General features: G+C 39.0%; 6 protein-coding genes and 1 pseudogene across 10 annotated transcripts in view; 5 read left to right on the top strand and 2 right to left on the bottom strand.

Moving 5' to 3' along the window:
* Nucleotides 1-2,286, top strand: part of LOC145117239 (peroxisome biogenesis protein 22-like) — a 2,426-nt gene extending 140 nt beyond the window's left edge. Inside the window, exons 1-7 of one of the 4 annotated variants that reach the window (XM_079053549.1) lie at nt 1-453; nt 551-648; nt 730-991; nt 1,086-1,375; nt 1,536-1,637; nt 1,767-1,812; nt 2,003-2,286. The exon at nt 1-453 is cut by the window's left edge and continues 140 nt beyond it. In XM_079053549.1, coding sequence (XP_078909675.1) covers nt 1,322-1,375; nt 1,536-1,637; nt 1,767-1,812; nt 2,003-2,031 — 231 coding nt within the window. In that variant the 5' untranslated portion in view covers nt 1-453; nt 551-648; nt 730-991; nt 1,086-1,321 and the 3' untranslated portion in view covers nt 2,032-2,286. Of the gene's footprint in view, nt 649-729; nt 992-1,085; nt 1,638-1,766; nt 1,923-2,002 lie in introns of all 4 variants that reach the window. The other 3 variants (XR_013712570.1, XR_013712568.1, XR_013712569.1) reach the window with 3 other exon arrangements.
* Nucleotides 2,287-34,824: 32,538 nt separating this feature from the next.
* LOC145117264 (nicotianamine synthase-like) lies at nt 34,825-36,120 on the top strand. The gene has a single exon (XM_079053572.1). It carries the CDS (start codon nt 34,948-34,950, stop codon nt 35,926-35,928), a length of 981 nt encoding a protein of 326 aa, XP_078909698.1. The 5' UTR covers nt 34,825-34,947; the 3' UTR covers nt 35,929-36,120.
* Nucleotides 36,121-70,000: 33,880 nt separating this feature from the next.
* Nucleotides 70,001-70,619, top strand: LOC145113048 (uncharacterized). Its single transcript, XM_079049155.1, has 2 exons — nt 70,001-70,455; nt 70,562-70,619. Exons 1-2 carry the CDS (start codon nt 70,001-70,003, stop codon nt 70,617-70,619), a joined length of 513 nt encoding a protein of 170 aa, XP_078905281.1.
* A 240-nt stretch (nt 70,620-70,859) lies between these two features.
* LOC145113047 (uncharacterized) lies at nt 70,860-93,413 on the bottom strand (annotated as a pseudogene).
* Nucleotides 93,414-109,749: 16,336 nt separating this feature from the next.
* MAD1 (mitotic checkpoint family protein) lies at nt 109,750-114,902 on the top strand. Its single transcript, XM_079052658.1, has 15 exons — nt 109,750-110,063; nt 110,517-110,616; nt 110,830-110,990; nt 111,527-111,724; nt 111,812-111,904; nt 112,017-112,133; nt 112,278-112,525; nt 112,613-112,784; nt 112,941-113,258; nt 113,326-113,488; nt 113,579-113,669; nt 113,966-114,035; nt 114,131-114,259; nt 114,370-114,408; nt 114,558-114,902. The coding sequence occupies exons 1-15, from the start codon at nt 109,896-109,898 to the stop codon at nt 114,645-114,647; spliced, it is 2,157 nt and encodes a 718-aa protein (XP_078908784.1). The 5' UTR covers nt 109,750-109,895; the 3' UTR covers nt 114,648-114,902.
* Nucleotides 114,903-116,799: 1,897 nt separating this feature from the next.
* MTR4 (RNA helicase, ATP-dependent, SK12/DOB1 protein) lies at nt 116,800-121,413 on the bottom strand. The gene is made up of 12 exons (XM_079051201.1): nt 120,941-121,413; nt 120,066-120,824; nt 119,881-119,985; nt 119,638-119,748; nt 119,116-119,366; nt 118,908-119,031; nt 118,549-118,831; nt 118,307-118,461; nt 117,989-118,138; nt 117,672-117,904; nt 117,334-117,598; nt 116,800-117,257 (listed from the first exon to the last, which is right to left on the bottom strand). The coding sequence occupies exons 1-12, from the start codon at nt 121,232-121,234 to the stop codon at nt 116,979-116,981; spliced, it is 3,009 nt and encodes a 1,002-aa protein (XP_078907327.1). The 5' UTR covers nt 121,235-121,413; the 3' UTR covers nt 116,800-116,978.
* Nucleotides 121,414-129,346: 7,933 nt separating this feature from the next.
* LOC145115970 (dyggve-melchior-clausen syndrome protein) lies at nt 129,347-134,467 on the top strand. Of its 2 annotated transcripts, none has more exons than XM_079052329.1 (18): nt 129,347-129,745; nt 130,436-130,675; nt 130,762-130,825; nt 130,912-131,041; nt 131,245-131,386; nt 131,488-131,730; nt 131,809-131,893; nt 131,975-132,077; nt 132,169-132,294; nt 132,413-132,526; nt 132,739-132,857; nt 132,948-133,035; nt 133,338-133,430; nt 133,510-133,599; nt 133,728-133,847; nt 133,922-134,013; nt 134,122-134,179; nt 134,249-134,347. In XM_079052329.1, exons 1-18 carry the CDS (start codon nt 129,556-129,558, stop codon nt 134,252-134,254), a joined length of 2,103 nt encoding a protein of 700 aa, XP_078908455.1. In that variant the 5' UTR covers nt 129,347-129,555; the 3' UTR covers nt 134,255-134,347. The 2 variants fall into 2 exon arrangements, with proteins under 2 accessions (XP_078908455.1, XP_078908454.1); XM_079052328.1 differs by having other exon boundaries at nt 129,348-129,745; nt 134,262-134,467.
* Nucleotides 134,468-144,179: the final 9,712 nt, after the last annotated feature.

Raw genomic sequence — 144,179 nt, 5'->3', positions numbered from 1 at the left:
CGTCTCCATCTCTCGTTCACTTCCATCTCCACTTTCTCTTCCATCTACAATCTCTCTTCCATCACCCACGTCGCCGGCGATGAAGGTTTCTCGTTATTATGCCCCAATTGTTAATCCATCCAAGTGAGTCCGACTTAGGGCAGGATGCGTCAATCCATCCCTTACCAGTGTCTTCACGTGTATATAGGCCCATCACTCGCGTACAATTATAAAGATATGCGAACGGCAGAGAGAGAGTGGACGGAGGTGGTGGTGTGGTTCACAAAGGTCTCCGGGCGGAGGAGGTGAGCCGTGACCGGTCCGGCGAAGAGAAGAGAAGATAGGCCGAGCGTACGCAGGTGAGCAGCAAGGGGGAGATGAGAGAGAGCAGGGAAGTTGTCGGTGGTTCGGCGGATCATGAGGTGAAAGAAAGCCCTAAATCATGGACGCAAGACGGAATGTCACCAAACGAGGGTTTATTAGTTATCAACTTAGCTTTATTTATATGGAATCAAGCTCTGTTTCAGCGATCATAAGTCATAACATGTTTTGTTACGATTATCGATTCCAGGAAAAAGCTATAGATCTTTGGCAATCAAGAAGACGGAGTGTTTCAGGCGATATTCGATTCACACTGCTTGATCATCGTATTTCTGTTCCCAATACAATGTATGTGATATCATTGACCCTGATTCATACCTTTAGATTTTAAATCCCTGTTTTTCTTGAAAATTATTGTTTCTTTTGTAGGATCTGCTTCGAGTTTAGCTTGAATGCTTGATATGCTAACCCGATGAAATGAATATGAGAAATTTATGCTAATGTCTTGTTATTTAAGAAGCGTTTCTTTCTAATAAAGTGGGGTAAACAAATGAACTGCCTCCTGCAAACTGAAGATCCATGAATAAGTACAGGAATACAGTATCAATCGAGTGAAAGCTTCATGGATTTTCTCGAAGGATTTACCTATGAGCATGTCAATTTCATATTTTCTGGTACTACATATCTTCAGGTAAATCATAAAGTCTTTATCAGTGATTAGTTCAGTATGATTTAGAAACTTTAAGGAACATAGATCTTACACCTTTATTTACTTGTTCATGTAGGAGATCACAAACTCTACAATCAACACATATGCGCATAAAGTTAGATAATCAAAAACCATATCAACAGATGGGAAAGTTTTTGAGAGTTGTGAAACATCACTGAAAATAAAAAGATTATCATTTTCATATTATTATTATTATTATTATTATTATTATTATTATTATTGCAAGACAGTATGTACACCTTAAACATATGATACATACATCATATCAATCAATCAAAGTTTATTACTTATATGATTGAAGGGGTATTTTGGTCTTTTTGGTATTTACTGATAAAGGAGGTTCAGGTATTGGTTAAAATATTCACCCCATTTTATCAATTTAGCCACTGAAATATATATATATATATATATATATATATATATATATATATATATATATATATATATATTATAAGTTATAACAATACTTTAATCATTTAATTGTTCACTAATTTTTTTTAAACAGAATCAAACAACTGTGAGATCATCTGTTTTGGATGTTCTTTTGGAGATAACAAAATTAGGTGACCTTTATCTCATGGAAACAGTCTTAGATGATGAAAGTGAGGTATTATAATTTATATCTTTATTTATATTGTGGGTCTCATTTAAATACCAGTCAAGAATAATCATAAATTTGGTAATTATTAATTTTTTGGTTATCTTGTTGGCTAATTGATACTATTATTTATTGCAGAAAAAGGTTATTATTGCATTAAAAAATGTTGGGATTTTTACATCGGGTGATTTTTACATCCTTGTTTGATATGTATATGTGCTTGTATGTAGGCTAGTGTCAAAAAGCTTGCAGATGTTCACTTTTCCATCATTTGACCACTCACATTTGGCACAAGTATTTGCAACTAATATTCCTTGATTGATTCTTCTATTAATTATATTAGCATATTAATTTTTTGACTTTTATTTGATCAGGTCACAAGATCGGAGCAGGGATTCATTAGTCTTAAAGAATTATGAAAGGCAAGATGCAACTCTACTTAGTTGGAATTTGATGTTTATCATCTTTGTGTATATCTTTTTAGTTTGTATAGCATTACTTTGCAGAAGGTGTCCCTTGATACGCAATGTAGTATTAGGTTATATAATATAGTTAGGGAAAACCTCTTAATAACAATGTAGAATTAGATCCCTTTAATATCAATGTATTACAATTTTTTGACATGATGTTATTGGATGAAATTGATTGTTTAGATATATATTTGTTTACATATTTTTGTATTATGCGTAAATGAATATCGTAAAGACGCGTCGTAAATGCATATCGTAAATGGTTACTGAAGTTTATGACACGCAAATGCGTGTCATCTTCATTTATGATAAGGGCTTCCTTGATATGCATTGCGTGTCATAAACACGCGCGTCGTAAGGTTACGACACGCAAGTGCGTGTCGTCTTCCTTTATGACAGGGCCTTCCTTGATACGCATTGCGTGTCATAACTGCGCGTCGTAAATGCGCATCGTAAATGCGCGTCGTAAATAGACGACACGCAAAATCGTGTCGTCTCTCGTTATGACAAAGCCTTCCTTGACACGCATTTGCGCGTCGTCTGAGCCTTTTACAACACGCATTACGCGTCGTAAAATGCTGTTTTTCTAGTAGTGACAAGGTTTGCATTCAAACCTAGTTAGTATACGTGATCAACTTAAAGTGAATGAAGTCACAATGACTTGCTCCGAAGGAGAGTTTGAGAGTTCGATCTGTATATATGAGTGTAAGTTCATAAAGATCTTTGAAGGTAAGAGAGAATATAGAGAGTAATTCAGATAGAGAGAATAGAGATGTAATCGAGAGGTGTTTTCATTCAGAAGAAGAGAGCTCTATTTATAGAGTCTCGAGAAGTTACATGGAAAATAAACAAAGACTAAAATTTCTGATTAAGTGTCTATGCAAGCTACACTGTGTCACACCCCCGAACCGAAGAAAACGGCGAAAACGTCTGGGGGTTAGGGTGACTTCATGTTGTAATATCATCACAGTGAATATAATTGAAACAATGCAAGCATCATCATCACGCGTACAACAGTACAACAATATTGGGTTTACATCATTGTAATTGTTTACAAAAGTTACATCCCAAAAATATAAGGTTTATGATAATAACAAAATACATCAAAATCCATGAGTTCTTGAAGGCCAACCTGCTTAACGATTTCCTGAGAATACAAGTTATTTTGAAAATGGTCAACATATATAATGTTGGTGAGTTCATAAGCATATTTGTATGAAAAGTTTGTATCATGTTGTAAACACCAGAAAATCCGATATTTTCTGTAAAAAGAAATAAATGGTTTGAACGCTTTGTATCAAATCTGGTATTAAAGCATGTGTGTTTCCGTTTTGAAAATGTATTAAGAGTGCATTCCAGAATTCTCATGTTTTCTGTTGTAAGTAGAAGGTAATGTGTAATTGTAAGTTTTCCCAGAAAATCCGATATTTTCTGTCTGTAAAAGTATTGTGGTCTTAAAACCCAAACACCGTAGAATGGTGTTTGTATAGTATCGCAACTGTATAATTGTTTATGTATTTCGTAAATTTTACAGTGAAGTTAATTTCTATGTGAGTCGTTATAACCATGCTTGATATGACGGAATTGCCTATCATGACGTTTTTCAAGCGTCGACTTGTTTAAGGTAAGACATTTGTCACCCTAGACTGACCTAGTCTAGCTGTAACGAACAGCTTAGGTGCGGGGCTGTCAACCCCGTATAGATCTATACACAAACTCTCGCTCTCCCTCCAGGAGACTCTGGTTATAACTACATGACTAAAGGTTGTACACTTGATAGGTACGAATGAAAGAACGTGTCTCACAAGAACCTTAACTATGTTTACGCGAATATTGTATCACACTGTTTAATGTAGTAAATAATGTTTTTGAGTATGTTTTAAGGTTACAAGGCCCAACGAGTATGTAAATGGACCACAAATGCCCAAATAAACATGTAGTGTATATTTCAGGCCCAATAAGCATGTAAATGGACTACAAATGCCCAATAAACATGTAATGTATATTCCAGGCCCAACAAGCATGTAAATGAACTACAAGGGCCCAATAAACATGTAATGTATATTTCAGGCCCATTAAGCATGTAAATAGACCACAAAGGCCCAATAAACATGTAAAGTATATTCCAGGCCAAATAAGCATGTAAATGGACCACTAAGGCCCAATAAACATGTGAATGACGTATTTAGTCCGTTTGTTATTATGTTGTTTGTTTTAGCTCAATTGTTTACCAAAATGACATAAAAGGCCCACTTTTTGTAAAGATGACATTTTTGGCCCATTAAGCCGAAAATTTACAATTTAGGCACATTTTTGGTAAAAATGACACTTTAGGTCCCTTAAGACCAAAAGTTCACATTTAAGGGCTTATTTTAAACACAATAACATTTTTAGCCCACTTTCGTTAAAATTTACATTTTGGCCCAATTTTTGATGAAAATTGATATTTGCGGCCCAAATGTATAGAAATTTACCTTTTCGGCCCAAGTTTAAAAATTTTGACATTTTCAGCTCTTTTTATCCGAAATTCACATTATTGGCTCAAATTTGTTTAAAATGAAAATTTAACCCACAAAAGTCAAAAATTTACAAATTTAGCCCATGAAACCGTGAAGACCCATCTTTAGGCGCATTTTGTGAAAATTAACACTTTTGGCCCTTTTTAAAACCATGAATATCTTTAAGACCCATTTTATATAAAAATGACTCTTTTAATCCTTGACAAACCGTGAATTCCCTAAAGGCTTCACCTTTTTGTTTATTTGTCAAAAATGGCCCCTTAAACGGTTTTGTTTAGTTTTCTAGTGTTCCACAACATGTTTACTCCTTTCACTTCATAATAAGTTGTATAATGTGTGTTAGTATACAAACATCACCAAGTTTTGGTAGAGTTTTCGAGATTTATGAAGTTTTAGCACATATTCACAACATATAACATGGAAAACACACATAACCATGCATAAACACATAGATCTAACACAAAGCAACTTGTATCCTCACCCAAAACATAGTAAAAATCGAAAATAGGGGGTATGAACTCACTTTGGGATGATGGATCGGTTTTAGTGAGAAGATTGAAGGAGATTTCGGCCCTAGCAAGCTCCTTTGAGTAGATTTCGAACTTATGGGGTTCTAAGAAGCATGGATCATGAAATAGAGTGTTTATGAGTGAAAGACTTAACATAAAATGAAGTTGAGCACCTTGATTAGAAAGTAGCTTACCAAGAATGATGATCTTTAAGGAAGAGTTCTTGATCTCACACAAGCTCACACGAATTTTAGAAGGAGAATGGTAGAATTACTTGAGAGCTTAGAGAGAATTTTTGTGTGTGTGAAGTTTGGAATGGAGAGTTGGGGATGGAGAGGGAGCCGAGAATAAGGAGAGGAGGGAGGGGGTGAGAAGACATTGCATAGAAGTATGATATTTCTTTGTTATATGTTGTGTATTGCATGGATATTCACCATGTAAACATGAGGTTTCTGCATGACATTATCCCATCTTTTTTTTGTATAGGGTCGAGAATGAGAGGGAAAGAAAGAGAGAGTGTTTTGGGCTTGTTCTTGCTTTGGCCCATTAGGGAGTTTTGATCCATGTGGGCTCACATAGGTGTTTACGTCCCAACATGACAAAAACAATGGGTTTTCGGCCCATTGAGGTTCAAGGAAATTGTTCACGACCCAATAAGTCCCATGAAAGCAAGGTGAGACATTTTAGGTCCAATAAGGCCCATAAAAAGTCTTATAGCCCAAAATGTTATGGTTTAATGAATGCGGGTCCATTTAGGCCCCATATGAGGATTCTTAGCCCAAAATAATTCAATTGAGAGTTTATTGGCCCATTAGGCCCAATAAATGATTCGTGGCCCAATAATTGTTTGAACCGGGAAATTAGGTTTTGGGCTTCACGGGTGAGTTTTGATTTGAATAGTTGTTTTTGAAATGAATAACATGTATATCTTTAAACTTGAAGTTACAAGATACATCAAGAATTGATTACATATAGACAGAATTTCCTAGCCAAACTATTAGTTGTGACATCATCCCCCCGTTAGAGGGAATTTCGTCCCGAAATTCTTTTGAAAGTTATTCTTGGGAATTAGAGAAAATGTGAGGGTACTTTTGTTTGGTCTTCGCGCTCCCATGTAAATTCTGGTCCGCGCTTAGCGTTCCATCGAACCTTCACAATCGGAATGCGGCTTTGTTTCGTACGCTTCACCTCCCTGTCCATTATTTCAACTGCCTCTTCAACGAACAGGAGATTCTCGTTTACTTAGATCTCATCCAGAGGAAAGACGAGGGTTTCATCTGATAAGCACTTTTTCATATTCGACACGTGGAACACGGGGTGTACGTTGCTGAGCTCCGCAAGTAGCTGCAACTTATAAGCCACCGGACCAATCCGGGCAAGAATCTCGAATGGCCCGATGTATCGCGAGTTTAGTTTTCCTCGCTTCCCAAAATGGTTCATCCCTTTCCATGGGGAGACCTTTAAGAGCACCCGATCTCGGACTTGAAATTCCAGAGGCTTTCGCCGTTTATCTGCATAGCTTTTTTGCCGGTCTCGCGATGCTTGGAGTCGTGCCTTGATTTGAACTATTTTCTCCATAGTTTCCCGAATGATATCGGGTCCTGTAAGACTGTTGTTTGGTGCTTGCCTTCTTGCCAGCTGAGTGTCTCCTACCTCAGCCCAGCAGAGAGGCGATCTGCATTTGCGGCCATACAAAGCCTCAAAAGGAGCAACCTTGATGCTCGTGTGATAGTTGTTATTGTACGAGAACTCAATTTAAGGGAAAGTGGGTATCCCATGATTTGCCAAAATTGATCACACAGGCTCGTAGCATATCCTCAAGCGTTTGAATGGTTCGCTCGCTTTGGCCGTCGGTTTGAGGGTGATAGGCAGTGCTCATATCCAATTGTGTTCCCATAGCTTTCTGGAGCGACTGCCAAAATCGTGAAGTAAATCTACTGTCTCGATCTAAGATAATAGATATCGGCACCCCATGGAGTCTCACAGCTTCTTTTATATATATTCGTGTTAATCTCTCCATTTTCTACGTCTCCTTTATTGGTAGAAAATGGGCGGATTTGGTTAGTCTATCGCCAATCACCCAGATAGCATCCAATCTGTCTGATGTCTTAGGTAATTTGGTTATGAAATCCATGGTAATCCTTTCCCATTTCCACTCGGGTATTACTGGCTGTTGTAACAATCCCGAGGGCTTCTGATATTCCATTTTAACCTTGGCACAAGTGAGACACTTGCCCACGTAAGTGGCAATTTCTGATTTCATGTTCGGCCACCAATAATGTTGTTTGCTGTCCTGGTACATCTTATCGGAACCTGGATGGATGAAGTATCGCGTTTTGTGCGCTTCGTTCATGACTACATCCCTGAATCCTCCAAATTTTGGGATCCAGACACGTTCCATGAAGTAGTAAGTTCCGTCTCCTTTGGCTTCCAGATTATTATCCATTCCACGCAGTGCTTCATTTGCGGCATTTTCCGGCTTCAATGCCTCTAATTGAGCGTCCTTGATTTGCGAAGTTAGGGGAGAGTGGATGGTTATCGCTAAGGTTTTCACCCGGCGACCCGAGTATTCTTTCCTGCTCAGGGCATCGGCTACCACGTTAGCCTTGACTGGGTGGTACCTGATCTCGCATTCATAACTATTTAGCAGCTCAACCCACCTTCATTGCCTCATGTTCAGCTCCTTTTGATTTAGAATGTGTTGGAGGTTTTTGTGGTCCGTGAAGATGGTGCACTTTGTACCATAGAGGTAGTGCCTATAAATCTTTAGAGCGAAGACCACGGCTCCCAGCTCGAGATCATGGGTGATGTAATTTACTTCATGTGTCTTTAATTACCTGGACGCGTAAGCTATCACTTTTCCACGCTGCAAAAGAACACAGCCTAACCCTTGATTTGAAGTGTCGCAATATACTACGAAGTCTTCGGTTCCCTCTGGTAAGGACTGCACTGGAGCACTACATAGGGCTCGCTTCAAGGGTACACCTTTTGTGTTAAGGTGGTGAGGGGCTTGACTATCTTGGAGAAGTTCTGGATAAACCTTCGCTAGTAGCCTGCGAGACCCAAGAATTGTCGGATTTATGTTGGTATTTTCATAATCGACCAACCTTTAATAGCCTTGATCTTGGAAGGATCCACATGAATTCTTTCCTCACTGACTACCTGGCCCAAGAATTTTACACTGCGAATCCAGAACTCGCATTTGGAGAGTTTTGCATAAAGCTTTTCAGCTCTTAGAGTTTCCAAGATCTTACGGAGGTGCTGACCGTGCTCCTCCTTACTTCGGGAGTATATGAGTATATCATCGATGAAGAAGATTACAAAATTATCAAGGAATGGGCGGCAGAATCAATTCATGAGGTCCATAAATGTTGCGGGGGAATTTGTCAGACCGAAGGGCATAATGACGAATTCGTAATGGTCGTATCGAGTTCAGAAAGCAGTTTTTGGAATATCCTCTTCCCAGACTCGGAGCTGATGATAACCGGATCTTAGATCTATTTTAGAGAAATAATTGGGTCCTTGAAGTTGGTCAAATAGATCATCAATCCGAGGGAGTGGGTATCGATTTTTGATAGTGAGTTTGTTCAACTCTCGATAGTCGATGCACATTCTGAAGGATCCGTGCTTCTTCTTGACAAACAAGACCGAAGCTTCCCAGGGTGAGAAGCTTGGTCTGATGAATCCCTTGCTCATAAGTTCGCTTAATTGACTGGATAGCTTCTGCATCTCGGCGGGAGCTAACCTATAGGGTGATTTGGCAATTGATGTGGCTCCCGGTATTAGGTCGATTCGAAATTCAACCTGTCTTTTTGGGGGTATTCCCGGAAGGTCATCAGGAAACACATTCGGAAAGTCACATGCCACTGGAATATCTTTGATGTTTATTTCCTCATTTTCCTTATCTACAACGTGAGCAAGGAAGGCATAATTTTTCTTGTGCAGGCATTTTTGTGCCTTAATACACTAGATAAAACGAAGATTGGCGCCAGGTTTATCACCGTAGATTATTAGGGTTTCATGGTTTGGGAGGTGAAGGCGAATGGCCTTCTCATGGCACATAATTTCGGCATGGTGGGGGCTTAACCAGTCCATGCCTATAATCACATCAAAGCTCCTAATATCTACTGGCATCAAGTTGATTGGGAAAGAGTGATTATCTAATGTGAGAGTGCACCCTGTGTATATATCTTTTGTTGTTTCGGTTTTCCCATTAGCCATTTCCACCGTGAAGGCTTCGCTTATCTTCTGGGGTCGTTGGCTTAGTAAGTGTTTGAATTTATTACTCACGAAACTCCGCTCAGCCCCACTATCAAATAGAATGCATGCATAAGTGTGGTTGAGGGGAAACGTACCACTAACAACCGTCGGGTCTTGAACTGCCTCTCCTTGACCCAAAATCAGGACCCTGCCTGATCCTCCTGCTCCTTAGTTGTTGGCTTTGGGGCAATTGCGCCTAAAATGGCCAGTTCCTCCACACCCATAACAAGTATGACTGGCCCGGACATAATTGTTGTTGTTGTTGTTGTTTGGCTGCTGATTCTGTTGGGGTTGAGATCTGTAGTACCGGGCGGTGTGCCCCTTGCGGTTGCAATTGGTACACTGCAGGTCTCTGCACTCGCCATTGTGGTAGTAGTTACATTTGTTACACATTGGTAGGGTTCCTGAGTATGGCTTGGTAGTTGTTTGCACAGTTGAGGTTGAAGCAGCCGGTGCTGATGCAACTTAAGCGGTAGCAGCGTGGACTGCTACGGTTTATTGCTTTTTGGATGATCCCTGGTTCTGTCACCCCTTTCGTTTGTTGTCCTTATTTTTCTTGTTGTCCCCTTCCTTCTTGGTCTCAGTCTCAACAATTTTGACTCTTTTCTTGTTGCCATGGTCGTAAAGCTTCTTAGCTAGCCTTTTCGCACTGTCAAAGGTCTCAGGGTTTGCTGCTATTACATTTCCTTGGATTGGAGAAGTTAGTCCCCAAATGAACCGCTCAATCTTATTTCCTTCTGAGGTGATCATACCCGGGCATAGAAGTGCCAACTCACTGAATCTCGAGATGTACGCATCGATGTCTGAGTTTTGTACTGTAAGGTTCCATAGATCCTGCTCCAGTTTTTGTACTTCCCCACGGAGACAGTACTCTGCCATCAACATTTCCTTTAGCTCCCCCTATGGCATAGCATTTGCCACTGGGAGTGTCATAGCCTCCACATGACCATTCCACCACGAGAGTGCTTAGTCGACAAACGTCCAAGCTGCAAATTTCACCTTGCATTCTTCAAGACATCCGCAGATCTCAAAAACTGACTCGATCTTTTCCATCCATCGCTTTAAAGTTATTACACCTCCAGTCCCATTGAACGTTCGAGGTTTGGCGCTTGAGAAGTCGTTGTAGGTACAGACCTTGGTAGGACCTTGGTTCATCCCTTGATTCGAGCTTCCAGTTCCGTGACCGTTACCACCACCATTGTTCCCAGCTAGAATGTGTGCCAGGGCTGTCGTGACCTCAGCCGAGACTGCTGCTTGGAGGCCAGCAGAGTTCATCTCTGGCGGAGGAGGTAGTGGTGGTGGTGCCATGTTGTTGTTCCTACGAATGTATCTTCGAGGCATCTTCTTTCATGGAACAGAAAGATGGTGAGTACATAGTGGTCTGTGGTTTCGTGTTCCTTTGGTATCTAATGTTTTCAATGGTTCGGTTGTGCATATAAGTGAATTCATGCAATATCATGAAATAAAAAAAATAGAACACATAGCAGATTACAACATCACAAATAAAACATAACTGCTTCATTAATGATATAATATTCGTAGTACAGAGCATGAAAATTTGCCTTTTGAAAAGGCATACAGTACATAGAGAAAATATAATCCGACAGCATAACGGCTTTATGAGTAGTGTAATCACTTAAACATAAAGTCGGTCCTACATTCAATAGTTCATAACAATAGTGATGAGGGGTGGAGTTGATCCTAGTCGCGACGGAAAGCGTCTGGTGGTGGTGTTCAGATGCCGAAATAACATACCAAACCGTTAGCCAATTCACTCATCTCCCGAGTGATTTCGTCTCTCTCTTGCTCCGCTCGAACAACCCTGGCCTCTGCTGTAAAAAGTTGATGCCTGAGAATGGCAACTTCCTCCTCCAAGGAGCGCGTCCGATCTGTGGGGTCCTCCGGTGCTATGTGCGAATCTGGTATCATCCCTAAAGGGTGGGATTCACTAGGGGCTTCCCCAACGCCCGTTATCTCTTCAGTCTCCTCATCGGATCCCTCGTCCTCATAGTCTGTCTCTAGATACTCCTTAGGTTCTATCCTTGAGCCTGCCTCCTGAACCATTTCAGGTTCCTCCTCGATCCAACCATGGGCCACCAGGGCCTGATAGTAAAAGTTACCTTGCTGGAATTCAGCCATGATGTCTGCGCGAGAAATGGAGGTGTGAGAAGCGTGTAAGGGGAGTGTGTGTAGATAGCATTCCAAAATACTCCTATAGTATTTTAATTTTTTATGTTTGAGTTCCTTAAAACTTTTTGGATACGAGGTTGGTAAGTTTCTAGATTCATTGCCCATCATGATCACTTCCAAACACATGTTGGTCGTATTTTGAATAAATATAGTTCATCAGGCTATACATATCCCCAATACGACTACATAACTGCCCAGGTTTAACCACGATGTTCAATTCCTCTATAAACTTTTATCGTTATTGTAATAATGCACATATAAGTATGTACTTTATTTTTTTTTGTTCAGAATATTTTAGTCCCAATGTATTTATAGTTCCATATCTTGTATGATTAGATATGCCAATTCACTATAAACATTGCTCTGATACCAATCTGTCACACCCTCGAACCGAATAAAACGGCAGAAACGTCTGGGGATTAGGGTAACTTCATCTTGTAATATCATCACAGTGAATATAATTGAAACAAGGCAAGCATCATCATCACACGTACAATAATACAACAATACTGGGTTTATATCATTTTATTGTTTACAAAAGTTACATCCCAAAAATAAAAGGTTTATGATAACAACAAAATACATCAAAATCCATGACTTCTTGAAGGCCAACCTGCTTAACGATTTCCTGATAATACAAGTTATTTTGAAAATGGTCAACATATATAATGTTGGTGAGTTCATAAGCATATTTGTATGAAAAGTTTGTATCATGTTGTAAACACCAGAAAATCCGATATTTTCTGTAAAAAGAAATAAATGGTATGAACGCTTTGTATCAAATCTTGTATTAAAGCATGTGTGTTTCCGTTTTGAAAATGTATTAAGAGTGCATTCCAGAATTCTCATGTTTTCTGTTGTAAGTAGAAGGTAATGTGTAATTGTAAGTTTTCCCAGAAAATCCGATATTTTCTGTCTGTAAAAGTATTGTGGTCTTAAAACCCAAAGACCGTAGAATGGTGTTTGTATAGTATCGTAACTGTATAATTGTTTATGTATTCCGTAAATTTTACAGTGGAGTTAATTTCTATGTGAGTCGTTATAACCATGCTTGATATGACGGAATTTCCTGTCATGACGTTTTTCAGTCGTCGACTTGTTTAAGGTAAGACATTTGTCACCCTAGACTAGCCTAGTCTAGCTGTAACGAACAGCTCAGGTGCGGGGCTGTCAACCCCGTATATATCTATACACAAACTCTCGCTCTCCCTCCAGGAGACTCTGGTTATAACTACAAAACTAAAGGTTGTACACTTGATAGGTACGAATGAAATAACGTGTCTCACAAGAACCTTAACTATGTTTACGCGAATATTATATCACACTGTTTAATGTAGTAAATAATGTTTTTGAGTATGTTTTAAGGTTACAAGGCCCAACGAGTATGTAAATGGACCACAAAGGCCCAAATAAACATGTAATGTATATTTATGGCCCAATAAGCATGTAAATGGACTACAAATGCCCAATAAACATGTAATGTATATTTCAGGCCCAACAAGCATGTAAATGGACTACAGGGGCCCAATAAACATGTAATGTATATTTCAGGCCCATTAAGCATGTAAATGGACCACAAAGGCCCAATAAACATGTAAAGTATATTCCAGACCCAATAAGCATGTAAATGGACCACTAAGGCCCAATAAACATGTGAATGACGTATTTAGTCCGTTTGTTATTATGTTGTTTGTTTTACCTCAATTGTTTACCAAACTGACATAAAAGGCCCACTTTTTGTAATGATGACATTTTTGGCCCATTAAGTCGAAAATTTACAATTTAGGCACATTTTTGGTAACAATGACACTTTAGGTCCCGTAAGACCAAAAGTTCACATTTAAGGGCTTATTTTAAACACAATAACATTTTTATCCCACTTTCGTTAAAATTTACATTTTTTGCCCAATTTTTGATGAAAATTGATATTTGCGGCCCAAATGTATACAAATTTACCTTTTCGGCCCAAGTTTAAAAAGATTGACATTTTCAGCCATTTTTATCCGAAATTTACATTTTTGGCTCAAATTTGTTTAAAATGAAATTTTAACCCACAAAAGTCAAAAATTTACAAATTTAGCCCATGAAACCGTGAAGACCCATCTTTAGGCCCATTTTGTGAAAATTAACACTTTTGGCCCTTTTTAAAACCATGAATATCTTTACGACCCATTTTATATAAAAATGACTCTTTTAGTCCTTGACAAACCTTGAATGTCCTAAAGGCTTCACCTTTTTGTTTATTTGTCAAAAATGACCCCTTAAACGATTTTGTTTAGTTTTCTAGTGTTCTACAACATCTTTACTCCTTTCACTTCATAATAAGTTGTATAATGTGTGTTTGTATACAAAGATTACCAAGTTTTGGTAGAGTTTTCGAGATTTATGAAGCTTAAGCACATATTCACAACATATAACATGGAAAACACACATAACCATGCATAAACACATAGATCTAACACAAAGCAACTTGTATCCTCCCCCAAAACATAGTAAAAACCGAAAATAGGGGGTATGAACTCACTTTGGGATGATGGATCGGTTTTGGTGAGAAGATTGAAGGAGATTTCGGCCCTAGCAAGCTCCTTTGAGTACATCTCGAACTTATGGGGTTCTAAGAAGCATGGATCATGAAATGGAGTGTTTATGAGTGAAAGACTTAACATAAAATGAAGTTGAACACCTTGATTAGAAAGTAGCTTACCAAGAATGATGATCTTTGAGGAAGAGTTCTTGATCTCACACAAGCTTACATGAATTTTAGAAGGAGAATGGTAGAATTACTTAAGAGCTTAGAGAGAATTTTTGTGTGTTTGAAGTTTGGAATGGAGAGTGGGGGATGGAGAAGGGGCCGAGAATAAGGAGAGGAGGGAGGCAGTGAGAATACATTGCATAGAAGTATGAGATTTCTTTGTATTATGTTGTGTATTGCATGGATATTCACCATGTAAACATGAGGTGTCTCCATGACATTATTCCATCTTTTTTTTTGTATAGGGCCGAGAATGAGAGGGAAAGAAAGAGTGAGTGTTGTGGGCTTGTTCTTGCTTTGGCCCATTAGGGAGTTTTGATCCATGTGGGCCCACATAGGTGTTTACGGCCCAACATGACAAAAAGAATGGGTTTTCGGCCCATTGAGGTTCAAGGAAATTGTTTACGGCCCAATAAGGCCCATGAAAGCAAGGTGAGACATTTTAGGTCCAATAAGGCCCATAAAAAGTATTATAGCCCAAAATGTTATGGTTTAATGAATGCGGGTCCATTTAGGCCCCAAATGAGGATTCTTAGCTCCAAATAATTCAATTGGGAGTTTATTGGCCCATTAGGCTCAATAAATGATTCCTGGCCTAATAATTGTTTGAACCGGGAAATTAGGGTTACAATACCAAGTAGAGTGTACGAATGTATAGGATTAGGTTTTGGGCTTCACGAGTGAGTTTTGATTTGAATAGTTGTTTTTGAAATGAATAACATGTATATCTTTAAACTTGAAGTTACAAGATACATCAAGAATTGATTACATATAGACAGAATTTCCTAGCCAAACTACTAGTTATGACACACTGGGTAATACAATGTAAACAGAAAAGTTAAGAAACACATAAACTAAGTCTTTGTTGCAGATGATGACATTGCGGATTACTTCTTCACAAGTGGTTGTGGTAGCAAAAGATGACTTCGGATGACAAGTTTAAGAGGGTCACTTTCTTGATTCAACAATCTCCCCCTAAGTGACCTCTTTAACTTCACTAATTGTTAAGCTTCAGAAACTTGATCAGCAGCCACCAGAACTTTCTTACTTCACCTAACCAGGTGATTCTCCTTGTGATCTCGAACTTCACTTCATCCATTATATGCTTGGTTCTCTGTACCGAAGTCAAGGTGACTTCAAGTTGCCTGCGGGTTAGATGGTGCATAACAGTGATGGGGATGAAGTATTTAACATCGCTGTTGACTCTCTTGAACACAACTCCCAGTTCCGGGAAGTCGGTTGCTCCTAGGGATCGATCTTGATATCCTTCAGTGAAGAAAGGTCCTGGATCAAGTTTTGGAAGATTGAATTTTTTAGCAAGGGCCGGATGAATATCTGCATCAATCTTTGCGAAGTCACACACTGCGGACTGAAGATACACACAAGCCTTTTCATATGCAATTTTCATTTTGGGATGTTTCTCTGACTTGATCTGAAACACCGTGGCGATCAAAAATACTTCCTCCGGATTCATACAGGGAAAGTCTGTCTGAGTTCTGATATAATCGTCGCCTCTTCTTGTCAGTGTGTACTCGATGAAATCTGTCTTCATGAATTTCCTAATCTTGTAACTCTTGACTGCGGAGGGTCTATCGTTAGACCAAATGCTTTCAAAGGCAGATCCATTCTTGGAGTGGAATTTGTTTAATCACTCAAATTCAAGAGGCAACCTCTGGTCATCAGGTAGACTGCGGTCGAAGGGTTCAAAGACAGTGAAGAATTTGGCATTGGGAGAGATTGGGATATCCCAGTATCCATCCGAAGGTAGTTTTGCGTAGGTCAGAACTGGCCTATAGTCTTCATCGAGCAATCTTCTTGTAGGATTAACCCAGGAGTTAATCAGGGATTCATCCATAGTCGTATCAAATCCATGATCTCTCCAGTTTTGTTCAACATATTTTGCAGCTCTCTAGTCTTGTTTCCTTTGAAGAGTTGCAGGAGAGTCATTGGAGTGTTCGGAAGACATAGTTGGCTCCAAATTTTTGAATTGAGGTGGAGTTTCTTGATGAGGTGGGGATTGATGGATTTCTTGACCAAGGGAATTTTGTTCCGGAGGGGGAGAATGATGAGATTGCACTGGAGATGTTGGTTTTAGGGATGATTGTGGTGTTGGTTGTGGTGGAGGTTGCTGAGCTTCGACTCTTTGATGAGTTGGACCAAATGATGGGATTGGAATTGGAATTGCTGCGGTAGATTGATGGTGTTGAGGATTAGAGTGTTCACTTCCCCCTTTTGAGGAAGAAACCATTTTTTTCTCCTCAAACCACTGTCTGAGGCCATCAATATTTGAGAATGCAGTGGTAAACTGAGACTTGATCAGATCCGAGAATTGAGTGTTGGAAGGAACTTCGGTATTGAACAGCAGATTGTATATTTCTTTGGTTAACCTCAGGATTTCGTCAACACTGGAGTTAGCCGTGAGAGAACGTATCAGGCCATTGATTGTTGTTTGGAGCACAGAGAGAGCTGATTTGTATGCGTTGTGCGTTTCTTGGATAAGGTTCTTTGAGGAGATGGCTTGATTATCCAAGGTAGATTTGATTTCTTCCTTGAGATCAGTGACTTCCTTGATGAGATGTTCTGCGGTAGAGAGGAATTGTTTATGATCAGCAATTATGTTGTTGTCAAGGGCTCGGATACCCATTTCCACCTTTAGAGAAAGTCTTTCAGCAGCCATTCTTTCTCTGGTCTCTACTCTCTCAATTTTTTCTGCTAGTGACTGTGCACAACCAATATCCGAGTCTTGCGGTTGGGAACTGGTGACTGCAGCCAAAATCTGGTCAACCTTTGACTGGAGGGAGAGAAATTTCTTTCGAGATACAGCAAGCTTCTTTTTCTTCTTTTTCTCCTTTGGCTTCGATGTAGAGTGTTGAGAGCCACTCGACTCTTCTTCTTCATCAAAGATCATTACAAAGTCGTCTGAGTGAACAGGCTGATCAATTTCGTCAACATCGAGATCATCCAAACCAAACATCGGTCCGGAACTGATCTCAATTGTGGTGTCTTCTTCATTTGAACTGTAACAACGTAACTTTTTAAACAATTTTTCATTTTTCAAACACAATAAAACTCATATAATATTCTCAAAATCTCATGTGTATCAAATATCATCACAATAAACATATCCCAGAATCTCAAAAACATAGTCCTCTGCCAGTGTGTACAAATCATGTCGGCGCCTTCCTGCGATCCTCGCTAGTACCTGAAACACATATCACATAACACGGTAAGCATAAATGCTTAGGGAGTTCCTCAAAATACCACATACAACACATATTAGCCACTCGGGGCTATAACTCGGTAAGACCCTCTGGTGGATGTGTCTCGGCGGGACCCTCCAGTCCCGTAGCTCGTTGGACCCTCCGGTCCGGTCTAGCTCGTTGGACCCTCTGGTCCGGTCTAAATCGTTGGACCCTCCGGTCCGGTCTAAATATCACATGGCATACATAAATCACAATACACATAATCTTAAGTAAACACATAACACATAAGACCCATCCGGTCTGCACATGGATACCACTCTAGGTAATGTATAGTGAGAAGACTCACCTCGTATGATGTCTAGTAAACTCTCGTGCTCGATATCCTCGACCTAGACTCTGCCTATCAAAATGATAATATCTCTAATCAATACTCTCCTCATGCTCTCATCTCTAAAGAATGGGTAGAAGACCATTCTACCCCTCCATGGCCTCTCTTGAATCAGTGTGACCAAGCCCCCAAGGTCAACTGAAGTCAACCCAGTCAATGGTCCAACTTTGACCAGACTCGTCGAGTGCACTCGGGTGACTCGGCGAGTCCATGTGTGTCCTCCGATTCCTCCTAAGGCCTCACTCGACTCGTGGAGTTAACCTTTCACTCGACGGGTTACCAGTGATCACGAATCGCGGGGCAACCCGATCCGACTCGTCGAGTTCTCTCATGGACTCGGCGAGTTTCCTCCATGGAAATACTCATTTGGCCTTCTGAGGTCAGATCTGTTTCTCTAACTTATAGATCTGACCTTCTAACACCCAAAAATCATGTAAAGGTCTGAACTTGAGGCTCATGCATGGTGTATTTTGCTCTATACACCATTATGACTCCATTGAAGCTTCATAGCTTCAAGGTTCCAAAGTTACTCACTCAAAGCTACCTACTTTCTGGTTCTCTGGACCTCACAAGGTCCAGATCTACAAAATAACCCGAAAAGGGGTTTGGATGCACCCAAAACCTCATCCAAAAGGTGATACAAGCCCTAACTCAACAACCAAAGGAAATCTATTCAAACACCAGGGAGACAAGAGCTTGTACCAGATATGAAGCTTGAATGAAGATGAAGCTGATCCACCAACTCTCCTCTGAGATCCTTGCAACACTCTTGACCTTCTTCTTCAAGGAAATGACCTCTAATTAGCCTCTTTCCTCTCTAGCTCGCAAAAACTCTAGGGTTTCTCTCAAGGGACGAAGACACAGGTGGGAAGGGCCAAGGAGGCTATAAGTGCCTTTAATAGGCCCAAGCCCGAAAGAATTAGGGTTTCTGCCAACAGCGCTGACTCGGCGAGTCAGCTTGTCGACACGTCGAGTCCATTCATTTTCTACGTCACCAAGTCGCGATCCTACTCGACGAGTTAAGGCGCCAACTCGTCGAGTCACTCCTCATAACTTAGAAAATAATATTCATTTTATCATACCTGGAAATCCGGATGTTACATGAACCTTGTGCGACTGCAGCGGGGGGAGGTTTAGATGAACCAACATCATGGAGATTATGAGCCTTTTGCACCGTAGCTTCCATGCTGGACATCCATTCTTGAATCTTCAGAATATCATGGACAGTTTTAGCATTGCTGATAGCTTCTGCCCAGTATTTGGCCATGGTCTGAATCTCTTGCTCCTTTTGTTGTTGTTGCTTTGTTTGTTGAGCTTTACGTGCCTGGAATGCTTTTTTGAAAGCTTCATACTTCTTGACTTCGGACTCTGTGCTTGGTTGAAATCGAGTCCAGGAGTCATCTGAAAAATAACCGTCAAAACCATGAGTTGGCACCGGGGTGTTCCCCGGGTTCGTGGATCCTTGCACATTTATGCTCACCACGCCTAAACCACTTGAGTGTAATGGTGGCGGAGTAGAATTTCCCGAACTTCCTCGGTCTCCTTGACCCGTAGTCAAGTGTGGCCTCGGTTCGGTTCTGGCATGGGCAGAAGAATTACCATGCAATTGGTTATCTGTTTGAAGTGTTTGGGTGACGGAAAGAAGGATGGATCGCAACTCCCCTAGATTAAAGATATGAAGGTGAGATAGCCTGGAGACCTTAGGGTGTGCCGTACCACTGAGATCCTCTTGGAATCCCGATGGGGTTGTGTCTCCATGGTCAAGTGAAACAGATGCACTTGCTGCATCTGAGTAGCTAGAGAGAGTTGAAGCAAATAAGCTTGCGGAGGCTCCAAGGACTACCAGAGTCTTTTGAGAGACTGCGGTATTTGTCGGGCCACGCATTTGGCTTTGGTTAGGGATGGTCCTCTGCCTTTTGTTTCTGAGAATTGGACCGGAGTCATCGTCAGATTCTTCGTCAACATTAACAGCAACTTCTTCTTGTGAGTTGGAAGGGGAGGCAGGAGCGTCATCCGAAGATTCAATGGCTCTGTTCTTGCATTTCTTTGAAGGATTTTCACCCTTTCGGACTTTGTGGCGGGGAGCTTTCTTGCAGCGAACAATCTTCCTACGACGTGTAGTTGTGGGAGGGTTAGATTGTTCCGTGGTAGGAGGGAATGAAGTTGTGAAAGCAGGTGCGGATCTTGAAGGACCTTGGGTTGCGGTAGTGGCTATTATAGGCTGACTGGGATGAGGCGGGGAAGAATGGTATGGGTCAATACCATCCGTAGCCTCGAGGTGATCAGTTACCTCTTGGGTTTCAAGTCCAATAGACTTCAGAATATGTTCAGGCAGTCTTCTAAGAGGTCCAAAAATTGATTGATCTTTGGAGAGAGTGTACCTTTTCAAGTCTCGGGTGACAAAGAAGTTGATGTCATCACCCACGCTGAGTTTAGCATCCTTATGGAGGTCCGAGATGCAGAGACACCAAAAGCGTGCAAAGGTGAGTTCAGTTGGGTCTTCTCTCGGATTCTCCTTGGGAACATATGGAAGGAAATCATCCCAGAGAATTTGATCGTAGTTCACTGCGTTTCCTGTGAAGATGCTCCACACAAGTTCTAACAGTTTGAGTCCCATGTTGTCTGTGCCTCCGGTTCTTCCAGAGAGACTTCGGATGATGAAATGACAGACAAATTGCCATACCGCAGGCAGTTGGTTCTTCCTGAATTCCCCAATTCCTTTCAATTTCTTCTGATACCCCATCTGGTATAGGGTTGAGGTGATGTCATTAGTGGTGGGAGAGTAGATTCTGGTTGAAGGAAGAACTTGAAGATTGATTGCATTCAGAAACTTTTCTTTAGTCAGGATGACTAAAGAATCATCGAGTTCAAGTGGACTTCTTGAGGGTTTGAATTTGGGCGAAAAGCTGAGAAGGCACATTTGAAAAGTGTGGAAAGAGGAACCACGTCTGTGAAGGTATTGAAAGCTCCAAACAACGGATGAGATGACAAAAACTTGATCATCAGTCGAATCGATTCATTATAAGAAGGATGATCATCAAACACTTAAAATTGCTAGAGGCTATCGTCGGAGAGTGATTCTTTGTTATTGAGTCGGAACCAGTTGGTTGAACGGACGCAGATGCTTTTGATTGCTTTTTCGAGCTACCGGATTTTACCATTTTGAAAAGGTTTAGGAACTTGCAGAAAACAGAGAGCAAGAAGGTGAAGAAGAGAAAGATCGTCTTAGAGTTCGGAAAGCGTAAAGCTTTCTTGGGAGGGAAAAAGGGTTTTTATAGCACCGGATTTCAAAAGTTATGTGAATTAATTTATTAACAGTTGTTAATGGTAAAAACCATTGGGTTTAATCCATTATCAGCCATTCATAAAATTAAACAAGAATTTTTTATTTTTTTTTTAAAGAAAATTAGGGCATTTAATGAATGTCAGATCATTATCACACGTTTGAAGATCGTGTGGAAGGTGGGGGTTAAAAGTTTGTTGGGTAATGGGGAAGTGGAAACGGATTAGACATCTTGGGGCTAGGAGATGTGACAAAAAAAGGTAAAAGTTTTTTTTAAATATTTCTTTTATGGGAAAAACAATTTATTTGTCATTTTTCTTAAAATAGGTCTGACATGACAAATATGATTTTGAAAGAAACTGAAACGTTGTATGCTACAAAACGAATGTTTATTTTTGAGAATGTTTTTCTTTATTTAATGAAGATCATTAAATAGCACACAATATTATCAGTGAATTTATGAAGTGGTTGAGGATTCATTCAAAGTGACTGCGGATGGTTTAATGACTGTGGTGGAAGATAGTGTTACTGCGGTAGCAAGATCTAAATGGAACACTTGATAAAAGATCAGAAACAACAAACAACAAAGACCCAATGAATATAAGTATGATATATGGTTGCGGTATACGGAGTATACTGAAACCATGTATGATAGATATATTACTCTAGGACCGCAACGGAGACCAGAGGTGGTCTACGGTACCTATCAATTCAAGAAAAATTGTGGGTCCGGGTTCATCATCCCAAACATTTTTATAAAACTGTTGAGTTTTGTTGCATCAAGTGCCTTTGTAAACACATCAGCAATCTCTTCGTGAGTATTGACAAAAATTAGTTCGATGTTACCATTGAGAATATGGTCTTTGATGAAGTGATACCGAAGTTCAATGTGTTTCGTCTTTGAGTGATGAATGGGATTGTGAGAAATCGCTATGGCACTCTCTGAATCACAATAAATCGGTATCCGCAGCATTCTGTATCTGTAGTCCGTCAGTTGGGTTTTCATCCATAAGACTTGAGAACAGCAGCTAGCTGCGGCCACATACTCAGCTTATGCGGTAGACAAAGAAACACAATTTTATTTTCTTGAGGACCAGCTAACCAATCTTCCTCCAAGAAATTGACAACCACCGGAAGTACTCTTTTTATCCAATTGGCATCCGGCATGATCTGCATCTGTGAAGGCTTGAAGGCTGAAATCATTTCCTGCGGGGTACCAGAGGCCTAGGGCTTTGCTTCCTTAAGGTATCTGAAGATTTGCTTGACTGCGGTCAAGTGCGATACTTTGGGATCGGCTTGGTACCTGGCACATAAGCCTGTTGCGAAGACAATATATGGTCTGCTTGCGGTGAGGTACATCAAATAACCAATCATTCCTCTATAAGTTTTGTGGTCCACTGATTCTCCGGAAGGATCAGCAGAAATCTTTTATCTGAAGGCCATAGGATCCTTGGCTGAGGAACAGTTGTCCATTGCGTATTTCTTCAGCAGTTCAGAGGTATACTTTTTCTGATGAATCAATATCCCTTGAGAAACTTGTTTCACTTGGAGTCCTAGAAAGAAATTGATCTCTCTATTCATGCTCATTTGGAACTTGTTAGTCATGAGCTTTGCAAATTCATCCACCATACCCTGATCTGTTGACCTAAATATGATATCATCCACATATATTTGGAAAAGCATAAGGTGATTACCATTTTTCTTTCTAAATAATGTGGGGTCAATCACACCTCTTTTATATCCATACGTGACAAGAAACTCAGAGAGAGTCTCGTACCATGCCCTTGGTGCTTGCTTAAGACCATAGAAAGCTTTCTCAAGCTTGAAACAATAATCTGGGAAATCTAGACTTTCGAAGCCTGGAGATTGTTGTAAGTAAACCTCTTCTTTCAGTTCACCATTCAGGAAGGCACTTTTTACATCCATCTGATGTACTTTGATATTTTTGTGTGTCGCATACGCTAAGAAGATGCGTATTGCTTCCATCCTGGCTACGGGGGCATAAGTTTCATCATATTCAACACTTTCTAGTTGACTATACCCCTTAGCAACTAATCTTGCTTTGTTTCGCACGACCACACCAGATTCATCAAGTTTGTTTTTGTACACCCATCTTGTTCCAACAACAGTGTGACCTTTTGGTTTTGGAACCAGCTTCCACACCTTGTTTCTTTCAAACTCGGCTAGTTCGTCTTGCATGGCGGTGATCCAGTCGGGATCTAGGAGAGCTTCCTTGATGGATCGAGGCTCTACTGCAGACATGAAGGTTGCGTAGTGGCAGTGGTCCGTTAGGTCATTAGAAGATCAAGTTTGTACGCCTGCAGATGGGTTACAAATGATTTGACCCGGTGGGTGGTCCTTCGTCCAGACGTGCAGACGAGGTTGTAGGTGATCAGCGGCTGCGGTGGAGGGAATGTCTTCGATATCAGGAGACTCTGCAGTTGGGGAAGGCAGTTCCCCCTCGACTTGTGAACAGCCCGCAGAAGTGTCTTGGACTGAAGTTATTTGATCAGCATTTGAGTGAGGTTCCCCCTGGATTGCGGACGGGAGTTCCCCCAGAACCTGAGATGGTTCCCCCTGGATTGGTAAGTGAGTGATAATCCTTGAGTCAGTTCTTGTGTTAATGTTCTCAATTTCTTCATCGTCAAAGTCTGAGGAGACATTTGATGAGATTGTGACTCTGCGGGTAGATATCGGAGCTGCTTCTTCAAGCATTGGAACCTCAATGGTTGTTACTTGAACCGGAGTTGAGCTTTCCCCCTCAACCGGCAAGGTGGAAGTGTTGAGTGACAAATCTTCGGATAAAGTTGGGCCAGAGACTTCGGCATGTTGTTGTTGAGCAACCGGAGACACAAGAATTTCAGAGAGATGAGCAGTCTCTACTGGGTCGAAAAGGTCATCATAGTTAACCTCAACTATGTTAAGAGGACCCGAAGAGACTGGGATATCACTTTCCATGATGAACTTTGTTTCAGATGAGGGAGCAGTGTTGCGGATGAAAAAGTCATCGAATTTAACATCGAAGCTTTCGATGATCATCCTTGTGCGTCTGATGAGGACCTTGTAGGCCACCTTGTTTGTTGAGTAGCCAAGAAAAATTCCTTCATCTGACTTTGGTGCAAATTTATTAAGATGATCCTTGTTGTTGATTACAAAACATCTACACCCAAATATGTGAAAAAATCTGACATTTGGTTTGCGGTTGTTCAGGCCCTCATAAGGAGTTTTGTTGAGACACTTGCACACAACGCTTCTGTTCTGAACAAAGCATGCAGTTGACACAGCTTCAGCCCAGAAGTATAGAGGAAGGTTTGCAAAATTTAGCATAGATCTGGATGCTTCAACCAGAGTGCGTTTTCTTTGCTCTACAACTCCATTTTGTTGCGGTGTGTAGGGAGCTGAGAAGTTGTGACTGATGCCTTTGGAAACCAAGAAACTATTCAAGAGATGATTCGTAAACTCGGTTCCATTGTCACTTCGGATTCTTCGTACCGGTAACTTGATTTGGAGTTCAATATATTTGATGAAGTTGATCAGAACCCGCGGTGTTTCAGATTTGAGCCTCAGGAAGAAGACCCAAGTGAAGCGAGTGAAGTCATCAACTATAACCAATATATACTTCTTGTGATGGAGACTGCCTATGGTAGATGGACCGTAGAGATCAATGTGTAAGAGCTCTAAGGGTTCAGAAATTGATGAATCAATCACCAGTGGATGGCTTCCCTTTGATTGTTTGCCACACTCACAAGCTGGGCAGAGTGTATCATTGTTGTACTTTAGAATGGGGAGACCTCGGACGAGTTCTCCGGTGACAAGGTTATTGATATACCGAAAGTTCAGATGAGCTAGCTTGCGGTGCCACAACCAACTGACTTTGGATACTGCTTTGGACAGGAAACACAACTGCGGTTTACCGATGATCAACGAGACATCCAAAGGATACATTGTCCCTTCAGACGTAGATTTGATCAAACAGGTGCTTCTATCACTTGTCATGATGTAGCAGTATTCATTATCAAACTCAACCCGATGGCCTGCTTTGCATAGTTGGCCTACACTGATGAGATTATGCTTGAGGCCTTCTACGTAAGCAACCTTTTGTATTGAGAAGTTCCTTGTTGTTAACACACTATAACCTCTAATGATTCCATTTGCATTGTTTCCGAATGTGACATTTCCACCGTTACATATAGGCCTGAAATCTCGAAGGTATTCTAACCTTCCGGTCATTTGCAATGAGCAGACATTATCGATTAACCACTCCTCTTCTTGTTCCTCCTTGCACGTTGCCTGAAAAATTACACGGTTAGTTTGGGCACCCAAACAAGTTTGGAGCCCGGGGTTACAAATGAATTCTTTTTCTTAGATGCATGAACATGGATTGTAGGAATAGGTTTCGTGTCAATCTTGAGACCTAGACCTGGGTGTTTGTGAACTTTTGGAGTGTTACGAGGTTTTGGAGGATTACGAGGTTTCGGAAAGTTACGAGATTAGACTTGAAAAGATTTTTTTTGATGATAAAATCCAAAGGAAAGATTTTTCTCATTCATCCAGACATTGTACTTGGTCAGCGGTCCGGATGGTGTAGTGTGAGTCTTATGACCAGTCCAAGAGTGTGTTCTGAAAGTTCTGACTGCGGTGCCCTTGGAATTTGAAAAAGTGTGAGCACGTGAAGTCCTCCTAGGTTGTGTTCTTTTGAAAACTTGATGTGACTTAAAAGGTGTAGGAGTTGGTAAAATTCCTTTCCACTTTGGGTCATCCAAGGAATAGATTTGAAAACGATACCTTTGAAAGGACTTGACTCTCTTTTGAGATTTGTCAGAAGAGTTAGAAAATGTTTTTGGTACTGTACATTCCTCTTTGACTAATTCCTTGACTGCAGTGTTTTTTAAAAACTGATTCGAGACAACAAGATTTTTAGGACTCTTTTGGTTTGAAACTTTGGCTTGTTTTTTGTTTTTGAAAAAGATTTCCCGCTTTTTACCATGAGATCTAAGTTCCTCTTTGAAAGCCAGTTTTGCTTGGGTTCTTGGGGAACCGCAGTCAGTGACATTCAACTACGGTTTCTTTGAAACGTTTGATTGTTTTTGAAAACGATAGCTTGAGTCATCTGAACTAGAAGACTCAGGACTCAGAGAACATTGACCGTATTCAAAATTTTCTATGGGCAACTCATGAAGAATTGGATGAATAGTTACTGTGCTCTTGACTGTGGTCTGCGGTAAGGAAGACTGGACTACCGCAGAGTAAGTCAAAGATGGTTCCTCGGTTGGACAATTTATGGAAGGCAGTTTGGACTGTGGTCCAGGACTGCAGAGAACGGGACTGCGGTTTGAAGATAACGGTGTAAAGTTTACAGCTTCATCCGGTCCTTCCACGAGAATTTCTTCATCAACAACTGAAGAAGTCTGAGAGTTGGGATAAATTGTGCCAATGATGGGTATTTGATCACATGAATGATCCGAGGTTTCAGGAAGAATTTCCTCGATGACACAATTATTGCTCAGATTATGAAGTCTACCGAAGTGGGTTCTAATGTCTTCGGGGAATATTTTGTCATTGACTGGGAAATAAAACTCTCGATCCGGAGGGACATAAGTACGATCTTTGTTAAATCGGGGTGATTAATCCTTTGCGGTGGAATACCCACTGGACCAACCCCAATTGTATGTATTATCTACGGTCCCATTATTTACAAGATTTTCAATAGCTTCACTTTCATTAAACAACTTTTCAATTAAAAGATTTAAGCGTACATTTTATTTTTGGGCTAGATCCCTTTGATTCAAAGCTATTCCTAACTGAGTTTCACACAACATTCTGGCATCCTTCTCTAACACTAAGTCTTTTTCTAACATGGCAAATTTGAGTCTCTTATCTTCTAGTCGTCCTCTTACATGAAACATTTCCTGGGACTCTATGTTCTTCTCATCTAAGGCTTTGTTATAGTCTGAAAGGACGGCAGCACAAGTGTCATTAAGGTTGTCTAAAAATGGTTGCAATCATGCATGCTATAATTATTAGATTGGATCATGAGTTTTACCTGTTCAAAGATGCTAAGAGTTCCATCTTTTGCCATGTAGCAGTAGTTTTTCTCCAGCATTGTTGATCCATCCTCATCAGCAGTTGCCATCATGCAAATTTTTCCCTTGCCCTTGATGTTGTTGAAATCTTCATCTTCATCTCCTAAAGACCAAACTTGATGATCCCTCTTAACTTGGGCCACATATGCCCTTGCCTTTTCCTTTTCTTCCATCTCTTGAGCCATTCTAAGATAGAATGCTCTGTCCTTCACCACATTGGCTTTACAGTCTTTAGCAAAGTGGTTTTCTTTGTTGCATTTGTGACAAATTATAACATCATTTTTGTATTTGGTTGAGATACAGGAGCCAGTTGGCTTGATAGACTGCGGTGCCTCCTTGGACTGATGAGTGTTCTGAGGTTGCGGAGATTGGTGAGGATTTTTGGGATATCGAGAATAGTTGTTTTGTGGATTAAAGTTACGGTTGAAGGGAGGTTTAGTAAAATGCTGATTTTTGTGAAATGATGAGGGTGGTAGCCTGTTGAACTGTTAGCTAACTAGATCAATATCATTTTGAAATTCTTCTTCATCGTCATATTCTGAATCAGCTTCGTATGACTACGGTGGATTGTCATAGGAGGGAGAGTAATATTGGATGTTTTTGTTTTGAGGGGCTTGAGCTATGAGAGTGAGTGGTCCTCCGAAGTCTGCACAATCTTTTAGCACAGTTGATTCTTGTGCCTGAAGTTCGCCATATAGCTTGAAAAGAGAGAGTGTGTGAATCTTCCTATCTCCTTGGACTATCATTTTCGCCGTAGTCCAGTGTTTACCCAAACCATTAAGAAACTGAAGATTTGTTTCATGATTACTTCGGACGGTGCCAACATTTGATAACTTTGTGACAATAAAGTTAAATCTTTTGAAGGAATCTTCAAGACTTTCACCAGCATGAGCTTTGAAGTTGTTGAACTCGTTGAGTGCGGTGGTGAGCCTCTTATCTTGAGCTTGCTCAGAACCTTCATACAAGTTCTGAAGAACATCCCAGATTTCTTTGGCTGATTTGCAATTGATGATAATGTCGAAGTTGTCAGGAGCAACTCCGCAGGATATTTCATAAAAATCAACAGCATCACTTTCCATCTTATCAAGATCATCTTTCGTGGGACGATTCATTGCAGCTTGAGCTCCTCCTAGTCTGGCTTGAGCACCATTGGCTTGAACAGGTGTGAGAACCGGAACATGAGGTCCTTCTTCCACGGATCTCTACACATCTATGCCGAGTCTTTTTAGATACCTCTCCATCCTTTGAGATTAGTGATTATATTCACTTGCAACAAGTATTGGGGCTCGATTAGAACCACCAACATTATAGGAAACGTTTAGTGATAATGCTTGTGCCATATTTCCTTTGTTTTTTGTTTTTGAATTTTTTGAGAAAATGAGCTTTAGTGGTATAGAAGGCTCTTTAAAATCAGAGTTTTGTTTAAAAAGCAACCATTTTGGCTCTGATACCAATTGTTGAGAGAAAAACTTTTGAGAAACACTTGAACAAATGTTAGTACAAGTTATATATTGCGGAATTAAGTTAATCTCAAAGGATCATAAAGCTCAACAATAATAAGAAGTTAGGATTGTTAGAGATGTTAGTTGCGGAGATGTAAGTGCGAAAAGTAAAGGAAATGTAAATGACAACAAGTTATATATCAAGTAAACACTAAGCTGATTCTTAACAAGGTTTGCATTCAAACCTAGTTAGTATACGAGATCAGCTTAAAGTGAATGAAGTCACAAGGACTTGCTCCGAAGGAGAGTTTGAGAGTTCGGTCTTAATATATGAGTGTAAGTTCAGAAAGATCTTTGAAGGTAAGAGAGAATATAGAGAGTAATTCAGATAGAGAGAATAGATATGTAATCGAGAGGTGTTTTCATTCAGAAGAAGAGAACTCTATTTATAGAGTCTCGAGAAGTTACATGGAAAATAAACAAAGACTAAAATTTCTGATTAAATGTCCATGCAAGGTACACTGGGTAATACAATGTAAACAGAAAAGTTAAGAAACACATAAACTAAGTCTTTGTTGCAGATGATGACATTGTGGATTACTTCTTCACATGTGGTTGCAGTAGCAAAAGATGACTTCGGATGACAAGTTTAAGAGGGTCACTTTCTTGATTCAACAATCGTCACAAGCACCGCAACCAACACAAGTCCTTATTAAACTATTAATGAATTTGGTAGCTGTGTACTTTGTTATATTGTTAAGGACTTGATGTATGTTATAGTAAATTTTGGTAGTTTTGGTAGTTTCCTTATTTGTTAAGTGCTTAATTCATTTGTTATGAATTTGGTAATTTGGTAGTTTGTTAAATTGTTAAGGACTTAATTGATTTGGCAGTTTGATACTTTGTTAAATTTTTAATGACTTAATGTGTTTGTGAGTTAATTGTTAAGTAGTAATTTGTCTTTTTTGAGTTTAACATTTTAACTTATATACTTACTTTATAGGATGTGGATGTTAATGCTTTTCTATAAAAACCCGCGTTGTTGACGACATTTGGAGATATTATCCGTTCGTTTAATAACCATGTCAACAATGCGAGCAACGACAATGCGTAAAACAATGATGGGGGTGACGACTAGTATTTCTTGTTTTATGTTATGGATGATGTTATTATGGATTTATTAAATCATTTATGGGTTGTATCAATTAGCATTTCTTGTTTATTAGATCAGTTATAGATTGGATTAGATCTTTTTTTTAATTGGAAGATAGATTTCATTCCAAGGATAAAGCTAGCAAAAAGCTAGGATTACAAGACATTAAGACATTCAACCTTCGGATCTAAATACCAGTTATCCTAATTTAACATAAAGCCTCTCCTAGCTCTAATTTTAAGCCACTGGAAGGCAAGAGCCTTAACCTTGCTAACAAGAACAGTGATGTTCTTTGTTTTGCTGCGAAATACAATCCCATTCCTAAAGGTCCATATCACCCATGCAAATGCCAATAAAAGAACAGAAATGTCAGTGTGTTCCTTTTTTAAGCTATTAAGGACACAGTCGGGAGCGAAAGCATGTTGAATCAAGTTCGCAAAAATAGGAAAATCGACCCACCAGTTATGAGGGGCAGACCGTACCTCCAAAGCAGTGGAGCAATCCATGAAAATATGACATTCTGTTTCATGTTTAGCATTGCACAAGGGACATAGAAGAGAACCATCATTAACTCCAATGCGCTCAAGATTGGTACGAGTTGGTAATCTACCCAACCGTGCCCTCCAAACTAGTAAATTAGCTTTGCGTGGTGCAATTTTATTTCAAGCAATCTTGAGCGGACAGTTGGTCAAAATTTTAGCATCGATAATCCTCCTAAGGGAGGAAACAGTGAATTTACCATCAAGTTCCTCACTCCAGCTCCACTTTTGATTCTGCCATAGAAACATGTTTACAAGGTGGATGTTTTTATGATCAAGCACAAGGTGCAAGTGGCTAATGTTTCTCCATATACCACGTTTATCGGTAGTAGATCTAACACGACCAATACCACCATCACAACCATGAATTCCTTGGCTAACTCCTTTACAAAGAGCATTGTCTTCATTTTTGAAGCGCCACCATCACTTGCCAATTAAAGCGAGATTAAAGGCATGAAGGCTTCTAATGTCAAGGCCACCATTTTGCTTGCAATTCATAACTTTTTTCCAAGCAATCCAGGTTGTTTTGTGGTCATCCAAACTTCCACCCCAAAAAAATTAATACAGATACTTTCAAGGCGTTTAGTCACTCCCATAGGTGCCTTGAAGAGCGAAAAAAAAAAAGTAAGTAGCAAGGCTGTCAAGCACATTCTTACAAAGGATTAATCTACCGTCGAAGGATAAGTTACATGCCTTCCATAGTGAGAGCTTCTTTTGGAATTTTTCAATCACGGGTAGCCCACTCGAGTTTCTAGACATTTTAGCCCCAACCAGCACACCAAGATAAGAGAAAGGTAGGGACCCAATCCCACAACTCAGCCGACAAGCCATAGAGGATATATCTAAGTTGCTAAACCAGATACCCATCACCTTGCTTTTAGAAAGATTGGCTTTGAGATTGGAGGTGATATGGAAACATCTAAGGATGCGAAGAAGATTAAGAACATTCTCATTAGACCATTCCTTAAGAAAGATTGCATCATCTGCATATTCAAAGATTGAGAGATTCAGGCCATTGTTGGTGAGATTAACACCTTTGTATAATCCTTTTTCAACCGCTTCGAAGACCGCCAACAAAGATCGTTTATGTAATATGGTATATTCTGTTTTATGTTATTTGATGTTTATGTAATGTGGATTTCTAAATTATAATTTTTGTATTTTTGTAGATTCTGTATTTTTATAATATAAACTAATATAAGATATAAATTTTATTAAAAATAAAAAATAAAGCATTAGCAGCGGTGACAGCTTTTTGCGACGACATGCGCCATCAGGAAGCTTGGTTGGGAAAAACTCTGACCGGTTGTCGAAACTTTAATAACGACAACGGCTTTTGCGACAACGTTGGCTTTTAGCGACGACAACTATTAGACGACACCACTAGCGACATTTTATAAGTATTATCTATGAAGAAATGGCGGCGACCTTTTTGCAACGATTTTTGTCATCGCTAATAGTGACTTTTGTTGTGAAAGTTGACCACCACAAAAACATATCCCCATGGGTAGCTCAACTAGTTTGGGGGCTCTAAACGAACCAAAAATATGGGGCCCTTTGGTGTTTACTATACTTAACGTTATACACCCTCATCTTTTATCCGAGCTTGGGACCGAGAATAATAAACTAAAAATTTGTAAATAGCGGAGTTAATTTTTTTTATTATGTATATGTTTTTTTGTGAATCACCAAGACAACTACAAATGAACAAACAGAATACGTGAAGTAATGGATTAATGGATGTGCATGTTGCTTGACAACCTTAACTCGTTGACTACTTCCATGAGTTCGTTCCTACCCAAATTCAGAAATTCCAAAGGCAAAATCCACATAGAAGTATTTAAGACTTGACAATTGAAAATCTTTCTATTGTAATCAATGGATAATTGAAAGTAATTAACCCTAATCGGCTAACCCTAATATATAATGGAAAACTGAAAAAGAAGTGAAATACATACATTCGGCGTTGAGGATTTGAACAATTGAGAATCAAGATAGAAGAATAGAAGATAATGCAACGTTTTAGTTTTTAATGTGGCGCATGCGTTTCGTCTTCAAGAATCAAGATCACTCACTGTGATGTGACATGTCGAACAATTAGTAATGGACTAACTGCGATTTAAGATACTCCCTCCGTCCCAAAATTATTGTCTACGTTTGACTTTTTAAGTCTCTTTTGTTCAACTTTGACCTTAAATAATTTACTTTTTGTTATATATTTTTTTATGCAAGATATATTAATAGATTGTTTTTTAAATGTATTTTAATTGTTATAAGTTTCATCAAAAATTATATAACACAAATAAAGTTATTTATTGTCAAAGTTGACGTGGAAAGACTTCAAAAGTCAAACATGGACAATAATTTTGGGACGGAGGGAGTATATTAATAATGGGTTCAATTTGAAAAATATGAGGCTCTTTAGAATTGAGGGCCCTAAGCCCTATCTTATTACACTACTAGAAAACATGGGGTTTTCCTACGAAAAATAGCTACGGAAAATTTCCGTAGCTAATTAGCTACGAAATGATTACGGATCAACTACAGAATAGGACGCCCTAATTTAGCAACGGAATCCGTAGCTAATTAAAATATAATGTTGAGTAACCCCTACATATCCCTCGATAATAATGATAACTCTCTACCCATATATAAATCTAGAGAAATTAAATTACCTCCTACCTTTTATTCCTACAATTATTCCTACCCACTAAAATTATGACAAATCACAATTCAATTTAATTTTATTTGATATATTCCTAATATAGTCTTAATGAGTTAGTTAAAAAATATGAAATGATGACACTTGTCATAATTTTATTGGATAGGAACATTTGTAGGCATAAAAAGTAGGAAGTAATTTAATTTCTCATAAATCTATACCTAATATTCTAATATTTTAAGAGTAACTAAGAACTCCACAAAAATATCATTATACTGGAACCTCTAATCATCCCTATTTTTATCTTCTCGTTGTCATATTAGGAGTTATTACATGCATCATCCCGTCGATCAAAATCTCTTTTTCAATTTACTATCTATCAATTGGTAAATAATTCATGAATAAGTTAATAAAAACTAAAAATATCATCGTTAATGCATCATCTATTTGATTTTTGATACGGTTACTAAACAAGGAGGCTTTGATGTTACATTTTGGAATGGATATTGATATTAAATTAAAACACGATGACAAAATAATGATAACCTCTAAATGGTTGTGTAACATAGACGAAAAGTACAAGTGAAAATTTCAAGGAAATTGAAACTTCCACGACTAAATCACTACGAATCTCCACATATATAAAATTCAGGAAATGTTTTTATATTCACATATATTTACTTGCATATAATTAACTTTCTTTAAACAATATATATATATATATATATATATATATATATATATATATATATATATATATATATATATATATTGAACTTATATAGACTTTAATGATTTGAAATCGAAAAAAAAGCTTTATTCTTCGTGTAAAACTGCATAAAATATTAAAATAATATACTAATTGTTCAGATGAAAGATTAATTTATTGGTAAAAGAATTTGTCATACTAATTAATTGTAAAACCATTAGGGTTGAATGTTTGTATTAGGTATAATGTGTACTAGTGTACTACTGTTGTAATATAAAATGTGAAAAACAAACATAATGATCATATTTGATTCTATTCATAAAACAATTATTGTATTCGTAAGAACTAAAAAAAGTAACGAAAATTGTGAATAGTTTTACTTCAATTTTTACAAGTAAAGAATAGTTCTGTACTTTTGTTGAACTTATTCAACCCTAATGGCTACCAATATTTAAATTTATCATATGTAATGGTTTTTAACTTTTTATCAATTACAGTTTTCTTTTGAAATCGGCCAACTGTTTTTAAAAATTATGGAAAGAATAACCAGTTATTTTGTTGCTTTCGATTCATACAACCATATTTTGTAATAATCCTTTCGTCCAAACAAAAACATCTAATCATCAAAAAAGAAAGAAAGAAAAAGATGGTGGTCGTCTTTATTTTTATACGTGATAAAAAGTGATATTTCTTTTTAGATAATTTCTATAAACTATATATTCAAATAAAATATTTAACCCTATATCTTTTATTATCATATTAACGAATCTTGTCGAAATATAAGCAGATCAGCTCATAGGTTATAGTGATGTAATATGACAATTAAGTTGAACTATATTTAATTTGATTAAAATTTTGCATGAATTTAATCTATGTAATTGTTATAGTTATAAACACGAAAATATATAAATTGATCGAAAATAATTTTGTTTAATTATATAACTTATAGAATAAATAGATGTTTTTTTCTCTTTTTTCCATTCTCAGGTTAAGCAGATGTTGGATGAGACCCACATGTGCCAATAAATAGGGCACAATTCCCATTGCCAATACCGCACAAATAAGCACGATTGGTTCTGCTTCTGACTTGCAGAGCTTTTTGAGTCTTTCGATTTTAGAATCTATAGCCCTAAAGCACCTCTCCTCATAGTGTCGACATGGGTTCAATCCAAGAACGCAACATTCTGGTAGAGAAAGTGTGCCAGATTTATGACAAAATCTCAAAGCTTGAAACCCTCAAACCCTCCAAAGATGTCGACACCCTCTTCTCCCAATTAGTCCTCACGTGCATCCCTCCCTCTTCCGTCAACATCTTAACTTTGCCAAAAGATATTCAAGAAATAAGGTCGAAGCTCATTAGACTGTGTGGTGAAGCCGAAGGCCATTTAGAGGCTCATTTCTCCACCCTTTTAGCCACTTTCCAAAACCCTCTTCACCATCTGGATGTTTTCCCATACTACTCCAATTACCTCAAACTTAGCCGTCTCGAATATGACATCCTCAGTGAACACTGTTCGGCTCAATCATGGCCCCCAAATCGTGTTGCCTTCGTGGGGTCTGGTCCCTTGCCTCTTACCTCGATCGTCTTGGCTTCTTATCATCTCAAGGAGACAACTTTTCATAACTATGACATTGACAGTTTGGCGAACTCTATGGCTTCTTGCCTAGTTGCGCCTGATCCTGACTTGTCACGAAGGATGATCTTCCACACCACCGATATAATGGATGTGACAGATGAGTTGAAGACATATGATGTGATCTTTTTGGCTGCACTTGTGGGGATGGACATCGTTGAGAAGCTTAAAGTGGTCCAACATTTGGCTGCGTACATGACTCCAGGTTCCATCCTGATGCTGAGGAGTGCTCATGGTGCTCGAGCTTTTCTTTACCCGGTGGTTGACCCTCAAGATCTTCGAGGGTTTGAAGTTCTCTCGGTTTTCCACCCCGATGATGATGTTATTAATTCTGTTGTGATCTCACGTAAGTCTCCCATGAATTCAAACATTCCTCATAAGCATCATCATCATCAATTGGGGATTAATGAATCCATCATTCCTTCAAGTTGCAAGTACTGTGAGTTCCAAATGTTTAACAATCCCCTTAACCACATGATTGAGGAGTTGGCAGTTGACGAGTAGATGGTGGTAAAGAAAAATTTTCTCCAAATATCAGCTCCTCTCAATCGACCCCCACAAAAACCTATCACTCTATGATTTTATTTGTTATAAACCTTTGTATGCATGTCTAACATATGTAATTATAAGTAAATTTGAATTTTGTGTAATCGTATAAAAATTTGAAGAAATAAAAGAACCCTAGGTTATGTTTAAGTCGTTCTTTAGATGTTTGCTATTTTTTTTTTTTTTTTATTACGATGTTTTCAAACTCGTACACTCCTTATTAACGATAGAACAATATGTTTTATACAATAGCTTTCCAATCGATCAAAAAGGTAGAAAAACTCACAAACCCTCAAGGTAACAGCCTTTTAGTGGTCTGGGATATAACGAGTATAATTGTAATTGTATATAATTATCTTGATTTGTATTTGCCTCTTCCTTTATAAGCAAACATGCTGCGTTTAGAGGTTGCACACTTGGATGATCATGTAACTGAAGAACAAGTTTATTGGTCTTATAAATTCATTTTTAATCCATCATTTTCACTTCAAAACTAAATGATCGATAATACTTCTTCTTTATGTATTTGTTTACTACCACCATACTGTGCATAGATTTTATGTTGTATGACCAATAAGTAAAAGTACAGTTTGTACTTCTTAGGCCATGTGTTGTACCTCCCCAAATGTGTGAGGGGGGCTAAGGCTGCTGGGAGTGGGCTGCGGTTTGGAACCGCACTCTTGCCACTTGGACCGCAAACACCTCCCCCTGGGTGCGGTTTCCTGCGGTTTTGGCCGCAGTGTGGCTAGAAATAACCGCGTGCTGTGATTGGTTACTGCCTTGTTGACCGTTGAACAATCCTTGCGACTGAACTGATTTAATTTTTTTTTTTTTTTTTACTTTACTCTATATATATACTTACCATTTTTTACATAACTTTCAACCAAAATCCTTACAATTTTACTCTTTTTTTCTCCAATTTTTTAAACATGTCTTCTTCCAAAAGGCCTAGCAAATCGTGGTTAATTTCTAGTTTTTTTTTTCAAGTTTTTAATCGTTTGGTATGTTTTTTTTAATAAGTTGTAGGTTTTATGTTTCTAATATGCTTTTCTAAATTTTTAGGTTTTTTTTAAGTTAAACAATGTATGGTATTTATATTTTTAATTAATGAAATATTATCTTTTTAAAATTATGTTTTTTTATTAAAAAATAAGTTTTATTAAATTAAAATAGTTAAAAAAAACAAAAGAAAAAAAAAAGAAAAAAAAAATGTGGCACCACTCCCTTGGTTGAGCAAGAAACCACACTTGTGTGGTAAAAAATGACGTGGCGTTTATGTGGCGGTGAAGGGAGTGCGGTTTCGGTGGCACCACTCTCTCCAGCCTAAGGCGGCCAACAACGGGCACACAATGTTGCTACTCTCTCTCTCTCCTTGCTTGTACGTTGTGCTACATTGACTTGTACATTGCTCTTGAAAGATGAAAGATAAATATAACATGGTTTGAAAAAGTCATTGAAAATGGAAGAATAAAGTGATGTAAAACTGATACCAAAAATCAGGGGCAAATACGTACTTTCTGTATAAACCCAATTTAGGTTAGTTTTGTTAGTTGTGTTGGTTTTTTGGTTATTTGTTATTTTGAGATTTTGGGTCTCTGTATGTTTGAAAGCGGGAGTGTTTCAAAACTATTTTGCAACAATAGGGTAATTTTTTGTGGTCCACTAATAAACAACCGACTTTTTTTAGGGATATTAATGAAACCGATCCTTATAAACGAGCTTATCAACAACCATAATTATCAAATAATTATGTTTGTAATTGTTAAAAAATTACCACTTTGTTATGCTTTCACATCAGTTCCTAACATTTATTATTGGTTAGAGTTAAATTATAGGGTTGGCTAAAAAGACACCCTATAATATTGGTCATTACTATAGAGTTGTCTTGGTAGTCTAGGTTGAAGGCATGTAAATTAATTTCATAACAAGATTGATCATCCACATAGTGATAACATAAGGAAGTGGTCAAATTCACAATCAAGATCTAATTCATTGTGAACTGCTAATCGTTTATTGATCTTAATTACATTTTTCTATTCAATTTTTTTGTAATTTTGCATTTGATTTCTCCAATAATTTCATGTTACTTTATGTTGTAGTCACATGTGTCTAATCGATATTGTAATTTCACAATATTGTAATATATTGGATATGGTATATATATCATTTTAAGGTATTCTTGAGAAGATTTTTGTAATAGTATAATTTGTTATAAAATTATAAAAATTCTAATTATATATTCACTATATATAAATTTGTACAGTTAATATGATAACGGTCCAAATTAAAATATTCAAAATAAAATATATAAACAAAAATATGACACAAGTCTAAGGACTAAACATATATATTTTATGAGTGAAAATTGCAAATAAATCTCTTGTTTGTGAGTGGGAGCATTAAAAATTACCCCATTTTTGCAAAAACATTTGAAAGCAACTCTTTTGGGCAATTATCTTCGGCTTAAAGTGCAAATTTTATACAAGCATTCACAGTTTCGGCTAATACATCTGAAAATATATTACTAAATATTTTTTGTGTAGAGAAACGAATGATAATTTGAATTTTATTTTATTATTTAAGCTATTATTACTGAAACCGTTTAGTTTTATACAAAATTACAAATGGACTCTAGCTATTTATGCACACAAAAAACTCATTTATGTTGTGTTATGAATGATTTATTAATCATCATGTTCAGTGATTAATAGTCTACATATATAAGTTCCATTGCATATTCAGAATGAAAAACTTGATTATGATTTTCTTTTTATTATCTTATTCGGTAATCAAATCATCCGATATCTTAGATTTTAGATCCACTACCTCATTATTTGTCGCACTATTTATATAATATGGGACTATTGGGGGCTATCTTCCTTTTCTAAATTTAAAATTTAATTCCATCTTTTAAGAAAGCCGAAGGGACAACTTCTTCTTCATTGTCCACAAGTCGTTTCAACTTCACAATTTCACATATACATCACAATAAATATCCTAATTGATATATATATATATATATATATATATATATATATATATATATATATATATATATATATATATATATATATATATATATATATATATATATATATATATATTAGATGTGTGCACGCGGCAACGATACATAATTCTTTTAATGAACAGTTTTTTTATGGATAAGTAATTATTATATTATATTATTAGTCATTATGTAATAAAAATTACCACTTCTAAATAAAATATTTATATTTAAACTTTATATTTATATTGTATGTTGTACATTTGATGCAATTTAATTAATATTGATGTTTAGTTTAAGAAATATAAATTAATTTATATACATTAATTTAATATTTTAAAATATCATTTTACTCCAAATTAAATTTATTAATAACTTTCATTAATTCAAGTCTCCAAATATTTGGCAAGTGTTAATGATTTATTTATGCATAACTGATTTGTACCAAAAAATTTATATAGTATACCTTTTAAAATTCAAGATATAACTAATATGTTTTATAATATAGTAGAATATATATATATATATATATATATATATATATATATATATATAGAGAGAGAGAGAGAGAGAGAGCTAGGTTCAAATGTTTCTAGCAAGTATTGTGTGCATGTATGCACCAATGAGAATTCAAGAAAAAAAATAAATCATTAATGTAAAAAAAAAAGGGTAGATGAGTCATTTTGTTTTTATAAACCAAAAATAATTCTTATATATTTGGTATATCCCTTAAATCACGTCTACTATTATTTGACTTATTTCAAACCATCATCTCCACAACCCTAATGCAAATCATCGACCTCTTCTTTTCCCTTCTTGATCTAACGCTTCACTTAACTCCTCCTCTACCGCCTCTGTTTCTTGAAACTGAAGCCTTTCACCCCAAATATCAACTTATACGCCCTAACCCCGCTGAACCAAAGACTTGAAATATTCTTTATTTTGATCGTGGTTTTCCAGTTTTTTCTTCGACAACTCTGCTTTCTCCCAAATCGACGCCTCTCACATGCGATGGTCATAGTGGACGGAGGGTTTGTTTTTGCCAGTCTGATTCCGCCGTTTGTTCCCAATTTCACAGTCCTGATGTATTGAAGGTTTTTTGTATATCAATAACAGGAGTATAGTATGACAACTATATCCATAATCGATCATGCTCCATCACTTGAGTTGGGATGTGTATCAATTGAGAAGGTTTTGTTTTCTTAATCTTGTTATGGGTGTTATATACATTTCATATTGTGTTTATATTAATTGATTCATGTGGCTAATAATAGTACAAAATGAAATTGTTCAGCAACTTTCAGTTAGAAGGAAGCATAGAAAAAGATGTAAGTTCGTATGGTTCCAGCTCTTGTATCAGGGCCTTATAATGTAAGTAACATTCTTTATTCATGTGTTCAAGTTGATGAGTTTCAATTTCTCTTATGTGGATGCTCTTCTTTCTTACAAAATAATGTTTTCAAATCTTATATGAAAACCATGTTTCTATGCTTTATTGGGTCTGACATATATTTTTTTTCTTTCGGTTATGGAATACAATTCTAGGTTGTTTGTGCTTTTTTATTTTTCATCAACACAAATTAATTTACTCTTTGAACCTTGTGGTATGCATTCTAAATCAAATATGTTGCTGGAAATTATGTTTATAGGTAAACTATTGCAAGTAAATCAAATATGGTTTTTGGCTTGTTTGATGATAATGTCTAACAAGTGTTTGTTGAAATGCCTGAAAGATAATTTAAAGAATTTAACCTTGTGGTATGCATTCTGTCAGAATTACTAGCAACACATGTTTTATGTAATTGTTTAAAAAGATAATTAATTTGTCTGTGTATTATTTTCGTTCAATTTGTGATTTTGAATTCCAATTTCTATTGTCCCTCGTTATTGTATATTTGAAATCTAAAATTATATTAGCAGTAAATACAATACTTTTGAATGTATTCTATGTATTCTATCAGAATGTATTCTACCAGAATAAAATCGATGTATTCTGCCAGAATGTATTATATGTATTCTGTCATATTCTATGTATTCTACCAGAATATATTAAGTGATAGTTAATTGCAAGTAACATGTTTTTAACAATTATTAGTTTTTGTTGTATTTGTGATAGGAATGGCTGGAAGAAGGCGTTGAAGACCTAATAGGAATAACTTGAAGAATGAATAAAGTTTGATCATACTCACAATTTAAGAATGTTGTTATTTTTTAAGAATTTTAATCATTTTTGTTGATATTCTTTTAGAATATGTATAATTATATTAAAATGTATAAGGATTTTAGTCTGTAAGAATATGTATGAATTTGTATCTAAGTTCGGATGTATAAGAATATATTAAAATGTTTGTTATTTTTCAACATCTGATTCAAGAATTTTGTTTTTCTTCAATAATATTCTATTAGAATAAAATTCTGAAAGAGCATCATTCTAACAAAAAATATTCTGACAGAATAAAATCGGTAAAAATTGAGATTTGAATTAATTAAAAAATTCAGATTTTTTTAAATTAGGAGAATTAATCATCCCTAAAAATCCGAAAATTTCCTTTTATAAATGTAGTTAATTGTCCAAAATACCCTTTTGCTAAAAATTATGTGATTGTACATGTTACCCCATTGTAATATCATACACTCTCAAATCATGTTCATTGATTAATTTCATCCGTTGGTCCAGATCTGTGCATTCTGGCACACAATACTTAGTAAAAATAAAATAACCTAAGCATATATATATATATATATATATATATATATATATATATATATATATATATATTAGGGGTGTGCATCAAATCGCACAAACCTCATAAACCGCCCACACCGCATAATGGGGTTTAGAACTTTGGTGGTGCGGTTTGTTGTTCATAATTTCGATAAACCGTAGTATACGGTGCGGTTTGCGGTTTTTAGTTCCAAAAGTACGGTTCAAATCGCACCGCATATATATACATAAACATACATGAACACAAAAATACCATTGTTTTATTTAAAATTAGAAAGTAAGGTAATACAAAAACATACATGAACACAAAAATGGAAAAATAAATTACAAATCAAAATGTTGAATAAATATGTATTCGCAATAAATTAGAACTTTTCATTGTTATAAATGTATTTTTGCAATTAAGTTGTCGAATGTTTTGCTCTCAAATTGTCATGAAAAATCCAATAACTTTAAAAAGGTTATGAAAAATCCTTTAATTGTTGTTTTCCAATACAAAGAAATTTTTTGTTGTTGATCGCTATAACGGAAACTTGCTTTGTTATCGGCCATGTTCGAAGTTTTTATGTTATAAGCACCACCTTCTTTAAGTATGTACTTAATCTTAGGAAGTATCGGTTTAAAACTCTACCATGGATTTTCCCCCAATAACATAGATAATAAAAATTATTAGAAAAAATTAGAAAAAAGAAACATTAATAAATAAAAAGGAATAAAATTGTAAGCTACATATTCGTTCATTGAATCATTTTGATGAAAAACGGTTCATTTTTATTCGATTGAAGATGTTATAGTCGAAGTACTTGAACCTTCATGGTAAAATCATCTTTCAAAAGATATATCTTTTATAAAAATAATTATTTTTGAAGCCATTTCCTGTAAAGTAAGTTTGTACAGACAAACAAAAATGACAAAATGTAAGTTGATTGTTATTATAACATTGTACTTGTAGGGTACTAAAAGTATCAAAACATAATGAACACATCTAAAATAGCAATGTATTTGGATGAGATGCGTATTTAAGTTGGATAATTAATAGTATGTTAATACTCTTACAAACACAAAGAAACACACACATACACATACAAACACGGACATACAAAAAAACACATACACGTATAAAATGTAATGTCAATAACTTACAGCCTAGCTACCTGGAAAGAGGCACCGGGTTTTATAATCATGTGAGGTCTGGGTTGGGTAGTTTGATCCTTGTCAAACCCTCTTAATAGTTCCACATGTGGGGAATTTTCCCCTGGAATCCTTATGGGGTCGTGTATGCCCTATTGAATGATTCGATCTTGGGGCCTTAGCTGAAATATGTGAAGGGGTTTCTGTTGACACAGGTCGTCGTTCCAAATATATATATATATATATATATATATATATATATATATATATATATATATATATAATAGCATTGTACTTGTAAGCCATTATGAACACAAGTAAAATAACAATATACTTTGATGAATGCTTTCTTGGAAAACAAAATTACATGAACGGACCATGAAATATTTATTACAAAAATGGTCCTTGTTATTACAAAAATGCTATTATAAACACAACATTTTTTTCGTATATAAATACGTTTTTTACATGAATACGTATAAAATAAAGAATTCTTTTTTGGTAAAAACATAAATGAATTATAAATTTAAGATTTATCTTGCGAATTTAATATCATGGTAACCTAGTTTAAACTTGTAATCTAACATTTTGGCAAATATGATGACATTAATGAACATAAAAACGAGCTTAAAATAAACCGAATGTTTTTAACAAATATAAAGGTTTTTATGACGATTCCTCTTTTAAATAAATCTAGTTAAAGCATTATATGACAAAAAAAAAATGGTATTAAAAGAAGTGATAATGTCAACTTCTACGATAGTAGATCTATGCATCATGAAATATCGACTCGTTTCAAATAGTTGCCATTTTATATTATTCTATTAATAATGAATTTTGTTGGTATCGTCAATCTAAGGGTATTGGAGCTACTTTTTTCATAGATGTAAGTTAAAGAGGTATCTGATCCGTTTTATCAAAAATAATTAAAAATATATTTTTCTTATAATATTAATGTTATCATATGAGAACATCTATGGAATAACCTTATCAAGAAGAAAACTTTTGTTACCGAAAGCATATAAAAAAAGTATGTCAAACAATATTCACCAAGAGAAATTTTATGTTTTCAATGCCATCCATTCCACTTTTTGGAATTATTGACCCGTTTCATTGGTGTGGGAGCCTTATCTCTAGATGTGGGGCAATTGAGGTATAAATCAAGTTGTGTGTTTTACCAAAAACTCAGATATTCGGTGACCATATATAAATAGCATGTCCTACTCTAGAACCTAACAAAACGATGCATGTTTCAGCATCATAAAACTTGGCTATGTCATTTTCAAGAGTTTGAAACTAATATCTTCAAAATTTCCATCTTATAAGTTATATGAATTTTTTATTTATTTAACACCCACAAACTATTGTAGAACTCTTCAATTGCTTGATATATTTTTTATATTAAAAAACAAAGACAAAATTACAATATATATAACAAACTTTGGAAAAACACAAAAAAATATATATAGATTATATTAAACATAATAATTTGGATTTTAAATGTGAATATTGTCTTAAAATAATTTGCACTCTATAATATATAAAATATGTACTTTAATAATTTTTAATTTTCTTTCTACCGTATTGTTTTTTTTTTCAATAAAAATCATAACGTCAAAAGAATAGGCTCAATCATTTTAATTAAAAGAGTAAATTATACGAATCGTCCCTCGTGCAGGTGCGAAAAAGCACGTCTGGTCCCTATTTTCAAAAATTAACTCGGGCCGTCCCTGGGTTGGCATTTTCTTGCACGGTTAGTCCCTATCACCGTTAGCCGTTAGTGGTTGTCGTTTAAGTGCTCCACGTGCCTTGCACTCAGGGGTATTTTTGTCTTTTTAGGTCTAAAAATGTATGTAAGTGAATAACCGAAGGACCACAGTTCTAAAATACTAAAAACATTAGTCTATGCAGGGGGATGGAACGATGGAACCCTCCAATTTGACACAGCAAATGCACAAGTTTCTCGCCTTATCCTCCCTCCTCTCTTCTCGCAGCACCCTCCGGCAACGTACCTCCGCTGGAAACGTACCTTTTGTCTTTGATCATCGTCGTCATTAACATAGGCAGCGCCGCCGCACCACCAGCAGTGTGTTGTTCTTCCTCTTTCTCCGCCTATCTTCTTCCTGTCTCACTCTCTTTGTATCGATTGTGGGGATGATTTTTAGGTTCGATTGAGGGTTTGATTTCGGGTTTGATTTTAAGTTCGATTTCAGCTTACATTTTAAGTTTCAGGTTTTAGGTTACATTTTCAGTTTTAGGTTTGAAACAGTTTTGAGTGATTTCAATTTTGACTTTGAGCTTGAGGTTTTAAAAAATTTACTATGGCAGTTGGAGGTGAAGAGGGAGGAGGAGCGAAGTCCTCAAACTTTTACAACTTGATTACTACTTCCCAGTTCCCACCATTGTAACACCATTAAAGTACAACAATATATGTAAAATGTACTACAAAATAAAGCCTTTTGGACCAGTTGCAAAACAAAGCTCAGGAGGCGTTTCCAGACCGTTGGTGAAGACCTGCAAGAAAGAATTGGTGTCGATATTCAAGAACAAATTGCTCTCGATTTTCCCGAATAAATGATGGGAGATTTCCCTGTGGATTAAGAAGACGATTGTGAGAGGTAGGATTATGGTGAGAAGATGGTTTTGAATGATTGTTTGAAGATGCCGAAGAACCAATGAGTTTCATATCTTCTTCGTTTGGATCCATGGTGGCTTGTTTTGGATTGTTGCAGGTGAATCCATGTGTATTAATGGATAGAATCGATTGCCATTCGTATGTAAGTATCACTTTATTTGATGGGGTCTACTCTTAAATATCTTGTTGACCGGAGGAGGTGGATTAAAGTTATAGAATAGTGAACAGTAATGTGATATAGGGACGGTGGAAGGATCGGGGATAGGTTAGATTTGAAAAGACAAAAATAACCCCGTATTCAAGTCGCATGGGGCATTTAAACGACAACCATTAACGGCTAACGGCGATAAGGACTAACCGTGTAAGAAAATACAAAACGGGGGACGGTCCGAGTTAATTTTTAAAAATAGGGACTGAACGTGTTTTTTGGCACCTATACAAGGGACGATTCGTGTAATTTACTCTAATTAAAAAGTGTAAACTCATGTAAATAGTGTCTTATATTTAGCAAGATAAAAAAGGATATACGGTTGTTATTGGCATTGCCATTAATTAATTTAATGATTTTCCAATTAAATGAAAATGGAAAACACAAGAAAATAACAAGTGGTAAAAAAAATTATTAAGAATATAAAAAATAACATGTGTCAAATTCAATGAGAAATTGACATTTAGCAAAAGAGATCTTTATTTATTAGGGTGGATTTATCAAAGCTTATAGAAGAAAATGAAAAAACAGATCTTTATTTATTAGGATGGATTTAAGGATGCTTATATAACATGATGAAATAGCGTTTTGTTTGTTCTTTTCTAACGGCAAGATTATTTTATTATATAAAACCTAGCAATAAACATGGTAACAAAACAAACAATTATATAATATTCAATATTCAATTTTGGGTTTAAAAGTCATCCTACTCGATTTATGGTTTTTCAGGCCCTTCTTAGCCTAATAAATCTATTTGGCCTTTTTTTGGTTTGGGCATTATGTTTGGCCCTTTAACCCTTTAGTTAAGTTTAACCTATTTAGCTTTCCTATGTATATGTCTTTTTTTTCATTGTAACTATATTCTCTTTTATTATTCAATAATGAAACCATAACAACATTTTCTTCATTAATTTACATGGTATCAGAGTTATACTTAATATGTTGGTTATGATTGTTGGGGGCAACTACATGAGACTATGGCATTCCGTGGATAGATGGGGGTAAGGGGCAACGCGCCCTGTTTTGGAAATTTTGGCGATTTTGGGTATGGCATGATTTGTTTCTGATTACGTTTGGTTTGATTTGTTTGATTTTTGTCGTTTTAATGGCTTCCGATTGTTGTTTGTAACATCCAAGATTGGTCAGGTTAGTTTCTAACCTTTGGAATTTGAGTTTATGACACCTTTGGTCCCCGAGATTGGAATATTGACCTTTTTGAGTACGCGGGGCGTAACTCTTATTACGTTGTGCTTAGGGGACTCCGGGTGCGTACGCTGCGTGTACATCTTAGTACGCTGGGCGTACGTGGCTCAGTCCAAAACCCTAGTAATTAGGATTTGTGCACTATTTAAACCCCATTATGACCCCAAGACCTTCCCTCACCTCAGCCCCCACTGTCATTTCGACCCTCTTAGCTAACCTTAGCCATTTTGAACCTCTTTAGCTTTGTAGTGAGATTTTGAGCTTCTTTGGCGGTGAAGAAGGTGGTTCAAGAAGGAAGCTTTGTCCCCAAGACTTCAGATCCAGCATTTGCTACTCATTTGGCACCACATAGAGGTATAAAGCTCAAATCTTTGCTTATGTTTCCTTGAGTTCATGGTTGAGGCTAGATTTCCCTTTTTGACCCAAAAGTTTAGATCTTGGTGAGTATAAGCTACTCCCAAGCTTTCAAGTTACATTTCCAGTTATATTTTAGTGTCTTAATGCTTAAAGGTGCAAGCTTTGAGGTGGTTTGGTCCCTATTCTAGAGATAAGAGGTAGGAAAGGGCTTAAGAGACTTGATTTTCGTCTTTGGACTTATTTTAGCCATGCAAGGGCTTAAAGTTGGCAACTTTATAGCCCTAGAGGTCTTAATGGGTTCAGATCTGAGTTTTGGACGTGAAATCTTAATGCATTAAGTCATTGCATGGATTCTTGCATGACTGGCGCATACGACGCGCGTACACCCATGTACGTCGTGCGTACAGCCTCCGGCTGAGGTACGTTGCATGTACCAGTGTGTACGTCGGGCGTACGACCCAGGCAGCCTTGTTAAGTTTTGGGCTTTAGTCTTTGGGCCTTATATGGGTTTTGGGATATTGACCTTGGGCCTGGGCATATTAGATCAGTTGGGCCCTGAAATTCATTATTGGATCATTAGTAGCTTAGTTGGGACTCATGGGCCTTGTGGCCCATAATGGATGTGGGCCTTGGATGTTAGGCCCATTAAAGTAAATAGACTCTTGGGACTTGTTAAAGGAATTTGGACCTAGGATTTGGGCATATGCCTTGAGTCATAACCTAATTCTAATTAGGTTAAGTTTTGTATATTCAGTGTGAGATTCTCCGGATCAGTAGTGGAGCAGTATATCTTTAACTGACTGAGGTGAGTCTTCTCATTATACCAATGGGTCGAAGGCACCAATGTCGGCCCATTACTTGATAGTTGGTTTCAATAACTAAATGTTCAATGTTTGATATCTGGCATGTTATGATTTATGTGAAGACCATGGGCGGAGCCCATAGCACTTGGTAAGACCATAGGGGGGGAGCCCATGACCCTTGGAAGTAAGACCATGGGGGTAGCCCATGGCATTCCCGATGAAGACCATGGAGGGAGTCCATGGCAATCCTATGTATATATGTTGCATGGCATTATATGATTGTGTGTTTTGTGTATTTTGGGAAACTCACTAAGCGTGTGCTTACAGTTTTGTTGGGTGTTTTAGGTACTTCTGGTTCTAAGGGAAAGGGCCCGACTTGATGGCGCAACATGCACTCTCCAGTATTTCCGCACTAGTTGTTTTGGATACTCTGATCTTGAATAATGTGTTTATGTAATGGAATTTTGGAAAACAAATATGAATGAGATTTCTAATTATTAAATGAAAATTTTTATCTGAATTTTTGGGTTGTTACAAGTTGGTATCAGAGCCTTGGTTTGAGGGATTCGGGCACACCCTCGGGTGTGTCAGAACTCAAACCGAGGAAATGGTAAACCGTTTTTTCAAAAGAAGCCAAAAGTTAAAGTTTTTTTCTTGAAAACGGTTTTCGTAAGTAAAAAGGGGAGAATGCAATGCGCGTAATCGGCCGAGCTCAAGTAAGTGTTCCCAATGATATAGCCATGCTAAAGTTATATTTGGAAATTGATGTTGAATTGATTATTTGCTAAGTGTATGCTTTTAAAGTTGTATATGTTTAGGATTGCATAGCCCTAGAATGATGGATTCTGCCTTATTCATGTTCCTTGTTTGGTTGTGGTTTAGGGTAGAAGCTTTATTTGACAGTCTTTGTGATTCTATTTGTGTATAACTTGCATGCATAGGGAAACCTGCTATGATTGACTTAAGTTTCTGGTTCAGTGAGGATTGATAAATCCTAGAATAGTCTAGGGTTTGAGTTTATGATGTTTTCTGAAGGTCATGTTATTGTTTTTGGGTGAATTAGAGGTATCAGGTATGGCCTTGGGGAAGGTATAGGTAGGTGTGGAAGGTAGTATTGGGCTCATACTACTGAAAGCATAGGACATGTACCCGAAGCAATGTCAGATTTGGAAGCTCTAAGGATTCTGGTGATGAGGAACCCCTTCGAACTTCCTTATCAATGTATATTGCATGGCATTTTCAGTTGAGGATGGTGATGATCACGCGAGGTTCGGGTTCAAGATCAGGATCAGGATCAGGTTCAGGCTCTGGTGCAGAGCCCATTGATGAGAGGCAGCGCGATCTCATCGCGGCTGAGGTTACTCGTGGCATCCCTGATGCTACCCTGGTGGTCTTTGGTACCGTCAAGGAAGGGATCATGGAGATTATGGAGGAGCGGCTCAGGTCTTTTCGAGCCGAGATTGTTGTGGGTCAGGTTGGGACTCGAGATCCCTCGTTTCAAGAGCTCAAGGTGTGTAGTGCGCCTGAGTTCTTTGAGGTTAGGGACCCCATCACTAGTCGATGTTGGGTTGCAGACATGGAGAATGCCCAACGCACGAGCTTTTTCCCCGAGGCGGCAAAGGTGGGGTTCGCGTCTTGTATGCTGAGGGATCGGGAGAGAGACTGGTGGGAGGAGGTTACCTGTGAGGTGGTATCAGCGGGTGTGGCTGAGATGACTTGGGAGGAGTTTGTGGGGAGGTTTGATCTGGAGTTTGCACCAACCATTGAGGTGCATCGTTTGGTGAGGGAGTTTCTGGATCTTCAGCAGACGACACAAACTGTGGCAGAGATCACGGCCAAGTTCAGAGAGAGGGCACTATTGGTTCCGCAATATGCTGTGGATGAGGAGATGAAGAAGATGAGGTATCATTCCATGATGAGGGATGATATATGTGAGTTTGTGAGATTTTAAAGGTGCAAGACGTTGAATGACATGGTGGAGAAGGCTCGGGAACGGGAAATTGAGTTGGAGCTTCGTACGAAGCGGAAGCCAGAGCAGGTTCAGGCAGCAGTGGGTCAGGCTAAGAAGCCTAAGACCTCCGATCCTCCCAGCAGGGGCTAGTAGGGTCATGGTCGATGTGCCAAGTGCGGCAAGCCGCATAGTGGAGCATGTCGAGTGACAGGCTCGGCATGTTATGCTTGTGGCCATCCGGGCCACATGAGCAGGGATTGTCCCAAGAAGGGCTTGATTTGTTTTCACTGCAACCAGACCGGCCATAAAAAGGTCGATTGTCTGAGGTTGACGAGAGGAGCAGTGGCGGCGCCTGCGCCCGCCACAATGAGGATTACTGATGGCCTCCCGATCAAGGTGGAGGCTCCTGCGGTGAAGAGTCGCGTATTTCAGCTGACCAATGAGGAGGCCCGAGCAGCACCAGATGTTGTGACTGGTATGTAATCTATTTATGTCTGATTTATTTTATTGTTATGCTCATATTGTTATGATCTTGTATAGGGACCTTTTTGGTCAATGGATTATCGGGTCATGTTCTTTTTGATTCAGGGGCTTCCCGATCATTTGTATCTCTTGCGCTCAACAAGAAGTTTTGAGATGCTTCGGGGACCTTGGATTCCCCACTCGAGGTGGAGATTGCGGATGACCACACCATGAGCGTTGTAAGGGTATTTCGGGGGAATGTTCTTCAAAATTTATTCGGCGAGAGGTTTCCTATTGATTTGGTCCCGATTCCTTTGAGAGGATTGAAAGTAATCATCGGGATGTACTGGTTGGGGCCCAATGGGGCCATGATAGATTGCGAGCGTCAGTTGGTGAGAGTTCGAACCCCAAATGGGGGAGAACTGGTTATCCACGGAGAGAGAGCCTCGCATGGGCCAACCCTCTGTTCGGTTGCGAGGGACAGGAGACTCCTTCAGCAGGGTTGTTTTTGGTTTTTGGCTTATGTCTCGGATACGAGGGTGGAGGCCGCGTCAGAGATGAGCAGGGTACCTATTGTGCGAGATTGTCCTGATGTATTTCCAGAGGAGTTGTCTGAGGTGCCTCCTGAGAGGCAGGTGGAGTTCCGTATTGATTTGATTCCTGGTGTAGCTCTGATAGCCAAGGCGTCGTATCGTCTAGCTCTGCCTGAGATGCAGGAGTTTTCTACGCAGCTTCAGGAGCTTCTAGACAGGGGATTTATTCGTCCGAGCAGGTCCTCGAGATCATGTTCGTGAAAAAGAAGGATGGGTCACACAGGATGTGTATTGATTATCGGGATCTGAATAAGCTAACAGTGAAGAACCGTTATCCGCTTCTGAGGATTGATGACTTATTTGATCAACTTTAGGGTGCATCTTGGTTTTCCAAGATTGATCTTCGGTCGGGGTATCATCAGATGAGGATCAGGGATGAGGATATACCGAAGACGGTGTTCAGAACTCGTTATGGTCATTATGAGTTTGTGGTGATGCCATTTGGGGGCACCAATGCTCTAGCAGCATTCATGAATCTCATGAACCGGGTTTGTAGGCCGATGCTGGATCGGTCTGTGATTGTTTTCATTGATGATATTTTGGTCTATTCTAAGACTAAGGAGCGGCACAAGCAGCATTTGAGGGAGGTGTGGGAGATCTTGAGCAGGGAGAGGTTGTATTCCAAATTCTCCAAATGCGAGTTCTGGTTGCGTGAGGTGCAGTTTTTGGGGCACATCATCAACCAAGAGGTTATATTGGTAGATCCGGCCAAGATAGAGACGGTAATGCGTTGGGAGGTTCAAAAGAACGCATCCGAGATCCGGAGTTTCTTGGGTCTAGCGGGTCCATATCAGCAAGAAGAGTGTGACCTTTCGGTGGGGCCCATATCAGCAATTAGCATTCGAGACCTTGAGACAGAATTTCTCCAGAATTTCTCCAAGATTGTCGTGCCTTTGACCCGTTTAACCAAGAAGAGTGTGACCTTTCGGTAGGGTCCATATCAGCAATTAGCATTCGAGACCTTGAGACAGAAATTATACGAGGCCCCGATTATGGCCCTACCCAAGGGATTGGATGATTTTGTAGTGTATTGTGACACTTCTATTTCGGGTTTGGGAGTTTTTCTAATGTAGAAGGGACATGTGATTTCTTACACCTCGAGGTAAATGAAACCTAATGAGGCGAATTACCCCATTCATGACTTGGAATTGGGAGCGTTGGTGTTTGCCCTCAAGATTTGGAGGCATTATTTATATGGAGTTAGATGCACCATCTTCACTGATCACAAGAGTTTAAAGTATTTAATAGATTAACAGAATCTGAATATGTGACAGAGGAGATGGTTAGATGTCGTGAAAGATTATGACTGTGAAATTTTGTATCACCTCGGGAAGGCCAATGTGGTGGCCGATGCTTTGAGCCGTAAAAAACGACAAGTGCTCCGATCCGAGATGTTTGCTTGAGGATGACGGTCACCTCACCTTTGATGAATTTGATCAAGGGGACACAGGTGGAGGGATGTCTAAGCCCATAACTATAATTGGTATATACTTGAATTGATAGCAGCACAGTCCTTTTGGGTTGCCTTCAAACCTGGAAATTGAATAGGATGACTGTTAGAGAGAGAAGAGTGATTTCATTAATTTATTACTTGGTTAATAAATTAACTAGAAATCAAAATAAATGATTTATTAATGTATTATGAATATAATATATTAATTAGAAATCATATTGTTTAATTAATATTTAATCAGAAATTAATTTTGGGGTTAAAGGAATTAATTAAAACTAAAGGGACTAAAGGTGACAATGTTCAATAGTTGAGCATTGGACAATTCTAGAACCTCCCTAATGAGGGGGGAACGAAATAAAGAGCATCTCTAGGGTTTCCTTGCACTCTAAGGTTACCTTGGATGCCTTAGGAAGGAAGTTAAGGGATTAGGGTTATCTTGGATACACCTGCCTTATCCAATACCTTCCTAACTTTATATAAACCCTCCTTAGGGTTAAATTTCGGTTATGACTCCTCTAAGAGCCCAAGGGTCGAAATTTCTCTTCTATTACTCTATCTCTATATATAGTTTTCCGTGGTTGCTTGAGTTTGTTTGTGAACCATTAGAGGCGCGACACTTGTGGCGCTTGCTACCAAAGGTCTTTCAAGCAAGGATTCAAGATTGTTTACGATAACAATATTAAAGGTATGTATTATAACCCTATTATGTGTTTTTCGATTATTCTCCACAGATCTAGGGTTTATACTTTGTTTTTCATTATTATATGTTCAATTAGAGAAAACGTAGATCTTCCATTAGGGTTGCATGCACACATAGGATTGTATGTTATGCTCAAAACCCATTACGAATTCGGGGGAAGATTCCATTGTTTATTCGAGACGGTCGGGGATTATTGACTCAGTGTGTCAGGATTTGGGTTCCGGCATTTGGGGGTGTGAGGCAAAAGATCTTGGAGGAGGCACATAAGTCCAAGTTTTCTATCCATTCTGGGCGCCATGAAGATGTACCGAGACCTGAGATCGAGCTATTGGTGGCCCTGCATGAAGCGGTAAGTTATGTGGTTTGTTGAGCGGTGTTTGACCTGCAGGAAGGTCAAATCCGAGCATCAGAGGCCTCATGGCAAGGTTCAGCCGTTACCCATCCCCATGTGGAAATGGGAGGAGACCACCATGGACTTTATCACGAAGCTACCTAGGACGACGTGAGGTATTTATTCCATTTGGGTTATTATGGATAGGTTGACCAAGAGTGATCATTTTATTCCGATCTCCAAGAGTATCTCCGCTGAGAAATTAACAGATATTTATGTGCGGGAGGTGGTGGTCAGGCACGGAGTGCCAGTATTTATGATCTCGGAGTGCAATGTTCGATTCACCTCCAGATTTTGGAGGAAGTTTCATGAGGAGTTGGGTACTCAGTCGCATTTCAGCACTGCTTACCACCCCTAGACTGATGAGGTCAGAGTGAGCTGGCGATCCAGATGCTCGAGGATATGCTTCGAGCATGCGTATTAAAATTCGGAGGGAGTTGGGATACTTACCTTCCACTAGCAAGGTTCTCATACAACAATAGTTATCATGCTAGTATTGACTGACCCCCGTTTGAGATGGTGTATGGTCGGAGGTGTAGGACTCCAGTTTGTTGGGGGAGGTTGGGCATCGAGTCATGGGAAGCACTGAAGTGGTGCTAAAGACCATTGAATTAATTCAGTAGGTGCGGGATAGACTATGGATTGCGTAGAGCCGTTGGAACAGCTATGCTGACCGACGCCGATCAGATCTTGAGTTTCAGGTGGGGGATTTTGTGTTGCTGAAGGTGTCACCTTGGAAAGGTGTCATTCGGTTTCGAAAGAGGGACAAACTGGGGCCCCGATTCATTGGTCCATTCAGGATTTCTGCCCGAGTTGGAAGGGTTACTTATCAGTTGGATCTTCCGGACGAGCTAAGTTAGATCCACAACACCTTCCATGTGTCTCAGCTGTGGAAGTGTGTATCCAATGAGGCTGCAGTTATTTCATTAGATGATATTCAGGTGGACGAGAGCCTGAACTATGTTGAAAAGCCCATTGCAGTTTTGGATAGAAAAACTAAAGCTCTACGGAACAAATTGGTGAAGCTAGTAAAGGTGCAATGGCAGCACCGGAAGGGCTCCGAATGGACTTGGGAGCCGCAGGACGAGATGCGAGAGCATTACCCGGATTTATTTGTGATAGATGAATTCGAGGACGAAGTCTAAATCAAGTGGTGGAGAGTTTTAACATCCAATATTGATTAGGTTAGTTTCTAACCTTTGGAATTTGAGTTTATGACACTTTTGGTCCCCGAGATTGGAATATTGACTTTTTTAGTACGCATGGCGTAACTCTTATTACGCTGGGCGTAACTCTTATTACGTTGGGTGTAGGGAATCCGGGTGCGTACGTTGCGCGTACATCTTAGTACGTTGGGTGTACGTGGCTCAGTCCAAAACCCTAGTAATTAGGGTTTTTTTTCCCTATTTAAACCCCATTATGACGCAAAGACCTTCCCTCACCTCATCCCCCACTGTCATTTCGGCCCTCTTAGCTAACCCTAACCATTTTTGAACCTCTTTAGCTTTGTAGTAAGATTTTGAGCTTCTTTGGTGGTGAAGAAGGTGGTTCAAGAAGGAAGCTTTGTCCTCAAGACTTCAGATCCAGCATTTGCTACTCATTTGGCACCACATAAAGGTATAAAGCTCAAATCTTTGATTATGTTTCCTTGAGTTCTTGGTCGAGGCTATATTTCCCTTTTTGACACAAAAGTTTAGATCTTGGTGAGTATGAGTTACTCCCAAGCTTTCAAGTTGCATTTCCAGTTACGTTTTAGTGTCTCAATGCTTAAAGGTGCAAGCTTTGAGGTGGTTTGGTCCCCTTTCTAGAGATAAGAGGTAGGAAAGGGCTTAATAGACTTGATTTTCGTCTTTGGACTTATTGTAGCCAAGCGAGGTCTTAAAGCTGGCAACTTTATAGCCCTAGAGGTCTTAATGGGTTCAGATATGAGTTTTGGAAGTGAAATCTTAATTCATTAAGTCATTGCATGGATTGTTTCATGACTGGCGTGTATGCTGTGCGTACATCCATGTACGCCATGCGTACCGGCTCCGGCTGAGGTACGTTGCGCGTACCAGTGTGTACGTCGGGCGTACGTATAACGCCCGCAGGTTCGGGCTAGTGAATTTAGAGACAATAAACATCAAAAATGACTTTTTGATAGAATATTATTTAGAATAAATAATCTTAACTAAGTTATAGTATATGTCACAAGGGTTCCATACATATAAAGAACGCCGAAATCCGAGTTATAACGAAGAAGTTATGACACGTCGAAGTTTTACGGCTAAACCGGCACGGCACCACATAACGTAAAAAGTGAATTTTTGATAAATTACTCTTTGTCTTAGGAATCTAAACGAAAGTCGTAGTTAATGTTAAACCGAGAACGTACATAAAAAGAATGTCCAAATCTAACTTCGTATGAGGAAGTTAGGATTTTTCTAAGATTTAGCAAAGCAGTGCACAACCCAGAATTCGAACTTTAGATCGATCGATTTTTAGCCAACACAACCTAAATGAGAATTGAAGATCTCATTAATAGGAGTTCAACGATAAAAATACAGTCGAAAACGGAGTCTGTATGTAGAAGTTATGAATTTTACACGGTCGTTAAACTGTGTAATCTTCTCATACTATTAAATTTAAAATCGTTCGAGAATTAGCCAATGGAGTCAAAAGGAGAGTTGTAAATCTTGTCAATACCTACGCGTGGATATAAAGAACGTCGAAAATGGAGCTCGTATGCGAAAGTTACGGAATTTAGAAGTCGGAAGGGTGTTGTTGCGAAAGGGGTGACGTGGCTTAATCTGGACCATTGCTTCCTCCCCACGCCTTGGCACTCAACTCGACGAGTCGGAGGCTCAAACTTGCCGAGTTGGGCCATTTTTCAGCATATAAATCCATGCGAAGCTCAACCTTTTTCCTCACAGCATAACCCTTCTCTCTCTCTCTAACTTCTCTCTAAACCTCTCCCAAAGCCCTAGTAACCCCTAATTGCTTGAGGAAAGCCCGGAGCACCAGAAGGCTCCGAAAAGAAGAGCTTTCGGCTTGGAAATTCTGCCCCGCAGAGCCCGGTTCCTAGCCAAACCTCCTGTTAAGTGAGTTATGCTTACCCAACTTCAAGTATAACTTATGTTTAAGTTCAATATCGTTATTATGAACTTATAAACAATATATATAATATAATATATAATATACAAAGTGTTATTATAATATCTTTTAACTACTCGCGGTGTGGGGAATCTGGTTTGAAGGGTCGCATAGGGTTGTTGGATTTCAGAAGTGTTATAATGCCAAAATGGTCCTGCCCTCCGGTGTTTCATGTCCGGCCCCTGTCTGTACATAGTGGCTGAAAAGTATTGTTTAACACTTATAAAACAAAATCGCTCGTAAATAGTCGGTAAAAATATTAGACTAAAATCTAGCGGTAATGATACTAGGATTCGCCGAAGGAAAATAGAATTGTTAGAAGCGAAGCGATGCTCGAGTTTGGAATCATCACTTGAACAAGTGAGTGCATAGTTACTTTCATCTTACACATAGATATCAAGTATTTAATATAAATTACGTGCTATGTGTGCATATTATCTGTGTTCTTGATATCTATGCTGGATGAACAAATTATACATGTTTTATTTGATTTAAACTGTATACGTATTTTATACCTATAATTATGATGGGTAAAGATGGGTAGATTAAAGATGGGATGAGATGAGAGATGAAAGATGAGATGAATGATGAGAGATGAAAGATGATATAGATGATGAGAGGTGAAAGATGATGAGAAGTGATGACCCAAGCGATGGTCCAGTCATCTAGCAGAGTATATATGATAACCACAGACTATTCTAGACAGTCCAGTGGAACACTAGCAGGCTCGCAACCTGTAGGTGTTGTGAACGATGTGTTCACCAGATGTACTCTAAAAATCCTAACAACTATGGACTTAGTGCCTCATAAATGAACATTGGCAGCTATGGACTTAGTGCCTTACAAATGAATGTTGGTAGCTATGGATTTAGTACCCTATAGATGAACATTGGCAGCTATGGACTTAGTGCCTAACAGATAACATCGGCAACTATGGACTTAGTGCCTGCTGGATTAACCCTGGACTTCATGCCTATTCCTTAGTACAATCGTAAGGAATGAATGAATGAAAGAATAGATGATTCTTTGGGTAGATCCTTAAGAATAAAAAAGATAATGGGGATGGGTAATTGGGTTAATTGTTTGATGATAAAACATAATAACTTTATTATTGTGGGCTGAAAACCCTATGTACTCACCAGGTTTTCCAACCTGACCCACTCAATTTACTTGTATCACAGGTATCAATACGAAGCTATATTACACTGAGAGATTAAAGGAGATGTAAATCACTAGTGTAAATGAATGTAAGGTCTGTTTATGCTTATGTTTCTGTATTGACGATGACATCCCAAAGTTTTAATATAAACAAAATGCATTTCTTTGGAAATGCTTTGATAATATATTTATCATGTTTTCTGGGAACAAATTCCGCAATATTATTATTTAAAATGAATACTCTTATTTTCAAATAAGCATAAATAAAATTTTTAAAATGACCGTGAATTTGGGGATGTCACAGTTGATATCAGAGCATTAATTTAAAAGAACTAGGAATAAGGATTTATTTCTAGACTTAAACTTAGAATTCTAAGCGATGATCGTGAGGAGTGTGTCTAATATATTTTAGGTAGCACACCTGAATAGACACGAGCACTAGCTCATTTAGGGAAGATGCCTAAATTGATTTATATGTTAAATGATTTGTGATGCTTTATGATGCTATCGTTTGATCGAATCTATGGTCTGTTGCCGATCGGATCTGGAAACCTGATGTGTTCAGATTTCTAAACGTTTAATTACGGTATTAGAATTGGCATGTAAATTTTCAAAAAGATAAGGAGATTTATACGTCTATCATAAATAAAGCTTTCCTATCTAAATTCTCGTCAGTGCACACCGAACATCTGATATGGTGTATAGATCGACATGGAAAGAACCTGAAGCGGATTCGGAAACGCTAATGGAAATGTTAATCAACGGCCTGTGATTGAGCATGCACCAGAAGTAGCAGTTGCACCTGAGCCAATCACGATGGCAGGAGTGCAAGTGATGATCCAAATTATGTTGGATCGTCAGATGGAGGAAACAAGACGTTTACTTCAACAAAATAGGGATGAGCCTACTATGCCTGTTGAACAACCTGAGCTGAACATTGAGCAATCTGATGAAGGGAACTATAGTCAGACTGTCATTCAAGCTGAACCATGAGTGGGTAGGAGAAACCACCCCGACGGAGGAAATGATGGACGTGGATGCAAGTACAAGGATTTCATGGCATCCAAACCACCGAGTCTTTCTGGAAGCCCAACGCCGGTGGAAGTCATGGATTGGATCTCCGAGATTGAGATGATGTTTGAAAGTTGCGACTGCAGCAACAAACAGAAGACCGATGTAACATCCTGTTTTAGATCGTCCGAGATCAGGGTTCGTGGGCTGCAACCTGGGCATGAGGAAGTCTCAGGGTTGCGATGAGTTGCTAGAAGCGTAGGGCATCTCGTCACCTTTCCGTGGATATGAGGTTCGTCGAAAACGGAGTTATATCGAGGAAGCAATGGAAGTTTGAATTTTTGGCAGGATAAGCCCCTTATTTGAGAAAGGTGGCAGTTGAGTACGCTGGGCGTACGTGTGTGTACGCTTAGTGTACTCATGTGCGTGACTTTTAAGCTGAGCCACCTAGTACGCTGGGCGTACCAGAGGGTATGCTGGGCGTACTAGGCACAGAAGGAAAACCCTAATTGAGAGGAGTGTCCCTATATAAAGAATGAGATGGCCTCATTCCTGGCCACCATCCTCAGTCAATAAACCCTCTTAAACCCTAATCCTCGTTCTTGAGCTTGTGTGTGACCATTGTGAGCTTATAAGTGTTCTTGTGGGATTTTTGGAGTGGAGAAGGAGCATGGAAGAGAATAGAGTTGGAGTCCAGGCTTTGGATCTGAGCTTTTTCTGTGGTTGGAGCATCATTTGAAGGTATAAAGCTCAAAGCTTTCCCATCCTTTATTTTTGTGCATGATATGGTCCATTTTAGGGTTTTTGGTCCCAAAGCTTGAGGCTTTATGAGTTGTTGCACTCCAGAGCTTAATATATGTCCTTTTAAGTGTTTCTAGTGGGGAGGATCCATAAAAATGAGGTCTTGAACGTTAGAATCAACCCATGCATGAGATATGAGCATTTTGAGTTAAGAGAGTAAGAGTTTTGTGTGTTTGTGACCTTATCAGCCATGCAAAGGCTTAAAGTCACTGACTTTATGGAGTAAGAGCCATTATGGAGTCCAGATCTGGGATTTTTAATTAATGTCTTAACGGGTTAAGACCAAATGAGTAGAAAGAGTGAATCTGGGAAGTACGCTGAGCGTAATTCCAGTACGCCCCGCGTACTGCCGAGTGTCCCCGATGGCCAAACTGAATTCGTGAGTACGCTGAGCGTACCAAGGGAGGTACGCCCCGCGTAACTTCACTGTGGACTTTTGGGTTAAGTCTTGTTTTGGGCCTTGAGTGTTAGGCCTGGAGTTGGGCCGGTTGCAATAGAGTTTTGGACCAGAGGAATAATTATATAAGTGTTTTGGGTTCTTGAGTTGGGCTTGCCTTTTTTATGTGAGAGTTGGGCCTCGGGAGAGCCCATTTCTTATTGGGCCTTGGTGGGCCCAATGGGTTTTAGGTCATTGATGGGCTGGTTAGTGGACCACCTTTAGACCTAATGAGTGAGAGTTTGGACTTAGTTCCTAATTGTGATAATTGTGGGTTTGGCACAGAGTTAGTGGCCGGTGCGTAGCAGCAGCGTTTATAGGGGTTGTTCATCATCTGAGGTGAGTCTTCTCACTATACTTACCATGAGTGGTATCTATGAGTTACTGGAGGGTCTTATGTGTTTACTTGAGTTATGCATCTTGTCTGTGTGATATATGTATGCTACATTATATGTTACTGAGACCGGACCGGAGGGTCCAACGAGCCATGAGACCGGAGGGTCCACGCTGAGACCGGACTGGAGGGTCCAATGAGCCGTGAGACCGGAGGGTCCAACGAGCTATAGCCATGAGAGGCTTATTATCTGTGTATGTGGTATTTTAGGGAACTCACTAAGCTTCGTGCTTACAATGTTATGTGACATGTGTTTCAGGTTCTTTTCAGGATCGCGGGAAGGCGCCGGCTTGATTGTACACACCAGAGAAAGAGTTATGTTTTGAGGATCCTGGATTATTAATTAAATAATTATGGAGTTGTGTTTTGTAAATTAAGTAAATGGGATTTTTGTGAAATGTGTTACGAGAATTTTGTGAAATTAAAAATGAAAAATTTGTTTGAAAATTTACGGTGTTACAACCGCTCTCGCGGTTACATTGTTAAAGTCAGGAGTACTGAGCTGGTGGAAGCTACTAGCTGATACCATGCCTAAGGGAGAAGCTAGCAAGATATCTTGGGAAGGCTTTTTGGTGCAACTGAAAACGTAGTACTGCTCTAAGCAGGATCTTCTGGAGATCAACAACGAATTTCAGAACCTAAAGAAGGGAAGAATGAGTGTCACCGAGTATGCTGCAAGTTTTACGGAGAAGTTGAAGCTTTCTCCTTACCTAGTTCCGACTGAACTCTCCAATGTCAACAAGTTTGCTAATGGATTGCTAACGGACTTTGGTCCGATGGTCAAGCAAGCAACCACTTTGAAAGATGCCATCTGGGCAGCTAAGAATGTTGAGACCCAGATAAGAGAAAAAGGTCTGGATAGAGCTGAGGTTGTTGAGAAAAGGAAGTTTGACGGATCTTTAAGGTACAACAAGAAGAACAAATTCTCGAAGTCTGGAGGAGGAGGAGGAGGAGGAGGTGAAGCAAGATGGTACGATAAGTGCAAGAAGAAACACTTTGGAAAATGTGGCGAGGAGGTGACATGTTTCAAGTGTGGAAAGTCTGGGCATTACGCCAATGAGTGCACATTCAACAAGAAGGTGTGTTTCGGATGTAACGAAGAAGGGTATATTTCTAGGGACTGCCCGAAGCAAAATGAAGCAGCAAGGCCAAATGCACCGCCAAAGCCCAAGGCAAGAGCATTCCAGATAATCCTCGACGAAGCAGGTGACAAAGCAAGGAATCAGGAGTAAGGACTTTATATCTGAAGATCAATATATGAAGTAGTCATGCGGATAGTATCATGTGGTGTAGCCTATTTAGAGGCATAGTATAGGTTGAACTTGAACATCTATGTAATCGTTTCAAGAAATAATATAAAGCTTGATTATGTTATCCGATGTGTTAAATGACTATGTGAAATTCTTGTATGGTGACTTGGAAAACTGCGAGAAAATACTTGGGACGGTATGAGTAGGTGTGAATGGTAGTAGAGGCCTATACTACCGGAAGCACACGACTCACACTTAGATCAGGGAAAGTCACAAGGTTACCAAGAAGCTAGTTATTGATTCCGTTTTGTTCAGGTATGTCGTTACCATCGTTTTGGTAATGACTAAGAAGATGATTGTTATTCCGACCCTAGTGTTCATATCAAATCGAGTCCGACTTAGATAAGTATGTTACGTGGTTTAGAGAACCAAGATCGATGTAGCATCTGACTTAAGCCAGAAGATTGAAGTGAAAGATAATTGAAGCGATCAATAAACGTCAAAAATGACTTTTTGATAGAAGATTATTTAGAATAAATAATCTTAACTAAGTTATATTATACTCCCTCCGTCCCAAAATTATTGTCCACCTTACTATTTTAGTTTGTCCCAAAATTATTGTCCACTACCAAATGTAGATATACACTTTTACCATATTACCCCTAACATTTAATAAAGTAAAGTTGAATAATTACAAACACACATTTCCCATTGGTTTTAGAAAAGGGCAAGATGGTCATTTTACTCAAAAAGACAAAACTAATGATTGCTTTTCTTAATCTATGTGTTTTTTGTCTATGGACAATAATTTTGGGACAGAGGGAGTATGTCACAAGGGTTCCGTACATATAAAGAACGCCGAAATCCGCGTTATAACGAAGAAGTTATGACACGTCGAAGTTTTACGGCTAAACCGGCACGGCACCACGTAATGTAAAAAGTGAATTTTTTTTTAAATTACTTTTTAGCCTTAGGAATCTAAACGAAAGTCGTAGTATATGTTAAACCGAGAACGTACATAAAAAGAATGTCCAAATCTGACTTCGTATGAGGAAGTTATGATTTTTATAAGATTTAGCATAGCAGTGCACAACCCGAAATTCGAATTTTAGATCGATCGATTTTTAGCTGACACAACCTAAATGAGAATTGAAGATCTTATTAATAGGAGTTCAACGATAAAAAGACAGTTGAAAACGGATTTCGTATGTCGAAGTTATGAATTTTACACGATCGTTAAACAATGTAATCTTCTCATATTGTTAAATTTAAAATTGGTCAAGAATTAGCCGATGGAGTCAAAATGAGAATTGTAGATCTTGTCAATACCTGCGCGTGGATATAAAAAACGTCAAAAACGGAGCTCGTATGCGAAAATTATGGAATTTAGAAGTCGTAAGGGTGTTGTTGCGAAAGGGGTGATGTGGCTTAATCTGGACCATTGCTTCCTCCCCACGCCTTTCCACTAGATGGTGACACTTGGAAATCAACTCGACGAGTTTGAGGCTCCAACTCGCCGAGTTGGGCCATTTTCAGCCTATAAATACCATGCGAAGCTCACCCTTTTTCCTCACACCATAACACTTCTCTCTTTCTCTAACTTCTCTCTAAACCTCTCCCAAAGCCCTAGTAACTGCTATATGCTTGAGGAAATCCCTGGAGCGCCAAAAGGCTCCGAAAAGAAGAGCTTTTGGCTCGGAAGTTCTGCCCCGCATAGCCCGGTTCCTAGCCAAACCTCCCGGTAAGTGAGTTATGCTTACCATACTTCAAGTATAGCTTATGTTTAAGTTCAATATCGTTATTATGAACTTATAAACAATAAATATAATATAAAATATAATATACAAAGTGTTATTATAATATCTTTTAACTACTTGCCGTGCGGGGAATCTGGTTTGAAGGGCCGCATAGGGTTGTTGGATTTCAGAAGTGCTATAATGCCAAAATGGTCCTGCCCTCCGGTGTTCCATGTCTGGCCCATGTCTGTACATAGTGGCTGAAAAGTATTGTTTAACACTTATAAAACAATATCGCTCGTAAATAGTCAGTATAAATATTAGACTAAAATCTAGCGGTAATGATACTAGGATTCGCCGAAGGAAAATAGAATTGTTAGAAGCGAAGCGCTGCTCGAGTTTGGAATCATCACTTTAACAAGTGAGTGCATAGTTACTTTCATCTTACACACAGATATGAAGTATTTAATATAAATTACATGTTATGTGTGCATATTATTTGTGTTGTTGATATCTATGCTGGATGAACAAATTATACATGTTTTATTTGATTTAAACTGTCACAACTAGCCTTTTTGGCTAGGAAATTCCATCCGCAAGTAAGCAAGTACTATTGTGAGACTTGTGCTAACACTTCTAAGTGTACAATTTGAGTTCTTAATGAGCCATGAAGTGTTAGAATGAAAAATCTCCAAGTATGTGAAACTTCTCCCAATTCTCTCCAAGTATGTGAAACCTCTCCCAATTCTCTCCAAGTATGTGAAATCTCTCCCAAATCTCTCCAAGAATAGTGAATCTCTCCCAAATCTCTCCAAGAATGCGAAATCTCTCCAAGAATAGTGAATCTCTCCCATATCTCTCCAAGAATAGTGAATCTCTCCAAAATCTCTCCAAGAATGCGAAATCTCTCCAAGAATAGTGAATCTCTCCCAAATCTCTCCAAGAATAGTGAATCTCTCCCAAATCTCTCTAAGTATGCTAAATCTCTCCAAGAATAGTGAATCTCTACCAAATCTCTCTCATATGCGAAATCTCTCCAAGTATGTGAAATCTCTCCAAAATCTCTCCAAGTATGTGAAATCTCTCCCAAATCTCTCCACGGATCTCAAATCTCTCTCAAATCTCCCTAAATACCTTCCTTAGTCGAAAACAGCTCAAAACCGGAAGAGGAAACCCCAAAAGGACCCTCTTGGTCCGGAACCCTCTTGGTCCGGAACCCTCTTGGTCCGGACTCCTCTTGGTCCTGAACCTCTTGGCCGGAACCCTCTTGGTCTGGAACCCTTCTGGTCCGGAATGTCTCCTAAGGAAGCCAAGAGGAAGCTCATCTCGGAAGCCTCTCATCCGGATAGGTTCGCAGCTCCGGAAGATTTCGCTTGAAGCAGCTTCGGAACCTCCAGCCGGATCCGCATCCTCGGTCCGGACTCACCTGATCTCGCACCCGACTCCGGAAGTGGGCATTGACTTCGGAACTTGTACAGCACCTCCGGAACACTCATACTGGCCACTTCGGACCCTCGCAGAACTGACTCTCCCCTCCGGAATTTGAACTGTAGCTCCGGAATTCTAGAAGGAGCTCCGGAATTCACCTCTTAGCTCCGGATTTTCATTATTTTCGGACTATTTTATCATTTTAAGGCATTTTGACGCCGGAAATTACACCAAACTCGTATTTTTCCTATCCTAAACCCTTTAGACTCCTATTTTATGCTAAAATTAATTATTTTAAGCATATCCTTCATAAAAACAAAAAGTTAGGATTTAGGAAAACCTTATCCTAAATCAAGAAAAGGACAAAAGGATTGACCTTGTGATTTGATGAAATTCCTCATTTCCCATGCAAATCACGGTATCCCATGCTTTACCCACCAAATATCAATGCATGGACCACCAGATCCCCATGCATCAAAGATTCCTTTCCTTTTCCTTATACTTCAAAGCAACGACAGTGAGGGAGTTTAGACTCCACTTTCTCTCTCACTTTTCTCATTTCCTCTCAAAACTCATCTCCAAGCAAGAACAAGAACTTGCTGAAAACAAAATTCTAAACTTCTCCCTGGAGTTGTAAGGTAAATTCCTCCACTCATCTAATATTTTATAATATTTCAAGATGAATCCATATTATTTTATTCATAATAATATGTGAAAAATCACCTTTAGGATAACTTTCTCCCAAGGAAGTTCCTCATCTCAGCAAGAGTTTAAGCTTGAGATCTTCACTCCATAACTCCAAACAGCTCCTCAACCAACTCAAGGTGAGCTTCATACCCCACCTTTTCAATATTTTAATGTTTTTGGGGGAGAGTACAAGTCAAATCTTGCCTAAATACTTGAAGAATTGCTTATATACGTATGATTGTATGTGTGTGTGAAATATTATTAAATTAATATTTTAGTAATATACTCACGAACATAGGATTTCTCAATTTCATAAAGAACAGAGGATACTTTGTGCAAAAGAGTCTCCCAACTATTGAGTGTGTCCAACTTAACCCCTTATCTATGCTTTCATGTCTAAAGATAAAAGTTGTAAAAAGGAACCTTACTAAGTGGACACCATTTCTAGTGATTTTTGAAAATAGAAACTTTGTGACTATTTTGCAAACTATCAGGGAGTATTTTATAAATATTCAACATAAAAGGTTGCGTCAAGAAAATATACAAATAGAGCCTCTATGACAGAAACATTTGCATGTCATAAGCTGCTGTCATAAAACCTCCAAGAACATAAGTAATCTTATATATGTCATAAAACAGAAAATGTGTGTCATAACCGGCAGTTATAAACTTATATACATTATAACTTGACAATATTTCTCTCCTGACTAAAATGACTTATTTTTTTTTCAATAAACGAAAAGGAACAAACACGAGCACCTAGTTAACGAGCACAATCAACGATATGGAACGAGAACGATACTTCTATTCAATGAGTACGAATTTCATTATTTATCTAACAAATAATGGATCTCTAACGATTGCTCAAAAGGTTGTTAATATTCTAGTCAGACAAATCTCAAAAGTACCTAAATATAAAAATATTAGTGTACGTGTAAGTCCTGTAAGGAGTTATAGCCAAAGTCTCCTGGAGGGAGAGCGGGAATTTGTGTATAGATCTATACGGGGTTGACACCCCGCACCTTCGCTGTTCGCTACAACTAGACAGGCCAGTCTAGGGTGACAAATGTCTTTTTCCAAACCGAGGGCGCCTGAGAAACGCCAAAACAGGCACTTCGTCAGATTAGTATGGTTATAACGACTCACTAGAATATGTTATATTAGCTGGAAATTTATGTAAGGAAAACCTCATAAATAAACTTTGGCACATTGTGTTGACTGTCCTACACGTGATAAGTGATGGTCCGCATTTGTTGTGTTGACTGTCCTTCTTCATCGCGTAGAATGTCCATAATAGCCATGTTAATTCTTTCTCCTACAAGTATAGAGTCGTAACACTGCTATTTTTACAAATTAAAAAGCGTAGGACTCTATGGAAAACGTTTGTAAACGATTTTGATAACGATAAACTAACCCACACATATACATAGTTGGAAACTAGAACTTACGATTATTTTATAGCAGAAAATATAGGATTTTCTGGGGAAAACGATTTTTCTACAATTTCGATAACGATAAACTAGAAAGCACACACTCAATTTTACTCGATAAGAGGAACAAGATTTTCAACCATATTTCCTTTTTGAAAATAAGGGATTTTTCTTGAAACGGTTGATTGTTACTATCCAAAAGAACTATTCTCGGACACAGTTCGCTTTTACAAATCACACTACTTTTCAGAATCACTCCTTATAAGAATGAACAAAAGTAATGTCATGCATACACATACTCATGATTTTCAAGGCAAGACTTCAAACGATTTCATAGAAAATATCGGATTTTCTGAAAGTACAACAAGAACGATTCTAAACAAGTGTAAACGATTTTATACACAAAACTGCTTATGAACTCACCAACTTTTTAGTTGACGCTTTTCAAAACGACTTGTATTCTCAGGGATCTAGTGAGCAGGTAACAAGGGACGCTGATGCAAGACCATTTAGCTGTAGTTTGGATTCTTTTCTACTTATGTATCTTTTGTGTAACTCGAAGAACAAATACAATATGTAAACAATGTAAGTTTGTTATCTCAATGTATGATGTTTGGATTGCTTTGTCTCATTTATATTCAATTGTTATGATACTGCACAATGAAGTCACCCGCCTTCGGACGTTTCCGCCGTCTAGTCCGGGGGTGTGACATAAACTGTATACGTATTTTATACCTATAATTATGATGGGTAAAGATGGGTAGATTAGAGATCAGATGAGATGAGATGAATGATGAGAGATAAAAGATGATATAGATGATGATTGGTGAAAGATGATGAGAAATGATGACCCAAGTGATGACCCAAGCGATGGCCCAGTCATCTAGCAGAGTATAGATGACAACCACAGACTATTCTAGACAGTCTAGTGGGACACTAGCAGGCTCGCAACCTGTAGGTGTTGTAAACGATGTGTTCACTAGATGTACTCTAAAAATCCTGACAGCTATGGACTTAGTGCCTCATAAACGAACATTGGCAGCTATGGACTTAGTGCCTTACAAATGAATGTTGGTAGCTATGGATTTAGTACCCTATAGATGAACATTGGCAGCTATGGACTTAGTGTCTAACAGATAACATCGACAACTATGGACTTAGTGCCTGTTAGATGAACCCTGGACTTCATGCCTATTCCTTAGGACAATCCTTAGGAATGAATGAATGAAAGAATAGATGATTCTTTGGGTAGATCCTTAAGAATAAAAAAGATAATGTGGATGGGTAATTGGGTTAATTGTTTGATGATAAAACAAAATAACTTTATTATTGTGGGTTGAAAACCCTATGTACTCACCGGGTTTCCCAACCTGACCCATTCAGTTTACTTGTATCACAGGTATCGATACGAAGCTACATTACACTGAGAGATTAAAGGAGATGTAAATCACTAGTGTAAATGAATGTAAGGTCTATTTATGCTTATGTTTTTGTATTGACAATGACAATCCAAAGTTTTAATATAAACAAAATGCGTTTCTTCGAAAATGCTTTGATAATATATTTATCATGTTTTATGGGAACAAATCTTTAAAATGAATACTCTAATTTTCAAATAAGCATAAATAAAATTTTTAAAATGACCGTGTATCTGGGGATGTCACAGTACGACCCATGCAGCATTGTTATGTTTTGGGATCTAGTCTTTGGGCCTTATATGGGTTTTAGGATATTGACCTTGGGCCTGGGCATATTAGATCAGTTGGGCCCTGAAATTCATTATTGGATCATTAGTAGCTTAGTTGGGACTCATGGGCCTTGTGGCCAATAATGGTTGTGGGCCTTGGATGTTAGGCCCAATAAAGTAGATAGACTCTTGGGCCTTGTTAAAGAAATTTGGACCTAGGATTTGGGAATATGCCTTGAGTCATAACCTAATTCTAATTAGGTTAAGTTTTGTATATTCAGTGTGAGATTCTCCAGATCACTAGCGGGGCAGTATATCTTTAGCAGACTGAGGTGAGTCTTCTCATTATACCAATAGGTCGAAGGCACCAATGTCGACCCATTACTTGATAGGTGGTTTCAATAATTATGTTGATACATAAAGTGACCCTCTTAAATTTGATGATCCGCAGCCATATCTCCTACCACAATCTGCTCTTCCTACCGCAATTTGTTTTACTACCGCAGCCGCAACCTGAAGATGTCAACCGCAATCAACTCATCCGCAATAGAGTTTATAGTTACATCATCTGACTTGTTTTATTAGCATTGTATTATCCAGTGAACCTTGCATGGTCACGATAAGCCAGTAGTTTAGTACTCTATGTTCTCTATGTAACTTTTTGAGGCTTTATAAATAGACTCCTCTTCTTGAAATAAAACTTACCACTTCTTATCATTTCTTATCTCTTATTATGATCTGTTGAAATCTCATACATAGATCATTCTCTCTTATCTCTATCTTACATCCAAGATCCTCTTCCTCTTAAACTGATCACACTTACTAACTCGTGTTTGATTGCAAACCGTGTTAAGAATCAGTTTGATGTATACTTGATATAACTTGTTGCTATTTACATTTCCTTTACATTTCCGCAATTTACTTTTCTGCAACTAACTATCTAACAATTCTAACTTATTATTATTGAGCTAATATGATCCTTTGAGATTAACTTATTCCGCAACTATATCTTGTACTAACGTTTGTTCAAGTGTTTCCCAAATTTTTTCTCTCAACAATTGGTATCAGAGCCAAAGTGGTTGCTTTTTAAACAAAACTCTGATTTTGAAAAGCCTTCATACCACTAAAGCTCATTCTTCAAATAAAAAAAACAAAAAAATGAAAGATGGCACAAGCTTTATCATTGAATGTTTCCAACAGTGTTGGAGGCTCTAACAGAGCACCAATGCTTGTTGCAAATGAATACCACCACTGGTCATAAAGAATGGAAAGGTATCTCAAGAGGCTTGGAAGAGATGTGTGGAGATCCGTGGAAGAAGGACCACATGTTCCTGTTCTTACTCCTGTTCAAGTATATGGTACTCGAGTAAGACTAGGTGGAGGTCCAGCCGCAATGAATCGACCAACCAAAGATGATCTTGACAAAATGGAAAATGATGCTATAGCCTTCTATGAAATCTCTTGCGGTGTAGCTCTAGACAACTTTGACATCATCATCAACTGCAAATCTGCTAAGGAGATTTGGGATGTGCTTAAAAATCTTTATCAAGGGTCTGAACAAGCTCAAGATAAGAAGCTCACCACTGCTCTCAATGAGTTCAATAACTTCAAAGCTTTTCCCGGTGAAAGTCTTGATGATCCGTTCAAACGGTTCAACCTCATCATCACAAAGCTATCGAATGTTGGTACAGTTCGAAGCAACCATGAAACAAATCTGCAGTTTCTCAATGGTTTGGGAAGACATTGGTCCACCGCAAAGATGATTGTACAAAGAGATAGAAAGATTCATACTTTGTCTTTATTCAAACTGTACGGAGAACTTTAGGCACAAGAATCAACCGTGCCCAAAGATTGTGCTGATCTTGGTGGTCCACTTTCCATGATAGCTCAAACTCCACAAGTCAAAACTCAACAGTTCTCATACCCTACTGAACCATCTTATCCACTTTCATATGACAACTCACCGCAGTCATATGAAGTTGACGCTGAAATGGATGACGAAGAAGAATTCCAAAATGCCATAACTTTAGTTAGCCAACAATTCAACAGGCTACCACCACCATCATTTCGTAAGAATCAGCAGTTCACAAAACCACCATTCAACCGCAACTTCAACCCACAGTCTAATCACTCAATATATCCTCAAAACCCTCATCACCCACCGCAACCACATAATGCACAACATTCCAAAGAGGCACCGCAGTCCAATAAACCATCAGACTCCGGCACCTCAACTGAAGAGAAAAATAACGTCATCATTTGTCACAAATGTCAGAAAGAAAATCACTTTGCCAAAGATTACAAAGCAAATGTGGTTAAGGATAAGGCATTCTATCTTAGAATGGCCCAAGAAATGGAAGAGAAAGAAAAGGCAAGAGCATATGTGTGACAACCGTCAATTTCCGGTCAAGTCAAAGTCAAATAAAGTCAAAAAGTCAAACCGGTCAACTCCGTTAACCCTTGTATATTAGGATTTCCGTTATGCTTCCTATTGTACAACTCGCGATCTTAATACAAAGTATCACTTAGATTTTTCACGTGTTCGGAAATTCTAAAACCTAATCAGGGTAAGTGATGAAACTACTCGACAAAACATTATTCCATACCCCTCGAGGGCGTATAACATTCACAACGAGGCTTAACGGGATTTACGAACCTTGCGTTACGAAGCCAAACACTCAAAAAGGTCGCAAACAAAATCTCTCTCAATCTTTCTCGCTCTATCTCTCTCTATCTCAAATCTCTCCCAAATCTCTCTAAGTATGAGAAATCTCTCCAAGTATGTGAAATCTCTCCCAAATGTCTCTAAGTATGAGAAATCTCTCCAAGAATGTCAAATCTCTCCCAAATCTCTCTAAGTATGAGAAATCTCTCCAAGTATGTAAAATCTCTCCCAAATCTCTCTAAGTATGAGAAATCTCTCCAAGTATGTGAAATCTCTCCCAAATCTCTCTCAAAATCTCTCTCAACTTTTTATAATCACCTGGGGCATCCCGACCTTTGATTTAGTCAAAAACCACGCAAAACGGGAAGTTTATTTAAAAACAGCCATTTAGGGCCGAACCCTCTTAGAGCCGAACCTCTTAGAGGCGAAACCCTCAGAAGCGAAACCCTAAGAAGCCTCCTGGACCGAAGCTAGCTTAAGAACCGAACCTCCTCCTAGAACCGAAGCCTCTTAAGAACCGAAGTCACCTTCGGGTTCGGTCCATCTTGCTCTCGGTTCCTCCTCGCCCAACTTCGCTTCTGACAAGATTCGCTTCTGACAACTTCGCCTTCGGTCGTCTTCTTACAACCGAACCTCCCTTCGGTCCGCGGCCTTCTAGGACCGAACCTGCACTGCTGACCTCAGATCCTCGCAGGATACGCCTCTTTGTCCGGTTTTCGACCACGACTCCATTTTAAGCCCGTTTTTCGTGATTTTAACGCGGATTTTCACCCAAACTCGTATTTTAACATAAGAGACCCTAAATATTCATATTTTAATCATATTTTGAGGAAAATCATTGCCTAAGAATAAAATCTAGTTGGTAAGATATATGGGTGGAGTGTTGACTTTACCTTTAAGTTATGACACAAGCAACCTCCCATACCCACTCCATGTCACTATTCATGCTTTATGTCACTATTCCCATCAGCCCTAGTCAACTATTTGTCCTTTCACCACCCCTCTCCAGCAAGATTTAATACTCAAAGATGGGAAAAATCCATGTCTCTCCTCCCACTTTATTCACTCTTTCTCAAGGAGAACAAACACATCTCTCTCACTTTCTCTCTCTAAAATTCGAGATTCAAAGGCTGGTGTAACACCCAAAAATTCAAGCCAAATTTAAACTTTCAAAACATGTCGAATTTATCAAAACATTACAACTTTGTATTCAAAATACATTTATATCAGAGTTTTCCCAGAAACATAACATAATAGGAGGAGCTGTACGATCATGCCTTCACCTTGCCGCGATCCCCTGATGTACCTGAAACAATAAACTGAAACTGTAAGCCCGAAAGCTTAGTGAGTTACCCCCAAAATACCGATACACATACAGTCCACATAACCATGTCACACCATGACATATCATAACAAACTGAGCAGAACAGCACATAACGGGTCCACAGCTTTACAGACTGGAATACCCCTGGGCCCACAGTGTGAGTCTGGAATGCCTACCGGGCCCTCAGCTCACATCTGGATTGCCACCGAGCCCTCAGTACGAGTCTGGAATGCCTACCGGGCCCTCAGCTCGTATCTGGAATGCCACCGAGCCCTCAGTACGAGTCTGGAATGCCTACCGGGCCCTCAGCTCGTATCTGGAATGCCACCGAGCCCTCAGTACGAGTCTGGAATGCCTACCGGGCCCTCAGCTCGTATCTGGAATGCTCCCAAGTCCTCAGTATGAGTCTGGAATGCCTATCGGGCCCTCAGCTCATATCTGGAATACTCTAGGGTTTGTTGGCTGCCGCACGGAGTAGTACAACCTCAACCCATCCCACATAACATATCAACATGTAACAGATAATGCACATACAGACAATCAATCAGTATCACAGGTAGTCCTACAGACCTACCCTCTAGCGTATCAAACTAGCATGCATAACTAACTCATACTCAACATAATATAACTACTAGGATATCATATCCAATGGGCCGACCTTGGTGCCTTAGACCCCTTAGTATAGTGAGGATAACTCACCTCGCAACTGTCGTCGGAAATAAGAAGGCTCAACTCATGGGTCCAACACGAACTCCACCACCTATAGGTACCATACAAACCTTTTTCATAAATCTCCCAATTACCAGAAACCATCAGAAGTCAACTGGTCAACTCTTGGTCCAAGTCAAAGTCCACAGTCAAAGTCAACAGTCTATGTTGACTCGACTCGTCGAGTGCAGATCACCGACTCGTCGAGTCCTTCCTGAACTCGAGAAGTCGTGAAATCCTTGATTGGCTCGTCGAGTTCCCTTTTTAACTCGTCGAGTTCATACGTGGCCAAGATTTGGAAGAAACCCTAGCCAACTCGCTGAGTCTTCTAACAACTCGCCGAGTTCAAGGCAATCTTCAACGAACTCGCCGAGTTGCTCAACCAACTCGCCGAGTTCACGGCTATGTTCATAGGACTCGCCGAGTCCAGCGTTCTACTCGCCGAGTTCATTCAGTCCTTTTTCCATACAGACCTGGTTTGAGCCATGCAGCGGCTCCAAACCACAGATCTAGGCTTCTAGGGCATGCTTATCACGTAAAGTTGCAAACTTTACATGCATGCATAGCTTTAAGGGCTCCAAATGTCAAAACTAAGCTCTTAATGGGGTTCTAAGCTCAAGAGGGACCTCAATCACGAACATAACTGAGACTTTACAACTCTAGAAGGTAATGAGGGTCCAGATCTGAAGTATAGCCCAACCATAAGGTTTCTCTACCAAGGATTTGGGGTTTTAGGGCTTAAAAGCAACAATTTAGGGACAAACAAGATCTAATAGATCAATAATCAAGATGGAAACTTTATTACCAGAGTGGGTGACCACAAATGAATGTGTTCTGGATCTAAGTCCCCTTCCTTGAGCTCTTCAACCCCTTCCTTCTTCCACTTGCTCCAATGTGCACCAAAAGTCCCTTCACAAGGCAACAATCACTCAAACTCACCAATGGAGACTAGGGTTTAGATAAGGAATGCTCTGAGGGTGATGGAGGCTGAGATGGGGCTATAAGGACGTTTAAATAGGGTGCAAACCCTAAGGATTAGGGTTTCCTCCTGACTGGCCTACTCGCCGAGTCCAGGCGTGGACTCGCCGAGTAGATCACTTAAAGCCCGCGTCCAATTCGACATCTACTCGGCGAGTTAGGGCTACAACTCGCCGAGTAGCTCTTACAAAAAGAAACATTTAATCAAATTAAATGCGTACCAGGAACTGGGTGTTACAATTCTCCCCCACTTTTCTCAGACTTCGTCCTCGAAGTCTGCTGCTGCATCTGAAAACAACTCCGGGTAATGCCCCCGCATCTCCTCTTCGGACTCCCACGTCCACTCTGAACCCTTCTGGTGCTGCCACTGCACCTTCACTAACTGAACCACCTTGTTCCTCAAGGTCTTCGCCCTTCGATCTAAGATCGCAACTGGTCTCTCGATATAATTCAGGCTGCTATCAACCTGAATATCCTCCATGGGTACTACTGCTGACTCGTCCACCAAACACTTCCTCAACTGAGAAACATGGAAAGTGTTGTGGATCTGGCTAAGCTCTGCCGGGAGATCCAATCGATAGGCGACCCGACCCACCCGGGCCAAAACCCTAAAAGGACCAATGAACCTGGGGCCCAGCTTGCCCCTCTTTTGGAATCTGATGACACCCATCCAGGGTGATACCTTCAGGAGGACCATGTCACCCACCTGAAACTCCAACTCGGATCGGCGTTTGTCGGCATAACTCTTCTGCCGACTCTGAGCGGTCTGCAAACGCTATCTAACCTGCTGGATCTTTTCGGTAGTCTGCAAGACTACCTCCGTACTACCCATCACCCTGTGCCCAACTTCACCCCAACAAACCGGGGTGCGACATCTCCGCCCGTACAACATCTCGAATGGCAGGGCGCCAAGGCTAGAATGATAGCTGTTGTTGTAGGCGAACTCCGCAAGCGGTAGGTGAAAATCCCAGCTCCCACCGAAATCAATGACACATGCCCGCAACATGTCCTCGAGGGTCTGAATAGTCCGCTCGCTCTGGCCGTCTGTCTGCGGGTGGAATGCTGTGCTGAAGTGCAATCGCGTGCCCAGCTCCTCGTGAAACTTTTGCCAGAAGCGGGAGGTAAACCTGACATCCCGATCAGAGACAATGGAGACAGGAACCCCATGGCGAGACACGATCTCCCGAACATACAATTCGGCCAATTTCGCGGCCGATGAGCCCTCTCGTATAGCCAAGAAATGGGCGCTCTTGGTCAATCGATCCACGATGACCCATATAGCATCAAACCCCTTTGCCGTCTTCGGCAATTTGGTAATAAAATCCATCGTGATCTGTTCCCATTTCCACATAGGAATCTCTAGGGGCTGCAGCTTTCCATGCGGCCACTGATGCTCGGCCTTGACCATCCTACAGGTCAAGCACCTCTCAACGTACCAAGCGATTTCCCGCTTCATGCACGGCCACCAATAGCTCAAACTCAAATCCCGATACATCTTGGTAGCCCCCGGGTGAATAGAGAAATGAGACTTATGAGCCTCCTCCATAACCGTCTGCCTAACCCCACCCGTCATTGGAACCCAAACCCGACCGCATCGGGTTAATAGTCCCTGACTATCCTGCACAAACCGGGTGTTCTCGCCCTTGATCCTCTCCAGCTTCCAATTTTCCGGGCTGATGCCCTCAACCTGGGCATCTCTGATCAAACTCACCAGCGGAGAATCCACCGCTATCCTCATACATACCGCTGGGGTGGAAGACCCCGCTGACTTGCGGCTCAAAGCATCCGCCACTACATTCGCTTTACCAGGATGGTAAAGGATCTCACAATCGTAGTCCTTGACTACGTCCAGCCACCTGCGTTGCCTCATGTTCAGGTTCGGCTGATCCATGATATGTCTCAAGCTCTTGTGATCCGTGTAAATGGTACAACGGACCCCATAGAGGTAGTGTCTCCATATCTTGAGGGCGAACACCACCGCCCCCAGTTCCAAGTCATGCGTAGGGTATCTCGTCTCATGCGGCTTCAGCTGCCGCGATGCGTAGGCTATCACTCGTCCTCTCTGCATGAGGACCGCCCCTAAACCTGTGATGGATGCATCATAGAACACCATAAAATCCTCGACTCCCTCCGGGAGTGTCAATACTGGAGCCTCGCACAAATGCTGACGGAGGGTCTCAAACGCCCTCTGCTGCTCGGGACCCCATTGGAAATCCACTCCCTTCCTTGTCAGACGAGTGAGGGGCACTGCAATCTTGGAGAAGTCCCGTATGAACCTCCGGTAGTACCCTGCCAACCCCAGAAAGCTCCTAATATCTGAGGGAGATTTCGGAACCTCCCACTGCATAACCGCCTCGATTTTGGCCGGATCGACCAAAATCCCCTCTTGGTTAACGAGATGTCCGAGGAACTGGACCTCCCGTAACCAAAACTCACACTTCGAGAACTTGGCGTACAGCCGTTCCCGTCTTAGAACTCCCAACAGCTCTCGCAGATGTTCCTCATGCTGCTCTCGGGTCTTGGAATACACCAAGATATCATCTATAAACACTATGACCAAGCGATCAAGCATCGGTCTACAGACCCGATTCATCAGGTCCATGAACACCGCTAGCGCGTTGGTGAGCCCAAACGGCATCACCATGAACTCGTAATGTCCATAACGAGTTCGGAACGCGGTCTTCTCCACGTCCTCCTCTCTGACCCTGACCTGATGATACCCAGACCTCAAGTCTATCTTGGAAAACCAAGATGCACCCTGTAACTGGTCGAAGAGATCGTCTATCCTCGGGAGTGGATAACGGTTCTTCACCGTCAACTTATTCAACTCCCGGTAATCGATACACATCCGGTGCGAACCGTCCTTCTTCCGGACGAAAAGTATCGGTGCTCCCCATGGATGCTAGGTCGAATGAACTGCTTGCCCAGCAGTTCCTGCAGCTGCGATGACAGCTCCTGCATCTCTGGCGGTGCCAATCGGTACGGCGCCTTAGCAATAGGGGCCGCACCTGGCACCAGGTCGATCCTGAACTCGACCTGCCTCTCTGGAGGTATCCCTGGTAACTCCTCCGGGAATACGTCTGCGAACTCCCTGACCACCGGTACGTCGGAAACCGAAATCTGATCCCTGGCTCGCGTATCTACCACATACGCTAGATAACCTGCACACCCGTGCTGAATGTACTGTCGTGCCCTGGCAGCTGAACAAAACCCTGATCCCACTCTTGTGCCCTCGCCATATACAATCAGTTCTCCCCCACTTGGGGTTCGAACTACTACTCGCTGCCCCTCACAGTCGATCATGGTACCGAATCGACTGAGCCAATCCATGCCTACAATCACGCATACCTCCCCCATGGGAATCGGAATCAAATCTATCGGAAATTACACCCCGAAAATCTCCAAGTCACACCCTCGATAAACTGAAGAAGCAGAAACCCCGTGTTCGTTAGCGATAGACACTCGCAACGGACACTCTAACTCGCCCACTGGCACACTGAACTCCCTACTAAATGTCTGAGATACGAAGGACCGACTCGCCCCCGAGTCAAATAAGACCAAAGCAGGCAAGGAGTTCACTAAAAACGTACCTAACCACAGGTGCAACAGATAAGCATACAACAGATATAGGAAAACGAGATAAGGATAGAAACATACCAGCAACCACATCTGGTGCTGCTCTGGCCTCCTCCGCTGTAAGCTGGAAGGCACGACCCTGAGCCTTTGGAGGCTCTGCCCTGACTGGTCTCCCATCCGTGATCCTCAAAGTAGCCGGCGCTGGAGCCTGCGCCGGTTTGGCGGCGAGTAACGGGCAGTTGGCCTTCAAATGGCCAACCTGATCACAATGGTAACATAACCTCATACTCTGAACTGGAGCGGCCTGGCGACAGTCTTTCGCGTAATGCCCCTCCTTGCCACACTTGTGGCATCCACTACCAGCTCGACACACACCAGAATGACCCTTGCCACACTTCCCACATGTGCGGCTCTGTTGACCCCCGGTCCTAGTATCAGCGGTCTTAGACCGCTTCGGCGCCGGCTGAGAATGTGCCGGAGCCTGCCGCTGTTCTCTCAACTGCTGCTCAATCTCCAACTCACGCCGTCTGGCGGCCTCCTGCAACTCTAGAAGAGTATCACATCGCTGGGTAGACAAAAACTGACGGATATCCGTCTTGAGCATGCTCAGATAACGGGTCATCTGGGCCTGCTCTGAAGCAAACTCCGGGCAAAACATCGCCCTCTCAGTGAACATCCGGGTGATCTCCGTCACCGACTCCCCATCCTGTCTCAAACTCAAAAACTCTTGTGCCAATCGCTCCTGCTCAACCAGTGGAATGTAACGGGTGCGGAACATATCCCTGAACTGCTCCCAAGTAACAGCAGCTCTCTGATCATCAGAGTACGACCCAGTCGCAAGTCTCCACCAGTCCTTGGCCCCAGACCTAAGCAGGTTCAGAGCACACCTGACCTTCTGGTCAGCAGGACACGAGCAGGTGAAGAAACACCCCTCCACATCTGAAATCCACCTCATAGCCTTGATGGGAACCTGCGTCCCATCAAAAGTAGGGGGCTTCGTGTTATCGAAGTCCCTGTACTGAAAACCTCTACCAACTCCTCCTCCCGTCGCTGATACAGCTGATGCAGCTGCTGCGGCGGCTGTCTCTGCAAGGGCTGCATAACGCTCATCAAAATACTCCACCATGGCGGTCTTGATCGACCCGAACATCTCCGGTAACTGAGCCCGGAATGCAGCAGTAACCTCATCATGCAGGATCTCTCGAATCCTGGAATCCAACTCCTCTGTACCCATCTGCACCACTGGCTCAGGTGCTGTCGGCCCCTCCTGGCCTCTGTCCCCTGATCCTGATCCCAAACCGGATCCAACCACGAAGCGCCTCGTCATCACCATTCTGAAACATATCACCAGTTATCAGTAATTCATATAAATCACTGGGAGCCAACTCCCTACTAACCCTAGGGATTGCGACTAACTTGACACGCGTATAGGTCCTGTGCTTTCAGTAGCATGGGCCCCTACTACCTTCCACACCTACCCATATTTGCCCCAAGTATCACCACAACACCCTAACAATATGCACAACATGGCGAGCGCTCAATCCTCACTCCTAGAGGAATGCTAAATATCTTATAACTGACCTCCCGGTCTCACTCAATCCCTCCTATCCATGAAACTTCCACCAACCCTGCAGCACTAATGTATGCTAGCCATGCATAACGCTGGACCCTATAGACTTTAGAATATCCAATCCTACCCCAAGCCCCCAATCAAACAAGAACAGAACATAAGGCCAAATCAAACATTCTCATGCTATAAGATCTTAATTATGTACAACTGGGATGCATACATTAGACAACTACAGTAATGATGTCAATCTCACATAAAGGAAACCCTAGGCTAGCAGGCATCATGTATTCAGGCAATTCTATCATGCAATTCCTGAAGATCCCTAGCCTAGCACTAACATGCTGTTCTATCATATCGTATAATCAAATAACTTGTATGGTATTTTGGGGTCTACTTACTGGCTCCGGCTGATCGTACGCCCTGCATCCTCCTTTATTTATTTTGAAAACCTTTTTGAAAAATCATTTTGAAAATCCTTTCCTTGATTTGAGACTGGAGTCACACGAGTGTTCCTCCAATTCACTCAAACCAAGGCTCTGATACCAACTTGTAACACCCAAAAATTCAAGCCAAATTTAAACTTTCAAAACATGTCGAATTTATCAAAACATTACAACTTTGTTTTCAAAATACATTTATATCAGAGTTTTCCTAGAAACATAACATAATAGGAGGAGCTGTACGATCATGCCTTCGCCTTGCCGCGATCCCCTGATGTACCTGAAACAATAAACTGAAACTGTAAGCCCGAAAGCTTAGTGAGTTACCCCCAAAATACCGATACACATACAGTCCACATAACCATGTCACACCATGACATATCATAACAAACTGAGCAGAACAGCACATAACGGGTCCACAACTTTACAGACTGGAATACCCCTGGGCCCACAGTGTGAGTCTGGAATGCCTACCGGGCCCTCAGCTCACATCTGGATTGCCACCGATCCCTCAGTACAAGTCCGGAATGCCTACCGGGCCCTCAGCTCGTATCTGGAATGCCACCGAGCCCTCAGTACGAGTCTGGAATGCCTACCGGGCCCTCAGCTCGTATCTGGAATGCCACCGAGCCCTCAGTACGAGTCTGGAATGCCTACCGGGCCCTCAGCTCGTATCTGGAATGCTCCCAAGTCCTCAGTATGAGTCTGGAATGCCTATCGGGCCCTCAGCTCATATCTGGAATACTCTAGGGTTTGTTGGCTACCGCACGGAGCAGTACAACCTCAACCCATCCCACATAACATATCAACATGTAACAGATAATGCACATACAGACAATCAATCAGTATCACAGGTAGTCCTACAGACCTACCCTCTAGCATATCAAACTAGCATGCATAACTAACTCATACTCAACATAATACAACTACTAGGATATCATATCCAATGGGCCGGCCTTGGTGCCTTAGACCCCTTAGTATAGTGAGGATAACTCACCTCGCAACTGTCGTCGGAAATAAGAAGGCTCAACTCCTGGGTCCAACACGAACTCCACCACCTATAGGTACCATACAAACCTTTTTCATAAATCTCCCAATTACCAGAAACCATCAGATGTCAACTGGTCAACTCTTGGTCCAAGTCAAAGTCCACAGTCAGAGTCAACAGTCTATGTTGACTCGACTCGTCGAGTGCAGATCACCGACTCGTCGAGTCCTTCCTGAACTCGAGAAGTCGTGAAATCCTTGATTGGCTCGCCGAGTTCATTCAGTCCTTTTTCCATACAGACCTGGTTTGAGCCATGCAGCAGCTCCAAACCACAGATCTAGGCTTCTAGGGCATGCTTTATCACGTAAAGTTGCAAACTTTACATGCATGCATAGCTTTAAGGGCTCCAAATGTCAAAACTAAGCTCTTAATGGGGTTCTAAGCTCAAGAGGGACCTCAATCACGAACATAACTGATACTTTACAACTCTAGAAGGTAATGAGGGTCCAGATCTGAAGTATAGCCCAACCATAAGGTTTCTCTACCAAGGATTTGGGGTTTTAGGGCTTAAAAGCAACAATTTAGGGACAAACAAGATCTAATAGATCAATAATCAAGATGGAAACTTTATTACCAGAGTGGGTGACCACAAATGAATGTGTTCTGGATCTAAGTCCCCTTCCTTGAGCTCTTCAACCCCTTCCTTCTTCCACTTGCTCCAATGTGCACCAAAAGTCCCTTCACAAGGCAACAATCACTCAAACTCACCAATGGAGACTAGGGTTTAGATAAGGAATGCTCTGAGGGTGATGGAGGCTGAGATGGGGCTATAAGGACGTTTAAATAGGGTGCAAACCCTAAGGATTAGGGTTTCCTCCTGACTGGCCTACTCGCCGAGTCCAGGCGTGGACTCGCCGAGTAGATCACTTAAAGCCCGCGTCCAATTCGACATCTACTCGGCGAGTTAGGGCTACAACTCGCCGAGTAGCTCTTACAAAAAGAAACATTTAATCAAATTAAATGCGTACCAGGAACTGGGTGTTACAATTCTCCCCCACTTTTCTCAGACTTCGTCCTCGAAGTCTGCTGCTGCATCTGAAAACAACTCCGGGTAATGCCCCCGCATCTCCTCTTCGGACTCCCACGTCCACTCTGAACCCTTCTGGTGCTGCCACTGCACCTTCACTAACTGAACCACCTTGTTCCTCAAGGTCTTCGCCCTTCGATCTAAGATCGCAACTGGTCTCTCGATATAATTCAGGCTGCTATCAACCTGAATATCCTCCATGGGTACTACTGCTGACTCGTCCACCAAACACTTCCTCAACTGAGAAACATGGAAAGTGTTGTGGATCTGGCTAAGCTCTGCCGGGAGATCCAATCGATAGGCGACCCGACCCACCCGGGCCAAAACCCTAAAAGGACCAATGAACCTGGGGCCCAGCTTGCCCCTCTTTTGGAATCTGATGACACCCATCCAGGGTGATACCTTCAGGAGGACCATGTCACCCACCTGAAACTCCAACTCGGATCGGCGTTTGTCGGCATAACTCTTCTGCCGACTCTGAGCGGTCTGCAAACGCTATCTAACCTGCTGGATCTTTTCGGTAGTCTGCAAGACTACCTCCGTACTACCCATCACCCTGTGCCCAACTTCACCCCAACAAACCGGGGTGCGACATCTCCGCCCGTACAACATCTCGAATGGCAGGGCGCCAAGGCTAGAATGATAGCTGTTGTTGTAGGCGAACTCCGCAAGCGGTAGGTGAAAATCCCAGCTCCCACCGAAATCAATGACACATGCCCGCAACATGTCCTCGAGGGTCTGAATAGTCCGCTCGCTCTGGCCGTCTGTCTGCGGGTGGAATGCTGTGCTGAAGTGCAATCGCGTGCCCAGCTCCTCGTGAAACTTTTGCCAGAAGCGGGAGGTAAACCTGACATCCCGATCAGAGACAATGGAGACAGGAACCCCATGGCGAGACACGATCTCCCGAACATACAATTCGGCCAATTTCGCGGCCGATGAGCCCTCTCGTATAGCCAAGAAATGGGCGCTCTTGGTCAATCGATCCACGATGACCCATATAGCATCAAACCCCTTTGCCGTCTTCGGCAATTTGGTAATAAAATCCATCGTGATCTGTTCCTATTTCCACATAGGAATCTCTAGGGGCTGCAGCTTTCCATGCGGCCACTGATGCTCGGCCTTGACCATCCTACAGGTCAAGCACCTCTCAACGTACCAAGCGATTTCCCGCTTCATGCACGGCCACCAATAGCTCAAACTCAAATCCCGATACATCTTGGTAGCCCCCGGGTGAATAGAGAAATGAGACTTATGAGCCTCCTCCATAACCGTCTGCCTAACCCCACCCGTCATTGGAACCCAAACCCGACCGCATCGGGTTAATAGTCCCTGACTATCCTGCACAAACCGGGTGTTCTCGCCCTTGATCCTCTCCAGCTTCCAATTTTCCGGGCTGATGCCCTCAACCTGGGCATCTCTGATCAAACTCACCAGCGGAGAATCCACCGCTATCCTCATACATACCGCTGGGGTGGAAGACCCCGCTGACTTGCGGCTCAAAGCATCCGCCACTACATTCGCTTTACCAGGATGGTAAAGGATCTCACAATCGTAGTCCTTGACTACGTCCAGCCACCTGCGTTGCCTCATGTTCAGGTTCGGCTGATCCATGATATGTCTCAAGCTCTTGTGATCCGTGTAAATGGTACAACGGACCCCATAGAGGTAGTGTCTCCATATCTTGAGGGCGAACACCACCGCCCCCAGTTCCAAGTCATGCGTAGGGTATCTCGTCTCATGCGGCTTCAGCTGCCGCGATGCGTAGGCTATCACTCGTCCTCTCTGCATGAGGACCGCCCCTAAACCTGTGATGGATGCATCATAGAACACCATAAAATCCTCGACTCCCTCCGGGAGTGTCAATACTGGAGCCTCGCACAAATGCTGACGGAGGGTCTCAAACGCCCTCTGCTGCTCGGGACCCCATTGGAAATCCACTCCCTTCCTTGTCAGACGAGTGAGGGGCACTGCAATCTTGGAGAAGTCCCGTATGAACCTCCGGTAGTACCCTGCCAACCCCAGAAAGCTCCTAATATCTGAGGGAGATTTCGGAACCTCCCACTGCATAACCGCCTCGATTTTGGCCGGATCGACCAAAATCCCCTCTTGGTTAACGAGATGTCCGAGGAACTGGACCTCCCGTAACCAAAACTCACACTTCGAGAACTTGGCGTACAGCCGTTCCCGTCTTAGAACTCCCAACAGCTCTCGCAGATGTTCCTCATGCTGCTCTCGGGTCTTGGAATACACCAAGATATCATCTATAAACACTATGACCAAGCGATCAAGCATCGGTCTACAGACCCGATTCATCAGGTCCATGAACACCGCTAGCGCGTTGGTGAGCCCAAACGGCATCACCATGAACTCGTAATGTCCATAACGAGTTCGGAACGCGGTCTTCTCCACGTCCTCCTCTCTGACCCTGACCTGATGATACCCAGACCTCAAGTCTATCTTGGAAAACCAAGATGCACCCTGTAACTGGTCGAAGAGATCGTCTATCCTCGGGAGTGGATAACGGTTCTTCACCGTCAACTTATTCAACTCCCGGTAATCGATACACATCCGGTGCGAACCGTCCTTCTTCCGGACGAAAAGTATCGGTGCTCCCCATGGATGCTAGGTCGAATGAACTGCTTGCCCAGCAGTTCCTGCAGCTGCGATGACAGCTCCTGCATCTCTGGCGGTGCCAATCGGTACGGCGCCTTAGCAATAGGGGCCGCACCTGGCACCAGGTCGATCCTGAACTCGACCTGCCTCTCTGGAGGTATCCCTGGTAACTCCTCCGGGAATACGTCTGCGAACTCCCTGACCACCGGTACGTCGGAAACCGAAATCTGATCCCTGGCTCGCGTATCTACCACATACGCTAGATAACCTGCACACCCGTGCTGAATGTACTGTCGTGCCCTGGCAGCTGAACAAAACCCTGATCCCACTCTTGTGCCCTCGCCATATACAATCAGTTCTCCCCCACTTGGGGTTCGAACTACTACTCGCTGCCCCTCACAGTCGATCATGGTACCGAATCGACTGAGCCAATCCATGCCTACAATCACGCATACCTCCCCCATGGGAATCGGAATCAAATCTATCGGAAATTACACCCCGAAAATCTCCAAGTCACACCCTCGATAAACTGAAGAAGCAGAAACCCCGTGTTCGTTAGCGATAGACACTCGCAACGGACACTCTAACTCGCCCACTGGCACACTGAACTCCCTACTAAATGTCTGAGATACGAAGGACCGACTCGCCCCCGAGTCAAATAAGACCAAAGCAGGCAAGGAGTTCACTAAAAACGTACCTAACCACAGGTGCAACAGATAAGCATACAACAGATATAGGAAAACGAGATAAGGATAGAAACATACCAGCAACCACATCTGGTGCTGCTCTGGCCTCCTCCGCTGTAAGCTGGAAGGCACGACCCTGAGCCTTTGGAGGCTCTGCCCTGACTGGTCTCCCATCCGTGATCCTCAAAGTAGCTGGCGCTGGAGCCTGCGCCGGTTTGGCGGCGAGTAACGGGCAGTTGGCCTTCAAATGGCCAACCTGATCACAATGGTAACATAACCTCATACTCTGAACTGGAGCGGCCTGGCGACAGTCTTTCGCGTAATGCCCCTCCTTGCCACACTTGTGGCATCCACTACCAGCTCGACACACACCAGAATGACCCTTGCCACACTTCCCACATGTGCGGCTCTGTTGACCCCCGGTCCTAGTATCAGCGGTCTTAGACCGCTTCGGCGCCGGCTGAGAATGTGCCGGAGCCTGCCGCTGTTCTCTCAACTGCTGCTCAATCTCCAACTCACGCCGTCTGGCGGCCTCCTGCAACTCTAGAAGAGTATCACATCGCTGGGTAGACAAAAACTGACGGATATCCGTCTTGAGCATGCTCAGATAACGGGTCATCTGGGCCTGCTCTGAAGCAAACTCCGGGCAAAACATCGCCCTCTCAGTGAACATCCGGGTGATCTCCGTCACCGACTCCCCATCCTGTCTCAAACTCAAAAACTCTTGTGCCAATCGCTCCTGCTCAACCAGTGGAATGTAACGGGTGCGGAACATATCCCTGAACTGCTCCCAAGTAACAGCAGCTCTCTGATCATCAGAGTACGACCCAGTCGCAAGTCTCCACCAGTCCTTGGCCCCAGACCTAAGCAGGTTCAGAGCACACCTGACCTTCTGGTCAGCAGGACACGAGCAGGTGAAGAAACACCCCTCCACATCTGAAATCCACCTCATAGCCTTGATGGGAACCTGCGTCCCATCAAAAGTAGGGGGCTTCGTGTTATCGAAGTCCCTGTACTGAAAACCTCTACCAACTCCTCCTCCCGTCGCTGATACAGCTGATGCAGCTGCTGCGGCGGCTGTCTCTGCAAGGGCTGCATAACGCTCATCAAAATACTCCACCATGGCGGTCTTGATCGACCCGAACATCTCCGGTAACTGAGCCCGGAATGCAGCAGTAACCTCATCATGCAGGATCTCTCGAATCCTGGAATCCAACTCCTCTGTACCCATCTGCACCACTGGCTCAGGTGCTGTCGGCCCCTCCTGGCCTCTGTCCCCTGATCCTGATCCCAAACCGGATCCAACCACGAAGCGCCTCGTCATCACCATTCTGAAACATATCACCAGTTATCAGTAATTCATATAAATCACTGGGAGCCAACTCCCTACTAACCCTAGGGATTGCGACTAACTTGACACGCGTATAGGTCCTGTGCTTTCAGTAGCATGGGCCCCTACTACCTTCCACACCTACCCATATTTGCCCCAAGTATCACCACAACACCCTAACAATATGCACAACATGGCGAGCGCTCAATCCTCACTCCTAGAGGAATGCTAAATATCTTATAACTGACCTCCCGGTCTCACTCAATCCCTCCTATCCATGAAACTTCCACCAACCCTGCAGCACTAATGTATGCTAGCCATGCATAACGCTGGACCCTATAGACTTTAGAATATCCAATCCTACCCCAAGCCCCCAATCAAACAAGAACAGAACATAAGGCCAAATCAAACATTCTCATGCTATAAGATCTTAATTATGTACAACTGGGATGCATACATTAGACAACTACAGTAATGATGTCAATCTCACATAAAGGAAACCCTAGGCTAGCAGGCATCATGTATTCAGGCAATTCTATCATGCAATTCCTGAAGATCCCTAGCCTAGCACTAACATGCTGTTCTATCATATCGTATAATCAAATAACTTGTATGGTATTTTGGGGTCTACTTACTGGCTCCGGCTGATCGTACGCCCTGCATCCTCCTTTATTTATTTTGAAAACCTTTTTGAAAAATCATTTTGAAAATCCTTTCCTTGATTTGAGACTGGAGTCACACGAGTGTTCCTCCAATTCACTCAAACCAAGGCTCTGATACCAACTTGTAACACCCAAAAATTCAAGCCAAATTTAAACTTTCAAAACATGTCGAATTTATCAAAACATTACAACTTTGTTTTCAAAATACATTTATATCAGAGTTTTCCTAGAAACATAACATAATAGGAGGAGCTGTACGATCATGCCTTCGCCTTGCCGCGATCCCCTGATGTACCTGAAACAATAAACTGAAACTGTAAGCCCGAAAGCTTAGTGAGTTACCCCCAAAATACCGATACACATACAGTCCACATAACCATGTCACACCATGACATATCATAACAAACTGAGCAGAACAGCACATAACGGGTCCACAACTTTACAGACTGGAATACCCCTGGGCCCACAGTGTGAGTCTGGAATGCCTACCGGGCCCTCAGCTCACATCTGGATTGCCACCGATCCCTCAGTACAAGTCCGGAATGCCTACCGGGCCCTCAGCTCGTATCTGGAATGCCACCGAGCCCTCAGTACGAGTCTGGAATGCCTACCGGGCCCTCAGCTCGTATCTGGAATGCCACCGAGCCCTCAGTACGAGTCTGGAATGCCTACCGGGCCCTCAGCTCGTATCTGGAATGCTCCCAAGTCCTCAGTATGAGTCTGGAATGCCTATCGGGCCCTCAGCTCATATCTGGAATACTCTAGGGTTTGTTGGCTACCGCACGGAGCAGTACAACCTCAACCCATCCCACATAACATATCAACATGTAACAGATAATGCACATACAGACAATCAATCAGTATCACAGGTAGTCCTACAGACCTACCCTCTAGCATATCAAACTAGCATGCATAACTAACTCATACTCAACATAATACAACTACTAGGATATCATATCCAATGGGCCGGCCTTGGTGCCTTAGACCCCTTAGTATAGTGAGGATAACTCACCTCGCAACTGTCGTCGGAAATAAGAAGGCTCAACTCCTGGGTCCAACACGAACTCCACCACCTATAGGTACCATACAAACCTTTTTCATAAATCTCCCAATTACCAGAAACCATCAGATGTCAACTGGTCAACTCTTGGTCCAAGTCAAAGTCCACAGTCAGAGTCAACAGTCTATGTTGACTCGACTCGTCGAGTGCAGATCACCGACTCGTCGAGTCCTTCCTGAACTCGAGAAGTCGTGAAATCCTTGATTGGCTCGCCGAGTTCATTCAGTCCTTTTTCCATACAGACCTGGTTTGAGCCATGCAGCAGCTCCAAACCACAGATCTAGGCTTCTAGGGCATGCTTTATCACGTAAAGTTGCAAACTTTACATGCATGCATAGCTTTAAGGGCTCCAAATGTCAAAACTAAGCTCTTAATGGGGTTCTAAGCTCAAGAGGGACCTCAATCACGAACATAACTGATACTTTACAACTCTAGAAGGTAATGAGGGTCCAGATCTGAAGTATAGCCCAACCATAAGGTTTCTCTACCAAGGATTTGGGGTTTTAGGGCTTAAAAGCAACAATTTAGGGACAAACAAGATCTAATAGATCAATAATCAAGATGGAAACTTTATTACCAGAGTGGGTGACCACAAATGAATGTGTTCTGGATCTAAGTCCCCTTCCTTGAGCTCTTCAACCCCTTCCTTCTTCCACTTGCTCCAATGTGCACCAAAAGTCCCTTCACAAGGCAACAATCACTCAAACTCACCAATGGAGACTAGGGTTTAGATAAGGAATGCTCTGAGGGTGATGGAGGCTGAGATGGGGCTATAAGGACGTTTAAATAGGGTGCAAACCCTAAGGATTAGGGTTTCCTCCTGACTGGCCTACTCGCCGAGTCCAGGCGTGGACTCGCCGAGTAGATCACTTAAAGCCCGCGTCCAATTCGACATCTACTCGGCGAGTTAGGGCTACAACTCGCCGAGTAGCTCTTACAAAAAGAAACATTTAATCAAATTAAATACGTACCAGGAACGGGGCGTTACAGCTGGTCTTGAGTTTTTCCTCCACATTTGGTATGTATCTTCCTCCTACACTTAAATATTCTACTATCCTTCATCCAAATCATGGATTGCTTACACAAATATCATCATATTTGTTCATAGAACCTTCAAATCTTCAAGCATCTCCCAAGTGTTCTTGACTTGGAAACTCCTTTTCTCCATCATCCATCCTAAGAGATCACTCAAGGTGAGTTCATACCCCTACATTTTCATGTTTTCTTCAAGTTTTAGGGGGGATACAAGTTAAAATACCAAAAACTTAACTAAATTCAAACAACAACTTTCATCAGAAAAGTTGAGTCTTATTCACGGACTGTTTTGACCATCTTAAACTTAATATCTTTCAAAATTGTTTAATATGAAAATATATCAGGTTCATACCTTTAAAATTACTACTTGCACATCTCCATACTATTTTTCTACAATTTATGGTGATTTTTACAAAACTGCCTATCATTTCAGAAACGAATTCGGACCAGTATGTGAATATGAACGTTTTTACACAAGTTAAAGACTTCTAAAAATCATAATAAAAATTATGAATAAACTAGACACATTTTTTGAACTCTCAGAATTTACGGATTCAGTTTTCGACTTCGTATGATTTTTCTATGATTTTTCTAAAACAGTGCAGAAAGGTTAAAAACTAGTTAACAGCTTACAACTTTCATAACACTTTGTAGTATGTTGAGCAAAGTGCATAACAATAAGTTCTAAATATTGAATGTATTTTCTTGTTAGTTTATCATCATAAACTTAAATTTAGTCATTCATGAAAAGGATTCTTCATTCATTTCGAACACATATAATAAACTACAATAAGCATAGTTTATGTAGTTTTACTACATGGAAAAGGTTTTACTCTCAAAACAAATGGGTTTTTCATATACTACATAATAGTAATAGTTTATGGATTCATAGAACTAATGTATTTTCATAAAAGGTGACTTCGCTTCCTCCACGGAAGAGGTTTTATAATCAAACTATATGTAAACTAGTTAACGTAAGTTGTGAGACAATTCTCTCCCCGTACTCTTAGAGTACGGGATTCCAATTCCTGTAAGTTATAACCAGAGTCTCTTGTAGGGAGAGTGTGATAATTGTGTATAGATCTATATTGGGATTGAAACCCCACACCTTGCTGCTAGCTACAGCGGGACCTGCAGGTCTATGGGTGACAAAAGTCATAACAAATCTTGACGTCTGAAAAACGTTGTTGCAGGTTATTTCTCGTCATAGTATGGTTATAACGACTCACATAGGGAGTTAACAATCTTTCAAGTTTACAGGGAAAATTCTACTTTGAAAAGGGGTTTTACTTCTAAATTAAACGAGTTTATGTCGATTTAAACTTGCATGAATTACTTTAAGTATGGAAAAATACTTGTACATTTCGGTCTTGACATTTAAGACTACATGACTTTTATAAGGAAAATATTGGATTTTCTTTGGAAACATATTTCTATTAAAACTACATTTCATCTAGAATTGTTAGACTTCAGCTATAATTGCTAAGTGTATATGCTAGAGTTATGTAAGAATCTAGTCACAGTCGACTTAGAATTGGTGGGCCCGCCTTACTTCCTGTTCCTTGTTTGGTTGTGGACCTAGGGCAGACCCATTATATTCGACGGTTTATTTAACTTAAAATTTTATATAACTTATATACATTGGGTGATTATAGAAGGAATCTACGGGTCTTTCTAGGGTACATTATCGCATAACATAGGAGCATTCATTTCACACCTAATAAAGAAAATATTGGATTTTCTGGAAACATACTCTGTCGCTTTTACAAGGAAAACGGTTTCTTCCTCAAACAAAACTCTTATGAACTCACCAACTTAATTGTTGACACTTTTCAAAACTACTTGTATTCTCAAGAAATCAGTGAAACAGGAAACCAACAGCATTTTTAGGATGGGACGTTAAATCGTCAAACAGTTCATTTTGTCATCATAATGTAATTGATTTTGAAACATGTAAACATATACTATGGTGTAACCTTTTCAATTATATTTATGATGGTTGTATTTACTTTGAGGACTATTATACTCGTTGTTGTGATACTATACATGAAGTCCTCCACTCCCGGACGTTTCCGCCATCCTTGGTTTAGGGGTGTGACAATATGTTGCCCATGTGAAAAGAGATCATCAAGTGTGGTCATCCGGAGATGAGGATGAAGACTTCAACAACAATAAGGGAAAAGGGAATATATGCATGGTTGCAGCTGCTGAAGCGGATGGATCGACAAATCTAGAAAGAAACTACTGCTACATGGCCAAAGATGGCACTCTCAGCATCGTCGAGCAGGCAATGTGCAAGGAGGAACAAGAAGATGAGTGGTTAATTGATAGTGACTGCTCCTTGCACATGACTGGAAGGTTAGAATACCTTCGCGGCTTTAGGCCTATCTGTAACGGTGGAAATGTCACGTTCGGGAGCAACACCAATGGAATAATCAGGGGATACGATGTATTGAAAACAGGAAATTTCTCAATTCAAAATGTTGCTTACGTAGAAGGCCTTAAGCACAGCTTGATCAACGTGGGCCAACTATGTAAAGCTGGTCATAGGGTTGAATTTGATAATGAATATTGCTACATAATGACAAGTGATAGAAGCACCTGCTTGATCAATTCCAAATCCAAAGGGACAATGTACCCTTTGGATGTCTCACTAATCATTGGAAAACCGTAATTGTGTTTTCTATCCAAAGCAGTATCCGAAGATAGCTGGTTATGGCACTGCAAGCTAGCTCATCTGAACTTCCGGTATATCAACAACCTGGTCACCGAAGAACTTGTCCGTGGTCTCCCCGTTCTAAAGTACAACAATGATACACTTTGCCCACCTTGTGAGTGTGGAAAGCAAAAAAAAGGGAAGCCATCCAGTGGTTATTGAATCTTCAATTTCTGAACCATTAGAGCTAATTCATATTGATCTCTGCGGTCCATCTACCATAGCTAGTCTTCATCACAAAAAGTATATTCTGGTTATAGTCGATAACTTCACACGTTTCACTTGGGTCTTCTTCATAAGACTCAAATCAAATGCACCGCAGGTCATGATCAACTTTATAAAGGAAATCGAGCTTCAAATCAAGTTACCAGTTAGAAGAATAAGAAGTGACAATGGAACCGAATTCACTAATCACCTCCTGAATAGTTTCTTGGTTTCTAAGGATATCAGTCACAACTTTTCAGCTCCCTACACACCGCAACATAATGGAGTAGTAGAGCGAAGAAACCGTACATTGGTCGAAGCAGCAAGATCAATGTTAAACTTTGCTAACCTTCATCTATACTTCTGGGCCAAAGCAGTGGCAACTGTTTGCTTTGTTCAAAACCGAAGCATCATTTGCAAGCGTCTTAACAAGAATCCATATGAGGGTCTTAACAACCGCAAACCCAATGTCAGATTCTTCCAAATTTTCGGATGTAGATTTTTTGTGATAAAAAACAAGGATCGCCTTAACAAATTTGCACCAAAATGAGATGAAAGCATTTTCCTTGGCTACTCAACCAATAAAATTGCCTACCGAGTTCTCATTAGACGCACAAGACTGATAGTAGAAAGCTTCGATGTCAAATTTGATGACTACTATGTCCGCAACACTGCTCCGTCAAGTGAAACAAAAGCAATCCTGGAAAGTGATATCCCAGCCTCTTCGGGTCCCGTAAACATTGTTGAAATAAACTATGATGACCTTTTTGACCCCGCAGAGACTGCTCATCTCTCTGAAATCCTGGTGTTTCCAGTATCTCAACAACAACACGCTGAAGTATCTGGTCCAACCTTATCTGAAGATTTGTCACTCAATACTTCCACCTCGCCGGTTGAGGGGGAAAGTTCAAATCCAGTTCCTGTGACAACCATCGAGGTTCCAGTACTAAAAGATGCAGCTCTGGTGTCTAACCGTGGAATCTCAATTCCATCAAATGTCTCTTTAGAATCTGAGGATGAAGAGGTTGAAAACATAGACACGAGATCAGATCCAAGGGTTATCACTCAATCATCAATCCAAGGGGAACCATCTCCGGTTCACGGGGGAACTCCCATCCTCAATTCCGGGGGAACCTCCATCAACTGTTGCCGTTCAAAATCCCTCGGTCCAAGATAATTCTGCAGGCTGCTCCCAAATCGAGGGGAAACTACCTTCTCCTACCGCCAAGTCATCTGACGTTGAAGATATTCCCTCCACCACAGCTGATGATCACTAACAAACTCGTCTTCACATCTGGACGAAGGATCACCTACCGAGTCAAATCATTGGAAACCCATCAGCAGGTATACAAACATGATCCTCTAGTGATTTAACGGACCACTGCCACTATGCAGCCTTCATGTCCTCAGTCGAGCCTCGAACCATAAAAGAAGCACTCATGGAGCCCGACTGGATCACCGCAATGCAAGAGGAGTTAGCAGAGTTTGAAAGAAACAAAGTATGGAAACTAGTACCGAAGCCAAAAGGCCACACAATTGTTGGTACTAGATGGGTATACAAAAACAAGCTTGATGATTCCAGTGCGGTAGTTAGAAACAAAGCAAGGCTAGTGGCTAAGGGGTACAACCAACTTGAAGGCGTCGACTATGATGAAACTTATGCCCCCGTAGCCAGAATGGAAGCAATACGCATTTTCCTAGCGTATGCGGCACACAAGAATATCAAAGTACATCAAATGGATGTCAAAAGTGCCTTTCTAAATGGAGAACTAAAGGAAGAAGTTTATTTGCAACAACCTCCAGGCTTCGAGAGTCAAGAATTTCCAAATCACTGCTACAAGCTTGAAAAAGCAATATACGGTCTTAAACAAGCTCCAAGGGCATGATATGAGACTCTTTCTAAGTTTCTTGTCACGTCTGGATACAAAAGAGGTGTGATTGATCCCAATTTGTTTAGAAGAGCAAATTGTAATCACTTAATGCTCGTCCAAATATATGTGGATGATATCATCTTTGGATCCACAGATCAAGGTATGGTGAATGACTTTGCAAAGCTCATGACAAGTAAATTCCAAATGAGCATGAATAGAGAGATTAATTTCTTTCTAGGACTTCAAGTCAAACAAGTCCCTCAAGGGATATTCATTCATCAAGAGAAATATACCTCTGAGCTGCTGAAGAAATTCTCAATGGACAATTGTTCCTCAGCCAAGATCCCGATGGCCTTCGGATACAAGATTTCAGTTGATCCTACCGGAGAATCAGTTGACCACAAAACTTATCGTGGAATGATTGGATCATTGATGTATCTCCCGGCAAGCAGACCGGATATTGTCTTTGCAACTGGCTTATGTGCTAGGTACCAAGCGGATCCCAAAGTATCTCACTTGACCGCAGTCAAGCAAATTCTCAGATACTTAAAAGGAAGTAAAGCGTTAGGCCTCTGGTACCCCGCAGGAAATGACTTCAGCATCCAAGCTTTCATGGATGCGGATCATGCTGGATGTAGATTAGATCGAAAAAGTACTTCAGGTGGATGCCAATTCCTAGGAGGAAGACTAGTCAGCTGGTCTTCAAGGAAGCAGAATTGTGTCTCGTTGTCTACCGTAGAAGCTGAGTATGTGGCCGCAGCCAGTTGTTGTTCCCAAGTTCAATGGATGAAGACTCAACTCATGGATTACAGATACAGAATGCTGCGGGTACCAATTTATTGTGACTCAGAGAGTGCTCTAGCGATTTCTCATAATCCTATTCACCATTCGAAGACGAAGCACATTGAATTACGATACCACTTCATCAAGGATCACATCCTCAAAGGTAACATCGAACTAATTTTTGTTCCTGCTCATGAGGAAATAGCAGATGTTTTTACCAAGGCACTTGATGCTACAAAACTAAATACCTTTCTAGAAATGCTAGGAATGATGAATCCATACCCGCAATTCTTTTTGAATTAATATGTACCGCATACCACATTTGGTCTTCAAGTGTGAAGGAATTGCTTCTTTTCTTTTCAAAGTAAAAATCTTGAAGCATTCGCCTCACTGTGGCTCAAGAATAATATATTCATTATATATCTTTTCAATAAACCCAGTATACCGCAATCATATATAATCTTTATATATTATTTGGGTCTTTTATTTCTTTTATTTCTAACCTCTGGTCAAGTGTTCCTCTAGTTCAAGCTACCGCAGTCATCGCCGTCCATCCGCAGTCTCAAAACATGAATCCATTCGCAGTCCATCCGCAGTCTCAAAACCTGAATTCATCCGCAATCTCAACATATGGCACCACAGTCATCTTACCTCAATCGCAATTGGAATAAATGATTCCTCAATCACTTAAAAAAATGAAACTTTTGTGTGCTATTTAATGTTTTTCATTAAATAAAAACATTCTTTACAACATTCATTTTGTAGCATACAACGTTTCAGTTCCTTTCAAATTCACTTTCCTTAGTCAGGCCTATTTTAGGCTAACAAACAATAAATCGTTTTTCCATAAAACGCTATCTTGGAAGAAATCTTTTTCTTAACTGGTCATATTACTCAGTCGTTTATCCATTTCAACTTCCCACGTTTCATAACGGATAAAACCCTACACCACACGTTCAGCCGACGTGTGATGATGATGATGTTTTTGCATTAAATGCCCCCCTTTTCCGGAAACAATTTATTTTTGATTTATTTTTATTTGTGTCTGTAAATGGTGAAAAACCAAAAGTCTTTTTACAGCTGTTAATAAAACAATTACAATATTTTTTGAAATCCGGCCATATAAAAACCCCTTTTCTTCCCAAGACTGCCTTACGCTCTCTGAATCCCTAAAGACGATCTTCATCTTCTTCCCCCTTCTTGCTCAAACATTTTTCTTGCAAGTTCAAAAAATCTTTCCTGCAACCATGGTGAAATCAGGCATCTCCAAGAAACAGTCGAAAGCCTCTGGGTCTACACGACCCACAGACTCAGAATACACAATAAAATATCAATCGTCGTCCATTGCTTCAAGCAATTACAGAGCTGTCTTTGCCGATCATCCCTCTTACAACGATGCAATCAGGCTAATGATTCAGTTTCTCTCAAATCACCTACTATTTGGACCATTCAACTCCTTCACAAAATTTGTTCCATTGTCAATCCTGTTCAAATGTGATTTCACTGCTTTCCGACCATCTCACAACCTTCAAGAAGTCCATCTTAACCTTGCTGATAATTCTCTTGCTGTTCTAACCAAAACAAAGTTCTTGGAAGCAATCAATTTAAGGGTCCCCCTACTACAAAGTTCTTCTCATCAAGCCCTAATGATGTGATTTCAACCCTGTACCAGATGGGTTATCAAAAGAAACTGATAGGAATCGACGAATTCAAAAAGAACCAACTCCCGGCAGTGTGGCAGTTTGTGTGCCACTTCGTCATCAGAAGTCTCTCTGGCAGGACAGGTGGTACCGATAACATGGGTATCAAGCTATGAGTTAGTTTGGAGCATTTTCACTGGTTATCCTGTCAATTATGGTCAAATACTTTGGGACGATTTTCTACAGTATATTCCCAAGGTGTCTCCTAAAGAAGATGCAACCGAGCTCACATTCGCTCGATTCTAGTCGCTTTGCATTTTTGATCTACACAAGGACGCCAAGCTCGATATGGGCGATGATACCAGTCTCTTTGTTAATCGCGATCTTAAAAGGTACACAACCTCTAAATATCAAACTATTTTTAGACCCCTTAGGAGATTACCTGGACATATTTTGGAGTCTATTGGACTCAACTCTCGTGAAGTCACAGATCACATTGAGGCTACGGATGGTATTGACCCATACCATTCTTCTCCGCCTCATCCTAGTTAGTCTATCTTAGTCCCTACCGCAACCCAGGTCCCTCCTACCGCAGACACATCAGAACAACCCAAATCCAAGAGAGTTAAATCTCTTGCGGTGACAAAGAAGCATCCAATAAACATTGTGAAGAAGGGTGCTACCCCTTCCAGGAAAAGAAAATCCAAGACCACAGGCTCTTCTGCTGCGGTACCTGAACCACAACTGGACGTTGCCGATGAATCTCAACAGGAGTCTTCAACTTCTGGACAACTTTTTAGAAGAAAGAAAATCAAACTTAACCCAAGTCCTAGCCAAATGCGTGACACGACTCATACTGAAGTCTCTCAACAGACTTTGGTAGTCATTCGAGCTACCGCAGGCTCAACTGCTCAAACCTTATCTCACCACTCAGATACAGTAAGTGTATCTGTTTCATCTCATCATGGAGACACACACCCCGTCGAATCCCAAGTGGATCCGACTGGCTCAAGTCGCCCTAAGGTCACCAAGGCATCACGTATTCACTATTTTGAACCTGAGGAGTTGCACTCCATTCTCTTTCGTGTCACACAAACACTTGAAACACCAGTCGCACTGCAAGGCAATTCTTCCGCCTTAGCCAGAACTGAGCCGAGGCCAGACTTGACTACAGGTCAAGGAGACCGAGGAAGCTCAGGAAATCCTATTCCACCACTATTACTTTCAAGCGGTCTAGGCGTGGGGAGCACAATAGTGCAAGGAACCACGAACCCGAGGGACACCTCGGTGCGAAACCATGGACTTGACGTATATCGATAAGATGATTCTTGGACTCGGGATCGACCAACTACTGAGTCCGGAATCAGAAAGTTTTAAGCTTTTCAAAGAGAATTCAAGTCAAGGAAACAACAACAACTTCAACAACAATAACAAAAGGAAATAGATCTTCAAACAGTTGCCAAGTATTGAGCGGATTCTTTTAGCAATGCCAAGACAGATCATGACATTCTGCAGATTCAAGAATGGATGTCGAAAATGGACTCTACAGTTCAACAGGCTCAAAATCTTCAAGGTGGTGCTAGTCCATCAAAGCCTCCCCCAACTGCTAAAAATCATGATTCTAATGATGATGGAACCACAGTTGAGATCAGCTCAGGTCCAGTGTTTGGACTTGATGATTTTGATCTTGAGGGCGTTCAACAGCCCCCCAAATCAGATGAATTTTTAATGGTTTTTGACGACGAAGAATCCAGTGGATCCCAACACTCCACTTCAAAACCCAAGGCAAGGAAGAAGAAGAAGCTGGTTGTTACAAGAAAAGAATTTCTCTCTCCAATCTAAAGTCGACCAAATCTTGGCCGTAGTCACCACCAACCAATCACAGAATACAGAGATCCCTACCCCGCAGTCTCTTGTTGAAAGGGTAGAACGACATGAAACCCGAGAATGTCTGGCCGCAGAACGCATAACCCTGAAAGTTGAAATGGGAATTAAAGCTTTGGATATCAGCCGCTCTGGTGATCACAAACAATTTATGGCCACTGTTGAAAACCTCATCAAAGAGGTCACTGTGTTAAAAGATGAAATCAATTCTACCCTCGAGAAACAAGCAGCTCACTCCAAGCAGCTGGTAGAAGAAACACACAATGCGTATGAATCTACCATTGCGGTTCTTCAATCAACAATCAACAATCTGAGGCATTCACTTTCTGCCAACCCTCATACTGCGGATATTCTTAAACTCACCAAGGAGATTCATCAACTGTTGTTCAACTCTGAAATCCCAAATAATCTCCAAGTCTCAGAGTTAATCAAATCTCAGTTCACCGAAACCTTTTCAAAGATTGATGGCCTCAGACAATGGTTTGAGGAGCAATAAATTGTTTCTTCCTCAAAAGGGGGAAGTGAACACTCTCATCCGCATCAATCTTCCCCAAGAATCCCAAGTTATGGTCCATTCCATCAAAGGATTCCAACTTCGCAACCATCTCCCAAACAGACAACTCCGGTTCAATCTCCACAACTCCGGTTCAAACTCCGGTTCACTCTTCACATCAGTCTCCTCCACCGCAACAAGATCCCCCGCAACATCAAGACCAACATCAGTCTCCTCCATGCCAAGAAACCCCCCCCCCCCCACTTTAAAAACTTGGCACCAACTATGTCTTCTGAACATTCAGAGGATTCTCCTGCCACCATTCAAAGGAAGAAGGACTGGAAGGCCGTAAAGTTTGCATAACAGATTTGGAGAGAACATGGATTTGATACAACCATGGATGAAACCCTGATCAATTCTTGAGTTAATCCCATCCGAAGGCTACTTGATGATGACTATCGACCCGTCCTAACTTATGATGAACCACCATCTGATGGATACTGGGAAGTTCCGATTTCACCCAACTCCAAATTCTTCCCTATTTTTGAACCGTTTGACCTTAGCCTTCCTGATGATCAAAGGCTACCTCTCAAATTCGAATGTCTAAGGTAGTTTCATGCCAAGCATGGATCTGCCTTTGAGAGCATCTGGTCTAATGACAGACCATCAGCAGTGAAGAATTTCAAGGTGAGGAAATTCATGAAGACTGAATTCGTTCAGTATACACTCACAATGAGGGGTGATGATTACATCAGGACTCAGGCTGATTTTCCTAGCATGAATCTTGAAGAAGTGTTCCTGATTGCAAGAGTTTTTCAAATCAAGGCAGAGAAGCATCCGAAAATAGTGATTGCTTATGAGAAAGCTAGAGAGTTTCTCAAGTCATTGGTGTGTGACTTTGCCAGAATAGATGCGGACATCCATCATGTGCTTGCTCAAAAATTCAATCTTTCAGTGCTTGAGCCTGCACCAGTTTTCACTGAAGGTTATCAAGAAAGGTCCCTAGGTGCAACCAACTTCTCAGAATTAGGAATTGTGTATAAAAGAGCAAACAGTGATCTCAAATACTTCATCCCAATCACCGCAATGCACCGGCTGACCCGAAAGCAACTATAAGTGACTCTGGCTTCGGTTCAGAGATCCAAGAATACAACTGATGAAGTGAAGTTCGAGATTTCAAGGAGAAATCACTGGCTTGGCGAAGTAAGGAAATTTTGGTGGCTTCTCATCAAATTCCTAAAACTTGATAAGTAAAAATTGAAGAGGTCACTTTGGGGGAAAATGTTGGTGCATAAAGTGACCCTCTTAAATTTGATGATCTGCGGCCGTATCTCCTACCGCAATCTGTTTTACTACCGCAACCGCAACCTGAAGATGTCAACCGCAATCAACTCATCCGCAATAGAGTTTATAGTTACATCATCTGACTTGTTTTATTAGCATTGTATTATCCAGTGAACCTTGCATGGTCACGATAAGTCAGTAGTTTAGTATTTTATATTCTCTATGTAACTTTTTGAGGCTCTATAAATAGAGTCCTCTTCTTGAAGTAAAACTTACCACTTCTTATCATTTCTTATCTCTTCTTATGATCTGTTGAAATCTCATACAAAGATCATTCTCTCTTATCTCTATCTTACATCCAATATCCTCTTCGTCTTAAACTGATCACACTTACTAACTCGTGTTTGATTGCAAACCGTGTTAAGAATCAGTTTGATGTATACTTGATATAACTTGTTGTTATTTACATTTCTGCAATTTACTTTTCCGCAACTAACTATCTAACAATTCTAACTTATTATTGTTGAGCTAATATGATCCTTTGAGATTAACTTATTCCGCAACTATATCTTGTACTAATGTTTGTTCAAGTGTTTCCCAAAGTTTTTCTCTCAACAAATTAAATGTGAAATGGTTTGATATTTGGCATGTTATGATTTATGTGAAGACCATGGGGGATCCCATGACACTTGGTAAGACCATGGGGGGAGCCCATGGCCCTTGGAAGTAAGACTTTGGGGTAGCCCATGTATATATGTTGCATGGCATTATATGATTGTGCATTTTGTGTATTTTGGGAAACTCACTAAGTGTGTACTTACAGTTTGTTGGGTGTTTCAGGTACTTCTGGTTCTAAGGGCAAGGGCCTGGCTTGATGGCGCAGCGTGCACTCTCCAGTATTTCCGCACTAGTTGTTTTGGATACTCTGATCTTTGAATAATGTGTTTATGTAATGGAATTTTGGAAAACAAATATGAATGAGATTTCTAATTATTAAATGAAAAAAATTATCTGAATTTTTGGGCTGTTGCATTGTTGTTTTGTCATTTTTCACACCGCTTTTTGTATTTTGTGTCGCGAAATAACCTTTTTCGTCATTCTCTCGCCGCGATTTTTCACCGCCTCTGCGAAAATAACCTTTTTTGTGGATATCTCGTCGCGATTCTTGTAATCACGCCATAATTATTGTAATCACGTCGCGATTCTTTTTCAGAAAGTAATTTTTCTATAAAAATCTCTTATTGTTATTGCAGTATGGCTCTAAAAGATGACTCACTTCTGTCCATTAGTACCCAGCTTGATGGCAAGAATTATGCCTACTGGAGTTATGCAATGAATATTTTTGCGTGGGAAGAATATGTGGGGAATTGTAGCAGGTACAAGAAGCAAACCAATAGATGAGAAGATCGTAAATTATGTAACTTTATTGGAATCATGGGTGTAAGAACCTAAAATTTAGAGAAAGTTAACTTTTAGTCAAATATTGACCACAAGGGCAAAATGGTCAATTATGAGAAAGAGATGAGATTATGAAGTTGTGACTTCATAATAATGGCCAGTAAGAGCCTACGTCACTTAGAAGATGTTAGATGAGTAAGTTCAAGAGAAAGAATGCATGAGAAGATGCATTTTGGCTAAAAGGGTAAAATTGGTATTTTTATGCTTTTGGGGCCAAGTTTGTGACTTAATAGATTAAGACCCATATTAATTCATTGAGATATGACTTAACAGAAGTGTAGAATATGTTCCCACCTTCGTGTAGACATAAAGATCGTAGAAAACGAATAAGAAACAAAGAAGATGTGAAGGTTAGAAGTTGGGACAAAATGTCTCAAAGCTATAATGGAATCACCCCAAGGCGTTGTCGTCAAGCCGGAACAACTGTGTGGTGGGTAGAGTTCCACGACACGGTGAGGTTTCGACATAAGAAAGTGATGGATAATGGTACCTATAGTCCCAGCACAGTTAGAACAGTTGGTAATACTACTATTAATAGTAGGGTTCTTGTGGGTTATACGCAAGGACAGAATTAAGCAATAAATGACAATGGGAAAATTATAGGGACTTGATTTGTTAATTAATTAATAGTATTTAATTAATTAAATGAAATCTAGAAGTTATGGAATGTTCTAGAGGATAAAAGAGGATAATTAAGCTGTTAGATAATTACCATTTATATAGATAATTATTAGTTGACTATATAATTATCTTATAGGGTTTTTCTATCCTTCCCTATAAACAGAGAGGTATATGGACGAAATTGATAGATGAGAAATCTCAAAACCCTAGAGAAAATTTGGTCCTACCTTGTCTTTCCTGAAACCCTCAAAATCTCAATGCTACGTCGTGGTGGCTTCAGTGCCACAACGTAGAACCTAAAGTTCCAGTATATTCGAATTTATGAAGCCCCGTTCATGGTGTCTGTTGCTTGGGTTGTTGTCAAATGTTGCTGATATGATTTCCTTGGGTGTGACTACCAATGAGGAGTTCTACGTTGGACTCTTAGCTCTCATCAATTAATTGAAGATTTACAAAGGTTTTGACAAACCCTACGCTGCATACCAAGAGGTACTCCCCGCGTACGCTCCCTGATTATAATCCACTTAAAAAAGGTCTTAATCCTTTAAGCCAACACGTCCAAAGCTCATACCTAGTTCCAAAACATGCCTTAATCCATAAAGTTATTAACTTTGAGCTTTCACATGGCTCAATGGGTCCCAAATTCAAGCCCTAGCTTCATAACTTCAACAAGGAACTAAATACACATGCATGGATGGATAACAACCATAAAGATGACATTTTTATGCATTTGGGACCCCTAAAACGTCCAGATCTAGTGACCAAGTTCTTGGAGTAACTCTTTCTCATAAGGACAACCACAAAGACCCAAAATATGCCATAAATCACCCTAAACTAGATCTACTCAAAGAGATGTCAAGACAATATATTTTTACCTTCAATAGATTGCAAAAGAGGTGACAATTCTAGATCTCCAAGCTTCACTTCAAGTGATGAATCTTCAATAACCTTTAATCTCTTCAAAATGCACAAGAAAACACTAATATTCTTCTCAAGAGCTCAGGAACACTAAGAAGGTGGCTAAAGGGTTGAGATTAGGGTTTAGGATGTATGGAGGCTGGTAAGAGGCAAGGCTCAAGGGACATAATGAGCTTAAATAGGGGTAAAACCTTAAATATTAGGGTTTCTAGCTGTTTGGAGTACACCATGCGTACTCCTGAGTACGCGCGAAGGTCACCCACAATCAAACTCATCCCTACGTGTTGCGTACTCAAAGAGTACGCCCCGCGTACTAGCCTAAGTTCTAAAACACCCCTAACTTCAATCGGTCATAAATCCTTCGCTCTAAATCCAAATTCGACGTTCTTTAAATTCACGGAAATGTAATAAGAAGCTCTATAATTCTATCAACTCTCATTTTCCTTAAAACTTTCCTAACTTAAATCCAAAATTCATAAAAGGCCTGAATTACCACTTTACGGTTATACCATTGGCTCCAAGTCACAATTCGAACTCCCGGATCATCTAACCTATTACCCACACCCAAATGGGTCTAAATCTCTCTTTCCCAAAGGACCTAAGCCTTATGATAACCGATCTTCGATCACGGCCCCGAATTATGAAACGATTCGATACAGGGTGTTACATACTTTCAAGAGCATAATTTAATAAAGGTATTTATTAAATGCTAATTGTATTAGTTATACTATGTGCTATGTGTATACTATACTAGTGCTGCTTATTAAGGACTGTGTTAGAATCCGATTTGCCTTTAGTTATAGTTTGGGTTAGTTATAAAGTTATAAAGGGTGCTTAGTTCCAAATAAGTTGAATGTAACATCTTAAAATTTAAGACAGGGTTCTTAAGTTAATAAAGTAAATAAATGAAATATGATTTATATAGTCAAATCTTCAAGGAATAATCATATGATTATTTGATATGAAGTTTAGAAAGATAGAAGTGAAAATAGTAACATTTAAAAAAAAGTTAAAGGGCCAAAAGTGCTAAATTGGCAAAGTGTGTTGACCACAGAGTTGACTCGGTTAATGGAAAGGACTACAAAAGTTATATAATACATGGATGAGGACTTGTTTTGTCAATCTTTTACACAAATGTAAAAGCAAATGGAGTAATGGTAAAAATCAACAAAATGCATGAATTAGAGGGACTGAATGTGAAAATATGGGAAATAAGATAAACACTCTCCTCAATTCTCTTCCAGATCGTTTTCTTCATCCTAGAGGTCCTCTAATTGTGATTTTGATCTAAAGAAATTCTAGAGTTTGATCCAAGTGAGGAATCAAGCAAACAAGAAAAAAAGAGAAGGAATCAAGGCTTACAAGGTATAATTTCTCTTTCATTTAACCTAGAAATTCGAATTTATGAAGTGGGTTAACCCCAATGTCGAGTTTTGTGTGATTGAATTATTAGGGTTTTGGTTTCTAACATCCCTTGAGTGTTTTCCATGGTTCTAATCTCAATCTAATCATCCCGTCGATGGATTTGATGATTTGGGTAAAAAGCTCCATGAACCCTAGAAATCCAAATTGGGGATTTCTTGTTTATATGTTAAACTGGAATAGATTATATGACCTAGATGTTGTTTGATGACAATGAATCCAATTGGAATACTCAAACACATCAATGATGGTAGAATCATGTATAAGTTAGGGTTGAAATTGATTTGGAGACAATATGATGAAATCAATGGAATCCTTCGTAATTAAGCAATTGATGAGTAAAGGAAGTTCATAATCATGAATGGATACTCTTGGAATGATTTGAATGCAAATACATAAAGGATTGAATGATCTCCACATGAATTTATGGAATATCTAGCCATAAGGGTATTTTGGGAAATCTAGTGATAACTACATGATAGTTGTCATATTAGAAGTGAATGACATTCATGAACATGAATTGACACTCTATATATGTTATTGGAACATTAACATGAAGGATTGCTAGTGAAGTTCTAGCTCTAATGATTGTTTTGACCCAAGGGTAATTTGGGAACATGGAATGGAATTGAGGATTTCATAGTTGGATGAAGTACTTGCAATGAAATAAATTGTGGTTCTATGTACTTAACAACACCCAATGATGTATTAAATGATTTGGGAATAAATCATATTGGTTCAAGAGTGTTTTTGAACAACCTGAGCTCTTAACCCTTTCATTTGAGTGTTTGTAAACATTCTGAACATAGCACTTTGATAGAGGACTTGATGAATTAAGTTGAATGTTTTGACATGATAAAATGCCCTCTAGTAGTGCTTGGAAACCTTTAAAAGTGTTACAATTGGTTACCTAAAAGATCAAAACCATCCAAACAAGTTTAAGACTCAAAAAATGAGTTCTTGGGGGTGTTTAGGCTGCTACGGCATGCGACCCGCATGGCCAGGCACGCGGCTCGCGCACAGGCATCAGATTTCCCAGCTCGACCAAAAATCTGAATTTTAGTATTTTCTTCATAACTTTTGCATACGGACTCGGATTTACGCACGATTTTCGCCTACATTCATAGATTTCATAAGGAAAGGTTTGAAGCATTAAAATTTAGTAATGGAACCCTTGAGGGGTATTTTGGTCATTTTAATGACGTGTGTCCATATATGGTGTATGTAGTGTTTGAAGAGGATTGCTCTAGGGAAAGGAACTAGAAGAGCACTAGCTAACCTGCGTGTGATTGAAGTGAGTACGTGTTGGATTTTTTCCCTATTTGGGGTACATGGAAAAATGAATTTTTGATAATGAAATGCAATGCTTTGATGTATGAAATGTTTTGAAATAAAAGTGATAGATGTTTTTGAAAATAATGTTTTGAAAGAATGCCTTGAAAGTAAGAATGTTTTGAAAGTAAAGAACATTTTGGAAGAACAAATGTTTTGATAACGTATTTGAAATGAGTATTTTGATACTGAAATATGAAATATGTAAATCATGGAAAGTAATGAAAAGAATTGGAAAGTAATGAAATGAAAACTGTCTGGGCCATGATACCTCATAAAAGGCACTAGAGGAATCTACTGGGGCGGTACCTTCCCCGTTGCGAAGTAGATGTCCTAATAGAAATGATGCCTTGATGGATTGATTTGTTATTTCCACCTTGTTCTAGATTTGGGAGTGATTCATTTATTGCACATAGACCTAAGTATAAAAATGACAATGGTTTAACACCGAAATTAGCTCTTAATGAAAGAATGAATGAAATGTGAAAAAGAATATCTTTTAAATTATCCTATGACTAATGAAATGTTTTGATATGGAACGAATTGTGGAAAATGTATTTTTAAAATATGTTTTGTAAAGATGAAATGTTCTTAATGAAAATGTGATAAATGTTTTGGGTCACAAACCTGCATAGCTCATGAGACATTTTTGTCTAGTATCTCTTTTTAATGTCATGTATCCCAGGTTGCAATTAAGGAGAAAATATGATAAATGGAAATAGAATTTATGGGATATAGATTGGAGTGGAACTTGTTAAGTTCCTTATTTATTGTATTGATGTAATTCTTATTTGCTTTCTATGGTTTGTATGATGCTTAATGGTAACACCAAATGTTTTAAGCATAAGTGTTTTTGTGGGACCAGTTTTTGTTAAATGTGGGTTAGTACTCATAATGATTTTGTTAAAATTATAGCATTTTAAAGTTTGAAAATTTTGAAAAAATTTGGGGTGTTACACTGAATATCAGATTGGTCTCATTCTGGGGTAGAGTGTGAGATCAGAGCGGAGTGTAGTAGTCCTCCTCTTTTTGGATGACCATAAATTGTGGGTCCAGATCAGACAACTGGCAAGTATGTAAGGGTCGTCGACCATAGTAGATGACAACACTTGACTATTCTCGACGGTCTAGTGAATTACGTTGCTAGTGTGAACTTATAACCTACAGACGTAGATAAAATAGGATACCATATTTATTAAATACTTTGTACATTGGTTTCCTTAACATGAATTACACTGGCCAAGGAATCCCCTAGTTGTGCAGTCAAACAGTTGCTCAGACGATTCATCATGGAAGGTTATTCTTCCAGATGATCATCGAATTAGGATTTGTGAGAATCGATTTGGCAGGGTAGGTGATCTTACCTCAGGTTATATACACATATAATGTTTGTATGCTAGAATGTTATTATTTATTATCATTAAAATATTATGGACTTGAAAACCCTATACATCTCACCAAGTTTCCCAAACCTGACCCACTCAATTTATATGCATCACAGGTAGCAGAACTAAGGCTATTGGAAACTAATTAGGATGTCGAGTGAAATAAGAGATGTGCATGTAATAGTATTTCAGGACCTTTTCAGTATTTTTACATTGTAACCTATGTTTGAATATTAATGGTGACATCAATGGTATTTTAATAAAATGAAATAACTTATGTTATCTCAAATTGTTTTAATTAAACTGAGATTTTCCATAACAGAATAACTTAAAACGTAAAGAAAAAGTTTTAATCGGTTATGAAAATTAGGGGATGCCACACTTTTCATCCAAAATATACATCACATCTGATATGCTAATTAAAATTTATAGTAATTAATTATTATTTCCCAATAACTCATGAAATTTACTAGTATAATTTAACCATGAAAATTATCACCCAACAACACTGTCAAGACTAACCAATATATCACTATTACCATAACCACTCGTTTGGGAATCCTCCGTCCAAAGTAAGTATCTCACGTTCATTTCCCATTTCATGTGTCAATTATCACTTGAACTTATTTCATCAAGCCAAAATGTTCTGTTACTTCAACAATACATAATATAACAATATTACAATATATTAAATTCTCACATTTACGTAACAATACACATCCATAAACATCTGGTGTTAGAGTGGATTTACTCATCTGGTTAAGTTGGCAGACTCATTCTAACTTCAGTTCCCGACCTACTCTACCTTCCAGCTCGTCACATGCCAACACTTAACAAACATTTATCAAATTCCTCAGAACCTGTCATAATTCACTACTAGCTACCGTTAGTGACTATTTGTCACCAAACTCACTATACTCGATAACACAACCGCAACAGGCTTAACCTGTAAGCCATTAGCTAAATCTACCACATTGGGTAACTCTAGTAAATTAGAGTTTATAACCCTCACCGTCCCAACTAAATATATTACCGTAAGTTTTATTTACAAATCTCACCAACAGGTTCGTAACAACACCATATTACTAATTCTCGTAACACAAACTCTTGTCCAACAAATCTCGACAAGTATCACATAATATAATTACACAACAACGGGGTAAAAGATACCTCAAAGAATCCCGTAACTTGACCCCGTATCTCCCGTACACCGGTACATCTTTCCCGTATAAGCTTCCGATAATACATCTTAAGCCACTCCCCCGACCGTGTGTGCCAAAATCCTCCAAACGATACAAAAACGCATATATGTATAGTTGTGTGCCGCCACGTCGTGGTGGTCAATTGGCCACGCCGTGGTGATGAGGCGGTTGCCGACTTTGCCACGTATTTCGTCCTTCTGCCATGTCTTCTTTAACATTCGACATGTGCCTCGGTGACTCACTCACTACCACACCGTGGTGACCTAAGAGTTGACCGTTTAACTTTGACTTTCATTGACTTTCTCAAAATAACAATGTACTTTCATCTCAACTTCAAACGACCGTAACTTTGTTATATGAACTCCATTTTGACGATTTTTATATACATGGAATTGTCTCAAGGTGAACTATCACTTTCTTCCACTAACTCATGTCCATTCTTACATAAAAGTACATGTTTATGAAAACCATGTCTTACACTGCCCAAACGAATATCACCCAAAATAGTCAAATAACAGTGGATGACTAAACATGCATTCTAGCCTATCACCCAAAATAGTCAAATAACAGTGGATGACTAAACATGCATTCTAGCCTGATCTCATATTCATAAGCAACACAAGGTCAACAAGCATACTTCTTTTAACATACATTATGATTTCAGAAAAAAAAAAAAATGAGTACTTCGGGGGACAGGGGAAGATAATGGCGCAGAGGGGTCGATGGCACTTCTTGTCTTAATTGAATTTTAAGTCTCTTCCAATTAAAATATGCTATTTTAACCACCCAAACGTTTTCAATGTTTAATGGTTAAGAGAAAATATTTTAATTGAATGGTTAAGAGATAAAACAAACACCTTTTTAGCCATAAAGACTACGTCCAATGAATTTCAAAATCAAAGACCATCTTTGCAATGAATTTCTCGTAAGACCAACCTCGACAATATTCTAGAAATATGTTAGTTTGCTGTTAAAAAATGTAATTTAATTTAATTTAATTTAATTTCATCTGATCATTTTATGTCATTTGGGCTTACCCGCAGTTCAAGCCCGGCAAATTATACCCTGAATCGGTGATCCGAATACAACAGAACACAAACACAAAGGCAGCAAGAACATGGCGCCTTTCATTTCAAATTAACCTCTTCTCCTAATCAGACATCCATAGTCCAATTGATTCCCCTTCCAATCTTTCGAATTTGGAGTTCATAACCGGAGACAAAGATGATCGTAAGAACGCCTTTACCTAAGAAACGAAAGCCTGAAACGACCGGCAATTCGGAGAGCCCTAACTCTGATGGCCATTTGGTGATATTCGAGGACTTGCCGGTGCCGGAACCCTCACACCAACATTCCGATCAGATGATGTGCACTTACCAGTGTCGGCAAATGGTAGTACTTTTTCTATTACTTTACTACTGATCCGTAAAGCTCATCTATCAATTTGCGATGCATTGATTCGATTTTATGTGTTACTCTCGTTACCCAAATCGAGAGATAGAGAGATAGTTTGGGTCGGACGTAGTACTTTTCAAATTCAAAGGATTTGTGCGTTTTTTGTTTTGATTTTTACTAAACTTTAGCGTAGTCCTGTTCCCAGGGATTTGGCCCCTTTTTGTTGTAAGTACCTCCATACGTGGCGTAGTATAAATACTTTGATACTTCTTATAGATTTTGTATTTTTTATCAAATGTTTGTTTCACACCTAAAGGTGAAATTACTTTAACGGATGGAGCAATAGATTGTCACAAATCTTTTTTACTTTTGCACAGGTTTTACTTGTAACTGCTAATTGCTAATTTTCTGCTTTTCATCTTTTGGGTGTAACACCTGTTGCCATTACAGGTCAAAGCAGATTTCTTAGATGCTTTGAGTAGTGCAGAGAAGCAATCACAAAACTACCATTCCAAACTTGAGGCAATGAATGATGACTTATTGAAATCTGGTGAGTAATAAACTCAATTCTAATGTTGTTGAATGCCTACCTACATTTCCTTCGTTCAATGCTTTTGGCACATACAACATTCTTTATTGTTTCGTAGTGGTTGCTGTTGTTTTTTTTAACTATATCACTTTTTAGCCCACCACTTTTCATTATCATGTCTTTGAGAATTTACATTTACAGCCTTAGTTTAAGAGTGACTTTCACTTGCTGCAGAAGCTGAAAGGATGAAATTTCGCGATCAGATTCTATATGCAGAACAAGAACTAGCTGCTGCAAGAGGGCGTGAAGAGGCTCTGCAAGACCAGCTTTTGAAAGAGATAAATGAATCTCAAGAACGACTAAGAAAGCAAATCCATATCCATAGTGAACTTGAGGTTTAATATTAAACCATAACTATATCAATATGCTTATTTTTCATTCAAGTTTAAGTTCCTTGTATAAGGGGCTGTACCTTTTTGTCTCATGAAGTTTTGTATGGGTAAAATGGCTGATGGGTAATGATGTTTGTATGGATAAAGTGTTGTCTACATGAGGTCTTTTTTCTTTTCTAGACTGAATAAACCGTATGAATGAGACTAAATTATCATTTTACTGTTACATTCCAAAAATCAAACTTAACCATACTCGTCAGTTTTATCTGGAAAGGAGTTTTGGAGTAAAAAAGAAGGGCAAATAGGTAAAGGGTTAGTGTTTTAATACATTAAGCTAGGTTTTTTTTGGCTTAACCCGTTAAGTCACTCTATCCAGATTTAAGTCAAAAAAGAAATAACTATGTATAGCCATCCAGATTAAGTGCTTATCCATTAAGCCCATTAAGTAAAAAAGAAACATCCCCTTGGACTCCCTAATTATTAGTTGATGTTTTTGTATAGTCTGCAATCTTGATATTTCTCTGATTCTCTTCTTTTAGGTCAAATTTAGGAAAGAGATGGATCTTCGCAAAAAAGCAGAATCTTTGTTATCCTCAGCTGAAGAAAAAGCAAGTCTTTTAGAGGGGAAATTGAGCCATGTCTCTGAAAGCACAGAGAGGGAAAAAGTTCGTCTTCAGAAGGATCTTACACAGCTTAAACAGGAATCAAAACTTTCAATTTCTAGAATTAGTGCAGACGTGAGTAGTCTTAATTCGTTAATTATGACCACAAAAAATATTTGTTCTTGCATGATATGGAACTAATTACTGCTATTTTGTACTTAGCTTGAGAAAATGGAATGCAGAGCTATTAACTTTGAGAAAGAAGCAACTCTCCTGAAGGAACAACTTGAAAACCTTCAAAGTCAACTTAATGAGGTTATACCTTTCTTCTGAATTTGTAATGTAGCCGTTATAACTCATATATAAATATCATTGAAATTTGAAACTTGCTTGTTGTCTATATTTGGTGTTATGCTCTCATCCCCAGTGCTTGCATGAGAAGAATGAAGTAGAGAAAAAACTTTCCACTTTAACATATCAAGAAGCTCCTTCCTCAGATGACAGTATCTTGGTGAAGCATTTGAGAGAAGAGCTCAGAAATTATGTACGTTTTTTTATCCTTCCTCATTTCATGAAATGTGATTTTGATAAAAGGGTCACAAGGGCAACATCAATTACAGTAATGGAATCCACTGGATTTAAAGTTAAAACAAAAACAATAATCATTGTTTTGTATATTTGTGATCAGGAATCAGAAGTCCGTGAAGCTAGGAAATGGAAATCCTCTCATGAGGACATTGAGTTGTTGAGGGAGAAATTGTTGGAAGAAAAGAGCAGGAGAGAGAGGGCAGAGTTAGGGATTTCAGAATTATCAGAAGCACAATTAAATGCAAAGAAATTGCAGGATGAATTGTCATGTTGGGAATCAATGATGAAGGAGATTCCTGGTGTGACATGTGCTGCTGACATACCTCTCAAGTTTGCAGCATTGCAAAAGTTGGCACCAATAACTTTTTTCACAAGTTAATAAATATCTTTGGGGTGACTTATTTACTAAATTGACCTTTTGGTTTTGCATGACAGGGATGTTATTGAGAGCATGATGAAGATGGGAGAGGTGAGTGCACGTTTGAAACAAGTAGAGGTTGCTTTTGATGCTGCTGAGAATGGTAGACAGACTGCTGAAACAGAGTCTGCATTGACCAAAGAGAAGGTTGAACTTTTGAAATTGGAGCTCAAAAGAAATGAGTTGCTGGTAAGTTTGTATCTTGTACCTTTTTTGATTTTGAAACTCCAAACATTTTATTGCTTAAAGATCATATTCATTTTGATTCTCTTTTCTAATAAGAAAAGAAGTATTTTTCTAAACAATAAAATATTGATATTCTTAGGAATTGAAATATTATTGCAGCTTTCTTCAGTTAGTGAGGAGAGGGATCGTTTGAAAAGTGTTGTTGATCAACTGAAGCAGCAAAAGAATGCTGAAGCAGGGGCTGCAAGTGCAATGACTGATGGAACACTTGAGGATCTTGAATCTTCTCTTGCCATTAAAGAAGATTACATAAAGAAACTGGAGAGCTCTATACTTGAGCAAAAAGACGTAAATGCCCGTCAGCATAATGAAATAAAGCTGCTGAATGAGAGGCTGAATAATGAATTAAGAAGAATAAAGTCATTGGAGAGGGAGGATGATCGACTGCGCTCAGAGATAGCTATACTGGAATCAAAGGTTAAAATTTCATCAATGTTTTTTGTGTTATCTTAAAACTTTTTTTATAGATTTTATTTATTGACAGGTGGGGCATGGTGATTTTTCATCTGCAAGTACAAAAGTACTGCGAATGGTGAACAGCCTGGCAGTTGACAGCGAGGCAAAACAGACAATAGAGGCTTTGCAAAATGAATTACAGAAGACAAAAGAGAAGTTACAAGCTGTTGAGGAGTTGAAAAAGCAGTCAGGTATATTCTTTTTTTCTTGCCAGAAACTATGTGTGTTTATTTTGTGTGATGACACACAGTTATTGATGGATGTTGTGTTATCTTGTTCAGCTGATGCTGGGACATTGGTAGACTCGTATATTTCTGGGAAAACAGTGCAGTTAAAAGAGCAAATTGCTACCCTTGAGAAACGCGAGGAAAGGTAAGTGATATGTTTAAGAAATAGCAACCTACTTTCATTTCTTTCTATTTTATAATTTTTATTCTTATCAAGGCGTTGTAGTTTGAAAAGTATACCATCTTAGAGTGTTGGGACTTTGAGACATTATACTAATGAAAAATCTACCAATCATAGCAGTGAAAATTTTCTTGTATTTGGATGACACTGTTATGATTGTGTAGGTTTTTTGGAAAAAACAATGAATGTATTTTGTTATCTCTTTATGTTATTTATGTTTGGAAGTGTTAAGTGTTTTGATGATACACACACACACACAGGTATAAGACGGTCTTTGCAGATAGAATCTCAGTTTTTCGAAGGGCATGCTGTGAATTATTTGGTTACAAGGTAACATTACATGAGGAAATTCATATTTTCACATTTGTTTTCATCAATATATTGATATTTCAGTAAATTGTTATCGTTTTTCTTGATATCTACAGATTGTGATGGATGATCACCAGCGATTGGATGGGATCCCTGTTACAAGATTTACCCTTCACTCAATATATGCTCAAAGTGAGGATGAAAAACTTCAATTCGAATACGAATCAGGGAACACAAAAATTCTTGTACGACAATATATTTATTCATTATTAATAGCTGTATTAATAAGTTTCATTCAAAGAATATATAAAAAAAAATGCATTCATGAGGCTTACAAAGCAGATTTTGTTTTCAGGGAAATAACTACACACAGCAGCGTGACATATCCAAGCAGGTTCGTACTAACCACCTCTATTCTAATAAGGAATGGTTATTGCTTTCTGAGCTAAAACAAACATCCTACTTTTTTTTTTTTTTTATGTTAATGAGACAAAAATTGCAAGTTATGAAGATTAGTAAACAGTTTTGCGATGGTTATTGCAGGTGGAGATTTTCATTGGGAAGATGAACTCGATTCCAGCTTTCACTGCCAATTTGACGATTGAGTCTTTCAATAAGCGCACACTTTCATGAGAATGAGAATGAGAATGAGAATGAGAGATAGAAAGCAACTCCTCTTGTTGCTTTGCATACACTCACTCTACCCATCAATCTATCATTTTGTACCACAAATTGAACCATGTTTTGCCAATTTGGAGCAATGGTGTTATAAACGTCTGCTGTTTGTTACATATATATAGTATGTATGTGTGTGTGTGTGTTCTTCCAAGGCTTAAAGGCTTAAAGGAGTTGGAGAAATTATGTTTAATATAGCTTGTGTTCTTCCAAGGCTTAAAAGAGTTTAGAGATCTTCTACATCTTTTCCCTCGTCTCATTATGAAATATTCTAAAACATTCATGTTAGATCAAATAATTAGATTCAGATAAGAAATAAAAAAATCCGATAACTAACCATGTTAAGTGCACACGATTCGATTGATCACTATTGTTTTTAAGTACAAAAACGGTAAAAATGCATATTACAAGTATGTTGGTATATGTATCCCTTATTTTGATATAAATATTTTTTTATTTAATTATTTTGTTTTTTTTCTCGTTTTCTCTTTTTTTGTTGTTTTTTTATTCTCTTTTTCTCTTTTTGTTTAAATTACTTACAAAAGAAGTATCATTACTTTAATAGTTGATATATATTTTACATTACATTTTTCATAACTCTAGGGGCTATTTTTGTAAATTACTTACAAAATAATTAAACCAAAAATTTTATTTTAATAATCGATATACAACATTCTCCATAACTCCATGGACCATTTGTGTGAACCTAGATTCATACTTTCAAATAACAAGACACATATATTCATACTTTCAAATAATTTAAACGATATGAAGAATTTTACTTTATCACGTTATACCACTATGAGATTCATACTTTCAAATAAAAAATATACATATTTATACTTTCAAATAAATAAACAATATGAAAAATCTTACTTTATCATGTTATATGACTCATGATTCATACTTCCAAATCATAGCACATATTCATACTTTCAAATCACGTATGCACATATTCATATATTTAAAAACCTAGATTCTCTGTTTGTATCAATTGAATCATCTGACGATATTGGTAGTTCACCCTCTACTACACTATCTGTTCCCATTGTCCTTGGTGGCACAACTTCAGATGTGATAAAGAAACAAATGAGCGTCACATTGTCCTTACACTTTATGTTACATCTTACCTACTTTACGTCACATTCTATATATTACATTTAACCTACCGACAACGACAAATAATAAAATAGATTACAAATCCTTCCATCCCATTGTCCTTGTCTCCAGCTACAATGGCCGCCACCGTCATTGTCTCTCTCATCACCAACGCCACAGGAGTACGCACTTGGTGACACAACTTCAGATGTGATAAAGAAACAAATGGGCGTCTTCATGAGGATTTGATCAGATTTTGCCTAAAGTGTCGAGAATTGGTGGTGGTGTTCTAAGTTCACATTCTCCTCCGTCTTTCTATAATATGCATAGTTGATTGATTGTTAGATAATGTACAATATGGACTTGACTTTAACTTGTTTGGTATGAAATTTTTGTTTTGACCAAACTTTTTGTTGGCTTTGTTTATTGGTCCAGATCTAAAGTAAAAACAAGGGTAGCTTGTTATATCCATCTGCACGTAAAATTTATTCTTTTAAGTTCCCCTTTGGTGTATCATTGGAGCTCATGGGTTAATGTAGCCACATTTTACAATTTACAATTTAGACTGGAGGTTTCTACCTATCTTGGGATTTATCTGGTCTGTAAGGTAGATGCATTGTAATTCATCATCAAGAGGTAGAAAAAACAAAATTCTACCTCTAATATAACAAAATAACAAAATTCAGAGGCAGTAACATCTAATCGAAAATAAATTGAAGGTTAAAATTTGATTAGTTTGGTTCTAATATAACAAAATAAAAAGGAAAGTATATAATAAAATGAAACTGACAAAAGAAATAATGAGGGGTAAAGTGGTCATTTAAAAAGGTAGTTGACCATCATTTTTAACGGAGTTACAAATAAGGACCAAAACATGCTTGATTTTGAAACCACATTATCATGCAAGTGCCACTTTTCGGAAACCACAGGGACCATTGGTAACAAACAAACAAACCGTACCTTAACTAACCCCAATCAGTAACATTAATACAAAAAACGCAAAGAAACAGTAGACCAATGAATAGTAATAGTAATAATACATTAGAGAATGTCTGTGTCATTACAGTCTAGGTATTGTATATGGTATGGGGGCTCATTTACTTGAAAAAAATATTGCCTTACAAGAAAAAGAATGCCATCAAATTCTGTGACAATTTTAGCCCAATCCAATCCAATCCATATGTTTGTTTACTACAAGTATAGAGAAGCTGCAAACACAATATCCCTCTTGATCTGTGAAACTGCATCCTCAAACTTGGCTTCAAGTTCAACTTCACCAATGGATTTTGCTGCAAGTATCAACTGCTGAAGTATTTCTTCCAGTCTCCTGATCCCTCTGATCAAACTCCCTTCAAACACCTGTGTGATTTCCATGATCTCGTAGAATTTTGACCCTCTTGCCCATGAATAAACAGCCTCCATGATATCAGGCCGGAATGAATTTACAAAACTCTCCACATCAATTTCAACCTGCCAAATCATTCATATAAGGCTAAACAAACTACTTTGCTATTTTCTTTTTTTAATAAAATCATAAGAATGTAACCTTGCACTCTAGCTGCACTTTTGCAACTCTCCTTGCAGTATCCTGCAATTGTGTGAAAAGCATGTCCAGTTCTTCCCTGGGCTTTTGAGCATCCTGAAGCTTCTCTTGCCACACAAAACATGATAAAAGAGACACCATTTCCTCTATCTTTATGTCTTTGAAAACCCCATTGAACATGAGCTCTGTTAACACCAGTTCATCAGCACTGCTTATCTCACAAGCAACTTTCCCCTTCAACTCCACAACATCCTCCCTAGTCACATATCTGAAAACAATTCAAAGTAAAAACACATTTTAATTTATACAGGTCAAAGTAAATAACATAATAAATATATTACCCGAGTCTCCGAAGAACCCTTTTCCTTGCTTTGAGCTCATCTTTGAAGGCAAGTGCAGATGAAGAACGCATTGACTTCTTGATTGTTTTAATTTGAGCAGTAATTTCTTTCTTTTTGTGCAACACTTTGAGTTTTTGCTCAATAAGTGGAGACTTTGAAACTTCATGTTTATCAAACAGGTTTTCTAATGCCTCAATCCTACGAACAGCCTTCCTATACGACCCACTTTGGACCTGTTGAATATCATACAAAAAAAAAATGAGAACATGACCATTAATGGGAACTAAAGGATGCAAAATTAATTCCAAAAGTCAAACCTTCATGTCTTCTTCAGGGTCCAAGAGTGGCATTCCTTGTTTGGAAAATCTGGAGAGAACTTCAGATACCTTTTTCAAGGTGTTTTCCCGATTTTCTAATGGCAAAAGATCCTTTGCGATTATAAGACGAACACTACTCAAGTTATCTATCTGTTCATAACAAAAAAAAAAGATCAGATGCTTATACATCAGGTAACATCATCATACAACAAGAAATTGTGCATTTTTAAAGCTCTCTAGGGCTATTTTCGAAAATGAGGATGAGGAGGGTATTTATGTCTTTTGCACACATAGATCTATAACAAGTTAGAATCTTACCTGAGAAACAAGAACAGAAACAACAACAGGTTCCCCAGGCGATTTTAATGGAACAATCTTGATTGTTTTCTTTGAAAGTTCATCCTTAGAAACTGCACATCTAGTAAGAATATCAACTGAATAGTTGGCATCTTCTGGGCTTTTATTTGCATCATCTGAATCACATAAATATATATAAAAGTCATTTCCTATTCAAGCAACTAATTTTATAGAAAAATCCTTGTAGAAAATTAATATCGAACCTTCTGAAAGACCCTTCAACCTTTGAAAGTTAACAATTACACCCCATGTTACGTTATCCTCGGTTGACAAAGGAAGGGCATTTTCGTCATTATTTCCACAACGAACACAAACAAGCCTGCCAGGCTGCAAAAATGGCAAACAATATCTAGGAGAAAAGACAATATCACGAACATCATTCTTTAAGCTTCTATATTGCTGTAGCAGAGAGTAATAATTTTCCAAGCTATCCTCCTCTTCAATGTGAATCGAGTCCCTTTCCTCCTGTAAAAGCTTCATTTGTCTCTACAAACAAAATAAACAAACAAATAAGTAAAACCTAATACGCAAATTTATATATAAAATAAAAAAAATAACCAACCTCAAGATCAGGGATGGCTCGGTCAGCTTGGAACTGATAGAATGAATTCCTAAGCAAATTTTCTGGATTACCATCTTCACATCTCAGTTGATTCAAAAGCATATTGTAGCTTAAATGAAAAGCACTGGCAAATGGCAACCACATCAATTAGTTAGGGGTAAAATATAACTGAACATTTTTTGAAAGGGGTAATGTAGGAAATGCAAACCTGTTTAAACAATCAGCACTTCCTTTGACCATCATTTTAGCAGTTGAAGGTTCGAGTTTTTCATCAAGCATAAGAATGCAGACACCACGATCATCTATTCCTCTACGCCCTGCACGACCACTCATCTGTATGTATTCACCACTTGATAGCCATCTGAATTTATCTCCATCAAACTTCCGGACATTTGAGAAGACAACTGTTTTTGCAGGCATGTTCAGACCTATGCTGAATGTCTCTGTGGCAAACAAACACTGATACAAAATGTTTCAATGTTAGAAACCGATGAAACTTGAAGGATATGCTACAACAATCACATTCTTTCAAGCATCATACTAAACACTACTCTAGTCTTAGTGACTTAGTCAAAGCTAAACTTCAGTATAATGGAACAAAAGCAGAATTGTGAGGGAAAAGAACATAATACAGTGTTAATCACGATTCATTGAGATGAAAACCAGTTATAACCACTCAAACCAAAATGAAGGGATCACAAAGATTAATGAAGTATTATCTCATTCCAACCTTAATTAGACCTTCTTGGAATAGTATTTCAATGACTTCCTTCAGTATGGGGAGTAAGCCAGAATGATGCACACCAATCCCACGCTTCAAGAGGGGAAGCATATTTGACACCTGGCTAACCAAAAAATATGAGAAAACAGAGCATTTGCTCCCAAAAAGAATGAAAAAGAGTTTTGCAACTTAGGGTGATGGAAACATGTCATTGTTTAAATAGAAGTAAACAAATAGGTAAGATAATCTTGCCTGGGGTAGCTTTTTGTCATCATCTGAAAGCATGTCCATAGCACTCCAAAAGATGGTTTCAATGTTCACTTTCTCATCATCCTCATTCAAGTCCATTTTCGCCATCTACAAGATGTTCAAGATTAGTAATTGTGAATTTGTGATTTAGTCAATAAAATAACCACAAGTGCAAAAAAGATACCTACCTGCATTGCAAGAAATTCACATTCCCTTTTGCTGAAACTAAAGATTATAACAGGATCATATTGGCGTTGAATAATCATCTTCACCATTTTAAATATATCACTATCTTCACCACCTCTACCATTAACCAGCCCTTTCTGCTTCTTCCCATAATCTTTCTTCTTGTCACCATCATTGGCAGGAACAAGAGCATTTAAAGCTTTTTGGAAACTATCTTCACGAAATTTTCCCTTTTCATCCACCACCAAATACAACCCATCACCACCAGTAGGAAAAAGGTAATGTTGAAGAGGTGTTGGCCTATAATCCGTATAAACAATATGACATGGTTGCTGATGAACCTTTGCAACCCAATCAGCAAATTCCTTAGCATTTGGAACTGTAGCGGAAAGGAACACAAAACGAGCATTTTTGGGAGCCATAACAATGCTCTCTTCCCAAACTACCCCTCTTTCTCTATCACGCATATAGTGTACCTCATCAAAAATGATCCATGCCACCTCCCTTGTGAGTTCTGATCCTTTGTACTGCATACTACGCCAGATTTCTGTGGTCATTACCAAGCAAGAAGCATTGGGTTCAATAGTAACATCTCCAGTCATCAACCCCACATCAGAAAACTCTTCTTTGAACTCTCTGTACTTTTGGTTACTCAGTGCCTTTATAGGAGAAGTGTATATTACTCGTTGCTTATTCTTCAGTGACATTGCAATAGCATATGATGCCACAACAGTTTTCCCTGCTGATGTATGTGCTGATACCTGTAAATTTGATAATTTAGTAAAAGCAACTTCCATGTATATGAATTGTATGACTATGAATAAAGAATTCTGAAAACCAAACGACAAATTGCTCTTCATAAAATAAAATTTGTTACCATAACGGATTCTCCTGCATTCAGACAATTAATTGCCTCCGCCTGAAAAGGGTCGAGTGTAAAAGGAAATTCCTTAGCGGGCTTTGAGTCTTCCTCGGTATTTGACCGCCGAGGAACAGCAACGTAGTTCTCCGGGTATGAACAATCATGAACACACGCCACCCCGGCCTCCGCCTCATTGTTTGTTCCCATTAATCTGTTATCATTGTTCTTGTTGTCTTTCTGTTGTTTGTGCGGCGGAGGTGTAGAAGCTGAAGGACCTTCTTCTAACGACTTCCTCTTCACCGATCCCATTGATGGATTATGAACAAACTCTAAGATGTTATGGTACAAAGGAAACTTTAAGCCCTCAAATTCAAGGGTTTATTGGAGTCCCAATTGCGGACAAACTACAAACCCTATGCTTCAAAACCAGTCTAAACGGAAAAAAGGCGGCGAAGGTTTATGTTAAAAGGCTAGTAGCAAATGGCTACTCGTGCGGACCTGAGAAACCATGGTTTCCAAATAAATTACACATAATAAAGAATGAATAAATTACACATTTAGACCCTGTGTTCCGCTCAGTTTGCAACTTTAGTCTTAACAGATTTAATTGTTATAATTTCAGTCCAACATAGTATTAGTTTTACAAGTCCAATATTTGGCTTGATCAAAATTAGGTTGTTACTTCTCTTGGTTGGAAACCCATAACATCCATATCTAAATATTCTTCAAAATGATTCTACGTTGACCTTCTTACTTGATGGTGCCATACCCCATTACCTTCCCGACAAGGAACAAATCTAATATCTCTTGACATTGCCACCATAATCTTCTCTTAATCTCTATCTCCTCTATATATAAACTATCCTATCCTTTATTGTAGACCTCTCCTCAACAAGTGTTTCTTTGTTTTTTAAGCAATGCTCTTGCCTGAATTTCGACCCGCCATAGACCATTTTCCATGTAAATATGTTGGTTACCACTTGACGAAACCACATTTTATTCCCTCAAATAATCAAGACCGTTGCAATTTTCTTCCACCAAACAGCTCCATACAAAACATTGGCCTAATGGATTTGTTACACGTCCTTTCTTGACCAATCAAAACTTGTGAAAATCTTGATTGGACCAACAACCAACCGCCTCCAATTCACCCCTTTGATTAATCCAATAAAATCGTTGCCTATAAAGGAACTAAAACATTCATTTTTTAATCAATAACCATATACGAAAATCAAATCGATCACCACCCAAATGAACCCTTCACTATTTAAATTATCTCTTTTAAAATGGAAACCAAGCCTTCTTCTTGAACCCCAAGAAAAAACAATTGGTACTCTTTTAGACCTTTTATCGAATACCTTGTGTTCTACCAAAGCTAGAGCTTTGCAACCCAATTGGAATTCGATCTTTCCCAAAAACACACGAGTATAGATATTGTTGTTATTTTGATTCCGATTTGAGAAACCTTATGAACCTATTACAAAATATCACTTAATAATACATTCAACCTCTTCAATCCACTCCAAAAAAATTAGCAACCAAGAGCTCACCAAATTAAAACTCATGTTCTATAAAAAGGTTTTCTCCTCCTAAAGCTCTTATAACAATTTGTTGTCCCTTAACAAATAATTAGAAAGAAAACAATAAGAATGACAAAAAAAAATTCTTATTTAATTAGTGGATGAATGAATATGTGTCACTATCTAATTCTATGACCACGTTACCGTCAAAAGGCAGACTATTTGTTTTATTGGCATAAATGGTCCTCGTACTTAATTATTATATCATATTCGGAAAAATATTTGATAGTTGATGTTTTGAATAGCACAAAAGACATCAAGTTTACACTAAAATTCTAATTTGACATTGTGTTTTTTTTCTCAAATTTGACACTGTGTTTTCTAATTTTTTACAATTTTGACCACTTGACCGGTCAACCCGGTTACCTGCTGACGTGACATGATGACGTGTCAGTTTTTGATGACATGGAATGCTGACATGACATACTAACGTGTCAAAATTGAATTTTTTTCCACAAAAGACACTAAGTTTTCACTTTTTTCGATTTTGACACTCTGTTTTTTTTTGTTCCAAATCGAACATCAATTTTTCCAATTTTATTTAATGTTGACCATTTTCCATTTGAACCCATATAAATATTTTTTTAATACATTTTAAACCGTATAAATACATTTTTTTTCTTTTAAAAACCATATTTTTGTATAAATACAAGGTTTTTTACATTCAGACAATATTTTTATGTATAAATTAAATATGTATTAGGTATATAAAAAATGTATTTTATATTAAATACGCAACTTTAAAATGAGTTTGGAGGTTTGGAGGCGTGTAGTCGATCAAGCCCCAGAGCTGAGGTTTGCAACCCTTGAATTTTTTACATCTTATTCGAAGCTTATGGTTAGTTTGGTTCTCATGATATAACTAATGCATATTTATGCATAACATTATGTTTTGGATGTAAAAAAGGAAAAACTTTGTATTTATATAAAAATGTGGTTTTAAAACGAAAAAAATGTATTTATACGGTTTCAAATGGAAAAAAACATTAAACAAAATTGGAAAAAATGATGTTCGATTTGGAACAAAAAAAATTAGAGTGTCAAAATTGAAAAAAAAATTAAACTTAGTGTCAAAATCGAAAAAAGTGAAAACTTAGTGTCTTTTGTGGAAAAAAAAATTCAATTTTGACATATCAGCATATCATGTCAGCATGCAACATCATCAAAACTGACACGTCATCATGCCACGTTAGCAGGTAACCGGGGTGACCGGTCAAGTTGTCAGAATTGTAAAAAATTAGAAAACACAGTGTCAGATTTGAGACAAAAAAAAAACATTGTGTCAAATTAGAATTTTGATGTAAACTTAGTATCTTTTGTGTTATTTACCTTTTTTTTCAACTTTATGAACGGTTTCTGATTTAGAAGTCGAATCAGACACATATGTTTAATTATTTTTTAGGGTGAAAGTTTGTAGATGGTGGGATATATTAATTGATTTATGGTACTTGATTTTAGGGTTTTTGGTAAAATTGACATATAATTATTTTTTTGAAGTTACAAGAGGAAATGGTTTAATAGGGAAAGAGTAAATTACACGAATGGTCCCTATGGTTTAGGGTAATTTATGTGTTTAGTCTCTAACTTATCTTTTTAACTCGGAAGGTCCCTACTGTTTGTTTTTGTTACGCGTTTGGTGCATGTCTTACCTAAAAAAACTATTTTTGCCCTTGTTTTTTTAATTTATTTAAATAAACACACCCCCAACCCCAACCCCAACCCCACCCCCTCACCTTACCTTACATACCCACCATTTTCTCTATTTAAATAATAGTCTTTTTAGGTAAGACAGGGACCAAGCGCGTAATAAAAACAAACAGTAGAGACCAAACGCATAATAAAAACAAACAGTAGAGACCTTCCGAGTTAAAAAAATAAGTCAGGGACCAAGCGTGCAAATTACCCCAAACCATGTTAATGTAATTTACTCATAGGGAAATTGAGTAATCTAACTTGTTTTTGGTTGTTTTTAATATATATATATATATATATATATATATATATATATATATATATATATATATATATATAACCCTTTTTTTTAGCAAAATGACCACTTGGTCCGGAATAGGGCGTTCCAGACCCAATTTCAAATTCGGTTAAACGGGTAGATAATTATGACCCGGTAATTTGGTTCGCCTATAAGTACCATTTAACGCGTTTCGGACTAGACTTCGACATCCCTTGTTTCGGATTACCCTACATCTCATTCCGGACACCTCTACAATTGAAAATGTCTTCTGATAGCAGTGAAGAAATGCAGTTTTTATTTGTAAGTTTCATATTTGTTTCTAATTAAATGCATTTATTTTAGATTATACGTTAAAAATGTTTAGTTTACGCAATTATATATGTATCATAGGGTTTTCTGTGAATTTTAATCGTGTCAAGGCAATTATAGGATTACATGGACTTATACATTTATACTACATGACACATCGTTATCAAAAACCCTAATTTCCGCTAGTCCGGAACGTGTCCGGAATCAAAAAATCATGTCCTGAATCCCAAAATCATGTTCGGAATACAATGAAATGGGTATGGAATTTCTAGTCCGGAATATTGTACCTGATTTTCGGATTTCGGAACATACATACAAAAATCATAATTCCGGAATACAATGAAAAACCCTACTTCCGCTCCGGAACCTACATACAAAATCCCTAATTAATAATTCTTTTGATTGTAGCACGATAAAACATACGAATCGGTTGTTACTACAACCTGTAGACTTGAACTTGGGCACGCAATCATGGTGCGCTTACAAAATCGACCAGTTTGTGGGGCGATGTTTAGGCAATCATGTTTTGGTGATTACATGAACATGTCGATGGGTGTCGAATGTCACCCTTTACTATGTTACTATCTTATGTGCAAGGAAGTTACTACTTTTGATCCAGTTGACCTAGAAGAGCTTCTATTTCCGGTTGGCGACTATCGGGTTTGCTTTGACAGGAAAGCATGCTGCTTGGTCATCGGTTTGCGGTTTGGGGATTATTTCCATCCCAATTATGGTTTTGCAAAATTCAGAGAATGTGTGTAACACCCTGTTTTGATTCGTTTCTTAATACGGGGCCGTGACCCGAAGATCAATTGTTATAAGGTTTCACACCTTAAGGAAAAAGAGGTTTAGACCCATTTGGATGTGGGTAATGTAGATTTTGTGATCCACGAGTTCGGATTGTGCTTTGGAACACATGGGTATACTTGTAAAGTAATGGTTTGGACCTTTTATTGAATTTAAGGATTTTAGTTCGATGTGTTTTAAGTCAAGAGTAAGTAGATACGGTTGTAGAGCTTCTCAACACCTTTCAGTGGATATAAGGATCGTTGAAAATGGAGTTGGAACGAAGAAGCTATGTCCGTTTGAAGTTATGAGGATTTTGGGCTAAGCCGGGAATGCTGGGCGTACATGGAATGTACGTTGGGCGTTCATGGTTGGGTGATCGTGAAGGTTCCTTCAGGAACGTTGGGCGTTCCATATGAATGTTGAGCGTTCGCGGCCCAGACTCAAACCCTAATTTTGGATATTCGACCCTATTTAAAGGCCTTAACTCATCTCCAAACCTCCTTACCTTCAGTATCCACCTTCTTAAGTTGTTTCCTCAAAACCCTGGCCTCATATGGAAGATTATTGAGCTTTTGAGTGATTTTGGTGGGATTTTTGTGCACTTGGAATAAGAATAACTCATTGGAGAAGAGTTAGATTGCTTAGAGCTTGTGGATCCTAGCTTCGTTTTCCTTAATCTATCTTCTGAAGGTAAAAAGCCTCAAACCTGATGGTTAATTTGTTAGGTCTTGCTTGTGAGTGGGTTGTTGTGCTTTTTGGTCCCATGACTTGATTCTTGAGAGTATATGCTACTCCAAAAGTTTTAGGTTGCTTATTTTGATGTTTTAAAGGTCCCTAATTCATAAAGTGTGTATCTTGATGGTTGTGGACCAACCATGCATGGGTTGTTGATCTCTTGGTCAAGCTAGTATACTAGATTTGGGTTTTAGGTTTCTTGGAGCCATGCAAAGGCACCAAGTTGATGACTTTATTGATTAAGACACCCATTAGAATTAGATATGAGCCTTGGGTGTAAAGTCTTAAAGTATTAAGCACTTTTAAGAAAGCCCTTAGTCATTTTGTTGTGTTAAGAAGCTTAGGTTTGGTGTTGGGCTCTATTAAGTTGTGTTAGGTCATAAAGTCAGGAACTTTATGACTATAGATATTCATTAGGCTTGAACTTGAGGATTTGGTCTTTTGGTCTTAAAGGAATAAGACCTAAAAATGGAGTTAAGGTTTGAGCATCGTACGTCGGGCGTACTGAGGTGGTACACAGGGCGTATACACCGATGTGCCTTGCCTTTTGGGGTTTTGGTCCATGAGTTGTTGGGTCAGATGTGGGAAGGGTAAAATAGTCTTTTACCCATTGATATAATAGAGTATGAATTGGACTTTGGACTATGGAAATCTACTTCATTATTGATTAGGGATAATTTGGATGTGTTCAGTGTAAAGAGCCCGAAAGCAGCACCGAGTGTGACTTGTTATCTTCAGACTGAGGTGAGTTTCCTTCACTATACTCGTGGGTTGAAGGCACCAATGCCGACCCACTAGGTTATGTTTGTAGGATGATAATTGTCTTCGTGACAATATCCTGTTAAACCTGTATATGCTTGTTGTCTCTGTGACTCTTATTGTTATGATTATATGCTAGTTGTAGGGGTGAAATAGACCGATACATATTGAAATAGACAAAAAGGGTTGAAATATACTTAATACCGGTTGAAAGAGACCGAATGGGTTGAAATATACACAGTACCGGCTGAAAGAGACCGAAGGGGGTGAAATAGACCCAATATTTGTTGAAAGAGACCGAAGTGGTTGAAATATACTCAGTACCGGTTGAAAGAGACCGAAGGGGGGCAAAATAGACTCAATTATGTTTTGACTGCTATGTATGTATGGTATGGAGTATTTTGGGGAAGCTCACTAAGTTTTGTGCTTATGGTTTTCAGTTTATGTTTCAGGTACTTCTAGCTCGAAAGGGAAGGACCCGACTTAATCGTACCGCAACTGCCCATGTTTTCCACATTATGTGATTTTGAGATTTTGTACTCTGATGTTATTTCACTATGATACCCTTTCGGTTGTTTTGACATGTTTATTGGATGTTTTGAAATGAATTAAAAATAAAAATTTTGTCTGAAATTTTGGGATGTTACAGTGTGTTTCCATTTGTGCCGCTTTTCACGTTCCATAAGTGTGGCAGACCTTACGCATGTGTTCAATAACTTACTTCATCAATTAAGTAATGAAGACGTGGTGAGAGTCTCCCTGTTGTATATGCTAGAGCAAGGATTTTTTAGGAAATATCCTCGACAACTAGTTACTAATGAACATATGGCATCCGTCTCTAATTTACAGGAGTTTAATAGGTATACAGTTTTTTACCCACATTATAATCAAAATGATACATATACTTATTAAGTGTAATTTTTTGACATAGGTACCCATAGGGCAGATTGATATGAGATTTCACTTACAAACAGTTGCGTACTGTGTTTGATAAAATTGAGGACCATTTGAACCCAAATGTGCTAAGAATCGGTAGTAGACACACATATACTCAGTAGGGACTTGTCTATGCATTTAAGGTATGTACATAACGTTTAATAAGAGTTTTTAAATAAGTATTGTAACTTTGTTAACTTGGTAAGTTGTTTGTCATCTTAATTTTGCAGATTTGGATCTTGGAGACATTTCCCAACAGTAGTATTGTTGGTACCCCTATATCGGGTGTTATCTCTCGGGTGGTTGCATACCCTAGGATGAGGCGTTTGCATGCACCTGATTGTCAACGTATTCTCGATGTTACTAATGTATGTAGTTTAGTCCACCTTATAATTTATAAGTTGATATGACATAAATAACTTACAATTTACCTTTGTATATTATTTTTTTTATGTAGTGTCCCCCCAACGAGTTGTTGCAGCCTATTGCGTAGGAGCGTGCTGATAGGTGGTGGATTGAGAGTGTCCAGTGGATAGATTCACTTGGAGATTCACTTTTTGTTGACTCTGCAGGAAACGGAGCATCACGATTTCTGCTTGTGTGACTGATCCTTTGGCAACAACTACATTTTTTTTAATCGGACCTTCACCTTGGGATGGGATACAATTATGGTTTTTAGGTCGTCTGACTTGTCGTTTGTCCATCAATGGTGGAAAAACAACCATAACTTCATTCGGTTCTTTGTATTTAGTTAGAAATAGCATATGAAACACAACCTCTACATATGTTGATCGATATATTTCCATTGTGAAGTACGATGACACCCATGCACTGCAATGTTGATATCTTAATTTCTTGAATACCGTTGTAGCATGAGTACAAGGTATACCCAACAATTATCATTTCCCACACGTGCAGTAACGACTTTCCAAGTTTACTATACCATTTTTCATTCGATTTAATATTGTAATAATTGCTACGTTTATGGTTAGATGAAGTTTTCGAACAATTTTATTTTTCAACGACATGAAAGATGCGAAATGATTCCCTTTTTGATTTAATCGTAGCTGTTTCATTTTTCTTGGTTTCTTTAAGATGCAAAAAATTAAATAAAATTAATGTTATAGATTAGATTAGTTGAGAGGTACTCTATTGTTGTGTTATAAGTTGTAATTTCTAGCCAACTACTTGATAGTTGTTTAAAAAAATTCGTTTTGGTGTAATAAAATTACAAGTTTAACTTAATTAGGCAATTCTTATTTGGTTTGCTTGTAATTTCGCCAACAGATTTTTTCCTTTTTGGCGTTTGGCTACTTTACTAGCAATTACTATTTATATTATTATTATTATTATTGTTATTTGAAGATTTGAAGATATCTCAGCCGAGTCTCCCACCGACGACCACCACCGTCTCAAGATCTACGCCTCCCGAAATTGCAGGTCGTTAGACTATTGCCATTTACGTTTTCTACTCCAGTATTCAACTTAGATCCATCAAACTGATCTACGCCATATTTTGGAGGTCCCTTGGTTGCGAAAATTCAAACTAGATGGGGGCCGTGCCTTCAACACCGCGGTGGGGCGGCGAGTTGTCGCAGGACACGGCGGAGTATTTAATCGGAACATTTGTTGGTGATAAAACGTTTCCGCTCGTTTCTGATTACTGGCAGAAATTACTGGAGCTCCCTTTTGATCTCCATTGGCCGGCTAATCGTGTTGAACAAGCTTGCCAGGAATTCGGTTAGTTGTAGCGTTCTGTTTCCCTCAATATAATGTACTTCTCTGTCAGGGGTTTAGATGAATAGTTGTTCTATACTTGTGAGCTTTTAAGCTGATGGCGCGGAGGGGATCCGGTATGATCTGGAGAACTATCCCTCCAAATGCTACCTCAAATAGGGGAATTCCTAAGATTTTTTTTCATTTCATGTTTAAATTAGGCGTAAAAACTGGTTCGTTTTACATTCATTCTCTTGATAATCTGTCAAGCCACCTTCCTTACAAAACCTTTGACAAAGGGTAGTTACTATTTGGTTTGCTTCTGATTTTTCTGTTATACCATAATGAGTAATTCGTGCTTCTGCCCAGAGTGATAACTGATAACACCTATATGGTTCTCATAAGTTTTCTGCAATATTATAAGAGGTCTTTGCTGGAATTCTAACCCTCATCCTTTTCAAATTGCTGGCACAGTATGCAGGACTGGACCCTAATGTTTGTGTGTTAGAGATTGCATTATCTTGCTGCTATGTTCATTTCAATTTCTGAGCTCCTATTTAATTAGTAGTCTTAACTTTATCCATTGAGATGTATTATAAGTGATTAGTTTAGTTTTTTCTTACTGAAATCTAAGCTAAACTTGATTTTGTGGACTACATATAGATTGCATTCGCTAGGGTCTTATTTTGGATATTGATTTGTTCTATTTCACAGCACGGAACAATGGTTCTACAAGGCACCTCGCAAAGATGTTAATCCACTTAACCTGGTGTTTACAAGAGTCACTTTCTAACCCTGGTGTCCTATCTGTGGCTTCAATGAAAGCTGTAAATGCATCTTACATATCCTCTGTATTTCTTAAGTATTCAATTGAGAATTCGACAAGTGAGAACCTTGAAGATTTGTATTTGTCCCTAGATGAGAGTGAAACAGTACAAAGCAATATCCGTAAAGGTAATTCATCTGATTTGAAGTGTCTTACATAAATATAACAATTAATTTGTATTTTCAACATTTATGTATTCTGTTGTTGATTGCAGATGAGAGCATTATAAGTATGGTTATGCATGCTGTGCTTAGCTATATCGGCAGAGTCGAAATAAGGTATACTTCTGATTATTATTATTATATTCATTATATAAATTGCTTTTTCTAATTGTTTATATATAAATACTCTTGTTTTTTGGAAGTCCCAAGACGTATCTCCTACATCATGAACTGCTGAACTTCATGCTCATTGCCATGTCTACACAGCTTCTTTCTGGTCCATCACCCGGACCAAATGATGTTCACCCTTTCATTGATGCAGCAATGAGTGAGGTAACCACTAACAATGTCAATATATATAATGAGGGTATTTTGGTCTATCAATAAAAAAAGAAAGAATGGAATTAAAATCCTTCCACCCTACCCTATATACAGTGAAATCCTTCAAACATGGAATTTGAAGGATTCATATGGAACTGAATTTCCTCCATATAAGAATGCTAATCCTTTCTTTTCTCTTATCACCATATTTGCAGGATAGTTCTCTAGTAGGTTTGGTTGTTCACAAACTGCTACTTAATTACATCACACGCCCTCGATCCAAAAGTAGTTCATCTTATACCTTATTGTCTGAAGAAAATCAGCTTGGTGTTCTGAAAAGAGTTGGTTCAGCAGCTGGTAATAATATATAATCTTCCAAAGACTAATAATCTTTTTTTTCTCCCAATGTACATATATCTTGTATGTCTAAAAGAATGTTCTTTATACCTTATTTGCAGCAAATATAGTGCTATTACCACTTAGTTACTTTGTGAATTCAAGTGTGGAAGCTTCAAGAAGTCAACTAGCAGACAGCAGTATCAATATACTACTTATACTCATTCATTATCGTAAATGTATTCTTGTGGAATCTGTTAAGAACATCAATGCCAGTGTCACTTCTGAATCTCTTCTGAAAGATGAAACATATTTTGCTGAAAACCCGTATTGCAAAGCCCTGGAAAATGTTAAGGATGTTGAGTGTAAGAAATATATTGAAAGTACAATGTTCCCTTTTTATTTTCAAGTAACTGACATAGTCTATCACCACTCCATTGCAGTTGATAGAGTGGATATTGAGGGAAATGCACACAGTGGTCCACTTGTCAGATTGGCTTTTGCTTCTCTCTTTGATACACTTGGCATGTAAGACCTCATTTCACTTCAAAATTTTATTATAGCTATTGTGTTTTACATATTATTTATATAAGTGATTGATCTTTGCAGGTGTTTGGCTGATGAAACTGCTGTTTTGCTTCTGTATGGTTTGGTTCATGGGAATTCAGACTTTTTGGAATATGTGTTGGTGCGAACTGATATTGATACATTGGTATGAATCTATTATTACAAAAAGCAAAATACATTTAGTCTTGTTTGTTGTCTATCTTGTCTGAGATTCCTTTTTCAATTAAAATGACCAGTTAATGCCTTTGTTGGAGACACTCTATGATGCTTCAAGGAGAACATCAAATCAAATCTACATGGTGCTGATTATTCTGCTTATACTCAGTCAAGACGCTTCTTTTAATGCTAGCATCCATAAGCTGGTAAATTTGTTTTACTTTTATCAGATATAATATGGTTTTTTATTTACTTTAGTGTAGTCATAATCTTGTTAATTGAGGCAATTATCCTAATATATATATATTGACACTTTGTTTTTAGATTCTGCCTTCTGTTCCATGGTATCAAGAGAGGCTTCTTCATCAAACATCTCTTGGTTCTCTTATGGTCATCATTCTAATTAGGACAGTGAAGTATAACATGTCTAAGATGCGGGTAAGACAATATATATATATATATATATATATATATATATATATATATATATATATATATATATAACAGAATCTAATTGCACTTATAATAATTATCATGTGTTACATAATGTTGGTATAGATGCAATAATATAGATATAGGTGCATGTATACGTGTGTGTTTATACTTTATATTGATTATATTTGAAGTAACTTTTTTATAAATTGGAACAGGATGTTTATCTACATACAAATTGCCTTGCAGCTTTAGCTAACATGGCGCCTCATGTGCATCGATTAAGTTCATATGCATCACAACGCCTTGTTAGCCTTTTTGATATGTTGTCACGCAAGTAAGCAGCATCTTCCGAATTATAGCATTGTACTTTGATTTTTTTTATTTTTATTTTGTAATCACTATTTTTCATGGGAATAATATACAGATATGCAAAATTAGCAGAGCTAAAGAACGATAAAATGCAGATAAATGATGGTGAACTCAAAGATGATGATAAACTTCCTGAAGATACGGTATTTAATCTGAACTACATGGTTAAATTGTTAATTATAGGCATAGCATACTACTTTTATTTCATTCTATTAAAAGCATTATACCTTTGAAAAGCTTTTCTTGTAAAGCATTGTACTTTGAAAAAGATGCTCAATTATAGCAGTGAAAATTGCTGTGTTATGTGTTTGAATGACATTGCTATAAAATAAATGGGTGAGATTTTTCAAAGTACAATTCTGTAATTAGAGCTATAATAGATAAAAAAAAAACTGAAAGTAGGTTGTTATTTGTTGCATTTAAGTTTTTTATCTTTATTCACCAGTCAGCAGAATTGCATATCTATACGGACTTCTTGAGGATTGTGTTGGAGATACTGAATGCAATCCTGACTTACGCACTTCCAAGGAACCCAGAGGTACAAACAGTATTGCCCAAAAAGACGTAAATGCCCTTTGAGATTCTTCTTGTCCTTGACTTTGTAATAAATTTGGCAGGTGATTTATGCAATTATGCACAGGCAGGAGGTTTTTCAACCTTTCCGGAATCATCCGCGCTTCAATGAGTTGCTGGAGAACATTTTTTCTGTATGCACCAAAAATACGATTCAAGATGTTACTTTAATCATAGTAAATAATAATATATATATATATATATATATATATATATATATATATTATTGATAAAAAATCATTGAATTGATGATGGTTGGTAGGTGTTGGACTTCTTCAATAGCCGAATGGATGCACAAAAGTTGGATGGTGAATGGTCAGTTGAGAAGGTGCTTCAAGTAATCAACACAAACTGCAGATTTTGGCGAGGAGATGGGATGAAGGTAATAATAAAAATCCTACCTTTTTTTTTTTTTTTTTTTTTTCTTGAGTTAACAATGTTATGTTGTAAATTCAGATGTTCACCCAATTACGCTTCACATATGAACAAGAAAGCCACCCAGAAGAATTCTTCATTCCATACGTCTGGCAGTTGCTAATCTCTCGCAGGTATATCTATAAATATCCATTTTTTTTTAATTCACTAAATTAATAAAAATACATAATTTGCACTTTATTTATTCTACTTTTTTAAAGTCGAGTTTGTTACATGTGCAGTGGTTTCAGGTTTAATCCCAGTAGCATAAACTTATTCCCGGTTGAGCTGCCTGTTGAGGTTTGTTTTATTGATTTATTGAAAATGCAATTGGATTGGTTTGATTTGGTGGTTAAAAAATAAATAAAGAAATGAAATGCAGGTTAGTTATGGAGCTGTGGATGGGAATACAGAAGAACAGATGCTGTTAAATGTGAAGGAGGCTGTGGAGTCGTCTGTTTAACACAACACATCCTTTTATGTACATATATGCATAGAGAAAAATAAACAACACATAAATAAATAAATAAAAGAATGTATACACATTGTGATTTTCTATTTCCAACACAAAGTTTTGAGTTTTGACAACCATATTATCGATATGATAGGAGTAGTTAATTGTTTTAGCCAAAACCATTATTGATTGAGGTGTTTGCTTATTCTATTATTTTTTATTGATCAAAAACTGTGTAAGCTTCATTTCATTTTGTTAGCTGCTGGGTGAGATATTAATGATGCTTGTCTTTGCACTTGCATAGTCCAAAATCAAAGTTTTTCCCTGTTTTTAGTCCCTGGTAAACTTGAAATGACATTTTTATCCTTTTAATTTCCTTTTTTTTTGTTAATTTAAAAATAAAAGAAAAATGAAAAAAAAGAAAAAGAAAAAAGGGACCACCCAACCCCAATGCTCTCTCTCTCTCTCTCTCTCTCTCTCTCTCTCTCTCTCTCATTGGCATCCTTATCTCTTCCCCAATTTGCAAAAAAACCTTGAATCGGTAAAATTGCAAAAAAAACCCATCAATCTGAAAAGGGGTTTTATTCACCATTATGTCATCAGATATTGTTGATGAAGAGCTTGTAGTCTCCTCATCTTCCCCTATACTAACATTCCCAACTGATGAAGGTAAGATCACATGTTCCATTTCATATATTTTGATGAACGATGGTAGTGGTTTCAAGGTTTCAAGGTCAGAACAACATAAGGGATTTCAAGGCACGATTTTTGGATTTTCAAGGTTCGATTTCAGGGGTTTCAAGGTCTGATTTCAGAGAAAGTTGTAAGCCCAAAATCTAGATGATAAACACACATATGATGAACACACACATCTTTTAATCGAACTGGGTTTTGATGATGAAACCAAATTTTGTTTTCCATGGAGATAATCGAACTGGGTTTTGAAGAAGATGATGATGAATTTCTGGGATTCAAGCTGATGAATATATGAAGAACAATATATATTTTTTTATGAAGAACATCGATGAACATACCAAATTTTTGATATCTGATTTGAAATGATAAACTGAAAATAGAGGTTGTGTCTTTGTTTACTCCGATGATTTGAAAAATATAGATTTGTAATGTTTCAAAACACACACACAACAAATGAATCACAAATGATTCTCAATGAAATGTGTTTCTGTGCTCCCTTCTCTTCTGTTGATGCTGAAAAACGATCCAACCGGAGAAGAAGACCAGATCCTCCCTCCTCCACCAAGCTCCATTTCACATCTTGTGACATCCTCAAATTCACAGTCATTTTAAAAATTTGATTTATGCTTATGTAAAAATCAAAGTATCTTTTTGAAGAATAATAATGCGAAATTTGTTCCCAGAAAACGTGATAATGATATTATCAAAGCATTTCCAAAGAAATGTATTTTATATTAAAACGTTGGGATGTCATTGTCAATACAGAAACATAAGCATAAACAGACCTTACATTAATTTACACTAATGATCTACATCTTCTTTAATATTTTAGTATAATGTATCTTCGCATCGAACCCTTTGATACAAATAAACTGAGTGAGTCAGGTTGTGAAACCTGGTGAGTACATAGAGTTTTCAACCCACAATAATATATTTAATTTGTTTCTTCACATATTTCATCTCAAACAATTAACCCGATTACCCATCCCAATTTTCTTTATTTATTCTTCCCTAAAGATTTATCCTAAGGGTAATCTCCTGCATCGTATTTACCTCTCATCGCCTTACATCACATTTCCTTATATGTTTGTTCCTAAGGACTTTTCCTAAGGATCATCACCTACATCACATAGACAGTATTGATTCGGGGATTACTTCCCCAATACGTGTCCAGTAAGGGTTAGAGTATCATCGCATGAATACGTAGTTACAACATCGCCTGAACTCGTAATTCATCACCTACAGGTTATGAGCCAGCCGATGTTTCCACATAGCTTGTTTAGATTAGTCAGTGGTCGCCGTCTATACTCTAGTAGATGACTACATCGCAACATCGCAGGTCAAGGTTATGGCATCTCCTAATCATCTCTCATCTCGCATCTCGCATCACCTATCTATCATCGCATATCTATATTCACCTAGTTATCATCACCTTTCTATCATCACGTAACTCTCATCACCCGTCGCTACCCAATACATATTCATAAGTATATAATACTTATATGATTTAATTCAGTTAAACATCATCTCATTATATCTTATCTAACACATAATATTCTTGGCATAGATAATAAACACATAAGCATGTAATTATCCAGATACTTCATATCTATGTGTAAGATGAAAGTAACTATGCACTTACTTGTTAAAGTGACGACTCAATTCGGGCAGCGCTTCGCTTCTAACAATCGTCTTTTTCTTTCGATGAAACCTAGCATTATTATCACTAGATTTTAGTCTAGTATTTATTACGACTAATTATTAACTCAAGGTCTACAAGCTATATTGTTTTTCTTGTATTATATAAGTGTTAAACAATACTTTTCAACTACTATGTACAGACAGGGGCCATACATGAAACACCGGAGGGCAGAACCATTTTGGCATTAAAGCTGTTCTGAAATCCAACAACCCTATGCGGCCCTTCAAACCAGATTCTCCGTACTGCGAGCAGTTAAAAGGTATTATAATAACACTTTGTATTGTAACATCCCGAAAATCATGACCAAAATTTTTGTTTTTAATTAAGTAATTTATAAAACCGTTTACTGAAAAACATCATCGATATCATATCAACCCATAACTCATAAGTCAAATGTCATAAAAACATGTCATGGAGTAATAATAATGTCAGAGTACAATCCTAAGAACATCATAGTGCGAAAATCATGTGTGTGTGCGATGCACTGCTACCGTGCCGACTCTTTCCCCTTCGATGAAGAGGTACCTAAAAACAAAACTGTAAACTGTAAGCACGAAGCTTAGTGAGTTCCCCCATCATACCGCATACCATACATAAGATATACTGCCAGGCATATCTGGGTGCCCGACCTACCCTGATAGGCATACCGGGGTGCCTAACCTACCCCTGTCGGACATACCGGGGTGTCCGACCTACCCCTCCGTTTTATCTCAACCGGTTACGGGGACTATTTCACCCATACTACTATAATAATATAACGTAATCATACTGTCAGGCATACTGGGGTGCCTAACCTACCCCTTCGGTCCTTACAACCGTAACATTGGGACTATTCCCCCTACTACCACTATCACCTAATATTGTATCATACTAGCATATAGAACATATCAGATAGTGGTAAAACCCAAGTAATTATCACAAAGACAACTACTTGCCAAACAATCCCTACTAGTGGGCCGGCATTGTGGCCGTAGACCTACTTCTACCGGAAGGTAACTCACCTCAATGTCGTGAAGTGTCTGAACTGTCCTCGGTGCGGGAATCAGCTCCTCTCAACTCCTACACATAACAACCTTTCTTATTTACCATTTCATACTCTTAACCCTTTCAAGGGTCAACTCAGGTCAAAGTTAAAGTCAATGTCAACACTGTGGTCAAAGTCAACATCCTGGTTGAATCAACTCGCCGAGTTAATCCATCAACTCGTCGAGTTCCATAATTCAGAGAAACTCGAATTTGCGATCGGACTCGTCGAGTTACCCTCTAACTCGTCGAGTTTCTCCTTATGACAGAATCAGGACTTTCCACTTGAACTCGTTGAGTCCTTCCTTGGACTCGTCGAGTTCTCATTCATACAGATCGGAACATTTGCTCATTGACTCGCCGAGTTCATCCTTGAACTCTTCGAGTCCTGCTTTATATTAGTTGGGACATTGTCTTGAACTCGCCGAGTTCATCCTTGAACTCGTCGAGTCCTTTGATCTTTAAGTCCATATTCACGTCCACCTTGTTGAGTCCTCTTCTAGACTTAACCAGATCGATCAGGAACAGAAAAGGTTGGGGAACCATAACCCGACTCGTCGAGTCCTATGAGCGACTCGCCGAGTCCCCCAAAGTCCAAGTCTACCAAGTCGATTTCAGTCAGGTTTAATGTATCCAAAACATAGATCTGACCTCCTAGGATCGATATAGCACGTAAAGTTACAAACTTTGCGTGCATGCATGGGTTAACTAGCTCATAAGGACCTAAAATGAAGTCTACAAGGTGCATGGGACTCCCATGGCCATAAAGTTGGCACCTTTATGTCATGGGAACCCTTAAAGGTTCAAGATCTGAAGTACAACTCCATGGATGCTCACAATCTCGAGTATGGCTTCACTAACACTTAGAAAAGCTAGAAAATAGCTCTAAATGAAGATCTAAGAAATAAATAGTCAAGGTATCAGCTTTATACCTCAAATGAGCTGGAAATGTGTCAAAACCTCTGGATCTACTAGCTTTTTCTTGATCTCCCAAGCCTCCTCCTTCTTTTCAAGCTTCAAAGACACACAAATGGCACAAAAGGCTCAAGAACACTCAATATTCGATTAGGGTTTCGTGAAAAGAGTCTGAGGGTGATGGAGGCTGGAGTGGAGGCCCTATAAGTTGTTTAAATAGGGTGCAAACCCACAAATTTAGGGTTTCATCCAGACAGGTCTACTCGTCGATTCGGGGCTTCCGACTCGGCGAGTAGACTCTTCCACCCACGTCCAATCCTTCGCATCTACTCGACGAGCTGGGCCTAGGTGGATTGCACCTGATGCTACATCGACTGGGAAGGAGAACGAAGCATTTCCTTATAAGGGGTGTGGATACCTTCCCTGTCACAACACGTTTTAAAGCCATGAGGGCAGCAGATCCCATAAGAACTCTGCAGTTAAGCGTGCTCGGGCTAGAACAATCCAGGGATGGGTGACCCCCTGGGAAGTTTTCGTGCCGGGAGCCCAAAGCGGACAATATTATGATACGTGCCAGAGGGGGATGTTACAAATGGCATCAGAGCTAGGGCACAGGTCGATCTGTTCGACAGGGACGTCGAACCCTATAATGGGGGGTGAAGGTGGGTTGCACCTGATCCCACATTGGTTGGGAAGGAGAACGAAGCATTTCCTTATAAGGGGTGTGGATACCTTCCCTGTCACAACAAATTTTAAAGTCGTGAGGGCAGTAGATCCCATAAGAACTCTGAAGTTAAGTGTGCTCGGGCGAGAACAATCCAGGGATGGGTGACCCCCTAGGAAGTTTTCGTGTCGGGAGCTCAAAGCGGACAATATTGTGATACGTGCCAGAGGGGGATGTTACATGTATAACTAATAATACTTAGCACATATTTTTTTATAGGTTCATAATAACGGTAATGAACTTAAACATAAGTTATACTTAAAGTAGGGTAAGTATAACTCACTTACAAGGGGGTTTAGCTAGGAGTCGGGCTCTGCAGTGACAGAACTTCTGAGCCGAAAGCTCTTCTTCTCGGAGCTTTCTGGCGCTCCGGGAATCGCCTCTAACACTTGGGAAGTGCTAGGGAATGGGAGGGGCTAAGAAAGGTAATTGAGAGAGAAAGAATGGGAAATGTGTGAGTTTTTGGGGGTGATCCTCGTATCTATTTATAGGATGGATCCTTGGAGTACGCGGGGCGTAACTTCAGAGTATGCTAGGCGTACGAGGCTCTACGCTGCGCGTACGCAGGGCAGGTGTCGAAATCCGGTGCGAAGCCGTGGAGAGAAAGGTAGGGTCCAAATCTTGCCACGTGTCAGCCTCGCATCAACCCATGATTTAATTAACTTCTACATTCCGTAACTTTTGCATATGAGCTCCGTTTTTCACGTTCTTTATATTCACGCGTAGGTAGCGACGTGATCTACAACTTTCGTTTAGACCCCATCGACTAATTTTGACTTTATTTTTAAAGTTATATTTTAACAGACTTAGACAGATAAAGTCCGTTAAAAATTCATAACTTTGTCATCCGACGTCCGTTTTCGCCTATCTTTATATCGTTGGGCTCTTATTAACGAGATATTCAATTCTTTTTTAGATCGTGTCGGCTAAAAATCGATCGATCTAAAATTCGATTTCCAAGCTGCATTCTGTTATGCCAAATCTTAGAATAATCATAACTTCCTCTAACAAAGTCAGATTTGGACGTTCTCTATATTCACGCTCTCGGTTTATCGTATACTACGAATTTATTTTAGATCGCTAAGGCTAAAAAGTATTTTATCGCAAACTCACTTTTTACGATAGTCGTGCCAGTTTTGTCGCAAAACTTCGACGAGTCATAACCTCTTCGTTATAAGTCGGATTTTAGCGTTCTTTATATGTACGGAATCCGTGTGACATATACAATAACTTTGGTTAAGATTATTTATCCTAAATAATCTTCTATCAAAAATTCATTTTTAATGCTTATTATCTAGAAATTGACTAGCCCGAATCTACGGGCGTAAAACATCTCTCTATACCACCCACACCCACCATTCCAGCTACCACCAAACAAAATGATTCTTAAACCCCCTAAACCCACTTTCCAAAATTATTGATCTAAGAGTACCAATTTATGTCGGTAACTGATATGGTTCCCAGAAAATGTCGTCTTCTCAAGACCCTAACATTGCTTGTTGTTACATTTCTAGTCAACTAGAAGCTCCCATGGATCGAAATTGTAGAGTTCAATTTCGGTGATGTGTGTCAGTGTATTTTGATATGTATGTTCATGAGTGCTTGTATGTGTCTGGAATCCATGTGTGGATATGAAATTTTGATTAAGAAAAAAGAGATGAAGAAGATGGAGTGTTCTTGGGTGAAAAGAAAAAAATGTGGGTATATGAGAGAGAGAGAGAGAGAGAGAGAGAGCGCATCGGGGGAGGGCCTTTTTTTCCTTTTCTTTTATTTTTAAATTAACAAAGCATTAAAATAAAAATAAAAAAGAAGAAAGGAAATTAAAAGGGTAAAAATGTCATTTCAAGTTACCATGGACTAAAAACATGGAAAAACTTTGATTTTAGACCTTCTATGCAAGTTGAAAAGTTTTTGGACCTCATCTAAAATTTTTTGAATACCATAAATACCAACCTTGCAGTTTTGTCTAAAAAGAATAAAAATCTTTGTAATGTCCTAGAATTTCCCTATAAGATTTGATTAGGGTGATTCTTTTAGTGCTCCTCTACGGAATAACTACACATGTATATATTTAAAATATCTAAACGAGTTATTATAGATGTAACTTTATGACTGACGTGACTATATGTAATTTTTAAGAGATGTTTACTTTAGGCTTGTGGGAACGGCACCATCGAGCTCCACCTTCACCCTACTTTGCCGAGGGGTGATGCCAAACAATCGGAATGAGAAACGGCGGGGAAAGAAGAAGATAGGAGGGAAAAAGATATAGTTGAGCGTAGAGAGACTTGATAGAAATATATCAAGTTGGGGTGTTGAGTTCGGCATGCCAAACCATGTCATATGTCGAGTCATCCCCTCCAGTCTTATAGGTACTATTATACGTACATCTTAATTTTTTTAATACACATCCCATAAAATTCATCAAAAAAAGAAATCATATTAAATCAATAAAATCAACATTAATTTTTTTTTTCTTTATTGTCTTGTGTCTCTTTGTAAAATTTTCTTTTATAATTATTATTTATTAGATTATTATCAGGATTATTATTATTATTGTTTTACAATTTTTTATTGTTTTTGTTTTGTGCCTAATTCCATAAAAATCATTGTAGTTCAATTTTTTTTGATATAACCATAAAGATTTTGATTTGTTTTTAAAAGCGTTAGAATTTGACTTTTATTTTATTATAATAATACTTAAGAACGAAAAACAAAATTTAATAAAGTTGGTTCTCAGTAGTGACAGATTATTGGTCTATGTTTTAATAAAATCATCAACTCTTTTTTTATCAACAAATTTATAGAAAAAAATAAAATTTTAGTTGCCTCATTGTTAAATTAGTACCCATTCTACACGTTTCATGTCTTATTATCTCATATTTAAAATTAATGTCAAAGATATCTATTAATAATACAAATTAATCAAATGATAAAAAATAATAAAATAATAAAAAAAGGACGATATATTAATATTAAAAACAATATTATAATATACTTGTGAAAGATAGTTGTCCATGCTTACATTAAAACCGCACCTGTTCCATCCTTTCAATCAGACATCGTAAGACACTACAAGAAATGTTAGCAATAGCAGCGACGCCAAGCAATAGCGGCAACATGTAATTGACGCGTTACATGTCGCCACTATTGTTTGGCGTCGCCGCTAAACGTGTCGCCGCTATTGCTAACACAGTGGCGATCCGCGTGAAATAATCCCCGTCCGCTCGATCATTATTCAATCATACGGTTGTAAACTCCTAAAACACGCGCTTCTTCTGAAGCCAGCGGTCTAACACCAAAGGATACACAAAATTGTTTTGAAAAAATATTGGGTGTTCGACGTGGCCATATCAGAGGCATCAGGCGAAAACCTTCTATGGTTGTGTCGATGTACGATCAGGAACAGCCACCACCACAATCACAGGTGACAAGACTATTTAATTTTGGTAATTGTTTAAAATGTTGGTAATTGTTGGTTTAGTAATAGTTTCAAAATTTGGTAATTGTTAGTTTGATAATAGTTTATATATTGATAATTGTTAGTTTGGTTATAGTTTGATATATTGGTATTTTATAGCTTGGTAATTGTTAGTTTATGAAAGTACAATGCTGTAATGGTATTTTGTAGGTTGGTAATTATTAGTTATAGTACAATGCTATAATGTTTTATATGCAATATGTGGAATGTATATTTTGTATATAGAATGTTATAATGCTAGTTTAACTTATAAGACTATGTTGTTTTATTTGTAGTTGGAAATGCTTCAAACAATGTTAAAAGATCCGGCATGTAGTGCTGCACTTGAAGATTGGTTTCGTTCGTTGCCACAACGAAATGAAACTGGAGGGAACGAGGAGAGCGATGATGACGAGTAGATAGTTGTAGGATTTTTTTATGTTTTGTTTGTGCAAGTATTTTAGACTAGTATTTTCGATATTTTGTTATATGTTAAATCGGACGAGTATTTTAAACGGATGTTGTATTAATATTTTGGAATGGAATGATGTAGGATTAGATTAATTAATATCATACCAGTTTTTTTTTCAATTTTAATGTGAAATATATATATATATATATATATATATATATATATATATATATATATATATATATATATATATATATATATATATATATAGAGAGAGAGAGAGAGAGAGAGAGAGAGAGTTAGGTTCAAATGTTTTTACTATCTATTGTGTGCTTGTAGGATTGATTCTGGACCAATCATTTTAATTATTTTAAGAAAGTAATTAATGCATATTAAATGCTGAAAGTTTAATTAATGCTCATTCTATCTTTAACATGTAATATGCATTAATTACTTTCTTAAAATAACTAAAATGATTGGTCCAGAATCAATCTTAAATGCACACACACACACACACACACATATATATATATATATATATATATATATATATATATATATATATATATATATATATATATATAAAAGAAAAACACCAATACCGGCGACGCCTTTAATGGCGACAATAGGTTATTACCAACGACAGGTCTTTAGCGGCGACATGAGCTTATTAGCGGCGACAGGTCTTAGCGACGATAATCGTGTTGGCTTCGCCGATAAGATCTCACGTGCGGATGAAATCTATAGCTACTCTTGATGCCATGAACTTCATCGGTAGAAGTTAAGTGCTAACAATGTGGAATAATTGAATTTCGTTCCCGACTATCTCCTCCACTACAAATTGTTTCTTGTGCTTGAGTTCGTAATATTCTCGTCGTATCTCTGAAACAAATCCGTTATTTAAAGTACTCCGA

This window comes from Lactuca virosa, chromosome 5, assembly GCF_052849685.1.
Source record: "Lactuca virosa cultivar CGN04683 chromosome 5, Lactuca_virosa_CGN04683_v6, whole genome shotgun sequence".
Lineage (NCBI taxonomy): Eukaryota > Viridiplantae > Streptophyta > Magnoliopsida > Asterales > Asteraceae > Lactuca > Lactuca virosa.
The sequence above is the reverse complement of the archived record's forward strand: the minus strand, read 5'-3'. Positions and strand labels throughout refer to the sequence as shown.

What these genes read in the sequence shown, in the direction of transcription:
- LOC145117264 (XM_079053572.1), top strand. Translation starts at nt 34,948, where the DNA reads ATGGGTTCAATCCAAGAACGCAACATTCTGGTAGAGAAAGTGTGCCAG.
- LOC145113048 (XM_079049155.1), top strand. Translation starts at nt 70,001, where the DNA reads ATGGAAAGGTATCTCAAGAGGCTTGGAAGAGATGTGTGGAGATCCGTG. An exon ending in AACCATGAAACAAATCTGCA is followed by an intron (nt 70,456 to 70,561) that starts GTTTCTCAATGG and finishes GGAGAACTTTAG; the next exon opens with GCACAAGAATCAACCGTGCC.
- MAD1 (XM_079052658.1), top strand. Translation starts at nt 109,896, where the DNA reads ATGATCGTAAGAACGCCTTTACCTAAGAAACGAAAGCCTGAAACGACC. An exon ending in TTTCTAGAATTAGTGCAGAC is followed by an intron (nt 111,725 to 111,811) that starts GTGAGTAGTCTT and finishes TTTTGTACTTAG; the next exon opens with CTTGAGAAAATGGAATGCAG. An exon ending in CTTGAGAAACGCGAGGAAAG is followed by an intron (nt 113,670 to 113,965) that starts GTAAGTGATATG and finishes ACACACACACAG; the next exon opens with GTATAAGACGGTCTTTGCAG.
- MTR4 (XM_079051201.1), bottom strand. Translation starts at nt 121,234, where the DNA reads ATGGGATCGGTGAAGAGGAAGTCGTTAGAAGAAGGTCCTTCAGCTTCT. An exon ending in GTGAATTTCTTGCAATGCAG is followed by an intron (nt 119,986 to 120,065) that starts GTAGGTATCTTT and finishes AACATCTTGTAG; the next exon opens with ATGGCGAAAATGGACTTGAA. An exon ending in ACCCTGAAGAAGACATGAAG is followed by an intron (nt 117,905 to 117,988) that starts GTTTGACTTTTG and finishes GATATTCAACAG; the next exon opens with GTCCAAAGTGGGTCGTATAG.
- LOC145115970 (XM_079052328.1), top strand. Translation starts at nt 129,556, where the DNA reads ATGGGGGCCGTGCCTTCAACACCGCGGTGGGGCGGCGAGTTGTCGCAG. An exon ending in AAATGTTAAGGATGTTGAGT is followed by an intron (nt 131,731 to 131,808) that starts GTAAGAAATATA and finishes ACTCCATTGCAG; the next exon opens with TTGATAGAGTGGATATTGAG. An exon ending in ATAAACTTCCTGAAGATACG is followed by an intron (nt 133,036 to 133,337) that starts GTATTTAATCTG and finishes TTTATTCACCAG; the next exon opens with TCAGCAGAATTGCATATCTA.